Raw genomic sequence first — 132078 nt, forward strand, 5'->3', positions numbered from 1 at the left:
TGGACTTGAGAGCTCTATTCAGTAGCTCCTGGGGGAGAGACCTAACAATACAAGTGTGAGGTGGCCTTCAGCTGGTGTGTCTTCTGGCTGAGATGTTAGGACATCAGAATGGCATCTTGTAGTCCCTGATGTTCTCACTTTTTAAAAATACTGGTGATGAATGGAGGTTTCTTGTGATTATGATCATTTCAGCAGGGTCTTCATTCCTTTTATGGGAATAAGCAATAAAGCCTGAGGGAGTGTGCACTATTAAAAAACAATAGGGGCAAGCTAAAACGTTAAGGTATTTTACATAACTCTGATATTTCAGATAACTCAGATTGAGGGAACAGGACAGTGCAGACACACACTGAATAAAATTTTGAGTTGGCCCAGTTGTGACTCTTTTAGCTTCCACTATAACATCAGTACCCTGAGGCAAAAGATAAGAGAGAGAAAAAGGTTGCAAAAGACTCTTTTTCAGTGACTGGATATAATTTAAATTTCACTTGATTATATTAATTCATTCATTATTTGTAAATGCTTTTCCAGTTCAGGGTCGCGGTGGGTCCAGAACCTACCTGGAATCATTGGGCGCAAGGTGGGAGTACAGCCTGGAAGGGGTGCCAGTCCTTCGACAGGGCAACACACACACACACACTTTTGAGTCATCAATCCACCTACCAGCATTGTGTTTTTGGACCGTGGGAGGAAACCGGAGCACCCGGAAGAAACCCACGTGGACAAGGGAAGAACACACCAAACTCCTCACAGACAGTCACCTGTATCGTGACTGTATGTGCCGCCATGTATTTGTCCTAATAAAGGCCCAGTCCATGCGCCATTTTAAGAATCTTTATCTTTAATCTTTATCTTGCATAAAACCCTTACACAATACGGAGGTATTTTGAACTTCAAAAAGCAAAGGTTCTTAAAGAAGAGAGAACCATTCACTGGTAAGAATCAACTGTTTTTTATTTGGATCCATAGAACTGTAGGCACCTCAGTTTTTTTTAGTTTTTTTTTAGAATGCTTCTAATGAAGTCTTAGGATTAGAAACTCAATGATAAGTGCAAGGGTTAAACTGATGATGATGATGATGGGAGGAGGAGGTTTGACCAGATGAATTGTATTAGAAGGAGGAAGGGAAGCTAATGGCCATAGAATGGAAGCAATGTTAAAAAAGAGAAGGGGGGGAGGGTTTTGGCGGGTGGGGGGGGGTAGAAATGGGTGTGGGAGGAGTTTGGGGTGGGTTTAATCTTTATGCCTCCAGGGAGGGGATGGGATAAAGGGCCGTTTGGCTGCTACAAATAGCCTGAGCTGAGCTTGTCCTGCCCTCACTCCTGTCTCTCTCCTCTGGGGAGCTTGTCCGTGTCCAAAATGAGTCGCTCCTCTTACGCCTCCGCTCAGTCCTCCTCATACCGCCGCACCTTTGGTGGTCCCGGCTTTGTCACCCCACCCATGTCCCGGGCCATGTTCAGCCGTTCTTCACTGGGGGGCTCAGGGGGATCCCATGTGAGTTCCCGAGTTTATGAGGTCACCAAGTCGGCTACCAGTTCCCCGGGCTACACCAGCTACCGTGCCTCCTCCTTTGGCCTCCCGAGTGTTACCCGCTCCTATGCAGCCGGCCTGGGGGAGACTCTGGACTTCAGCCTGGCTGACGCCCTCAACCAGGAGTTCCTGCAGACTCGCACCAACGAGAAGGCTGAGCTGCAGCACCTGAATGACCGCTTCGCCAGCTACATCGAGAAGGTGCGCTTCCTGGAGCAGCAGAACCAGGCCCTTGTGGTGGAGGTGGAGCGCCTGAGGGGCCGTGAGCCCACACGCATCTCCGACCTCTACGAGGAGGAGATGAGGGAGCTGAGGCGGCAGGTGGAGATCATCACCAACCAGAGGTCCAGAGTGGAGGTGGAGCGCGACAACCTCGCAGATGACCTGCAGAAGCTCAAGCTGAGGTGAGAGGGATGTTAGAGGTCAAGGGTGGGTTTAGGGAATGAGATTGGAGAAGTGAAAGAAAATTACACTGGTTTTTAATGGTCAGGACCACCGCAGAGCAAGTATAATGTGGTAGATTATTCTCAGAGCTGCAGTGACATTGTCATGGATCAGACAGGAGTTTGTAAAGCCCTCAGTGTCACTCCTGGACTGAGAATAGTCCACCAACCAACAACATCCAGCCAACAGTGTAGGTGTGTCTGACACAGTGGACAGTGAGTGGACACAGGGTTTAAAAACTCCAGCAGCACTGCTGTGTCTGATCTACTCATACCAGCATAAAACACACCACCACGTCAGTGTCACTGCAGAACTAAGAATGATCCACCATCCAAATAATACCTGTTCTGTGGTGGTCTGTGGGGGTCCTGACCATTGAAGAGCAGGGTGAAATGGGGATAAGAAGTATACAGAGAAACAGATGGATTACAGTCTGTAATTGTAGAACTACAACAAGTGGAGCTCATAAAATGAACAAAGAGTGTAGAATCCATTGATCGTTCAGTGTATGTCTAGATTTCCCTGGTGAGGATGGGCCTCTCTCTTTTTTAGCACAAGAATCACTGATCCATTACTTTTAGTTTAGCAAGATTTCGCTTTGACAAATAAGCACATCCCAGTGATCAGGGTTAGGTCACATTCATCATCAGAGGTGCCCAAAGCAACAACTAAGCATTTAAATTTCCCTCTGGTATCATTTGTTTTATACTTTACTGTGCCGTGTCATAGTTGGAAAATACATTACATAACAGTCTTTATCAACTGACATTGAGGTCCATTGAGGTCAGACACCTACTATTGCCCCTAGTGACATAAACACAAACATGTGTACAATCCCTGCTCCCCAGCACTGAGATTACAGCAACACACTCTAGAACCACCCAACTGTTGTTAGAACTAAATCAACACCCAGAACTGCAGGGAGACTGCATATTGTTATTTGTCACTGAAGAACAAAGCACTCTAGCATTTATTCTAGAAGAGCATATATATTTATCACTGGTCACAAGGATATTAGAACACAAAGTTATTTTTGGGCATTCATCTGTAACACAGTGCAACACCCTCAGGTTTTGTGTGTGTGCCTGATACGTGTCATCATGTGTTTATATTCACAGACTGTTTCATCGCCAGTGGATAAAAGCCTATGCTATATTTAGGCCTGACCCTAAGCTCACGTTGCCATTGGGCTGGGCAGATGTTGTAAATGTTTAGCACCAGAACATGGCCTGCATTTGGGGTTTAGAAAGAGATGGAGGAGTGGTGAACATCTGAGAGAGATCAGCTTTCATTGCTGGGGTTAGACGATGCAATGAAGGACTGCTAGGCACAGGTGGATAGTATTTGTCAGAGAAGTTTCATTGGCGAGAGCTAATAATGTGGACGCTTAGGGCACTTCCAGGGGCTTTGAGAATAGAGCTGGTCACTGATATGTAAAGTATATAAAAATAAAATGAATTCTAATTGAGTATTTCAATGAAAAGTTTGTACTTTGTCTACATTAAAATATGTATTAGGGCTGTTGATCGATTAAAATAAATTAACTAAATAACCTCACAGTTTGCTGTGATTAATCATGATTAATCGCATTGTCCCGTTTTAAGACTGAAGTGTTTTATAATGTATATATAAATGTAAAATAAAATAAAATAAATTGATGTAAGATTAAAAAATAAAAAAAGAGTTAAGAATTAAATAAAAAAAGTTAAAATGCTAGTACTTGCTTGTATTTTTGGTAAATGTGTAGTGGCATATGCATGGCCAACTAGCAAGAGGGAGCTATTGTTTTTTACTCTTATTATTATTCCTCACTGTAGTTTTGATGATTTTTAACATAACGTGGTTCAAACATCAAACACTTCTATGCTCCAGTTTCAACAAGTTTTAAGAGATAAACGGAGGGATAAACTGAGGTAGATGACAAAACAGGAGCTTTTTCTGTGTGTGTGCATGAGAGAGAGAGAGAGAGAGAGAGAGAGAGAGAGAGAGAGAGAGAGAGAGAGAGAGAGAGAGAGAGAGACTGCCTCTATAAAAGGAGAGGAAAGAAGCTGTCTTCATAAATCTATGCTTCATATCTGGGCTTTGTCTCTCACAGGCTCCAAGAGGAGATTGCACAGAGAGAGGAGGCTGAGAACAACCTGGCAGCTTTCAGAGCTGTATGTAATGCCTTCATTTACTTATAGTGGAACCGTATCTTGTTCTCTCTATGTGTTTATTGGATTTCATGGGCGTGTAGCTCTATATACCTTATATTTTTCATTATAGATTTAATTATCTTTGTGTTCCATCTAAACCCTCACTCTCTCCCCATCATTCAGTCCAATATGAGCACAGGGTGATAGTTAGTTAACATAAGAGGACTGGGCAGTTGTTCTCCAAAAGTGCCAAGCTCTCCACGGACACTGTGGTAGCAGCCGTTAAAAAAAGTTCGCTGTGTCTGAAACGGTGCCCTATTTACTATATAGTGTACTCTTTAGGGGTTCTGCCATTTTATAGTAGTGTCCAATTTTCAGTGAACTCAAACAATCCCACGATGCACTGCAAAAAGTAGTGTGCAACCCATGTACACTAGCAGATATCAGATTACCCACAATCCACTGCGGTGTTTGGTGAAAACTTGTATGAGGTAGTGTTCAAAATCATGAATTCAGTTCCCTATAATAGTGCACTATATAGTGAATAATATAGGGAATAGTAAATAGTGAGCCATTTCAGACGCAGGGGCTCTCATGTCATTTCATTTATGATAAAAAAAAATCATAATTAATAATAATAATTTAAAAATACTTTATCCTGGTTTTTTTCTCAGCATGATGTTTATTATCATGAACCTAACACTGAACTCACTGAAACAGGACGTGGACGCAGCCACACTGGCCCGCCTGGACCTGGAGAGACGCATAGAAACTCTGCAAGAGGAAATTGCCTTCCTCAAGAAGATCCATGAGGAGGTCAGAGCGACCGACACATACAAAAATATAAGAAAAAACACTCTCACACATTTCTTTTCACATTTGGGTGCTTCTATTAAAAGAATGGTTTAGTGAAAATGTACACAATCAGTTTGAAGTTTGATCATTAGTTCATCCATTTTGTGCTGGGGCTAAAAGGCTAATGTTACTAAGAATTAATGGCACCCTGGAGATAAATGACCCCAAAATATCAAAATGCTCATGTTTCCCATATTGTGGGGGAGCACTTGGTTCTCACAAAGAGCTAAATATATAGCAACCTACTCACACAGTGATCATTTGCACTAAGAATCATGTGTTACTGAAGATTACACTGCTCTCAAATACACTGTGACCATTTGTGGTTAATGGGCCGAACGCATGGCTGTGTGCTTTATATAAAATCTATTATGAGTTCTTATGATAACAGTCATGTTTCTAGCTTTTATTTGAACACCATAAGATATAAATATCCCTCTTTCTATCTACTTTTCCCTACATTTGGCAAAATTTTACTTACTTTTTCTTCTTTCCTGTCCTTTGTATCCATGTCCCTCTCCCACTGTCTTTTAAATATTACCTAGTTCTTTCTTTTTCTCTAGCTTGCCAATCTCAGTTCTGTTTCTATCTCTACCTGTTCCTTCAGCTCTCTTTATGTCTCTCTCTGCATCTTGGTTTCACACACTTTCACCTGATTTTCTCCTGTTTCTCACTTGAAATCTATCCTCCCTCTTCTATTTGCTGCAACCTTAAAGTAACCTTAAAGTCCAGTGGAGAGGTTGTCTCCTGTGAAAATCTGTTTCTCTCTGTGTGTTTTTTTCAGGAGATCCGTGAGCTCCAGGCTCAGATGCAGGAGACCCAGGTGCAGATTCAGATGGACATGTCCAAGCCAGATCTGACCGGAGCTCTGAGAGACATTCGTGCTCAGTATGAAACCATCGCCGCCAAAAACATTGCAGAGGCTGAGGACTGGTACAAGTCCAAGGTAACAGTGACAATCAACATTGCATAATATGAGAAACATCATATAATGGAATAAATAAATTAGAAAAAGGTTACTTTTTGGACTTTGACCCCAGGTGTCAGACCTGAACCAAGCAGTGACCAAGAACAACGAAGCTCTGAAGCAGGCCAAGCTGGAGACCATGGAGTTCAGACACCAGATTCAGTCCTACACCTGTGAGATCGACTCTCTCAAGGGCACAGTGAGTTTCACACACACTCCATCAACATGCAGTATTCCCGTCCATACACACACTTTCCTGTCTCGTTAATATTTGTATTATGCAATGATAAGTTATACAATGTAGAAATTATTAGTACATTAAAATGTTATATTCAGTGATTCAGAGTTGGGAATAATATACTGTATATATTTATTTATTGTTAATTCGTCTCATTTGGTAGCTACGTATTTAGTGTGATATTAATTTCAAACAATCTTACAATCATCAAAAGCACTGTCCATCATTCTGGACAAATATTTCATTATATGCTTTTAAAAGAGTCCTTCATATAATCTGAAATGTATTAATAGATTATACAATAATCACTTTCAAATTAGTATATGACTGATACCTGGAATTATATTTAAAATGTTTAAAATACCTCAACATTTTAGTAATTTAAAAAAAAGAAATTTTATGGCACAATTTATATTTGAAAACTGAAATATGTAATTTATTTCTGAGGTTTTCTGAGGCAGTTGCAGGACTGTTAAGAAAAGGACTGAATTGACTGGATGGCCTTCCATCCAACTGAATATGTTCAAACCCAGCTTTCTGCTTTCTAAAAAGTTACATCCCTATAGCTTTAAAGGAATAATGTGTTTTTCAACTTGATCACTATAAGGTCTATATCTAACATTCATTGATTCATAGTCAGTAAGCGTTTATTCACAGTCACAGTGGGTCCGGAGCCTACCTGGAATCTCTGGGCACAAGGCGGGATCACACCCAGGAGGGGGCGCCAGTCCTTTACAGGGTGCCACACACTCACACATTCCATCACACCTATGGACAGTTTTGAGTCGCCAGTCTACCTACCAACATGTGTTTTTGGACCGTGAAAGGAAACAGAAGCACATGGAGGAAACCCACACAAATTCACCAAACTCCTCACAGACAGTCACTGCATTTAGTACATGGCATTTTTTTTTTCTTTTCACTTTCTCTAGAATGAGTCTTTGATGAGGCAAATGAGGGATATGGAGGACCGTCATGGGCGAGAGGCGTCTGGTTTCCAGGACACAATCGCCAGGCTGGAAGGCGAGATCGCCAATATGAAGGACGAGATGGCTCGCCACCTGCGCGAGTACCAGGACCTGCTCAATGTCAAGATGGCACTGGACGTGGAGATCGCCACCTACAGGAAACTGCTGGAGGGAGAGGAGAGCAGGTAGAGCAGAGAGCTTGAGCAGCATTAGTGTACATTTTAAACCTACCACCATTACAGGTTCTTATAAATTGCTGAATACACTCGTGTGTAAATACTCTCCATAAAATTACGCCACATTGTTTGTCTAAGATAAAATATCCAGCTTGCTAACCTCACTTGATCAGAAGTAGAAAAAGGCTAATACATGTATTTGCATGCTAACACAACACTGCAGCATTTTGAGCCTAAATAAGTGCAGGCAAATTAGGCTATTTTTTGGCTAGTGAAAATAAACCTTTACACTATCTAATATATTTGAAATCATTCATCACAGTGATATAAGCAGCTTAGCCGATAAAGATCTTCTGTGTGTTCTGTGTGAGAATTAAATAAGCAAAAGATTTATATCACACCACTGAATGATGTGCTAAAGCTGCAGAGGCAGAATTTTTAACCTCAAAAATCATTAATCTATAATGAAGAATTACAAACACATTAGCAAATGAGCTGCACTCAATAGACTCCAAGCACTGCTGTTGTGGCAAACAAGCTCATCACTTCCAAATCTACAAAGTGCTAGAAATGCAAAGTAATCAAACAGTAGTTGATTGTAATAGCACATAAAGCACAAGGCAATAGTATGGACACGCGCAAGAGCTTGAAATGGGTTTCTTAGACAAATCTGTAAAGTGAAGAACTTATATGTAAACTATATTTTGCATTGCTCACCTTTCAGCCACGTCTTACAATATGTGGAAATGCTTTTTGGTCAATAAGATAACATTTATTTTTTTCATGAATATATGTCTAATATGGGGCGGCACGGTGGCGCAGCAGGTAGTTGTCGCAGTCACACAGCTCCAGGGGCCTGGAGGTTGTGGGTTCGATTCCAGCTCCGGGTGGCTGTCTGTGAGGAGTTGGTGTGTTCTCCCCGTGGGTTTCCTCCGGGTGCTCCGGTTTCCTCCCACAGTCCAAAAACACACGTTGCAGGTGGATTGGCGACTCGAAAGTGTCCGTAGGTGTGAGTGTGTGAGTGAATGTGTGTGTGTCTGTGTTGCCCTGTGAAGGACTGGCGTCCCCTCCAGGGTGTATTCCCGCCTTGCGCCCGATGATTCCAGGTAGGCTCTGGACCCCCCGCGACCCTAAATTGGATAAGCGGTTACAGATAATGGATGGATGGATGGATATGTCTAATATGATCCCTGCACAGTGTATATTGTGTGTATATACAGTGTATATAAGTGCTCAGAATTCAAGGGCCTCACTCGCTTGAGACATATTGCTTTTGGAAAGTATGTTTTTGAACATTTCCTAAGTGTCACTCTGTCTCTTCTCCTTCTTCTTCATCATCATCAAACAGGATCACTCTTCCCATGCAGACCTACTCCACCATAAGTTTTAGAGGTAAGGGCAAAATATACAGGGTAGAATATTTGTTTTTCCACAGGACGGTAAAGTGCTACAAATCATCTCACCACACGAGGGCACTCCGGCCATTCAAACATAGAAAGAAAACAAAATGGCCTTGTTGTTGAAATGAGTGTTAACACGATGGATTTTACAGGGATTACAAATTATACACTGAAGCGGGAGATTATAAGACCCTGAAAAGGCGGTTTATACTTGCAAATATTTATCAACAGAATTCTGAAACCAATAAGCAGTCATTTTAAGGACCATATATCCTTGAACTAGGGTGACCAGACGTCCTCTTTTACCCGGACATGTCCTCTTTTTTAGACTTAAAAAAATGTCTGGGCGGTATTTCACAAACGTCCGGCATTTTGTTTTTCTAGAGTTTACATAGAACTTCGAGAAGTTTCGTTCACAAACTAGTCCCGCCCTCCCCTACTCCGATTGGTTCGCTTGAGTGAGAAGGGGGCGTGGTGAAGTAGCCTAAAATATTTGGATTGGACGGTCTGACTGTAGAGCTACCGTTATGGGTCGATAACCTTCTCTGTAAACATTTAAGACAATAAACATTACTATCAGTTACAGTTTTGGCTAATTAAGTTGGATAAAGGTAGACATGAACCAATGGGGATTTTTACAGTAGGGCTGCACTGCTAAGTCAACAGAATTATTGGTCAATTAATTTATGAATTAATTAAAATCAGTAAAAATTGTGCAGAATATAACAATTCTAACAAAATATTTTTTCCTCCTCATAATGTGAAATGGAGACTTCATAGAGAAACTTGCGGTGGTCTTTACAGTGGTGGTGATTTACATTTATATTTGTGGCATTTGCTCTTACCCAAAGTAATAATCATGTTACAGTGGTTGGCTAACGTTTTGTAATATGCATAACTCGAGCACTCTTATTTGCTTGCTAAATACTTTGGGTGTTATGTTCTTCTCAACATCAATTGTTGGAATCCTAAAAAATTGGTGGCATTCCACTTTAACCCCATATCTGACTCTTACACAGAGACCAGCCCAGAGCAACAACAAAGAGCCTCTGAAATGCACTCAAAGAAAACAGTGCTCATCAAGACCATCGAGACCCGTGATGGAGAGGTAAGACATGCACGTACGCACAAATACAACAATCCGAACCTTATAGATACATGTACACTCCAACTTGTGTGGATTTGTCACAAAATCTGGGTTCCTTCAATCCACACGTAAACACACACCTCTGAATGTGGTAACTGGCCTAGTGTAGCAAGCATGACACTCATACAGTGAATAAGGGAAGGTTAATATTAACTTCATGAAAAATACTTTTAATCCCTGAATGGCTCCCTGCCTGAGACAATAACTAATTTTCTCTTCTCTTTTAATAATGCATCTTATCTTTGGTAACTCTTTTAAACCTGATTCTTCACAATCATAAGATTTAAAATCTGAGATAGGGAGCTCAGTACACATGTTACTTTTTTAAAATTTAACATAATTAATGTTCCTATGGGTTCATTTTTGATGCTGGTGTTCATAAGATCCCTTTAATGTTGCTGTTCCCTGAGAGAGGGGGATAAGTAAAATGGTGGGGGGTGTGGGAGTAATTCAATCAACTTAAAATGAGCTTGTTCTTTGTCATATTAAACACACATCATCATATTTTACCACTGAAAGACAAAAGACTCTTGGCTCTGAGCCAAGTTCAAAGACTGTTGTCTAAGTGTTTGAGTCCAGGGTCGATCGTATCAGTGTACACCCAAAGTGAATGAGAACTGAAAAGTGGTGACTTTAATCTGTGCTGTGCTCTCCCCACTACAGGTTGTGAGTGAATCCACACAGCACCAGCAAGACATCATGTAAACCTCCAGCCAAGGAGTTAAACCACAGCAACAAAGCAAAAGAAGATTCAATAAAACTATTAGGTCTTCACATCCTGTGCTTTTTTCCCCCCATTATTCCAGACACCGCTTATCAGTGATGTGAGCACACTGCTTCCAAGTGAGGAAAAGGAAGAATGAGTTTATGCTTTTTTTTAATGAAACAATTGAACATATGAAACCCATTTGAGATCCCTCTGCAGTCACTCTCTAGTCAGAGTTAAAGGGAGGGATCAGGGAAAAGGAATGGACGCAGATCAAAAGACAGGGTGGGGGCAGAAACGTAGGTAAAAGGAGGGGAAAAGGAAGAAAGTAAAGGAGGAGGGAGGAGGGAAAATTAGAGTGAAGGAACTCAGACATGATGTGTGTGAAGAGGACACTGCCATGAGGAAAATCAGAATAAACTAGACGTATCAACCACTTCAAGCTAATGGTCCACCTCTTCTCTTTGTGTGTTTTCTGCAAATATTCTAAAAAAAAAAAGCGATTAAACACCACTTGCCTTTTAAAATGATTTCAAATAGAAGGTTCAGGTTTCATTTTTAAAAAAGTCTTGTTGGATACTGGGGTTAAAGCTGCGTACATAAGATACACAGCAGGTGACCGATCACATCCCTGAATAAACAGAGAAACTATGTGCCAATGCTTATAGAAAGATGTCCAGCATGATACTAATGAACAATTAACAATCCCCCATGTTCTTTGGTGTGTGCACAAAATGGCAAGAGAAAGAGCCTGAAATGACTTTAAAAGTGTTATTTATAAAATTATTATCATGGAGTGGATGGCAGTAGCTTAAGTCACAAAATTGCTTTGTTGAATAGTGATTTAAAAACTGACTACAGTGAAATCTGTGTTTAAATCTATGGGAAATTATCAGCAAATAAGACTGGATAACTAAGGCTTGCCATCATGGATGTACTTTAATGTCTCCATGCTTGATGGCAAGCCTTAGTTATCCAGCCTTATTTACTGATATATATATAGGGCTATTCACTGTATAGAACTGTGTACAATGCCCACTTCTGCACAACCCAAGTTATGGTCTCAAACACATTAAGAAGGTGAGAGTTTCTACAAATGAACTCCTGACAAGGCCACAGCTGTTCACTGAAAACCGTTCCAGGTGACGACCTCATGAAGCTGACTGAGAGAACGCTGAGTGTGCGCAAAGCTGTCATCAAAGCAAAAGGTGGCTACTTTGAAGAATCTAAAGTATAAAAAATATTCTGGTTTGTTTAACACTTTTTTGTTTACTACATAATCCCATGTGTTCCTCCGTAGTTTTAATGTCTTCCATATTCATTTACAATGTAGAAAAAAAAAGAAAAAATACATTGAATGAGAAGATACTAGTGCCACACATTCACAATATGTGGAAAATTGCCCCAAAAATAAATAAATACATATATATATATATATATATATATATCAATCACATAATTTATGAAGACCTTCCAAAAACAAGAGTATGTATTTTGGGCTTTCCTGTTTTTGAAATACCAGAATCACCTGTGACAATGGCTATACGGCTAATGGCGGTGTGGGAAAACTAGGCAACTATGCTTGCCTAGTTTCTCTTGGCTCTGATTTTTTCTTTTTAAAATTATTATTGACAGGAATATAGACATAGTACACATTTATCAGAAGCATATAGGAAAATATACAAATAATAGTATGCTGCTCTCCCTTTATTTTTTTTTATTCTTCAAGTCTTTTTTTAAACAACTTTTAATAACTTTAAGATCAATGTAACAATAACAATAATATATACAAAACATATGTCCAATATTAAAATATAAATAAGGCTTATGTATAAAAAAACAATAAAAATAATCATAATAACTAAAACATAATGAAACCAAAAATAAACCAAGGATAGTATCACTCAAAATTAAGAGCAGGTAAACATTCTTTTCTATATTTTATAAATTCAAAATATATTTCATTTAGATTAAAAATAATTTAAATAGTGGTGTAACATTTTAGTTTTATGGATGTGAAACTTACCCAATAATAAAAATAAAGTAATAATATTATATCCTTTAGGGGTGAAACCTAAGATTGTGTTTTCTTTCCCAAAATAAAAATAACATCAGTTTGGTTAAATAAAAATGTTTCCAATTCATTCCAAAAACAAGATTCATAAAACAAATGTATAAACAACAGACACAGAAGGGCTACAGCTCTAAAGGGAACCAGTATTAAAGACCATAGTATCACCCCACAGGCGTAAATTTGGATGAATCAATAATTAATAACTTTATGTTATATACAATACTGTGCAAAAGTCAGAGACAATCATTTAACATATGTACATTTTTTATTTTGAACTCAATATAACCTCAAATTGTCAGGGATCACGGGGCGGACTGACGGAGGCAGACGCACTCGCTAAAACACAACAAATTTTAATTAAACAAAACAGAACCATACAAAACAGACTACAAAACGAAACAACGACAAAGGAAATGAAACGACAGCATGAATCGACGACATGAAAAACAATGACGGGGAAACTACAGAGATAGACAGACTTGATAACATGACAGACTTGAAACAGTACAAAGGAGAAATGTCCGACAGGAGGAAGTGATACAAGAGGACTTAAATACTTGACACAAACAAGACACACCTGAGACAGATAACGAGGACAGCGGACAAATGAAACACAGACGAGGAGGCGGAACAAAGGCGGGACTAGGCTAACAACAAACTGAGAGAGCACATGACCGGAAAAACAGACATGACAAGACGAGGGCGTGACACAAATATATCAGTATTTAGTGTGTAGCCACATAACACATTTGTATTTGAATTATGTCACTCAGTTCATAATGCTGAGATAAATGGCTTTAAGATTAATTGAGATTGTTGAGCATTAAATTGTCACTGAATGTGGACTCTGTTACTCCCTCTGTATTGTGTACAGCTGACAATTGACAGAAAATATTCTTTCAGTAATATCATTACTAATAATTAAAAAAACATTTTCACAGGTACCAGGTTACTTTGATTACTTTCGTCCTGCATGCCAACAGTTATCTGCTGACATTTTACTGTAAACAGTTGTGCCAAAGTGTAGAAACATCACAATATGGAACATTTTCAAGAGATACATTACTGTATTCATTTTACTGTAAGCCCTGACACATCAGTGTGGGTGTTGGAGCACAGCAAATTTTCCAAATGAATAACAATAAAAGGGTGGTCTCTGATTTTGCCCAGTATAGGAGATAAAACATTTTAAGAAGGTTTGCCTTTCCTGACAGGAATAAAATAATTATTGAAGTGATGGAGTATGATCTTGCTCAGGCAACACCAAAGACACTTGTGAACATGGCCATGTTCTTCTTCATCACTGAAGAAGCAGTGGTGGAAGTTTTTTCATCTCATCACATTCTTCATTGTGCTTTTTGGACTGTTGTATGAACTGAATGTGGATTATCCAGTGCGACTAAAATAAACATTCTTGGCGAAACATTTTTGTTGGACTATGAGATGCACGAACAGAATTCAGTCCCTATAGAGCAAACTCTTCAAGCCCTAGAGGGTATGTCAACCAGTTTGAAAGTGTTCCTGAGTGTTCCTCCCTCTTCAGGAATTCACTCTCTATTTTAGAGAACTGGCATGTTGCTGGGTTGGTAGCTTCACCACTTTGGAAACTGACTTCAGCACTTTTAAAAACAATTCAGGTAGATTGTCTGGTTTTGTTGCTTGCACCACTCTAAAGCCTTGTATTAGTGGTAAGTTCAGCAATAGCTAGGCATCTCATCTTAATTTTTTAATTCATTTGTTGGAAATCAGTGTTAATTTTAAAGATTTTTTTTTAACTGATTGAAATATGTTGTGAACTAAAGTCCGCAAAATTAACCAGTTTGGAATCAGAACATTAAGTAACTTCAAGTGTAAGTAGATGTGTAAGACTAGTTTGGTTTACAGTGGCGCAACCAAAAAAATCTGAAATAACTAATTATTGTTCATTTTCTTTCCAAGCTGCTGGATATCGGTGCTAACGTTTTTTAAGCTGTTTGAAATGTGTTCAGATGTAGACTAAACTTACAGTACTTATATATAATAGCTTGTATTCATGTTTTACTAGTCTAAACTAAACACACTGTGTGTGTACTATAGGATATAGACATAACATACATACAGGTGCATCTCAAGAAATAAGAATATCATCAAAAATTTCATTTATGTCAGTAATTCAATTAAAAAGTTAAACTCATTATATAGATTCATTACAGAGTGATCCATTTCAAGGATTTATTTCTTTTAATGTTGTTGATTATGGATTACAGCCAATGAAAACCCAAAGTTATCTCAGAAAATTACAATATAAGACCAATAATTAAAAAAATTAATAATACTGAAATATTGGCCAGTATAAAAGTATGTACAGTATATGCACTAAATACATGGTCTGGGATCCTTTTGCATGAATTACTGCATCAATGTGGCGTGGCATATAGGCGATCAGCCTGTGGCACTGCTGAGGTGTTATGGAAGCACAGGTTGCTTTGATAGCGGCCTTCATCTCATCTGCATTATTGGGTCTTGACAATACTCTATAGGGTTCAGGTGAGTTTGCTGGCCACTCAAGCACAGTGGTACTGTGTTTATTAAACCAGGTATTGGTACTCTTCGCTGTGTGGACAGGTGCCAAGTCCTGCTGGAAAATGAAATCTGCATCGCCATAAAGCTTGTCAGCAGAGGGAAGTACAAAGCTCTCTAAAATTACCTGGTAGACGGCTGCGATGACTTTGGGCTTGACATAACACAGTGAACCAACACCAGCAGATGACATGGCTCCCCAAACCATCACTGATTGTGGAAACTTCACACTAGACTCAAGCAGCTTGGATTGTGTGCCTCTCCGCTCTTCCTCCAGACTCTGGGACCTTGATTTGCAAGTGAAAGGCAAAATTTACTTTAATCTGAAAACAAGACTTTGGACACTGAGCAACAGTACAGTGCTTTTTCTTTATGGCCGAGGTAAGACGCTTCTGGTGTAGTCTCTGGATCATGAGTGGCTTCACACAAGGAATGCGACAGTTGTAGCCCATGTCCTGGATACATCTGTTTGTGGCGGCTCTTGAAGCACTGACTCCAGCTGTAGTCCACTCCTTTTGAATCTCCCCCAAATGTTTTTGAACGGCCTTATCTTTATACTTCCTTTCAAGACTTGTGCACCTTTTTCTACCACACATTTTCCTTCCACTCAACTTTCCATTAATATGCTTGGATACAGAAGAAGGGTGTCAATGGCTGCCTTCTGGACCTCTGTCAAGTCAGCAGTCTTCCCCATGATTGTGTGGCCTACTGACCATTTTAAAGGCTAAGGAACCTTTGCAGGTGTTTTGTGTGGATTTTTCTAGTTCTCGGAGGTAACTTCTGGGTTTTCATTAGCTGTAAGCCGTAATCATAAACATTAAATGAAACAAATGCTTGAAATAGATCACTCCTTTGTAATGAATTTATGTACCCATTTGTAATGAATCTATATAATGAATTTCGCTTTTTGAACTGAATTACTGAAATAAATGAACTTATTGATGATATTCTTTTTTGAGACGCACCTGTAAGTATTGGTTTTACTTCCTAATACTTTAGAAACTCTGGTATGTTTTGCCACCTGCGTAACATATTTTTTCATTCACCTTAAACATTATTCAGATGTGTACAACAGGTTTCAGGGGCAAGACAATTAGCTGAAGGGTATCTTCTTCCTCAGACACAGTATCTTCTTCCTCATACACATTTAGGTGCTTTCCACATGTGTCAAATCTCATGTGTATGTGTCAGGAACGAGGGGCGGATTGAGGGAGGCGGACGCATTCGCTAAAACATGGGATAATTTAATATAAACAAAACAACGATACTTAAACAGGACACAAACAAACAAGGATCCAAACAAGCTAAATAAAACAAAGGAAACTGGACAGGGAGAACAGGACAGACGGACGAAAAGCGACACGACGAAAAAGGAGAAGAAACGGGGAAACTCTAGAGACAGACGGACAGACTAAATAACATGACCAACTAAACACAGGATAAAGGGGAAATGTACGACCAACGGATGAGAGACAAGAGGGCTTAAATACTCACACAAACGAGACACACCTGGACAGATAACGAGGACGGGTAACACATGACACGGACGAGGAGGCGGAACAAAGGCGGAGACTCAAACATAAACAAAACAGAGCCATGTGCAAATAAAGCACATGGCGGGGACAACAGACTGACAGGACGAAGGCGTGACAGATGCCCCCCCCAAGAACGCGCAACTCCCGGGCGCGTACTCCTAAACCCCCCAGGAGCTGGCACAGGAGAGGGCACGGAAAACAAGACAGGACAACAAACAAACGGGTGACAGGACTCAGGACAATACGGGAACAGACACTGGAGCTGGGGACACAACAGGACCGAATATACGAGACGGGACTTGGGACATGACAGGAGACTGACAAAGGGGGGCAACAAGAGACGAGAACGGACTGGACAGGACAGGAGTGGACACATGGGGATTGACGGGAGACTGGACTGGAGACAAGACAGGGGACTGAACGTGGGACGGATACAGAGACTGGACACGTTTGGGGACAGAAGACTGGACATGGACAGGTGACAGAACAGGGGACTGGAATGGAGACGGGACTGATGACAGGACTGAGTGCTGGGACTGAACGGGAGCAGAGACTGGTGACAAGACACTGGACAGGATAGGAACATTAGACTGGACAGGGGTATGTGACTGGACAGAAGACATGACACTAGACGGATATGGAGACTGGACTGGAGACTGGACAGGGGATTGAAAGGGAAACTGGACCGGAGACAAGACAGGTGACTGGACATTGGACGGATACGGGAACTGGACGTGAGACAAGACAGAGGGTTGAAACAGGGACTGGACAGGACTGACAGGGGACTGGACAGGAGACGGGACTTGAGACAGGACCGAGGGTTGGAACGGGGACTGGACAGGACTGACAGGGGACTGGACATGAGGCAGGACAGAGGGTTGAAACATAGACTGGACAGGGCTGACAGGGGACTGGACTGGACTTGGCAGGGGAACAGGTACAAGAACATTTACGGGGACTGACACAAACACAGTGACCGGGACTGGGACAGAGACAAAAGCTGACACGGGTACTGGGACAAGGACAGAGACAGGAACCAGGACAGGGACAGACAGGGGAATCAAAACAACAGGTGGGTGCCCAGGGCTGGCAAATGTCTGTGGGGCAGTCCGAGGAACCAGCCTGGGCACAGTTCTGGGGATCGGCCTCGAAGTCTTTCGGGCCGACCTACGGACATGGACAGGAGCGGCCGTAGCCACAGTCACGGGGACAGGAGCGGCCGTAGCCACAGACACGGGGACAGGAGAGGCCGTAGCCACAGACACGGGGACAGGAGAGGCCGTAGCCACAGTCACGGGGACAGGAGAGGCCGGTGCCGCCATAGTCACGGGGACAGAAGCGGCCGTAGCCACAGTCACGGGGACAGGAGAGGCCGTAGCCACAGTCACGGGGACAGGAGAGGCCGTAGCCACAGTCACGGGGACAGGAGAGGCCGTAGCCACAGTCACGGGGACAGGAGAGGCCGTAGCCACAGTCACGGGGACAGGAGCGGCCGGTGCCGCCAACACCGAGACAGGAGCGGCGGGTGCCGCCATCACCGAGACAGGAGCGGCGGGTGCCGCCATCACCGAGACAGGAGCGGCGGGTGCCGCCATCACCGAGACAGGAGCGGCGGGTGCCGCCATCACCGAGACAGGAGCGGCGGGTGCCGCCATCACCGAGACAGGAGCGGCGGGTGCCGCCATCACCGAGACAGGAGCGGCGGGTGCCGCCATCACCGAGACAGGAAGCCCTGCGACGTCGTCCACGGAGGCAGGGGAACCTGCGACGTCGTCCACGGAGGCAGGGGGGCCTGCGACGACGTCCACGGAGGCAGAGGAATCTGCGTCGTCGTCCACGAAGACTGGGGAACGTGCGACGACGTCCACGGAGGCAGAGGAGTCTGCGACGTCGTCCACGAAGACTGGGGAACGTGCGACGACGTCCACGGAGGCAGAGGAGTCTGCGACGTCGTCCACGAAGACTGGGGAACGTGCGACGACGTCCACGGAGGCAGAGGAATCTGCGCCGTCGTCCACGAAGACTGGGGAACGTGTGACGACGTCCACGGAGGCAGAGGAGTCTGCGCCGTCGTCCACGAAGACTGGGGAACGTGCGACGACGTCCACAGAGGCAGAGGAGTCTGCGACGTCGTCCACGAAGACTGGGGAACGTGCGACGACGTCCACGGAGGCAGAGGAATCTGCGTCGTCGTCCACGAAGACTGGAGAGGCGCGCGTCGCGCTCACGAAGACAGGAGAGGCGCGCGTCGCGCTCACGAAGACAGGAGAGGCGCGCGCCGCGCTCTCGAGGACAGGCGCGGCTGGAGACGCCGCGTTAACGAAGACAGGGGCTTGTGCTGCTCGCCGGGCTCGCGCTGGAGCTGTAAAGGGTTTAGGGGGTTTCACAGGCGCACCCATTAGATCACCTCGAGGTGCGCCCCTGTTAGCCTCAGACCTCACAGCTCTGGAGGTGAGGCTAACAGCCCCTACCCTTAACGCCCCCCCAAAAATTTCCCCGGACCTGAGGGGGTAATCCTCCAGTGAGGGGGGAACTCCAGCACGCTTCTTCCGCCGGCTCTTTCGACTCCCGCTGGCGCAACTACTCGATTCCCGAGTCGACTCTTCCGCTATAGGATCCGGAACAGCGCCAGGCAGGAGCCGGAGCCGGCGACTCCATTCCGAGGCCGCTTTCAAAGCCTCCTCCACAGGATCTTTGGGGCCTGTGCGGAATGGAGTCCGGCGAACGGCACACCCCTTAAGGTAATAGTCCGTGCTAGCTGCGTCCTGTGGGTTGTACATTCTGTCAGGAACGAGGGGCGGATTGAGGGAGGCGGACGCATTCGCTAAAACACGGGATAATTTAATATAAACAAAACAACGATACTTAAACAGGACACAAACAAACAAGGATCCAAACAAGCTAAATAAAACAAAGGAAACTGGACAGGGAGAACAGGACAGACGGACGAAAAGCGACACGACGAAAAAGGAGAAGAAACGGGGAAACTCTAGAGACAGACGGACAGACTAAATAACATGACCAACTAAACACAGGATAAAGGGGAAATGTACGACCAACGGATGAGAGACAAGAGGGCTTAAATACTCACACAAACGAGACACACCTGGACAGATAACGAGGACGGGTAACACATGACACGGACGAGGAGGCGGAACAAAGGCGGAGACTCAAACATAAACAAAACAGAGCCATGTGCAAATAAAGCACATGGCGGGGACAACAGACTGACAGGACGAAGGCGTGACAGTATGGGACTCTTTCACAAACAATATGTGCATCACTCTTCGTATGGAAGCATATCAATATTAAAATGCAAATTTAATATGCAATTTAAAATATAGTCCTTAGTTTTAATTTCAAATTGTTATTTGTTTCTTGTTTTATTTAACTTTCTTGGCCTTGGTGTTTGTGGATTTTCATTGTTCTCTGTTTGCAGCCCTCACTTTGTTCCCTTGTTTCCTGATTTCTTTGCATCTTTGTGTTCCTCAGTTATAATCACTCTTCATTTATGTTCTACATCTGATATTACTTGTCTCCTCTGTATCAGCAGCTGCTTGTTTTAGTCTAGGCTTCAGATTTAGTGTTTTGTTCCTAGTGCTTCTATGTTTCTGACCTTCTCCATCTTGATATGCGTCGAGATTGTAGTTTCTAGGTTTAGGTCCTGTCTTGGTTGTCACTGTTAATCTTATATTTCTAGTCTCTTGTTTCTAGCTTTCACCTTCATTGTGTCTCCTTATTAGCCTCTGGTTTTCTAGTCTCTGTTCTATATTTCTCTGGTCCTGTGTCCTTCCTCATGTCCATAGGCAGTTTACTGATTTTTCAGCTCCCTAGTTTATTGTTAATCCTTATTCCCTCTGTCTTTTGTTTGTCCATCTAGTTTAACTTTTCAACCATGTAAGGCATTTTCCCAGTGTCTGATTATTTCTAGTTTGGGTTACTAACTTTTACTACTGTTCACTTAATACTTTTGTTAAGAAATAGCAAAAACCTTGTTTTTTGTTATTTTTGCTAAATTACCTACCAATAAGTGGATTTTTTTAAGCAAGTGGTAATATTATTTATTTTATACCCACATTTTAACACATTTTGAATAAAAAACAGGGTTGGGTTTACCAAAAGCAGCTGGCCTCACTGCTAACCAGCATTTAATGTTATAACCAAAAATATGTTTAAAAATATATTCATTCAAATATAATTTTTTTTTCCATCCAACTATTATCTGTAACCACTTATCCAATTCAGGGTCACAGTGGGTCCAGAGCCTACCTGGAATCATTGGGTGCAAGGCAGGAATACACCCTGGAGGGGGCGCCAGTCCTTCACAGGGCAACACACACACACTCACACATAGACTCACACCTATGGACACATTTGAGTCGCCAATCTACCTACCAACGTATGTTTTGGACTGTGGGAGGAAACCGGAGCACCCAGAGGAAACCCACGCAGACACAGGGAGAACACACCAACTCCTCACAGTCACCCGGAGGAAACCCACGCAGACACAGGGAGAACACACCACACTCCTCACAGACAGTCACCTGGAGGAAACCCATGCAGACACAGGGAGAACACACCACACTCGTCACAGACAGTCACCCGGAGGAAACCCACACGAACACAGGGAGAACACACCACACTCCTCACAGACAGTCACCCAGAGCGGGACTTGAACCCACAACCTCAGGTCCCTGGAGCTGTGTGACTGCGACACTACCTGCTGCACCACCATGTCGCCCAAAATTTTTAAAATATGTTTAGGAAGAATTATTTAGATCATTTTTAGATAATTGCCAAATTAACAACCACAATTTGTCTTACACAGTATTGGAAAATTCTATAAATATTATTTGATTTTCAAATGCAATGTAAATGTATAATCATACACAGAAATATATAGAATGTAACATATTTATTGTCCACAATTTGGAAATTCATCTTTGACCCTGCAAAACACACACACAGACACACAGAGAATTCATAATTTCCACTTCATTTGGTAAAAACTTACCTCCTCTATGTATTCCTGGTAGCTCTTGGAATCCAATAACTCCTGCCTAATAAAAGCTAGATATTAGAACATAGTTATAAAAATGAAATCCATGTTTTGCAATGAATACATAACAGATTAATATACATAATCCTTAAATTGTGCTTTGTGGGACAACTGAAGAATTTTTTGCCATAAAAAAAATAATGGTTTGCCATTGTTTGAAGAGGATGTATCCTTTACTTTTATGGAGTTTTTTCACATTATTTATTTTTGCTACTACAGAAAAAAAGTGCATGAAGTATTAGGTAATGCCCCTTTACTGTCTGCTTTAAGATTCTTAAGATGTGTACTATAGGTCATAGCAATAACATACATAAATTACTGGTTTCCTTCCTCATACTTTAGAAAGTATACTATTAGAAAGTTTTGCCAGCTGCGTAACTTTTACTTTCTGCTTTAACATTCCTCAGATGTGTACAACAGGTTTCAGGGGCATGACAATTAGCTGATGGATTCTCAGAATCTTCTTCCTCATACACATTTAGGTGCTTTCCCCTGTGTCCCTTTTCCTTGTCAAATCTCAGGTTTATTGGAATCTTTCACTAACAATATGTGCATCACTTTCCTTGTCAATAAAAACACTTATTACATGACAATTAGGATTACATTGCCATTTTTCACTTTAATTTTGATACTGGTATACTTCCATAATGTTGGACCATACTTATTATTAAAAAAAAATATTTGTTAAAGCTTCTTAAGTGGTTTTATTGCGGCACGGTGGCGCAGCAGGTAGTGTCGCAGTCACACAGCTCCAGGAACCTGGAGGTTGTGGGTTCGATTCCCGCTCCAGGTGACTGTCTGTGAGGAGTTGGTGTGTTCTCCCCGTGTCCGCGTGGGTTTCCTCCGGGTACTCCGGTTTCCTCCCACAGTCCAAAAAAACACACGTTGCAGGTGGATTGGTGACTCGAAAGTGGCCGTAGGTGTGAGTGTGTGAGTGAATGTGTGTGTGTCTGTGTTGCCCTGTGAAGGACTGGCGCCCCCTCCAGGGTGTATTCCCGCCTTGCGCCCGATGATTCCAGGTAGGCTCTGGACCCCCCGCGACCCTAAAATTGGATAAGCGGTTACAGATAATGGATGGATGGAAGTGGTTTTATTGATTTTAGAAGAATGTTTGACTGGCCTTTAGATGAGCTGCTGCCTTTACAAAAAATTATTTTGAACATCCATCTACAGGTAAAAAGACAAAACTGAGCTGTGAACAAATATTAACTCACTATATAGAGGTATCTGTATCTTGTAGTCCCTGATATTCTTACTTTTTAAAAATACTGGTGATGAGTGGAGGCTTCTTGTGATTTCTTGTCATTTCAGCAGGGTGTTCATTCCTTTTATGGGAATAAGCAATAAAGCCAGAGGGAGCGTGCACTATTCAAAAACAATAAGGGCAAGTTATAACGTTAAGATATTTTACATAACTCAAATATTTCAGATAACTCAGATTGAGGCAATAGGACACACACTGCATAACATTTTTGAGTTGACACAATTGTAATTGCTTCACAATAACATCAGTAACCGGAAAAAGGTGAGAGAGAAAAGGTGCTGCATTGCAATAAGACATTCAGTGACTGGATATAATTTAAATTCCACTTGATTATATAAAAATCCAAATCCCCCTGGATGCATGGAGTTAATATACTTTCATATCATGTATTTGTCCTAATAAAGGCCCAGTCCAAGCGTCATTTTAAGAATCTTTATTTTGAGGAGTACATAGAACCCTTACACAATATGGAGGTATTTTAAACTTTAAAAAGGAAAGGTTCTTAAGGAAGAGAGAACCATCCACTGAAAAGAACTTTAAGGGACCAAATGTTTTTGTTTACTGAATTAAAGGACTGTAGGTATACCTCTGTTTTTTCTAATGAAGTCTTACGAATAGAAACTCAGTAAGTGCAAGGGGTTAAACTGATGATGATGATGAAGATGGTGGAAGGAGAATGGACCAGATGAATGGTATGGAAGTAGGAAAAGAGGCTAATTGCCATAAAATGGAAGCAGTGCTAAAAAAAAATAAAAATAAAAAAAGAGGGGGATAGAAATGGGTGTGGGAGGAGTTTGGGGTAGGGTTAAGTCTTTATGCCTACAGGGAGGGGATTAGATACGGGGCATTTGGCTGCTACAAATAGCCTGAGCTGAGCTTGTCCTGCTCTTACTCCTGTCTCTTTCTTTGGGGGAATCCGTGTATCCTTTGCCTGTCCGTGTCCAATATGAGTCGCAACATGTCCTCATACCGCCGCACCTTTAGTGGTCTGGACTCTGCAAATCTATCCAAGACCCGGGCCACGAGCAATCGCTATATCTACCAATCCTATTCAAAGGATACTCTGAACTTCAGCCTGGCTGACACCCTCAACCAGGAGTTCCTGCAGACCCGCACCAACGAGAAGGTTCAGCTTGCGCAACTGAACGATCGCTTCGCCAACTTCATCGAGAAAGTGCGCTTCCTGGAGCAGGAGAACCAGGCCCTTGTGGTGGAGGTGGAGCGCCTGAGGGGCAGCGAGCCCACACGCATCTCCGAACTCTACGAAGAGGAGATGAGGGAGCTGAGGCAGCAGGTGGAGTCCATCACCCACCAGAGGTCCCGTGTGGAGTTAGAGCGCGACAACCTTGCAGATGACCTGCAGAAGCTCCAGCAAAAGTGAGAGGGATGTTAAGGGTGGGTTTGAGGAATGAGGCTAGAGAAATGAAAGAAAATTACACTGAATAATCACTGGACTAGGAACACCTACCTTGTATCTACACTCACAGTCTCCACTGATAATACAGGAGCACTGTGTAGTACAATTACAGACTGTAGTCCACCTGTTTTTCTGTATAGTTTACACCCATTGCACGCTGTTCTTCAATGGTCAGGACCACCACAGAGCAGGTATGATTTGGCAGGTGGATCATTCTCAGCGCTACATTAACACTGTCGTGGTAGTGGTGGTGTGTTAAGTCTGGGTTGTGCTTGTACGAGTAGATCAGACACAGCAGTGCTGCTGAAGTTTTGAAAAACCTCCTGGACTGAGAACAGTCCACCAACCAGCCAACAGTGTAGGTGTCTGAAACACAGTGGACAAACTCCAGCAGCACTGCTGTGTCTGATCCACTTACACCAGCACACCACACAATAACACACCAACACCACGACATGATCCACCATACAAATCATGATCTGAAGTGGTCCTGTGGGGGTCCTGGCCATCTAGTGGTCACAATTATAATCCCACCCTCTAAAGCATCACTGCATACCATAAAATGAACACACAGCAAGGGCAAATCATTTTTACACTCCCACATTACTTAACTTCCCAGTCCGAGCAGCTCTACAGATTTAAGACAAGATATTACTAAAATATGTATAAATAAAAATATAGAAAGAGAAAAACCAATCCAGGACATTTAAGAATATATATATATATATATATATATATATATATATATATATATATATAATATATAGTGTTTACAGGGTACGTAAGGAGTTTTTAATCCTGAGAAGTTTTAACAGTTTACTTCCCTAAAATATACCATAAACGTGGCAGCACACAAATTTCATCATCAGAGTGAAACTCGATAAAATAGTCTAACCAGGAATGGCCTGACCCAGCTCAATTTTGAGGTCCTCATGCTGCATGGTCCGCCGGCTACCAGACAACTCGGACACGTTTCTCCATCAGACGAAGGCAGACGAAGGCCCGTACGCCCGACTCACACTTGGTCCCCCACCAGTCAGACTCCTCCAAACAAATCTCAGTCCAGAGCCGTCCACCAGCCTCGCACTTTCTCTACCGCTCCCCACGGCAAACAGTGGCCAATAGTGATAGCAAAATGAGGCTTCATGAACCGACTGCCCAAAGGTTTGCCAAAAGATTCATTACTCAATGCCTCATAGAATCGTTCTCACTAGTGACACCTGCTGTGCAAAGTGATATATGACAGTAAATTAATCATCAGTCAGAGTTTCCTGGATTGTCAGTAGTGAACATTTAATTTCTGATATCTCAATTTTCACTAGTACAAATTAAATATCTAATATCAAACATTGAATAGTTACTAGTGAACACTTAATTTCTGATATCAGGATTTAAATTTTTACTAGTGCAATGTGAGTTGGTGTGTTCTCCCTGTGTCTGCGTGGGTTTCCTCCGGGTGCTCCGGTTTCCTCCCATCCAAAAACACACGTTGGTAGGTGGATTGGTGACTCAAAAGTGTCCGTAGGTGTGAGTGTGTGTGTGTGTTTGTGTTGCCCTGTGGAGGACTAGCGCCCCCTCCGGGGTGCGCCCAATGATTCCAGGTAGGCTCTGGACCCACCGCGACCCTGAACTGGATAAGCGCTTACAGATAATGAATGAATTAATTATATTTTAGGCAGCACAGTGGGGCAGCAGGTAGGTGTCGCAGTCACACAGCTCCAGGGACCTGGAGGTTGTGGGTTCGATTCCCGCTCCGGGTGACTGTCTGTGAGGAGTTGGTGTGTTCTCCCTGTGTCCGCTTGGGTTTCCTCTGGGTGCTCCGGTTTCCTCCCACAGTCCAAAAACACACGTTGGTAGGTAGATTGGCGACTTAAAAGTGTCCGTCTGTGTGAGTGAGTGTGTTGCCCTGTGAAGGACTGGCGCCCCCTCCAGGATGTATTCCTGCCTTGCGCCCAATGATTCCAGGTAGGCTCTGGACCCACCGCAACCCTGAACTGGATAAGGGTTACAGATAATGAATGAATTATATTTTTACTAGTAAAGAAAACTAGTGATAATTCAAAAGTTTCCCCATTCATTTTAATGGGGGAAAATATTTACTAGTAAAAATTTAATTCTTGATATAATAAAATTTAAATCTTCATATCAAAACATCATTTTTTACATGTAATAATTAAATTAGAAATTATACATTTCACATGCAATAATATGGCAAGTGGTTTTAGCTTTTAATCATTTTTTTCTTGATGTCAAGAATTTAATTTATACGAGAAAATTTATTTGTTACTTAACATAACACAAAAAGTAAGGACATTTGTGTTTGTAGATTATTTCTTTGTTGTAACAATGTTTCTTGGCAATAAATCTTATACCGTTGGAAGCCTGTTAATTTCCCTTTTAAATGGTGCCACATTTGTAAGGAACATGCATTTGTGGGATGAGCAGTAGAGCTGAGTATGTGGGTTGGGCCCATGAAAAATTTGCCAAATCCTCTCTGCTAATGCCAAACAGCTTATTCTGCCATTGACTCATTTGGTGTGTGGTGGACTGGATGATTGAAGTTTGAAGACATATTGGCGATTTATTAATTTATTCATTTAACAAACAGGAGCCTCAGGAGCATGTGGAAGAACCCTACACAGCCACAACAGCCTGGCACCTCCTCCACATGCTTTTCACACACTGCTGTGGGATGGCATCCCATTCTTCAACCAGCATTTATCGCAAGTCAAACGTGGTCGTGTTGGTAACTCTGACATGAACAGAGCACCCAAACAGACCCCACAAGTGTTCAGTGGGGTTGAGGTCAGGAGCTGGCAGGCCATTCCATCCTCTTCACTCCCAAATTCTGGAGGTAGTCTCTGATAACCCCTGCTCTGTGGGGGCGAGTGCTGTCAGCTAGAGGATAGAGTTAGAAGCCACATTGAGGCCACCCTCTCGTTTACCAGGACAAACTCCAACTGTACAGCTGCCAGTTGGGGACTTGTGAGTATCCTCACACCAGTCTGGCGCTTCTCACCCCGTACGAGTATAAGAAAGAGAGAGAGAGAGAGAGAGAGAGAGAGAGAGAGAGAGAGAGAGAGAGAGACTGCCTCTATAAAAGGAGAGGAAAGAAGCTGTCTTCATAGATCTATGCTTCATATCTGGGTTTTGTCTCTCAACAGGCTCCAGGAGGAGGTTGCACAGAGAGAGGAGGCTGAGAACAACCTGGCAGATTTCAGAGCTGTATGTATTGTCTTCATTTACTGACACTGCATTCACACTACTAGGCGACAAAGCGTCAAGCGTCCAGTCATTTCCTATGGAAGAATACGATTTGTCGCTGTGAGCAACAGAGCGACAAATCAAGTTGAGATTTTCATAACTTGATGTAAATGAGTTATGACGTGGTGGAGTCACATTCTAAACAATTGGCTGCGAGAAAAGCTGTTTTAACATTAAATCGTGTGACTGGATTCACATTACAGATATCTGCAGTTCATTTATGACTAGACACATATCTTGCCTTTTGTTCTGACTAGATATAATTCCAAATCTGAAACTGAATTGTAGATATATGAAATTAAATGAAAACTGAATGAAAGTAATGACTTAGAGATCCAAATTTTCATTTTTGACTAATCAGAATTCCTTTTAAGAAATCTTCAAATAACACAAATATCTTGAACGTATTTGCCTTTTGAATTCCGTATCTTAAATGATAATTCTGACTAGTCAGAATGTGAGTGTAGAACTCTTAAATTATTATTATGAAGTCAAAACGTCAAAAATGTCCTTACTTTTGTGCTAAGTTTATTTTTTGCTCTGGTTTCCTTACCTTTGTGTTCCATCTGAGGCCCTGTATCTAAGCCCTCACTCTCTCTACCCACTCCCCATAACTTTGTCCAATATGAACACTGAGTGATGGTTAGTTCTTCAAAAGTGTTGCGCTCTCCACTGACACTGGTAGCAGCAGTTAAAAAAAGTCTCAAGTCAAACTTCCTCCTCCATTTTGTAGAATGGTGTGATTGGGGAACTGGAAATAACTAAAATGGGAAACAAAACTGTTATTTAAAAAAAAATAAAAATAAAAGAATATTAATAAAAAAGACTTTATCCTGGTAATTTTCTCAGCATGATGTTTATTATCATGAACCTAACACTTAACTCTCTTGATGAAAACAGGACGTGGACGCAGCCACACTGAACTGTCTGGACCTGGAGACACACATAAAAACTCTGCAAGATGAAATGACCTTCCTCAAGAACACCCACGAGGAGGTCAGAGCAACTGACACATACAAAAATATAAGAAAAAAACACTCACACACGTTTGTTTTCACATTTGGGTTCTTCTATTAAAAGAATGGTATGGAAGCAAATCTGTCTCATCAGACTTTGAAATATTACTTTGAATTTGTAGCACTGATTTGTTTTTGCACTGAAATTATGAATCTGAATATAACTGCTCTTGAATTGAACTCGTGAATTTCGTTTATTAAAGGTTAATAAATTCAGATAAAAAAAATTCAGCTCAGAATAATTCAAACAATATATTTCGAAGTTGCTCAAATTCGGTAGACGAAATTCAGACACCAAAATACGAGTTACTAAATATTCAGATACACATCCGGGTCACCAAGGATGAGCAATCGATTCATTTGGATTTTCTCTTTCACCTTAAATTGTGCAGTAGTTGCAATTTGTCGCCGCTAGATGACGAAACACGAACGCAACCTCCATATCGTGGAAAAACTACACGTTTAGCTTCCTTCCGCGGATATTATCTCTTTATTTTCAAAGTGTCTCAAAAATCTGAAAGGCTCATTAAAGACACAATATAACAGACTATTGACATCCTGAAGATGAAGAAATTTTACTGTGGAGATGTTTTGTAATATGACAGACTCTGGAGACAGATAAGCTTCCATAGAATGGTTTAGTGAGAATGTACACAAATCAGTTTGAAGTTTGATCATTAGTTTTGTGCTGGAGCTAAAAGGTTAATGTTACTAAGAATTAATGGCACCCAAAATATCAAAATGCTCATGTTTCCCATCATGCTAGGAGCACTTGGTTCTCACAAAGAGCTAAATATATAGCAACCTACTCACACTGATCATTTGCATCAAAAAACATGTGAGTGTTTTATTCTGTGTGCCTAATTATAGAGCTGCATGTGTTACTGAAGATTACACTGCTCTCAAATACAATGTTAAACTTTGCGGTTAATGGGCATGTTTCAAGCTTTTATTTGAACACCATAAGACATAAATATCCCTCTTTCTATCTACTTTCCCTAAATTTGGCTAAATGTCACTTTCTCTCTAACCTTTTCTTATCCTTTGTGTCCATCTCCCTCTTTCTCTAGCTTACCGAGCCCTAATTAATTTGTCTCTCCCTCTTCCTTCAGCTCTCTTTATGTCTCTCTCTGCATCTTGCTTTCACACTCTTTCACCTGATTTTCACCTGTTTCTCACTTGAACTCTGCCATCTCTCTTCTATTTGCTGTAACCTTAAAGTGGTCCAGTGGAGAGGTTGTCTCCTGTGAAAATCTATTTCGGTGTGTGGGTGTGTTTTCAGGAGATCCGTCAGCTCCAGGCTCAGATGCAGGAGACCCAGGTGAAGGTTCAGATGGACATGTCCAAGCCAGATCTGACTGGAGCACTGAGAGACATTCGCACTCAGTATGAAGCCATCGCCGCCAAAAACGTTGCAGAGGCTGAGGACTGGTACAAGTCCAAGGTAACAGTGACACACACAGTGAGAGGAAAAAGGAAAGGGGAAGTAAAACTTACATTTTGAATGCCATATTTGTTCATTTTAATATTTTGTAAGTAAGAGAACATCCTGTTAAGGGAACAAACACAATTTATTTTATTGCTGAGGTCTAATATTTTTAGGACCTTGACCATTCTTTTATGCTTGTGCATAAAAGGATCTAGTAAATTTATAACGAATAAATACATTAGAAAAAAAGTTACTTTTTGGACTTTGACCCCAGGTGTCAGATCTGAACAAAGCAGTGACCAAGAACAACGAAGCCCTGAAGCAGGCCAAGCTGGAGACCATGGAGTTCAAACACAAGTTTCAGTCCTGCACCCGTGAGATCGACACTCTCAAGGGCACAGTGAGTTTCACACACACTCCATCAACATGCAGTATTCCCCGTCCATACACACTTTCCTGTCTCGTTAATATTTGTATTATGACATGATAATTTATACAATCTAGAAATTATTAGTACATTAAAATGTTATATTCAGTGTTTTAGAGTTAGGAACCCTATAATATACTGTATATATTTATTTATTGTTAAGTCGTCTCATTTGGTAGCTAGTTATTTAATGTGATATTAATTTCAAAAATTTTACAATCATCAAAAACACTGTCCGTCATTCTGGACAAATATTTTATTATATGCTTTTAAAAGAGTCCTTCATATAATCTGAAATGTATTAATAGATTATACAATAATCACTTTCAAATTAGTATATGACTGAAAACAGGAATTATGTTTAAAATACAACATACCACTCCACATTTTAATAATAATTTAAAAAATGATATGGCGCATTTTATACTTGAAAGCTGAAATATTTTATTTATGTTTGTTATATTCTTTGCTGCTGGTATGTTGAGTATTTCAATCAACAAATGAAGAGCACTAAGAATAATAATAATAAAAAAAAATTTAGGCAGTTGCAGGACTGTTAAAAAAGTTAATTGAACTGACTTGATGGCCTTCCATTCAACTGAATATTTTCAAATCCAGTTCTCTGCTCTCTAAAAAGTTACATCTCTATAGCTTTTAAAGGAATAGTCTGTTTTTCAATTTGACCACTATCTGATCTTTACCTAATATTCATTCATTGTCTGTAACCACTCATGGTGGGCACAAGTCAGGAACACACCCGCAGGGCGACACACACTCACACTAATTGACACTTTTGATTCGCCAGTCTACCTACCAATATGTGCTTTTGGACCGTGGGAGGAAACCCACGCAGACATTGGGAGAACACACCAAACTCCTCGCAATCATTCACCCAGAGCGAGGCTTGAACCCACAATCCCAGGATCCTGGAGTTGTGTAACAGCGACACTACCTGTTGCACCACTGTGCCGCCACATTTAGTACATGGCATTTTGTTTTCTTTTTACTTTCTCCAGAATAAGTCTCTGATGAAGCAGATGGAGGATATGGAGGCCCATCATGAGCGAGAGGCGTCTGGTCTCCAGGAAACAGTCACCAAGCTGCAAGGCGAGATCGGCAACATGAAGGAAGAGATGGCCCGGCACCTGCGCCAGTACCAGGAGCTGCTCAATGTCAAGATGGCACTGGACGTGGAGATCGCCACCTACAGGAAACTGCTGGATGGAGAGGAGAAGAGGTAGAGCAGAGAGCTTGAGCAGCATTAGTGTACACTTTAAACCTACCACCATTACAGGTTCTTATAATAACAGAATTATGCCACATTGTTTGTCTGAGATAAACTATCCAGCTTTCTTACCTCACCTCTGAGGCAGAAAAGGGCTAATTCATGTATTTCCATGTTAACACAACACTGCACAACATTTTGAGCCTAAATAAGTGCATTTTTTTGGCTAGTGAATATAAACCTTTTTTATTTTCTAATATATTTGAAATTGTTCACCACAGTGATATGATTAGCTTAGATGATAATGATCAACAGTTGGTTCTGTGTGAGAATAAAATGTAATTAAACATATAAGCAAAAGATTTATATAAGATCACTTTATGATGTGCTAAAGATGCAGAGGCAGGGTTTGTCACCTCAAATATCTACCCTTCCATCCGTTGCCCACCGCTTATCCGGTTCTAGGTCGCAGGGGAAGCAGTCAGAGTAAAGAAACCCAGACCTCCCTCTCCCTAGGCACTTCTTCCAGCTTTTCCGAGGTGATACTGAGGCGTTCCCAGGCCAGTCGAGACATATAATCTCTCCAGCGTGTTCTGGGTCTTCCACATTGTGTAATGTTTCTGGCCCAGAAACATTACACAAATCTGAACAGTGGGGCAGCCATGGCCTGGTGGATAGGAAACTGACTGAAGTGCCCTTGAGCAAGGCACCTAACTGCTTCTCAGGCACCGTGGCTAGGGCTGCCCACCGCTCCGGGCATGTGTTCACTGCCCCCTAGTGTTCACTAGTGTGTGTGTAAATGTGTATTTCACTGCACGGATTGGGTTAAATGCAATGAACAAATTGTGTGCAAGTACAGTGGCCAATAAAGTGATTCTAATTCTAATTCAAAAATGTATTTATAAATAATATATTTTTAAATATTCACCATTCAGCTTCAAGCTTTTGGGCAATATAAGATATGATTTGTTTACCTTTTTTCATGATTATTTGCCAAATTCACAGACATGTCTAATATGATCACTATACAGTGTATTTATATCTCAAGTGCTCAGAAATCAAGGGCCGCTTGACTCATATTGCTTTTGGTAAGTTTGTTTTAGAACATTTCCTATGTGTCATTTTTTTTCTCTTCTTCTTCATCCAACAGGATCACTCTGCCCATGAACTCCACCAAAAGTTTTAAAGGTAAGGGCAAAATATACAGGGTAGAATTTGTTTTTCCACAGCACGTTCTCAATCATCTCACCACAAGAGGGCACTGCGGCCATCCAAACAGAGCAAGAAAACAAAATGGCCTTGTTGTTGAAATGAGTGTTAACACTTTGGTTTTACAGGATTACAAATTAGCACCTGGAGCGGGAGGTTATAAAACACTGAACATATGCTTACTGAGGTGGTCTTTACTGTGGTGGTGAATTACGTTTATATTTGTGGCATTTGGCAATTGCTCTTAAACAAAGTAATAAATGATGTTACAGTGGTGTAATGTAGTGTAATGAGCCTAACTCGAGCACTCTTATTTGCTTGCTAAATACTTTGGTTGTTTGGTTCTTCTCAACACCGCTGTGCACAATTGTTGGAATCCTGAAAATTTGGTGGCAGTTAACTTTAACCCCCTATGTGACTCTTACACAGGGAAACAACATGTCTCTGAAAGCTTCTCAATGGAAAGTCTTGTCACTGAGACCATTAGAACATCAAATGAGGTAAGACATGCACTTATGCACACACACGACAATCTGAACATTATACGCTACGTGTGGAATTGTCACAAAATCTGGGTTCCTTCAATCCAGTGTAGCAAGCATTGCACTCATACAGCAAATAAGTGAATAAGGGAAGATCATACATCATAATCCCTGAATGGCTCCCTGCCTGAGACAGTTACTAATTCTCTCTCACCTTTTAATAATGCATCCTATCGTTGGTAACTCTTTTAAACCTGATTCTTCACAAACTGAAATTGGTAGCTCAGTAGAAATGTTAAATTCAACATAATTAATTTTCCTATGGTGTATTTTTGACGCTGATGTCCATAAGATCCTATTAATGTCACTGTAATATTTTACCATTGAAAGACAAAAACCACAGAGACCCAGCAACAGACAAGCGGAAAGAATGATGGTGATGATTATTTTGATGAGGATTTTGAGCTTCACAATCCGCCTGGTTTCTAGGTAGGTTGGTTTTTACTTAGCCCTTGTGTGATGATTCACATAGGTGAGGGTAATAATTTTAATGCAGAACAGAGAGTTGAGAGGGTGCAGAGGGTGTGAGTGCCAGTCCCATGTCAATAAATCAGCTGTGACTTTTTATCCAAAGACTATTGTTTAAGTGTTTGAGTTCAGGGTCGATCATATCAGTGTGCACCCAAAGTGAACGAGAATTGAAGAGTGTTGACACTAACGTGTGCTGTGCTCTCCCCCCTACAGGACAACAGTGAGTTCACACTGGACCAGCAAGACGACATGTAAACCTCCAGCCAAGGAGTTAAACCACAGCAACAAAGCAAAAGATTAAATAAAACTATTAGGTCTTCACATGTTCCTTTTGGGGAAAAGGAAGATTGAGTTTATGCTTTTTTTTATTTAATGAAACAATTGAACATATGAAACCCATGTGAGATCCCTCTCTAGTCACTCTCTAGTCAGAGTTAAAGGGAGGGATCAGGGAAAAGGAATGGACACAGATCAAAAGACGGTGGGGGCAGAAATGTAGGTAAAAGAATGGGAAAAGGAAAGGAGGAGGGAAAATTAGAGTGAAGGAACTCAGACATGATGTGTGTGAAGAGGACATAAGTCAGAATAAAATAAAGATGTATCAACCACTTAAAGCTACTGGTCCAGCTGTTCTCTTTGTGTTTTTTCTGCAAGTATTCCCAGAAAATAAGTGATTAAACACCACTTGCCTTTTAAAATGATTTCAAATAGAGGGTTCAGGTTTCATTTTTAAAAAAGTCTTGTTGAATACTGGGGTTAAAGCTGTGTACATATGATAGACAGCAGGTGACAGATCACATCCCTGAATAAACAGAGAAACTATGTGCCAATGTTTATAGAAAGATGTCCAGCATGATGCTAATGAACAATTAACAATCCCCCATTTTCTTTGGTGAGTACACAAAATGGCAAGAGAAAGAGTCTGAAATGACTTTAAAAGTGATTATTATCAGGGAGTGGATGGCAGTAGCTTAAGTCGCAAAAATTGCTTTGTTGAATAGTGATTTAAAAACTGACTACAGTGAAATCTGTGTTTAAATCTATGGTTAAATAATCACCAAATAAGATAACTAAGGCTTCCCATCAAGCATGGAGACATTGCAGTCCATCCAGTGAACATATTCCGGACATGTTAATATGAGTACATTACCAGTCAAATGTTTGGACACACACTCAGGGAGGTTTTGGGCCATTTTCCACATATTGTGAATGTTCAGTATCAGTGTAAACCTCTTGTTACAAAGACAAATGCACATTTAGGAGGTCAGTGGTGTTAAAACCTCAGGCACTGATCTACAGAGATGTGGAAACAATGATATATTCAGACGTGAGTGAGTCTGTGTGTGGCATGCACCAAGTAAACAAAACAGACCCAAATTTTCAACTAAAACCTCCTACAATGATGAGTAACATGAGCCTGTGGTGTTTTTCCAAATGCGAGAGGATGTGACAATTTAAATAAGCAGTCAGCAAATTCATAATTTTAAATTGTAGGCAAGCAGTGGAGACCAATTAGGGCCATATTCATAGATCTGCAAATAATGGATAAAAGCAAATGTTTTTAAAGCATTAGGGGGTTTAAATGGGTAATTCAAAAGCAATTTTTACGTTGTTCTGATAGTTAACGCCAACTGAAACCTCTCTGTACATGACGCCATGTCCTGAAATACTTTTAAACATATGTATTTTAAAACAGATTTAGCATTTTAGTGTCAGTGTAAGCCAAACAAAAGCTCAAAAACCACATGTTGGAATCACAGAGTTTATCATAATATCCAGGCCCATACAAACACATGCTTTAGAAGAAGTATATTAATGGTAGATTGTCATAAGTTTTATGGCCTAATGAGAACTGTTCGTTCAGCTCTTGTAACCCAACTCCGCCCTCAGACAGGACATGGTAAATGAAGCATTTCTCAGCAAATAAATAAACAAGCAAACAAATAAATAAAGGTCCATCCACACGCCCAGCGAGGCTCAGGCTCCTATTAATTCAAATAAAATCATACAAAAAAGTATTAGTCCACAATAAAATGAACCAAAGTCAAATAAATAGGAAAGGCAATGTGAAGATGGCTGCATTAAATGTGCATATGCTATGTACAAACAGAACGGCTTGGCCGAGACGTACAGCAGGAATACTTCAGTGATTTACAGCCTAATCTGTATTGGTTGCATATGGACAATTACCATGAAAAAACAGCTTTGGCACATATGAAAAATAATATATGGAAAAACATACCAGAAACTTTTAAGGACCTGCTTCAATCACGGCTTTCCTTTCATCCTTTAAACACACCAAAGTATTTGCTCATGGTAAACAACTCTAAGCTACAGATCCATCAGATATTTACTGGCGAGGAAATCACTGGAATATTCCTTAAAAAATAAAGATATACTGATGCCTTGGCACAGGCATGAACGGCTCTTTTCACCTGTTTTTATCAAAAGATGGACAAGAATGTGAAATGTGCAAAGGGCAGTGCTGCGTCAGTCAATTTTTGGCCCGTTCAATCACATCCTTTTGAAGACTCTGAGCCTGAAGCCTATTTTCCCAGCCTGCTCTTAAAGACACCGTAGATGTTAGCATAATTATCACAGACGATAGATGGCACTGCAAAAACGATTTCAAGAAACACAGAAATGAGTGAACTACCATGGAGAATTTGTTTACAACTGTAGGGGAAAAAATCCTGCATTTGAAGAAAGGTCCAAAACTTGAGTCTTCACAAAAAAAACCCTTTCAAATCCTCCAGCTGGTCCTAGGATCCTATTTGTATTGTTAGGTCCATGTGTTTGACAGTTCCCTCTGTTCCGGCTGTCCCTGAGTAGCTCTTCTTTTTTTTGTTTTTTTTATTCTTTTGCCTCTAATCTTGTTGTTCTTGTCGCCACCAGTCATTGCAAGTCCCAGAGAGGACCAGTTGGTCTGCAGTAATATGGCTCTTTCCCCTGCAGCCTCTTTGAAACAAGGCCAAGGAGCAAATTTCTCCTGAGACAAGCTCCTGCTGGAGTCTTCCCCCCAAGGCAAATCCCACTCCCCTACCATACACAGCTATTTGGTACAGTCCAGGACAAGAATGTGGGATAAATTTCACAGTACACACACTGACTGGTAGGATCCACACGTTTACAATGAGAAGTGGGAGGGCATTAGGGTCAGTTCAGAGTTGTTACAAATGTTACAAAGACAAAACGTTTCAGCACCAAGTGGTAAATTCCTCACGAGAAAAAAGAAAAGACATGATAATGCAGGACGGACATAGACCATTTATGGAGGCTCATCACACTTCTTTACTTTGACGATATGTATAAAACAATGTGATGTAACCGGGCCCAGATTTATTTCTTTATTCCTTTTATTATTTCTTATCGTCACTCACTTCATTGCACTAAGAATATTTTGGGGGAACAAGGTGCCACAGCTCAGGCACATGTTTAGCATTAGTTTGTGTGTGTGTTTGTGTGTGTGTGTGTGTGCATACAAGTCTTGAATACACCCACTGTTCTTAAGAAACATGCTCAGACCTGTAAGTCAGCGCTCATTCTCTTATCAGTTCCCCATACAGCACATTGACTGGCAAGAAAAAGAGGCAGTAGGTGTAAAGTTGTGTAGAATCTGAAGTCAGGAACAGCACCACGACAGAGAGATGAGTGTGTGATAAGGTGTGAGAGTGTGTTCTCGTTTGTCCATGTGTGTGCGTGTGTGTTGGTCACACCCGGAGGTTGGGTCCTGCCCCAGCTGTGAGGGGTACAGTAGAGCCGCAATCATAGTCTATGTCCACTGCTGTGTGTGTTCCGGAAAGTCTGGCCCCAGGGAACCTGCCGTCCACCTGCCTGTCACGGAAACTCTGAATGTAGCTCTGCAACGGAGAGAAAGAGAGCAGAGTGGAAAAATCCAGGATGACATAAATCGGAAATAACAAGGAAATGAGAGTTGTTAATTAGGTATGAGAAAGTAGTGTGAGAGAGGGAAAGAGAGATGGAAATAGTTAAACGTGACAACTTCTCTCACCGGAGTGTATAAAGCTAACTGCAGAAAAGTGGGACAAAGTGTGAGAGAGAATGTATGCAGTAGAGCTATAGAGAGAAAGAGAGAACTAAGGTAAGCTAGAGAGTGTTTAAGGCAGAAAGCAAGAGAAGAAAAGAGAGACTAGAGCTAGAAAGTAAAAGCTAGAGAGAGCAATACAGAGACAGTAAGACCCAGTTTACAACAGGCAATAGTATCCAAAAGCGGCCAGCACAAAGTCGTGGACGCATGGTGATCCGATCACTCAAACCACATTCGGAGGTGGTCAGAGATGCATAAGGCCACATTGTAAATGCCTCAGCCAGGGTTTTTGAAAATAAGTTTCAAGCTATTCGTAGTGTGTGTGCACACGTGAATGATAGGAGAGAGAGAGAGAGAGAGAGAGAGAGAGAGAGAGAGAGAGAGAGAGAGAGAGAGAGAGATACATGCCTCTTGTTTTCATGTTTTCCTAACAGTGATCTACAAATATACTTAATTTCAACCGGTGTACATTTGAAAGGTAGTTCTGAGTGTGCATTTATTGAGTTTCTAGGACAAAAACTCAATGAATGTTTATAATGTAGGGGAGTGAAATTTCTGTATAAACCCGCAACTACAAAGAGGAAGAGAGAATGAAAAATACAGCTACAGCACCAGTGAAAGGGAGTGAGTCCGTGAATGAGGGGGAAAAAGAAAGAGAACTAAAGAAAGCACCATGGGATTTTTCTACTGAACCATTTAGACTCATTTTAAATCGTGTGTTTATGCATGTCCCTCACTGGAGAGAGGACGTCTCCATCGTATCGGCGAACCGGGTTGGGTTTTCTGCGGTAGGGTGGCTCCGGGTGCATGGCTTTGGCTGCGTGTGTGTGGTGCGAGTGCTGAGACTGCTGCTTCCTTCTTTTCTTCCTGCTGCTCTCTCGCCTCTCCTCCTTCTGCCGGATCCGCATCAGCTGAACTCTCCGCTGCTGCCGGCTTATCATCACTGAGAGTGAGAGGGAGAGAGTGGAGAAGTGAGAGATTTATTTATACAGCACCTCTGTACAACCGACATTGCACTTTAGTGCATTGATCTGAAGATGGTTGTTGGCTATTTTCAAACAGAAAGGAATGTCTTGGTCTCTTGCCACTGTAATTAATGTCTATTCCACCACAATATACAGTTCTGTTCAATAGTCAAAGACCAGCCATCCTTTAATTAATCTAAACAATGCAGTGCATGCTCTTCTTTTATCAGCAGGAAAAAAATATATACTGAGCAAAAATTACAAAGAAACTTTAGTGTTTTCACAGTAAGTGTCACTGACAGCTCCACACTCTTTTCACACTCAGCGGTGAGTTTCCTTTTGACGGTTTAAATATAGACAGAAAAACCTGGGGATTTTTCCAGATCTTAAGCAAGAGTCGAAACTCTCTTTTTCTTTGAGCTTCCTCTTCGTTATGCAGGTGGATTCTAATCATTTCAGGAGCATCTCCTGATTAATATCAAAGTCATACTTAACATCCACCTCAAGAGAGTGTTGTCTTATGATCCTGTAAATCATTTCTCCAATCATAAGCAACACTGTACTGCATGTTGTGAATAGAAGTAAATCACATTCACACAGAGCACGAGTGCCTTAACAACCACAGAGTCAGAGTGAGTCTCATGTTCTCAGTGACCTGCTGCATCTCTCTATGACTGTCCCTGCATCCACTCCTTACAGCACACCGACAGACAAAGCCATCTGCCATGCTCCACACACACACACACACACACACACACACACATACACATACACAAGCACCTGGACAACCTGTCTCCTATTGAGACATGTATAATTATATATTTATTCTGAACAGTTATGGTGTATATAATATGAGGAAAATAGCTCATATATATATGAAGACACTTCTAACAGACCAGTTCTCAGTTCTGTCCATGTGACTCAGAAAACACCAATGATTGGCTAGGATTGTTTCAGGGCTCTATTCAGTTGCTTTCACATTTTTATAGTCCAAAAGCCCGAGAGGTTTAGAAAGTGTTATAGGACTTCACAGATGAGGCAGACTTAAAGGTGACATATTACACACTTCTCCACAATAAATGTTGTTGACATGCTTTGTTCAAATTACCACAAGGATCAGGCACCACATCATTCTCAACCTGCCTAAACAATCTTGTTCAGAATGGCCATTTTGAGCACCTTTTACCCCGTACTCAGGCATACAGCATTGAGAAGTGTGACGCACCAGCTGTCATTGTTTGCTCTTACATAAACATGGGTCCAGCGCTGTGATTGAAGATGCTCAGACAAGGGGAAAAAGTACAACGCCAGAGTTTCCCCACTAGGTATCAGAAGGGGAGCAAAATCAAAATGGCTGCTTGAATGCATTCTTTCTGCCCACAAAAAGCAGACTGTTCCATCTTGTTTGACAGTTTGTAGGTGATAGGCTCAAGATCCCCACATTAATGAATTTAATCAAATAAAGTGATTTTTTAAATCACATGTGCCTCATTTAAATGAGAAGGAGGAATGGAGAAGGAATTCGGAAAATATTTACAGGAGGTCCTCGGGTTACGTCAGTCCCAAGTTACGATGTTTCGTGGTTACCACACATCTCCCATTTACTGTATAAAGCCTTGTTTCGACTTAAGTGGTTTTGCGTCGTAAACGTCGTAACGTGAACTCCGTGTTTGGTGTGCGCGGCGGACCGAGGAGGATAGATGTTAGGATAGGATAAGTGCTTACAGTATGTTATTTACGTACAGTATGTACGTATGTTCCGACACAGAAAATCGGTTTACGACGCGACGTAGGAACAAATCAACGTCGTAAGTCAAGGACCCCCTGTAGTTCTGTAAATGGTGTATGAGGTCCAAACCACTTTAAAAATGAGAAATGTAAAAATAACTAAGGACTTTTCAAGCTTCTTTATACCCACTCACTTTTAACACAATGCTCCACATGGAGTGCTTCCCATCAATGATACCATGTGTCGTGGTCAATGTCATAAGTGTCAGATAAAAAAAACATTCAATTTAGGGCTGGGCAATTAATTGAACATTAATCTAAATCAACATTCAGAACTTCTAATCGACATAATCGTGTCTATATCGATTATACATTTTTTTCTGTTATGTCCCTACTGTGTACTGTCCCTTTCAAACTACACTACCACACTGTAGTCATGTGATTCTGTTCCTATCTGCCACAAGGAAGCGGCATGGAGGAGAACCTAAATGCTGAGGCATCTGGTACCAAAGAAAATTACAGCCTCTGTTGTTTGGACATGATGTGCTTTGACTAATTAAGATGACACTGAATAAAAAGAAGTCAAAGGTAAACACTGACAAAAAAAAAAAAACAGTCAACGACCAAGGCACAATCACACACCAAATATGAGCAGTGCTCAATAAACAAGAGAGGAACAAGCTCCCAGCTACATTCGAAAAAAAAATTATACTGGAGCTTTCTGGAGTCACTGAACTATGAAGGTAAAAAATACAAAAACAAAATGATCGTTCGTTATTCGTAATCATGGTAAAATGAAAAATTAATCATGATATTGATTTGCACTCATATCACCCATCGCATTAATAATTCAATTATAATGATATTGCCCAATCCTACCAAACTCTCCCCCTCCTCACCTTTAGTGTGGGAGTAGCCCTCAGCGGTCACCCTCCACTGCATCAGTACACCCAGCAGGGAAAGAGCTGGCCAGGCCCCCAGCATGGCCCAGGTAATCCAGCACTGTGGCTGTGCTGGGGCGGCCTTCACCCGCTCGTAAACGTATCGCACCAGAGCGAAGTGCTCTATGAAGTTGTCTGCGGCCACTACGATGACAGCCGCCCCGAAGACAGCAGTGGACAGTGTGGTGAAGCAGCGCTGCCACTGCAGTGTGAGCACAGCAAAGAGCATGCCCAGCCCCAGCAGCACACCCAGCGGTACCCACACGGAGCGAGGCGGCTGCGACGACAGCTCCTCCATGCCCACCAATGTGCCCACGCCCACAAGCAGGCCCAGCAGCAGGCCAACCATGAACAGCCCCACGCTGCGCACCAGCATTGTCACCAGCCCGCACAGTGTCCCGATGCCCAGCCCAATGCCCACGCTGGCCTCCACGCTCAGCTGCGTGTCCAGCACTCGCTCCTTGTAGCACAGCAAGAAGATGATGATGGAGCCGAACATCAGGCCGGTCAAGAAGAGCACGGCCTTGAAGCAGCGGTAACCTGGGCGTAGGCAGACAGAGAGAGAGAGAGAGATAGAGAGAAAGAGATTGAGTAAATGCAAATTCGGTTCGTATAAAAAGCAGAACCATTCATCCTTAATATATAATACATTCTTGGAAGTCACCAGGTCTTTAAACATTTTCAGGGAGAAACAAACAAGCTTTACTTGAAAGTGTACAGAGATCAAAAGCCTAAGTATGGGTTAGTGTGATAAAGATAGAAAAGAAAGAAAGAAAATGTTTGATGCAGAAAATAGGATAAATGTGTGAGGAGGAAAAAAACAAACAAACAAAAAAAAAGTCTCACAAACTGGGAAATCTCACAAGAGAGAGAGCAGGGAGCTGGTGGTAACGCTAGCATATCTGCCAGCAGCGTCGATTTCACAGCTCTAAAATGGCTCACTAGAGTGATGCTGAGATTCTTCCGATCTCATTAGCATGTTTACACTTTCATCAGCGACTAATTTACAGGCTCAAAACATTTCATAGAGACAGGTCCCACCACTAAGCCTCTGTCTACAGGAATGAAATCATCCTATTAAGGCTGACATTTTACAGGCTTCGAATAAACTGCTTTTCCAAATAAGCATATGGATTTATTCTCTATACCACCCTTAAAAACAGCCATATTTATATCTTAAAATAAACTTTATGTATGATCATTTCTTTTTAATCAAATTATTCCAGTATTCGCCTAGAAGGAGATCGTTTCTAGTCAATTACACACCTAAAATGGCCGTATCAAAGACAAAGAGACAGGTAGTGCTGTGACCATCACAGCTCTACTTGAGATCTTCACAGATTTGGCATCTGTAGTGGTGCAGTGTCAGTAAACTGTCAAACCACAGTTATAACTTGCTTTTTCACTGTGGTAAGAAAAAATCCATACCTTCACAACCCTAGAGAGAGATGCACTTTTACTTTGTGTCAGATAAGGAGTCTGGCTGAATTTCTGCCTATCCAGACAGCACTGATGCTACAGACATAAGTTTGTAATGGACATCATTTACCAGATCATTTATAATTTACAATGTTGTCGTTTATAATTTCATTGTACTTTCTTTCATAGTTTAAACGGTTTATGGAACAGAGCCAAGGTCATATTCTAGGACTAAGATGGTGCTCCAATTTTAAATTTCACCATGAGTGAATCAGCTTTAGCTTTAGCTTTTCATCACTGTCTCAGGCTCTGAAATGGCTTATTACTTCATATGAATTGTACTGCGTGGTATATTTCTCTAAGTTCAAAATGTGGTTTTCAACTCTAACTTATCTTCCTTTGAAAAATGACATTGCAAGATCACAGCATGGAGATTGGCTAAATGCACTAATTAATTACTAAATCACCAATTACCTAAATGCATTAACTCCTTTGTTATGTATTCAAATTAGAGATGCATGAACACAGATATTGCTATCAGGTAATTGCCCGACACTGTGTTCATGTACTTGTACTCGTAATCGTGAACGAAGCTCCAATAACAACATCCGATACCTTGTGCTTAGTGCGCGTTACCGCAAAATGTGGGCGATCTGGAATTATTTCACAATCAGTGATGACAACCCAAGCAAAGCTGACTGCAGGGAAAACCCAGGACCAGCGAGTATGCAGCACTGCCATTTTGACTGTCCTCGAACAAGGTGGATCAAAGTGTATTTTCTTCCCGGGAAATGTTTTCTCATTTGCGAGAGCACTGTTCGGTGCTTGACATGGTTTTTCCTCAAACGAAATTATTTTCTCCACTCGCAAATTTTGAATTGGATCCAACACAATATCAAGCTGCTGCTCTTAAATAAACACCGCCAATAAATAAACCCTCCCAAGTGCAGAACTTCCCAGAAATTATAGTATAACGGAGACTGTCTTAGCAAAGATGTAGAACACTGTGCAAATGCATATCCATATCTAGAACTTGTTGAAGCTCATATAAAATACATATATTTGTACTCGTACTCGGTTGGCATGCCTAATTCAAATGGTAGCGTTATCTGAGATTACGAATCAAGTGTTTGAAGCCCAAAACTCTGAAAATGGTGAGGTATTAATAATAGTGCTGTACAGTTCAGTTGGGGACTGAAGGATATATATAAAATAAGTGTTTCTGAATACTAAATAAGGAAAAAACACCCACATAAAAAATGAATATTCAAATGCTCAAATTACTGAAGCAAGGTAAACATGCTCTATGTAACATCCTGTTATACGCATGCAGACTGATAATGAAAAGGTCTGTCCTAGAGTCTCCTGAAAGGCACGTTAGTTTATCAGAAACAGGTGATGACTGATTGGGCATCTGAGAGGGCATTTGCCCTCTGTTGGATGATTAAAACTGGATAGCTGAGTCTGCACTGAGCCTTCTGTACAGTGTGGGTCATGAAGGACAGTTATACAATTGCCGACCTGGTTTGAAGCCTCATCAATATTGAAAAGAGTGAGGCCACATTCTGGCTGGAGAGAGCAGACTGTACAAAAATTTCTAAAAAACTACATCAGCAACTACACAGAGGACAAAAGTGATGGTATGGTACGCAAAGTTTCCTAAGGACTAGAGTTATATGCTTACACTTCAAATATCCACACAAAATGTAACCCTAGATATGCAATCATACAATATGCAATATCCAGATATATCTCAAACCAATCGCAGCTTTGATTTTCAACACCAATCACAATTCATTTACATTTGCAACATTTGGTAGAGGATCTTATTCAGACTGACATGTATTCTAGGTTTCTTATTGGTATAGACTAGTGTGGTTGCCTGGGCTGGGACTCAGTGGTGAAGAACAGTGGTGTTATTCAGTATCTACTGGTATGTACTTCAATTTTCATGGATTAATTAGTGTTCGTGTGGGTTTTTTTCCACTTATAAAAGAAAAAAACATTCTGCAGACACAAACTGGTGTCTGAACACCTCTAATTAACAAAATACAGTATTGTTATATTTCACAGTAATGCATATTTTTAAAATATACTTCCCCACTTACCGAAGAAGCAGTAGATGATGCCAAACAAACAGCACATGGAGCAGACAACTGAGGGCACCACCTCATAGCGATGCCCTGGCTCATTAGCACAAGGATCCAATGGCTCTGACCCAACATATCTCGTAGGAGGAGCCAGCTTAAAGGCAAGTGTCTGCAGTGTGGACGTCATGGTGACAGCAGTATGATGGATAGAGAGATGCACAAAAGGGAGGAGGTAGGAAGGGGTCTGGGTGGAGTTAGGGGAGGGGCTGGAAAATTAGGGCACGCCTCCTGTCCACATGGATCTACCTAAAAAAAGGCAAGAGCAGAAAAAACGTGTTAGCAGGAATGTATAAATGTACATTTACAGCAGCAAGAAACACAACGGAGTTAAAGGATATTAAACTAAACTACCGCAAATACAGCTTTCGTGACATGTAACATTGCTAGGGTTACATGACACCAAAACCCACACCTCTCTATGAGAAACAAGTGCAATATCGCTCCTCTTCCACCATCCCTCTCCTTGCAAGTCTCTCTGCTTGTTCAGACAGGATGTAATCTCTGAGCACGCCCTGATGCAGTCGTGAGAGTCAAAGTTTATTCCAGGCTTCCATTCCTATGTCTTGTTAATACAGACTCAAACCTGTGGCTAATCTGAGCTTGAGGTGAGTCAGCCCAGAAGTATGTTCTGTCACTGTTTACCACTAAATCTAAAACATGACTGAGGCTGGGATTTGTGGAAAAATAGGCTTCAATGAGCTCTTCAAATGAGCCAAGGTCTATTACAGCGTGCAAAGAAAGTAATGATAGCACATTTACTATGTTTACAAATTCAATATGAACCTGACATGAAACACGTTTCAATCCAGCTTCTAAAATTAAGGTGAATAACTGAAATGCTGCACAATAATTAAGTGAGTAAGGTTGCGTTTCCATCAGCTCTGTATAAGACATTAAAAGTGCATCCATCCATTCATCAATTCTCAAAAACACCTCTGAGAAATATGAATCAAAGGTGAAGATATTTCTCCTTCTACATTATAATAAATGGCTCATTTGATGTTTCCAAGCAACTGCTGCATAAAAAACACTTTATTAACATCTACAATATTTAATTGAAGTGCCATAAAAAAACTGTTTTCCCACCAAAAATATATCCACCTCAGTTGAGTGTACAATGCCACAAAAGGTGTCCCAAAATATGCATAAACACTTAGTCTAACCTAGTGAATATAATGTTCCCTGTCATCCCAAGTATTAAAGGAATAATGTAATAACTACTGTATTATTCATATTTGATTTTTTTTTATATGGCAACAAACATAATTAAGAAGGAACTAGGGATTTCTGGATCCTTCATATGTCCATGTGATCATCATACTTGTGTTTAAAGTCAGAAGGTATTGTAGTAAAAGTGTTTTTATTTTTTATTTGTGTCTGGTGAACCAAGATCAACAGAATGATCCACACGTCTATGATTTAGAAGAGTCATAAATTCAGCATGAAGACATTTTAAGTCACAACCTATGTGTCTATGTAACAACACATCATGTATGTACGGGTATCAACTAATTCCTTTGCACTGTGATAAGTTAGTGAGTTTGAGTCCTCAGCTCTCATTCTTGTGTAGCTGTGTCTGATATTGTTAGCATGTCCTGCGATGCCCCTGTGAAAAGGCCTGTAATGGATTAGAAGACTGCCTGAGCCCTACATAGAAATTCCCTCATCAGCTCCCTCCTCCCTCTGTCTCCTCTCTCTCTCTCACTCTCAGTCTTAAATCAGTGTCATTATACCTTCCTCTCTCAAACCATGTCTGGTCACAATAATCTTTCCCTTGGGGATTATCAAATCCCTAGCTGGCCAAAGCAGAGGGCCGGTGTCTGAGCAGCACCACTGGCCTCATAGCACATTCTGCACAATAAGCTGTCCCTCTACAATAATAACCTCCTACTTCCTGTTTGTCTCCATAGCGACCATGCAATGCTACCCTCTGCTGCTATGGTCCAAGTCCAGCTACAGACCAATAGAAAGGCAGTCTAGCCCGCCATAGCAACAGCCCAGTGGCCAATCAGGAGCCCTGCCCGCTCCCAGTGGTTTGTGTGTCTCATTCAGAGATGCGCAGTGGCGGAAACAACAAACTTGCTGGCTGTAACATAAAGCATAAAGCGTGATTCATCCACATGCATTACTCCTACACAAACACCCAGTCACATTCATATATCCCTGCCCAGAGAACAGAGTGTTCATTCTAGCCAGGCATCTGGTGATCATTCCACATGCCATTGTGAGAGTATTGGCTTGAGTACGAGAGTAAGTGTACGTTTCTCTGTAGTCAGAATGCCACTTGAATAAATTGGAATAGGCTTGTTTACCTTTTAGAAAGCAGACAGGCCCAGACAGACATTGAAAGAAAGGGAGGGTGGAGCTGAATGGGATCTAAGAATAACAACTCGGCAAAGCAGTGTGACATATGTATTTGCTCAAGCAAAATACAGAGGGGTTTGTAAGCTACAGTCCCTGCCCCAGCTCCCAGCTGTGTTAATCTCCTAACCTGAGTGGGTGTCATGGCCAGCAGGGCAGAGAGCCAGAAGTAACCATGGCAACCAAATGTATCATAGCACTCAGGCTGTTTGGCCGAGATGCAGCACACATTGTCTCATCTTCTCTTTTACTTTTTTTTTTTTTTTTTTTTTTTTTTTTTTAGTTCTTTTGCTCTTTTTTCCTCTTCCTGCACTCCTACAGGCTTTTCTTGATTTCTGTCTCTTTTCTGCATTTCAACGTTCTCTTGATCCTCTTGATTTATCCACAGAGATTTTAGCGAGTTAGTGTGTTTTAATAATCTGTTTCCACTCTCTTAAGATTTTTGTCCTTTCACTTTCGCTCATATCCTGGTTCAGATGAACACATTATGTAAACACACTTGTGTTTAGCTGTTCTCCCAGGTAACACTATAATAACATCACAGCCAAACATTTCAGAAAGTATGCTCAGCGAGTAATTTTGGAGCTATTGCTCAAAGCAAGTAACTATGATATAACCAGACACATGCACACACACATACCATTTTCAGATATAAAAGAACTTTGTAAGAAATGGAATTCCAGAATTTTTTCTTAAATACAAAAATCTACGATTCTGTCGAATGTACAAACATGATTTTCAATGTTTTTCCTGACCAAACCGATTTTGTAATATTGTATTTTTTGAAGCCAAAACACTGTTTACCACAGTGTTACACCCCCTTTCTTTTTAACTACACTTGTTAATAGTTTGGGAAATGAGGATACTATTGCTGCAGCTTTAAAGGTTTTGCCTGATAAAGATTTTAGCTGCTTAAAAGTTCTGTCTTTAAAGCTACGCTGTTACAGTATGTGCAAGAAGAGGCTTGGCATGGTCCTACTGAAATAACCGACTTCCTGGGAAAAGATGTCACGTTGATTGCAGCATATATCTCTCTAAAAATAATCCATTATTCACCTCCACATCATTAGTACCTTCACAGTAACATAAGAGTTTCTCATACCAAGTGCTAGAAGATCACACACATTTAACACTGATTTCTGGATATTCCCTACAGGCTTAGATTTCTGTGCATTCCCTGAAACTTTCAAAATATTATGGTGAAAGACCTTTGCAAACCTGCTGTAAGATATGTGCTTTTTGAACTGGCAGACTGAGAATACTCTCACAAATTCTGACACAAACTGATGAGACACAATGTCTGAACTTATAATGGATACTCTTTTTAAGACTTTTACATTCGCCTGCTTTTTAAGGACTGTTTCAAAGAATATTCTATAAACATTATACCCCAGTAATCACGTGCTTTCCCTTGTGTATGTATGAATGCATATGAACATAAGCATAGGACCACACATGATCAAACACACATAAACGGTTCTGAAAGCTGAAGTGCTCTACAGATTAAATGGGTTTAGCTCTGCTACTGCTATGTTTACACACTCCCCCAAAATCAATCAGCTAGTCTACCACTACCATGCTTACTGACACCTCTCTCTGCCTCGCTTTTCCCTCATACAAACACAATCCTGTCCTCCATCATGTTCCTCTAGTCTCCACTACCCATTCCAATCTGTCTCTCTCCATTTTGACCTTGCCTCAGTGCCATCGTCTTTCTATTCTTTGGTTGTGACCGTGCTTAATGGCTGTAAACATAGTCACAATTTCTCTGCAACTGTAAGCTTAACAAATGTTCAATTCATGTGGCTGCTGCATTGGTCCACATTCTTTATACAGACTTTATTGTCATACAAATTAAACCTGTTCTTAATTATAGTTAATGTACTGGAGCAGATCAAATGTAATAAATGAGGCAGGAGTGCAAGGGTACTGGGTTGGGAAGCTGGGAACAGTTAATGGTGGTAAACCCATTCACTATAAGCAGAACAGAACTGTTCACAAGAAAGTGTATTAGAAGTGGCCAAGATAAAAGTTTTTGCTTAAAAAAACCCCCCAAAAAACCTAAGAGGAATGCAGTCACACAGCTCCAGGGACCTAGAGGTTGTGGGTTCGATTCTCACTCCGGGTGACTGTCTGTGAGGAGTGCGGCGTGTTCTCTCTGTGTCCGCGTGGGTTTCCTCCGGGTGCTCCGGTTTCCTCCCACAGTCCAAAAACACGCGTTGGTAGCTGGAGTGGTGACTCAAAAAGTGTCCATAGGTGTGAGTGTGTGTGTTGCCCTGTGAAGGACTGGTGCCTCCTCCAGGGTGTACTCCCGCCTTGCTCCCAATGATTCCCAGTAGGTTCTGGACCCACCGTAACCCCGAACTGGAGAAGCGGTTAAAGATAATGAATGAATGAATGTACACGAACATTATAATGTAAATAAGATGAGTCAGCATGTGCAGTAACACTACCTGCATGTAAATGTTCAACAATTATCGTCTGCTAACAGGTCGACATTAGTTAAAGGATAAACCAAAAAAAAACACATTATGACAAGAAAAAAAACTGGGGAAAATGGTGAAATTTGTCACTTTGGATGATTAAACCTGTCAGTGCTGAGGCTTATACACACGCTATAACACAATGACTTTTATTGATAACAAAAGATAACAAAACAGAGAGAATTGTATAACTAGACAGGATACTTAGACAAAGAAAGACCTAGACAGGGAGACTTGGACATGTACAGAGGGAACTGGACAGAGAAACCTAGACAGAAAGAGCTAAACAGAGAGAGAGAGCTAAAGAGACTAACCTGGACAAAGAGAGTTAAACAGAGACTTAGACAGGGAGAGCTATACAGAGACCTAAACAGAGAGAGCTTAAACAGAGACCTAGACATGGAGAGACAGATATAGAGAAACCTAAACTGAGTAAAGACACAGACTTAAGACAAGAGAGATACAAAGACTGACTTGAAGGGACTTAGGAACAGATGAGACAAACAGACCAGAGACAGACGAGCAAATGAGGAATGTCCAACAAAAAGGCACTAAGAAAAGGGAACTTAAATACACAACACAGACAAGGAACACCAGGAGCAGATAACGAGGAGGCAGGATCACAAAGGAGACACTGACGAGGAGGCGGAACTAAGGCGGGACTAGAACGGAGACAACAACAACAAACATGAGCACATGGTGGGAAAAGACACAGGCCAAGGCGTGACAAAACATTATCAATAGTTTATCATATGGGTCCTCGACAACTATTTTTGGTACTTCTGGAACATTTGGACTTTAGGAATATGTTTCAGGTACCTGACTGACATAGCTATGATGCTGCTCAAGTGAGTCTATGAATGTGTAAAGTAGTGCTATATAGATGTCCTCATGGCTAGCTTCAACACAGACATTGGAATTCAGATGTCTGCCTGATGACACTCTTAAGTTTGACTGATTATTGAGTGGACTTCAAGACTGCAAGATAAACCATTCAGTGGATCACATACTGCTGAGATTATCATGGCTGTTTTCAAATATATGGTTAAGTTAATGGGATATCCCAAATTCAAATTCAAGGAAACACAAAGAACACGGTAAAGAATATGAAGAAATTGGGCCTCACTTGTTTAGGCTGTTATCCACTCACTAAACCCCACTGTGTATAAATGCTATATGTAACAACACACTGTTAATGATGCAGTATCTTGAGGAGCCATTTTCTGCACTCTGCTAGCATATTCAGACTGACCTAAGTATGTATATATATTAACAACAACAGGATCTACAAAACAGGTGGAACAGTATATTCAATATGGTTGAAAGTTTACTGGAACAAAAACGGTAACTTTATGCTTATGCAACTGACCATGATCTTCCAGCCACCTTTTGCAACTGCAGATCAGTTGGGTTTATCTGAAGAAAAAAACACTCACTGTTCTAGCACCATTTAAAGAGTTAAACTGCAAGACTAGCTCTTTGTTTGCCTCAGCTGGTACCTTAATCCCCGCTGTCACAGTCCTCAGATGACTTCCCTGAAAGAAGGAAGCCAATCTAGAAATAAAAAAGGTTATCAAGGCTACCAAGCTTATCCTGACCCAAATGGTTGAGAAGACAGGGAAACATCCTGCTACATTCTTATCGGAGAAGCTGAAAAGCATCTATGTGTAAATGTAGGAAGTATGGACAAAAGCTATTTATATCAGACTATTTCACAAAACCCTAGAGGATTATGAATCAGAATCCATTAAAATATAAATAAATAAATAAATAAAGAGCACGGGATCTTCAGTTCAGTTCCAAACATATATTTCTGCTCCAACAGTGCACTGGTCAAGCATTCCTTTGAAGCCATAGCTGATTTCTTTCACAGGCTACTCTAGCAACCAGATTCCTCTGTGCTCCATGTAGACGTACTGGGAATGAAAGATATAGCCATGTAAATTATTGTAGAGATAATATTTGTGAAAACATTCAACGTGAAACCATTTAACAAAAAAAATTTAACGCGAAACCATTCACTGTAAGTCTGTCTACCAGTAAGTGTCATTACCAACATCAAATTCACATTTAGTCCGTTTCAAGGTTACAGTGGCAAAAGGGCAAGCAAAGAAGCCCAGATCACTCTGTCCCCTGAATATTCCTCTAGCTCTTCCTGGGGATCCCCAGGCATTTTTAGGCCAGTAGGATATTTGTCATATATAGTCCATCCAGCAAGTCCTGGCTTTACCCTGGGACCTTCTCCCAGTTGGCCATGCCTAGTATACCTCAGGCAGGAGGAGCATGGCAGGCATGCCAATAGATGCTCCTCTCAATTGGGACCTAATCTCAAATGTTCGATCTCACTACCCCCCTTCCCATCACTCATGCATAAAACAAGATACTTCAATGCCTCCATTGGGTGTAGGTCCTCATCCCAAACAGAGATTTTCTCCAGGAGATAACCATAGCTTGGAGGTGCTGATATAGCGACTGCTTTACAATCTACTTCAGTGCTCTACTTCTGACATCTATGTACATTGAAGCCAGAAGAACATTATCAACAAATTGCCACATCTTGAACCCCTAACAACAACTCTCTTGTGCCTGGTAATGCCTTTTCACCCTGTCCACATATATCACAAACAGGAGTGGAGACAAGGCACAAACTAGGTGGAGTCCAACCACCACTAAATAATGAATAAAACATTTAATGTGTATTAGTATAAATATTAGGAAATACAGACATACACTATTTTGCCAAAAGTATTCGATCGTCTGCCTTCATACACACATGAACTTGAGTAGCATCCCAATTTTAATCCATAGGGTGTAATATATCATCGGCCCACCCTTTGCAGCTTTAACAGCTTCTGGGAAGGCTTTCCACAAGGTTTAGGAGTGTGTTTATGGGAGTTTTTGACCATTCTTCCAGAAGCGTATTTGTGAATCAAACACTGATGCCCAGCTCACACTCTCCGCTCTAATTCTGTTGAGGTCAGGTCTCTGTGCAGGCCAGTCAAATTCTTCTACACCAAACTCACTCATCCATGTCTTTATGGACCTTGCTTTGTGCACTGGTGTGCAGTACATGTTTAGTGCATCACATCTTTTCTGTACAGTAAATGTAAATGGTAACACACTAAAGAATGTGTGTGTCTCTCGCCTCATCAGCCATGTATATTGTAACGAAGCAAACTTAGCAAATTTTTCCACTTACATTTCATCCTCAATTACTCTAAATGACATATGTAAAGGGACACATTACTCTGTCATGGCAAATCTGATAAAGAATTCTAAAGTTAATTATATTTAAAATATCATCTCAATTTTTGAATTATATAAAATATGTATATATCACTGTTAAATATATTGTTAAAATATCCCTGAAAATCAGTGTATCAAATATTAAACAAAAACTAACTGTAAAATGTTTAGTTCAATCTATAAGTTTCATGAATGGTTGTAAACAAGACATTCAACAGGAGGAGAAAGGTCACTGGTTGAAAAATGAATGGGAAATCTCTTTTTGCACACAGATACATATATGCACAGTAACCAGAAGAAGCTGGGAAAAAAACACAATTTGCCAAACATAACATGATCTATTACTGTCATTTTTATAAGATCTTTTCCAAAGATTTAATTTGTTTTTGAAACCTAACTGTGGCTTTTAAAAGAAGCCTAGTCTTGTATCAGTGTGGATAACTGCCTGGCAGAGTTAACAAAATGGCTGCAAAGTGGCCGGTGTTCCCTATAAGGACTTTGGTACAACCCACTTCATAGAACTACTAAGTGGCCAGTCATCTGTCTGCATGACCTGTACAACACTTGTACCGGGTGTGATGGTGTATTGTGATATTAATGTGAACGATGAATGACTAGTGCCAGACAGACATGGAGATTCACAGAGATCTAGAGCCACCTGCCCCACCCCCAACAATCTGTCCCCCTCCTACCCAGGAGTGGGCCTATGTCTGTGGGCTCCTCACACTCACGATCCATTACTCATTCAGACCCAACACGAACAAACTATGAGCTCAACCACCTACAGTACAGACCACGCGTGTGTGTGTGTTTCTGTGTTATGTCCTGAACTGACACTGATGATGTGCATGTGTGTATGTGACACGATGCGTCGTGTCTGGATGGCCGTCAGCTTCTGACTAATTTGGCCAATGGTGTGTATGTGGAGAGTGGACAGTATATGAGTGTACATTTTCACAGCACATAGGTTTCAGTCTAATGTGTCACCAGAGTACACAGATCACAGTGTCCTACTGTTCAGATCCTCTTTCTTTTTATCTCTTTATCCATCCAGGCACCTCATTTCATTTAAACAAGGCACTGTATACCAAAAATTTAGAAAATCCACTGTTAATTTTTAATGCCAATGCAACAAAACATGATACAATTTAGGACTATTTGTACTGCTCAGTTTTTCATGAATATTTGACCCAATGAAAAACAAACATAAAAAGTTTTTTTCCAAAAGCAGTGATATGAAGGAAATCAAGCTGAATCAAAGGTGCAAGTTTGGCAGGAGCTATTAAGATGAATTGAAGGCCATGACTGGGTACTGCTAAAAAGTTTGTAATCACTAACAGTAACGATACAGGGCTTCAATATTTGATCATGAACATTTTGTTTCAATAACGTTTTACAAGTTACAAACTGGAAGTAGGTATTTCTTAGTGGACCACACACACACACAAATATTTGCCACCAGAACTGTCCAAATAAAGTACAATTATTTCAGTAGGATTTGCTGTGATTCGCCCTTAGAAGTCATGTTCATGATTATCACAGAGATCATTTGCTTCCTTCCACACTCTCTATCTCGTTTCATCTCCTGTTCCATAGTCAGATATGATTTAAGATACTGATTGCTAGTTAGAGTGATAGAATTGAGACACTAGTAGACATGTGCCACAAGCCACAACAATAGCATAGTACTAACATTTTATTAAATGCAATGAACAATATTGAAATTTAGTCATAGATATGAAGATAAAACCTGTAATAATCATACATACTGTTCAGTATTCACATGCAAGTCTTTGCAAACATTCCCCCCAAAAATAAGAGAATTCAGCATACTTTAAAGTGTACCAGTTGTGCACACCCAGCCTGCATGATCTTTACAGAAAAGCATGTCATATAATAGAATGCCCTAAAGCAGATGCTGAATACCAAGCATTAGCTAGAGGTGTATTCCACCACATGGGTCCGGCTCTACACGACTCAGCTCGCTTAAACTTGTCACTTTTCCACTGGCAGGGCTCCCCCCGCGAAATGGAGCCGGTGACGTCGCAAAATCCTGTCTCTAACAGTTTGAAAACCACAACAACAACAGCGGTAAAGTTAGGCACTGTTTACTCATTGTGTATTCATGTGTTGTTGTTATTCTTTGGACTGAACACAGCTCTGCGCCCCAGTTCTCACAGATCATTCTTACATCATGCATGTTCTGCTTTCACTGGAATTTTTCGTTGGACATCACACAAACTGAGCATATAAACCTCTTCAAAACACATCGAGGTAAAGTTATGAGCTGCCATTGTGAATCCAATAAAAATAAATGTGAAAGCTGCTGTAACAAGCGGCGGTTTGTGCTGGATTCGAATGAGCTCTGCATTTCCTGGTGATTGACATGGCTCTGGCCAATCAGCGCTCTGCAGGGTTTACACGTCACCATCTGGTACCTACTCAGCACGGTTGGAACCCGGAGAAAACTGGGACTGAAAACTTACCCAGTTCCGGGGATCAAGTACCAGATTTGGCCAGTGGAAAAGCAAAAGAGCCGTGCCAAGTCGAGTCGTGTAGGTTCCATGCAGTCGAAAAGTGCCATAATATCCCTGGACTAATCATTCAATATCAGGCTCTGACCTAGGTCTAGTCAAAATCCAGTTGCAGAAGCTATTCTACAGAAAAGGGGAAACAAACTCCCTGTTATTATCCTCAGTTTGAGCAGGTGTTCACAATCCTTTGGCCACACAGATGCCAATAAATTGGTGAAGCCTAAACAGCAACCGATTTTGACAGATATATCAGCTTGACCTTACAAGCAGATTTCTAGCAGATTTCGAACAATAAATAACAGAGACAGATTTCCCTTTTCATTTTAAAGATCAGAATGTTCTTTCCTGCTCAAATATCACACTAGACCCAAAATAGCACAGCATGCTGTGATGAAGCTAGTCTCTTCCTCTCTCCAACTGTGACTGGGATAGTACTCTATGCACAGTCGGGAAGCACAAAATTCCAGCCCAGAAAATGTAGTCATGGGCATTAGTAGGTGTGTGTGGGCAAATGTGAAATACAGTCAAGTAGAAGAACCCTGGGTGGTAAAGAGGTGGGAGGAACAAGTGACTGGAACACTTGTGGAAGAGGATAAAAATGGAAAAGGGGCTGAGAAAAAGAATGAATGAATGAATGAAAGGGGAGAAAACAAGCACAAGAGCTTCAGTGCAGCACTACAAGGAGAGCATGTGCATGAGCGAGAGAATGAGAGGAGACTTTTAACATGATAAAGAACTGAATGGAGTGGAGAAAGCCAGAGGGAGAGGAACAGAGAGCAAGAAGAGAGAGGGAGAAGGGAGAGGGGCGTCAGCTTATATAACTGCTTTAGAATGTTTCATCACTCTCAGTCTTCCCATGCTGTTTCAAATGCCCCCTGCTCCATCTGCCAACACAGGGGCAACTGTATCCTACAGGCATGTGAAGAGACGTCCAGCCATTTCAGACACGAACATCCACATCTTTGGGAGCTCACTGAATCATTAGTAACAGCTCAAAGTTGTGTGGATATCACTGTATACAGGTACAGTTAAGCTGCTCTATAATTCCCACCCTCTCTGTGGTTGACAGCTGTAAGCTGATATGCCCGTCAAAGCAGATACAAATCATCCAAGACGACTCTCTAGGGGGTCGCTGATACTGTCAGCGCCACTGAACTGTAACACCCGTGTCCACTCACATTTCTGTAAAAACTGACAAAGAAACAGTTTGTGTGAAGCAATCAAAGACATTGAGTGAGCGTAGTAATTTGATAAAACACAATTGGATGTTACACAGCCAATGGTCAACCTTGGTTCCAACAGTATCATCAGCAACTGGACAGTAATCAACTGTTTCAGTCAGGAAAACTATAAGATAACAATGTGTCTGTTTGACATTACACTTACTAAATAAAATAGTTACTATCGAAACTGTGTTTGATGGTAGAAGCTTTAAAGAGTACGTACACCCAAAATAATATAATAAGCACATTCAGACTCAGGCTCAGTGGTGTATTCTATTGGTGCTAGTGTATTTTTCCAATAAAAAATGTAAAATGTATATAAACTGATTGTTATTGCTCAAAGTCTTTGGCCTCCTCCCCCTAGCATGTACTTTTTAAACACTTCAGACAGGGTTGGTTTCCACTCAATTCAGGGGTTTACATACACTTTAAAGTGACAAAAGTAACACTGGAACTAAAGCTGGTGGATGTGAGGTTATTGATATACTGGGTGGGAATTCCTCCTGATGCAACTTAATCCACAAAGAGGCTTTACTAAGATTACTACCGATTTCACAGAGGCTTGGCTCATGCCAGGAGTTGAACAGCAGCACTGACAGCCTCAGTCACACCAAAAACAAATGCACCCAAACCAATAATATCAGCAGATCCTGTTTTTCCACAGACCATCTGCAGCCTTTAACTGCAGAATAAAATAGTCGAGAAAAAAAAAAAAAAAAAGAGTATTCGTGTTTATACTGAGTCAGTGTTTATATTGATATTATGTCCGGAATATTGATGCGCAAAATCTGAAATCCTTGACCAAAACAGAAACTTTCAAAACATAGAACAGCACTGAACTGTGACTACCACTGGAATACAGTTTAAAAAATAACTAATGTTTTCAAATGTTTAAAGCATTTTAGCCCTGCTGCCTCAGCAGTGGTGCAACATTATGCCAGTTTGTATGTGTGTGTGTGTTTCTCAGATAATTAGATTCTGCAGTATCTGTGGCTTGTGTTGAGGGTAGCAGAAGAGTGGATTAATGGCATTATCATTGAACTCAGTCTCTTTCCATCTTACACACGCTAAAAAATAAACCACAACTCAATTATAGTATCTTTAGAGGTTATTCACTGGACTGTATCTGCAGATAATAAAATACAGCTTCAATAATATTGAGAAACATGCACCATGTTTAAATCTTTACTGGGAATGTCAAAACTGAAATTGTAACACGCAAAGTAAAGATATATACTTGTATATCTCATACATGCTTCAAGTGGCTGTGTTTGCAGATATGAACAGAAAATTTGAACACCAATTAATTTGAAATAGTAATTGAGTGGTTATGTTTATCATGATGACACACTTGAATCTAGTAATAATAATAATTTATAACTGTATTGGGGCGTGGCACAGTGGTGCAGCAGGTAGTGTCGCAGTCACACAGCTCCAGGGACCTGGAGGATGTGCGTTCGTTTCCTCCAGGTGACTGCCTGTGAGGAGTGTGGTGTGTTCTCTCTGTGTCTGCGTGGGGTTCCTCCAGGTGACTGTCTGTGAGGAGTGTGGTGTGTTCTCTCTGTGTCTGCGTGGGGTTCCTCCAGGTGACTGTCTGTGAGGAGTGTGGTGTGTTCTCTCTGTGTCTGCGTGGGGTTCCTCCAGATGACTGTCTGTGAGGAGTGTGGTGTGTTCTCTCTGTGTCTGCGTGGGGTTCCTCCAGGTGACTGTCTGTGAGGAGTGTGGTGTGTTCTCTCTGTGTCTGCGTGGGTTTCCTCTGGGTGACTGTCTGTGAGGAGTGTGGTGTATTCTCCCTGTGTCTGCGTGGGTTTCCTCTGGGTGACCGTCTGTGAGGAGTGTGGTGTGTTCTCCCTGTGTCTGCGTGGGTTTCCTCCAGGTGACTGTCTGTGAGGAGTGTGGTGTGTTCTCCCTGTGTCTGCGTGGGTTTCCTCTGGGTGACTGTCTGTGAGGAGTGTGGTGTGTTCTCCCTGTGTCTGCGTGGGTTTCCTCTGGGTGACTGTCTGTGAGGAGTGTGGTGTGTTATCACTGTGTCTGCGTGGGTTTCCTCCGGGTGACTGTCTGTGAGGAGTGTGGTGTGTTCTCCCTGTGTCTGTGTGGGTTTCCTCCAGGTGACTGTCTGTGAGGAGTGTGGTGTGTTCTCACTGTGTCTGTGTGGGTTTCCTCCGGGTGACTGTCTGTGAGGAGTGTGGTGTGTTCTCACTGTGTCTGCGTCGGTTTCCTCCGGGTGACTGTCTGTGAGGAGTGTGGTGTGTTCTCACTGTGTCTGCGTGGGTTTCCTCCAGGTGACTGTCTGTGAGGAGTGTGGTGTGTTCTCCCTGTGTCTGCGTGGGTTTCCTCTGGGTGACTGTCTGTGAGGAGTGTGGTGTGTTCTCCCTGTGTCTGCGTGGGTTTCCTCTGGGTGAATGTCTGTGAGGAGTGTGGTGTGTTATCACTGTGTCTGCGTGGGTTTCCTCCGGGTGACTGTCTGTGAGGAGTGTGGTGTGTTCTCCCTGTGTCTGTGTGGGTTTCCTCCAGGTGACTGTCTGTGAGGAGTGTGGTGTGTTCTCACTGTGTCTGTGTGGGTTTCCTCCGGGTGACTGTCTGTGAGGAGTGTGGTGTGTTCTCACTGTGTCTGCGTGGGTTTCCTCCGGGTGACTGTCTGTGAGGAGTGTGGTGTGTTCTCACTGTGTCTGCGTGGGTTTCCTCCGGGTGACTGTCTGTGAGGAGTGTGGTGTGTTCTCACTGTGTCTGCGTGGGTTTCCTCCGGGTGACTGTCTGTAAACACGTATAACGTATTTTGGGAAAATGTCTCAATAATCATCAGAATTCTTAAGTACCATCATAAGGACATTTGATCTCCAGAGAGAAAATAATCAGAGAAAATACACATGATGTTTTTTGCAATCACAGAAACACAAACACTCTTTTTCTTTTCCTCAGGCTACATTACTCTTTCTTTTTGTCCGCACCTTTTATTTCTCTTATTCCCAAGCTCATTTTCTAAATTCCTGGCTTAACTGCTGTTGCTCATGGGCTGCTTTTACATAACAGTGGGCCTTTTTCATGGCAAAAGCTTCTAGTGTTGTGCTCAGTGCACCATGCTAACACCTCCATACCTCCACACACACGACCACATGCACCCACACATATCCCAAACAATCTAGACCATCTTTCTTGCGGCAAGACAGCTGAATCACCGAGCAGAGGAGGAGGGAGATGAAGATTAGATGTTCTTTTACACAGTGTGGTCGTGACCTCATAAATGCGCAAGTCAAATTTTCGGAGCACAGTGTGAGGACCTGTGGGATTAAAGAGATCATCAAATTTATTTCTGTAATTACCCCAGTGATTATGATGGCGGCCAGATAAAAGGGCTTTTATAATGATTGTCAGGAGGACACATGAGTATCATCTACCAGGGTGTAAGCCGGTCATCAGCCAAAAGACCTTACCAGCAGAACGAGCCTCCACTCTGCTGGATTCAAGATAATACATGACATGATATTGTAGGATGGCAAAGTTGTTAACTGTGAATGCTGCAAAATGTTCCACATTTATTAGCAGGGCATTGTGACCTAGGACTAGCTTGATCTGTTATATTGTATTCTACAACTTCAACCCTCAACCTTGTCAGTTCAGCTTAGATAGAACATTCTACAACAGTAGAAGGAATTAGTAATAATTACTAATCTTTTGCATGTTTTCGTCAAACCCTTTTCCTATCGTTACAGTAGACAACAAACTATTACATAAATAAACTGTGTTTTTCCTCTTTTGCAGTACTAACAGCTCCAATACTACATACTGAAACACTGAATGTTTGATTGCATTCAGCCAAATACACACATAACTGTTGTCAGGTAACCATAATTAAGTAATAATACACTAGAGGGCCTACGTCACACAGTTTCTGTCTGTTATAACCAGGACAGTCCCATAGACAAACGGATAGAGTCAGGAAAATGTCACGGTTTATCCACTGTTTACATCAGTTCAGATGATGGTGAACGCTCCTCAAGTTGCACTCATTACAGCCTTGTAATTTCCTGTTTTAATTCCATATCTTTTTTCAGATGTGCAGTAACACTCTAGTCCACATGGAGCTTTATCTTGACACGTCCATGGACGTCATCACGTTTTATGCTCTGCTCAAACCTGTGTGGTAACGTGTGTATGTGGCAGAGTAATCCTTAAAGAATCAGAGTGCCATTATTGTAAACTCCTTAATTGTCTCTCAGCCAATCACACTGCAGGGTCGAACTAACTGTGGTACAATGGATGATATGTTTTGCTTCACAATAGACACTGCACCTAGTCCCAGACGTACAGTGAGGTGTACCATCACTCCACAGCTCTATATTCCGTTTTTTTTTAGATTCCATATGAGTACATATATATCAGCTGACCACTAATTAATCAGGCCCTATTGCAGACATCAATTTTAAAATCCCTTCTGTTAGAACTAAGTCGCTATAGTGATATTTTCTGTAATTTCTATAACATTAAACACACACACACACACACTCACACACCAAACTAATCACCAAAAGAAAACTTCTGGTGCACTGCCTGCAATTACATTAAAAGCACTCCACAAACAAACTTTATCCATCAAAGTTTCCAAGTCGAACCATTTTTGTTCAGTTTGTTCTACAGTGAATGCTGTAAATTACATTCAAGCAGAATGAGGTATAAATCATACTGCCATGTGAATGGAAGTAAATGAGGGATGCTTACCCCATTCTGTTAAAAAAGCAGAACATATTCAATTCTGCTTCAGAGTCAATAAGCCAGCAGGACCCTGCCTGAGAGCGAATCTTCTAAAGGCAAACAAAGCCTGCCAAAAAAAGCATGACTAAATGAGAACGAGAACTTGAGCCAACGGAAAGAATACCTCTTTTTGCAATCTTGTATCCATCTGTGCCATTTTGGCCCATGTTCTAAGAGAGCATCAGTATATGCAATACAAAAAGCTTGCAGGAACGGTATATCCCAGACAGAGTTAACAAAACAAAGCTCCTGTATATTACCTAGGAAATGAATAACAACATATTTTATTAATCAATTTAGTCAGGAGAGTCCTGGTAAATAATGACTTCTAGCTTATGCTATATGCACATTTCAAAAACCCTGTGGCCTTTGAATGGAATCAGCCTCAAAGCTGAGTGCTTTGATAAGTGGATGTTTTGTTGGCCCCACCTCACTCTGATATAACCCCTTCATTCAGGGTCCTTTTTGGCCACATGCTTCATTGGAGATTAATCACTTATTCATACAAATGATGACACCTGACAGCTGTCCAGAGCTCAATTAATATTTATCAAGGGTCATGTCGACCCTACTACAGACATGGCTTCCAGACCAAAAGCTCTGACCATGAGCTCTGATTGGGCAGTTTGAATCAGATGGAAGCTGGGCTAACTGTCATGATGTGTGAATCCCCAGTCATGGTTAATCAACTCAGATTGTACATGTGAGCCAGCATGCTGCGGGATCTCTGGGTTCTGCCTGGGGACAAGATCAGCGCTGTGTCCTGGCTGCTCCGTTGCTGCCGTGGCGGTCGATGGGCGGCATGTGCTAGTAGCAAATGTCCGTCAAGAGCACAGAGACTGGCCAGAGACCAAACACCAATGCCGCATGAGCAAACACAGCCCTGCATGTGTGTGTATGATATAACAGCCCTTTGTCTCACTGACAAATAAGAAAAACAACGGATTCCCATGCTGTCATGCTGCTGCACTTGCCAACTGTGAGATATCACCTCAAATCAAATGTCTTAAATACGAAGAGAGGAAAATAGTGAAACAGACAATGAAAACAAGACAGAGCGAGAAAGAAAGAGACCAAAGGCACCAACCTGCTCTGTCAATAGGGAGATGACTTCTTGCCGTTTGTTTTCGTAGCTTTATCTGCCTGCATGCTTCAACCTGCTTCAGGAACTGTCTTTTGGAATCAGATGAAATCATGGGAGGAAGGTAGTAGGCTGCTGATAAGTGTGTGTAAGGCGGTGGCAAACGTGACCATTACAGCTTGGTCTTAAGTTTGGGACAAAAATCCCAAAACTCAAATGAAAAATATTGCCTCTACCACAATTTTTAAAAAGCGCTTTGAGCCCAAAAGTCTGAATACATTTTGGCTGTTCTACATTAAAATGGATATTTAATGCCTGTAATAGTCACTCCAGGTTTCATTTGAAGCATATATCAAAAATAATAAAATATATTGGGGCTGTTCAATGAAAACCATGTATCTCTCAAACAATTTAGGCGCATTTCTATTGGTCCATTCATCATGAAATGTTCACACAGCTGCTGTGTTCAAATGATATAGTAAATTAAAACTCCACAAAAATGGAGATACTTGTTTTTAACTGGACAGCAACCATAGTACTGGTATGTACTGAACTAAACCTTTGTATTCTCTGCTTTATGTATGGTGATATTAGATACATTTTCAATGGACACTTTCAAAACTCTGTGTATAGTTACATTTCAGTAAGGGACGCACATTAATGAAGCCTGAAGCCACTCAATAGAGGAGGGTTCCACAAACATTTATATTAGATACCTGAATATACACACCTATATTAGATACCTGAATATCAAGATTCCCTTCATCATCCCATGTTTTGTGGAAAACTATCATTAAATAGCACAATGCAATAAAAGATGGGCTTTGAGACATCTAAAGTTAATGGAAGACCTCCATGTGTTCAGCCAAAGCCTGAGGCCACTCGCAGTACCATGTCCCACAGTTTCATGAAATATAGAGCATGTTGGGAGTGTGGGGGGTGCAAACAAAATGGATGACAAATCTGTCACATCCATGAACCGAAGGGGACATTTTGAATCTTAAAACTAACAGAACAATGTCATTAATCACATCTTAAATCCGGAATGGCCATCTACACCTGGAAGATGCCAGCAAGGTAAAGGCTGTGTGGTCTGTCCAGTAATAAATGTGTTGGAATGATTCACTCATTAGGGCAGATATTTTAATGAAGTATACTGGATTTATTCAGCATGGTTAAAACCATTTATATTGAAGTATGGCAATAAGTTTTGAAGATAGTAAAAGTAGAATGAGCTAAGTAGGCTGTGACAAATTTATGGCTTTTGATATATCTAAGACATGTAGCAATTCACAAGGCTTGCCAAGTTTCTGCTTTGGGACATTATATTTTATGCTTTATCAATTTAGAATCTTACAAATGGATCGAAATGAGCTCATGAAGTCATATATCACCTTATAAATAAGTGATGAGTTGATATGACACAGACATAAACAGACAACACTGATCTGTTATATCTGGTTCTGGCAGAAATAATCCTAACTGCTGGACAAGACGGATTTATAATTTAGGGCATATGATTTAAGCATTTTAACGCACATCAGAAACACAAGCGACAACACAGAAAAGAAGACATCTTTCTCACTGACCACAATTTTGGGGAGAACTACTAGTTTTGTTCTTATTTTTACTTAGAATAAGTAATAAGCGTACGACAATATTCACATACAAATCTTACAACACAGACAGCATGTCAAATAAGTTAAAAAAAACAACAAAATGAACCAAAGGCAACTAAAGAATATGAGAAAATGCTGCAGTGCAGCGTTGTAATTCAATTCAATTCATGACATTTGTTTCTAAATCTAATAAACTCACAATTGAAAGATTAGTCATTTTTATACCAAAATTGCTATTTGAAAGAGTGCAATTTTCAAATCTCAAGAAATGATCATTCAAGTAAAGCACATAATATCAAAAGCAAGTTTCAGTTAGGGACATATAGCTTATGTAAAAGCCTCAGTCCAGTCAGAGGTCACCAAACACTGTGCACTGTGTACAACTACAACTGACTGAATGTCTGTCACTCTACATTCAGCGTTCAGCATTAAAGCCAGATATTTTTGTTATATTCAGTTATAGAAAATATTTGCAGCTTTAATCACAGTCACTATATTAGTCAGAACATTTTCAATTAGATATTTACCCCAAATTGTTCAGCCCTACCTACAATTATTCGTTCATTCATTCATTCATTATCTGTAAGCGCTTATCCAGTTCAGGGTCGCGGTGGGTCCAGAGCCTACCTGGAATCATTGGGCGCAAGGCGGGAATACACCCTGGAGGGGGTGCCAATCCTTCACAGGGCAACACAGACACACACACACATTCACTCACACACTCGCACCTACGGATACTTTTGAGTCGCCAATCCACCCACCAACGTGTGTTTTTGGACAGTGGGAGGAAACTGGAGCACCTGGAGGAAACCCACGCGGACACAGGGAGAACACACCAACTCTTCACAGACAGTCACCTGCAGGACTTCATCCCACAACCTCCAGGCCCCTGGAGCTTTGTGACTGTGACACTACCTGCTGCACCACCGTGCCACCCTACTCACAATTAAAGAAATTTTTTTTTAAATGAAATTAAAAACCACAATTAGCCATTCCGTTAAAACATTAAAGATGGGTGGTGTCAAGACTGCTGGAGCGAGTTGTTGATAGGTGCTCAACAATTGTAAACTTAGTTGTATAAATAATGTAATTGCATTAGAAGGCACCCTTAAAAAATATTCTTTCTCAAGGTACACTGGCACATCAAAATGACACAATGCACTGTTATAACTTCAGCAGAGTTATTCTCACCTTTGGCAATCACACTTTTCACACTAGGCCATAAATATACAATTATTTCCCATTAAATAGGGACTAAGTCCTGATATAATAAAAAATAAGTCTCACTATAAGTTATACATTTCATTCAATAACTAATTAATGAGTTTTATTTGAGACATATTTCAGTTTTGTTCAAACCTGTTCAAAATGGGTTTTTAAAAACTGTGCCCAATCATTGACCAGCCACTGTTTTAGCCACTACCCAATTCACCACCTGGTAGAGGCAAAGTTAGAGACAGTAGCTCGTCTGTTGATGCAGTTTGTTTTAGTCACTTCTAGTCCTCCATCAGCAGTCACATGCTGTGTTCAGCTATGACACTGAAGTGTTGAGAAACTCCAGTGTCTTTGATGTGTCTCATCCACCTCTACAAGAATGTACACAAACACCCCGTGCTAACACACAATACATGTCACTGCAGTGCTGAGAATGATCCGTCACCAAAATAAATCAGTACAGATTTATTTATTTATACATCTACTTAGGGGTCCTGATTACTGAAAAACTGGGGAACATTAAAATGCAGAATAAACAAATGGATTGTAGCCTGTAATTGTAGAACTACAAAATGCACCTGTATGGTAAGAAGAGCTGAAAAAACGAGTATAGAAACAAAGATGTAATTTAATTTTGTGGCTGTTTGCTGTATAACAGATTTCAACTTTGTTGTAGGTTATGTTTTAGCTGTAATATAAGTACATGTTACATACAAATGACAAATTTGTATGCCCCTTCACCAGTCAGTCTGCTGAAATCTGGCAACCTTGTATTTTCTCTGTATTTGGTCAGTGTTTTGACAGTTGTAGCTGCTGCCCGCAGGATGGTTGCCATCTCCCTTCCCATGAACAAAGAAAGGAGACGTATTTCTACGTGTATGTGTGTAAATATGGATGTACAGTATATATATGTGTGTAAATGCACTCACTCTGGTGGTGGAAGCAGAGCATCCTGCTCTTGTCAGCGTTCAGAATGTGTCCTTCATTCCCGTTATGGTCAACCCACAACCGCATCTCTGTCCAACTCCCTCTCGGTTCCGCCAAGGAGCTCGGAGAATTTCGCCGCAGCTACGACGGAAAACGACGAAAAATAACCTCAGCAGTGTTTCCGAGGCAGCCGCTTTCTCACTGGGTTATCGTTAGCTCAGTGCCGGCTCCAGCCTCTCTGCGGCGCCTGAAAACCCCGACCGCTGGACACTCTCCAACGGCAGTCTTCCCGCTTTCAGTGCCTTTACAAACGTCTCCAGTCACTACATGGTTGGTTTATGTTGGAAAAGCCGCTAAATGACCAAAGCAGGCAGCTAATATTGAGCGCTGAGCAGTCTTCTCCACTCATTTCTACAGCCATGACCTCACTAGATATGGGGCGTACCATTCCTCGTGAGCAGGGTGGGAAAAAGATGTAGGGCACTCGATGGTGTGTTTGAGAGTGATGGGGAGAGTCATTTTGCCAAACTGACTCTTTTGTACCAAATTTCACGAACCGACTCTTTCGAACATATTTATAGGTGTTTCAAATTATTAAACGAACTGAATCTTCAGAACTGAACTATGGACTTTGAAAGCTCATTTAATTTTACCGAATTGACAATTCAGAAATTAAATACCCCCTCAAGTTGTGATGTTTTTATATATACTAGAAGACATATTATGAGTGAAATAATCAGTCAACACCACAGGTACAACATTCCAAAGGGCAAGTTCAGACAGCCAGGGCTTCCTATGTCATACACCTAAGAAACCAATCCAATCGATTTGTGGAGAGGGTATTTCTAGTTACAGGAATTGCAGATAGTTGAGGACTAACTGCAAATTCATATAAATAAATAATAATGTGTAAAGTTACATATAGGCTCCTTTATATGCAACAAGATTTTTTTCCTAACTTAGTTTTAATATAATATTAATATAATATTAAATTTGATTAATAGAGTTTATAAACATTTGGGTTTTGGATTTTAATCAATGACCAGAAGGGTATGTACCTGTTAAGTAAGCCTTAAGATAAAATAAGTACTAAGTAAAGGGCATGATACTAGAAATATGTGGTTATTACTGGGTATCTTACAATTCATTTCCTCATTTCCTCATTACTCAGCTATGTACATATAATGCCTCAAAACACAGTGTAAAATATCTCCTATGCATATGATAAGTACAAAACACCATGAAACTCTGCTAGTGCCTGTAATGAAAGTAGCTGACCATGTCCTTCTCTGTATGTGCACTGTAGAGAATTTTAAAGGATCTATAATTACATTCAGAACTACAGTCAATTCAAAATAGTAGCTGCATTCCTATTTCCTTAATTCAATTTTGTAATCTATAATTATGCTTAGAAGTACAATGGATTCGGAACATAGTTACCCAGTAATAACCACATATTTCTACTATCATACCCTTTACTTTCTCAGTAGTTATTTTATCTTACGGCTTACTTAACAGGTACTTACTCTGTACTTACCCAGTAATTAGGAAGGCTGTAATTTATAGTGTTACCAATTGTGGTGTGACAGGAAGTTTGATTTAGATTTGCAAACCAACTCTTCTGAACTAAACTGGGAAAATTTAGAGTACACAAGTGACTCTTTCAAACCCATGTCTGGTGATTGGAAATTCAATTCAGAATATTGATCTCACCCTTTCAAATCAAACTGTGGTTTGTTCAGACAAGTGAGTTGACTCATTTGATTTGAGCTGTAGCAATGGGTGGGTCTATACTGAGAAGTGTATTAAACCTTTGGTTCTATTGTATTATCTATTTCAATACAACATATCCACTTTAAAAGAAATTAAGTCTTGTTTAATATAATTAACTCCACATTGTTTCTGTTTTTGACAAATCACCATATCTCTAAAATGGTAGGTTTTCAGGATAAAGTAAATACACTATTCTGTTAAAACAAATTCTGTTAAATAAATAAATAAAAAGGAAATTCCAACAGCACCAACATGTAATAAGATTCAGTTCATCAACAGAATCAAGTGCACCGCTTTTACCCAGTCATTGGCTGGAGTGGAGACCACATAGAAAACATATGAAACTATTTTTTGACAAAAATAAATGTAAGCACTGTAGAACAATATTTGGTTTGATAATTTTAAGATGTTAAGGTTTAAATATTTCAAAAACCTTCACCCTATTGCATGACGTTGCCTGTCTTGGGTGAAACGTTGAGCTCTGTGGAGATCTTCCTTATATAGTACAGGGAATTTTGATTCTATAACATGTTTCATATTTTATAACAAACAATTATATAAAATATAAAACAAGACCATGTTTGTTTTTTTCTTTACATTTCTCTTAACCAAACACTTGTATGTTAAAGACTTTTGGACAATTTGATTTGGATCCCATATGCCAGTCCCTATTTTCCCAAACTGTAAAATGCTCTCCCATTTGGCATCAACCATAATGATCTTCAGCTCATGTTGTGCTGCTTTGGAGCATCCATTTCCATTATTAGATGTTCTATGTAAATTATACAAACCCTACACTCTACTCTACTGTAGAGGTACATTATTGGTCACTAAAGGTACAGTGTAAATATACCTTTAAATGTACAGCAGTGTTTAAAAGACCAGCTGTGTTCCCTAAAGGTACATTACATTCTCTTCTCCAGAAGGAGAGGTGAATATCTGTAATCTGTCTTTATAGATTTGGGTAAAATAAACAGAATAAAAGTCCTGGAGATAAAACAGGGTGAATGAAATCGACACAATATTAAAATCTACAATTGTATTAGAATAAGGTACAGTTATGTTCCCTAATTAAAGGTATGAATATATACCCTTGAGTGTACCACCACAGAGACAGCAAAAGGTACCAACCACAGTGACAAATTTTCTGACAGTGTATGTGCACATTTGAACGCCTGTGTCCGGGAATGGGTGTACTTTAAAATATATCAATGCACTATTTATAAGGGATATCTTGGACAAACAGTAATATAAAATATTATACATTTTCACTCTCTGCAAAGCAGACAAAATACTAACAATTAGTATGTTCTGTTGTGACAGGCCCATGTTTGTTAAATCAGAGAGCATGACTCAGTACAGTTACAACTACACTACTGCCCCACAGTGGCTGGAAAATATAGAACACTAGATTCACTAAATGAATAATAATAAGTTCAATTTATATAACGACTTTCACTATGAAAACATGAATGCATATTTAACAAATGAATATTTAGTCTAGTAGTTAAAGATACAATAAATATAATACATTTAAATCCTGCAGGAGTTTAACACTTCTGAGAGTAATGATGAGAAAATTTGATTCTATTTCAACTTATCAATTCACAATTGTTCACAGCGGTGGTGATAAGAGCCAGATATTCTAAGATCTCAAAGAAACTAACAAAGTCATTTGATCAAAATATTCTAAATTTGTCGTCTGAGGCCTGATGAATTTTGGCTGTGATTATTTTACCTATGGATTCTTCTAAACAATTCTCACAGAGAAATTAATTAATTCATTCATTCATTATCTGTAACCACTTATCCAGTTCAGGGTCACAGTGGGTCCGGAGCCTACCCGGAATCACTGGGCGCAAGGCAGGAACACTTCCTGGAGGAGGCACCACAGGGCTACACGCACACACACACACCTACGTACACCTTTAAGTCACCAATCGACCTACCAATGTGTTTTTGGACCGTGGGAGGAAACTGGAGCACCCGGAGGTATGATTTGAGAATTTATGGAAATGTATTAGAATTAATAGGAAATATTGGATAATTTAAAGGAACTATATCATACACTGTCATCAATGTACCATTTTTATTTTTGTCAACAGCAGACCTTAAGGCATAACAATACAAATAATAACTATGACACCTGTGATGTCATAGTTCATGCACATGGCATTCTTTCTATTAAATAAAACGACAAAGTATAAAATCACTAAACTAATGGTCTTCAAAATGTTAAATAAATAATAAGTATTAATTCTTGGTTACAGACACCAGTTGAGGCAGAAAATATAGGTAGCTAGCCTGGGTAAGCTAACCTCTTGCTAGCCTGCTAGCCTTGGTAAACTAGTCTCTTAAAAGAAATTGCTCATTGAGCTTTTCTGATTTACCAGATTGCAAGCAACTGTAAGATTACACCTTGATTTAATACTTGCTAAAATGTTTGAGTGGTATTACTGTCAATAAAAATATGAACCTCATCAAACGTACCTGACTTTAGGTAGTGCTCTGGTCCAAATGTGTGCTTTCAGTTGGTGAGTGTCGGGTTTCTACAAATCATCTGGACATATGCTTTACATGTGATGGAAAAATGAACAGTGCAGGGGTTGTGGTTTCATTAGCCCTTCAGTGTGTAATGTGCCACATGCCTGGGATTGAGGATCCGCTTTGCTATTCAACTGTTTTGGAATCATATCTAAATATTTTAGCCAAGATATTGCTTCAGTACATTTTTTACCAACAATATGTAAGTTTCTCACATTTAGCTTTAAATATTCCCATTTTATTCCATTAATTCCCACAGTAAATTTCCCAACTTTGAAATTTCCTGGAATTTTGCAACCCTACTTTGAGATAACCCACGCGGACACAGGGAGAACACACCAAGCTCCTCACACACAGTCACCTGGAGCAGGACATGAACCCACAACCTCCAGGTTCCTGGAGCCGTGTGAACGTGACACTACTTGCTGTGCCATCGTGCCACCAAAGTGGACGTTTGTACATCTAATATTTTTTCTAAAATGAAGGGTATTTATAGGGTGTCCTCCTTTGCTGCTATAAAAGTGTCTACTCTTCTGGGAAGCCTTTTGAGTAGATTGTGGGGCATTACTGTCCCTCTATCTTACTCTCAGATTTGAGCATGTCTGTGGCTCTCCACGGTGTCCAATTTTATTTCCTGCTTTTCTATGGTGATAATAACCAACTAAACATCTGCATACAGAATTGCTCAGCTTTTGCTTTGCTATTTGCTATTATACCTATAGCAACAATGACATATGTAAGGTAAAAAAAAAGGACACTGGAAAGAAACTGACAATATTGTGGCTATATTGCCAAAAAATGTTGGTATATCATTCTGTGAATAAGAAAAACTAAGAAAACCTGGCAGAAAAACTAAGAAAACCTGCAAGGCCATACAAGCCATCTCAGAATCTGCAGAAGAGAAACAGGTTTTGAAAAACTGGTAGACTGCCCCTTTAATTTATGGACTCTCTCTCTCTACCATGCACCTGGTGATCACAAGGTGGTGCTTTTGTCAAACATATTTGTGTAATGTCTGAATCAGGAAAGGGAGACATTTGCAAGCTTCATGTAAATAGTGTGTAAATGAGGTATATATGAACCAATTCCCTTCCCCCTTCTGAAGAGAACTATCACTTATCCTCACTGTAGATGGTATTAGATTGGTCACTGGGAGTGTCATAACACTGATAAGCGTTGGGGAAGCTTTTGCATCGAACAATCAGCCATGGAAGTCTCATCAGTCGTTTGTTTTTCCACAGCCTGCCTGTATTTGGGGAAAACCCAGCTCCTGACCTGAGAGTATGTACTAATAAACTTGTATTGGCAGCTAAAAGATGTGTTTAAAGCAAGAACATTGATTGGATCTAGATCCAAAGGCTTTACCTAAAACACATACACATATATAATTACATATACATCACTGACCTGGTAGCCATGAGGAAACACTTGCTAGTCATCTCTGCCAAGGTTGTGCACTATAAATGAGACAAATACATAGAAATCAAAAAACATAGCAGGTGGAAGAATCTCAAACCTCTCTGTATGCCTTACTGCAATCAAATACAGCATCTCTCTCCTGTCATCAGTTATACTCATAAAAAACTCAACCTTGTTCATCAGAATTAAATATTTAGTTGTTTCCGAGAAAATAAAATCCCCTAATAGCTTAAACGCAGCTTTGATGTAACTACAGATTTCCTTCATTCACTACCTGCAGATCTAGCAATGTGGAATTTGTCCAAGATTTTATCCTTACTTATTCCCCTGCTGTTCACCTCCAGTGAAATAAAAAGAACTGCCCTGCAAGCTGAAGGACTGGTTACTTATGTATATGATGTAAGAAATTCTGGCTGTCTAAATTGAAGAATTGATTCTGGCTCCAAAATATCTATATAATTCACACACACACACACACATTTATGCTGAAAAAGTAGCAGCCAGCCACTTTGAATATTTTGGCAGGTAGCTAGTGTATAACTGATAAGACAATGTTTATAACTGACTGTGGGGGAGTGATTTACATCTTTTCAGGCAGTTTTTGTGTGAATTTCCTGTAATCCTTTGAACAACAGAATGCCATATCAATTCAAATAGTTATAAATAAATGTTATTGTTAAATAAATATAATTATTATTAAGTAAATAAATACAATAATTATAAAAAAAATCTTTTATCCATTTATTTGCTCTTTTTGAACCGATTTTAAAATTATCCAAAATACGGGTATCAGCAAAACCTGCCTGGGTTTTACTTGTTATCGGACCGGAAGGGAAATGTGAGTTATCGCACATCAATAATGCTTAGTCGTGCTTATTTTGCATGATAAACGCAACAGCAACATGTTATCAAGGTTAGTTTCACCAGAGGGGGTCTTCATAATAATAGTACCTGCACTAATCAATATCAAAATTATCATTTGGAATTCCGTCACTAGTCGTTTCAGTAGCTAACCTACTATAAAGCTATAAAGTGAGTATGAATTTCAGCCTTTGATAAAGTTAAATAAGCTGCTTTGTATTCGATATCTTAATGCAACACAAGAGGGCAGATCTTTTTTATTTTATGACCTAGAGTTTGCTAGCAATAGGGAGTACGCAGCAATTTGGGACGAAGCCCTCGTTAGCATAACGGCTGATTAGGCTTTCATTCTGACCTGAAGCTACATTCGCTAGCTTTATGGCTTGTTTGCCTCTCATGAACCACTTGCTTTAATGCTCTCAACAAAATGTGTCCATTATCTTTCGTGTATCCTATCCCCGGAGACGGTTTTTTATTCACACAAGGGATTCAGTTTAAGGTATAAATTGCTCACTTGTCTTGTCGGTACCAATTTTGGTTTAAAAACAACCAACCAATGATGTGGCGTTATTTGCATTACAGGTAGCCGGAGTTGAACCCAAATAGAATCAATTACATGTTGAATTTGAGAGTCGGCTCACAAGCTTTAGATTCGATTCCACATATTTCCATATTTTTAATCCAGATTTATGATTATCCAAAATTGATTGGATTTTACTTTAAATCAAGTGGAAAATAAAGTAAAATGAGAAAAAAAGAGACAATGAAAAAACATCCAGTGTTGTAACATCAACAAATTATTTTGTCCCTGAAGAAGAGAAATTAAGTTATAAACTATTATCACAAATGTTACTGCCACCCCTTGTAATGAGTGAATTGTAGCTGAAGTGTATGGTGTGTGGAGTGATGGAGACAATTTGGCCTAAAACACTCATAAGGATGAGTAATTTTGTAAAACCTGAACTAATCATCCAAAAGCATTACCAACATAATAATGTTCTCATGACTGTGTGTCAAATCCTCACATTAGTTGTTATCTACTGGAAAAAAGGAATGATAGTCAAGTGTACACAATCTTTTGACCATATAGGCCAAAATGTTTCAAGATTACCAGTCAAATAATAGCTTTGAACTTTATTATTTATCCGTGGAATTGATTCTAAGAATTGAATCCCAATAGTTGGAATCAGAATTGGAGTCGACTCCAACCGCTTTACGAGTACAAAATCAAATGGTCTCCACCCTTTTTGAACCATAAGGCTCCGCCCATTCAACCTGAACAACGACCTTTAGAGAGGGATTCTCGCCAGCTAATGGAAAGTTAAAGGGGTGGTGAGTGTTTGTCGACTATAAAAACCCAGAGTTTGCTGAGCTGGCTCACTTTCTTTACCTGGTCGGATGGAGGACAGCCATCAGTCACTCAGGAACTACAAGATAGTTGCCTACAGCTGGAAGGATAGGTAAATGTTTCCTAATTATTTAAAAAATGAAAGGAAGGCTTTTTAATACACCTGTTACTATACAGGTTATTAGAGCTTTTTATGTCTTTCACACAGTGCTCAGTTTGAATTGTAAAGTCACCTTTATTTCTTTTTACAGGACTTTGAATGGAAAATGGTGCCTACACTGGAGCAAAGGAACAGGTGTTTTTGCATTTGGTGTTCATCACCTGTACTTGCTTGACGTTGAGCCACGCGCACAATACATGAGGATTCAGTTTTGTTCGTTCGGCTCGCGTTACGCAAGTGCAGACTTTCATCAGTCTCAGGACCCCCCAGGGACCCCATCTGGAAGACTTTAGTTAAATTGGAGCTAGTGCCACAGAAGGATATTCTTCACCATTTGAGGCAATGCATTGGATCTTTTATGGTAGATCTGGAAAGTTTCACCAGAGAAAGCCCAGCAGTATTAGGAGCCAGGCCAGTATGTGGCTTACGTAGCTTGATGTGTTTTATCATCAGTAGACTTAAAATTTGGCTTCCTATGTTATCAGACTTATGCTTGAGTTTGAGTGTCCCAAGAAATTCTAAAACAAAAAGACATAGTGTTTTCACTTTTCTGACTTCATCTCACAAGTTTGATTAGTAGCAGATGAGGATATTAAACACTAAACCGTGCAGTAGGCACTGCTTAATCTGTAGATCCTACTATACTCCTGAGAAAGATATCATGGCTGTTGTGTCTTTTATAGTACTTTATGTAAGTTACAGTAATACCATATTTTTTTTTTGTTGATCGTTGTGTCCAAAATGTAAAAGTCAGTGTTTTGGTATAGTGTCTATCAACAGAACTAATAAAATAAAATAATAAAATATAAAAATGTCTTCCATGTCCTTCTCACCATTCTGCTTTACCTGATGCAAATTGTTTTCCCAAAAAAATCTGCTACTAAGCCCAATCTAAAGGAGAATTCCACCCATCTTTCAAAATAAAAAAAAATAGTCTGATGTGAAATACTTGGTTGTAGGGATATTTTTTTACCGAATTGTCAGTAGGAACTGATTTAAAATGTGTAGAGTATCCCATAGTCATTTTGTTTTTTGTTCAGAATCATCAGTGAACCTTCACATTTTCTTAGTTTCTACTGATAATATGGATAATTATATAATACCTTTTGCTCTCCTGCATGTTTTATCTCTTGCTGAATTAAAAAAAAACATTTAAGTAATTTTAAAATCTGAAACATCATAAAATGATGAAAATAATCTTTTAAATTCGATGCCTGGTTCAACAATGACCTATAATAACACGGCCTTTTTAACTTTAGGAAAGTGTTAAATATTCGAATGCAAATGCATCATAGATGTTCATCTGCAGGTGTTGTGTGTGCCAGCTCCGCAAGTCAAGATCAGTGAGTGCACAGGCCTAGCGCTGCCATAGCAACGCTAAAATCAGAGTCAGGTTGGTGGGCTCATGGAGACTAATGTGTAAACGGCACTAATAGGCTGAAGGGTAAACTATTAACTACTGAAGTCCAGCCTAAGGAACTTTTTTCCCATCAGCAGGACCATCTGCCCTTAGCATTTAGAGCAGGACTCCTGAGTGCTCCGTAACCATGGAGCCCATATCTCTGAAGTCAAATGGATTCAAATAAATCACCATTCAGTGCACAATGCACACACAAACACACCTGTTCACTTTCTCAATCCACCTTTATGGCCTATTATTAGGTTCCATGTCATCCTCCACATATTTACCCATTTCCCCAATCCTGACTGATCATATCATGCCATGAGCATTTATATATATATATATATATATATATATATATATATTTCAAGCCCCTGACCCCAAGAACCTAGAGATGTGTGACAACAACACTTCCTGTAGCTATACTGAGCTGCCAACTATTGCCATAAAACATTCAAATATTCACCCATGTATCACACATTATGTGCTATAACAGATATTCCTTTACAGGTTATATATACCTAATGCTCAGAATATATGTATTACCCGCCTATAATGTCTATGTATAAAGTCAACCTTAATGAGTCTTACCCAAGGACACATTGGTATAACAACAACATAAACCATAATTTCTTTGTATTGTGTTGTGATTCTATGCAAATGTCCACTTAAAGCAGCCTTCATTTTCATGACATCATAATTTTACTGGGTTTCCAAACACAAAACACTCAAAATACACAGAAGCCACAGGCCCAGCATCATAAATAATCCACAATCCACTTTGCCAGAAAGCAGAAATGTCATTGTTTGGAGCAGATGTTTAATTTCCATGCCTTTTATTAGATCAGAAGTTTGCTCAATGATGCCTCTTCAGCCCAAGGCCATCGATTGTAACTAAAGTGGCTCTGGGGGCCATGTGTTTTGCTAAAAGACCTCAACTAATGACATATGTACACCGTGTTCGTCCACATCACTCTCGTGCACAAGGGCTAGTGAAATATACGGCCCCGGTGACCGGGCTCTGGGTGAACCTGAGGTCAGTTCAGTATATGAACGGGTCAATTTAAAGAGACATTCAGATTTAGATGTACATTAACAGCTGCCGAGGTCTGAGGCTGGTCTCTCTCTCTCTCTCTCTCTCTCTCTTTCTCACTTTCTCTCTTTTCTTTTTTTTCACACATGCTCAGTCCTGGATTAGTTGCCATGGAAATGGTGCAGGTAATTTCCCGCTCCACTCACTATTCAAACGGCCGGCGATTTACAGGTGGATGAGGGACATTAATGGAACATATGGTGATGGTTTGTTTTTTAATGTTTGTCATTATAAACAAGTGTTGAACAAGAGACCTGCTGAATCGCTGATTTATTTATTTATTTTACAATTTCATTGTAATTTTCAAGAGACATCATTTTTTACCAGCTTAAGACTGCATGGTATAAATATAGGGATAGTAAAGGATGCTTGAGAAAGGTCTGAAGGCTTATGTGCACTGGCTCTAAACATAAGGAGATATATTAAAACATATGAAAAAAGGTAATGTTGATGAATGTAAAATAAATAAATAAACAAAACTTAAGCCTTAAATTGTTATAGAAATATAGTCATATAATTTTTTTGTACGTAGTTGTAATATTGTGTGCACTACACTGAAGCTCTTGTGCCTGTGTAGTTTGCATGTCAGATGGAATCTCCCTATGGCATGCAAATAAGAATATTTGGCAGTGAAATGGGTGTAACTGTTGTGTGTGTGTGTGTGTGTGTTAAATTACTCTAAGCCCACAGCTGTGGGGAATCGTGTACAGAGCGAAGGACGGCTAAGTTGTGGTCAGCACTGAAGATGTGCGTCATACAGACCACATCAACTTCTCCATGTTTCTGACAACACAAGGATGTAAATGTGGGGTTTGTGTTTTCTGTGTGTGTGTGTGTGTGTGTGTGTGTGTGTGTGTGTGTGTGTGTGTGTGTGTGTGTCTGTGTGTGTCTAAAACAGAATTTATTTGGCTTCATTAAGCTACACTAGGTTCCTCGTTGTGGCAGACCACATTATTTTTGAAATGAGCCTACTGCCTATTATAAAAACACATAACACATATATAATTATTATATATTCACAGTTGTGTATATCCACAAGTGTATTTATTTCTAGTTGCACAATATATGTTTGTGTTCTTTGCATCTTACTAAACACTTAAAGTGCATCCACTCTGAACCCATTGTTCGCTGGTATCATCATCACAAAGGAAGAGAATGATATGAAAAGAGGTGCTCTGTAGCAGCTGGCTACCACGCTCAATGCCAGGAGTCAGCCAGAGGGGTATAAACCCCAGAGGGTATAAATACACAGTGGAGCTCATTAACTGTGTTCTCTGGAGTGACTGAACATGATCAAATAACTTTGGAATGAATTGGAGTGGCATTTTCTTATTCAGAAATTATCATCCAATATTAGGTCCTGACCTCACTGGGGTTTTTGTGAATTAATGCTATCAAAATCCTCAGAGATTTGGTGTAAGGCCTTGATGGAAGAGTACAGACTGCTGCTGGTGAATCACTGGGGGTGGGGGGTCCATATTAGTATTTAGTTTTTATTAAAATGCTGCATGAGCCTGTTTCTACAAACATATGGCCATATTGTGCAGCAAGAGTGCTGTATTAATAAAGTAGTCAAGGCCTTTGTGCAGCTGTTATGAGGCTGGTTATCAGAGTGAGAGAGAGAGAGAGAGAGAGAGAGAGAGAGGGACTGGACAGAGAAAACCAAATGACATCTATCACCATGGTAAAAATGGAGTTTCTAAACACCGCCCCAACACGCCCACGTGCACTCAAGCACACACACACCGCCACACACACACACACAGCAGCAGCAGCAGCAGCATGGTGTCCAGAAGACAAGAGGCGAGGGGGCAGATGTGTAAACATTAGCTGTTTGCTCTGTGTATGCTTTAAACACCAAGGCAGGTGATGATTTAGCCTCTGTCCAAGCAGCTGTTGCTGCAAGACCAAAACTGACTGAGTGTGTGTAATGATGCTGACTTCCTGTGGTAGGTATATTTTCTTAATGAGTGATGTGAATGAATGGTGGATAAAAAATATATAAAAAATTAAATATTAAAAAAACCCCAGAGGGTAAGGTTTTATGAATCATAATCAGCAGGTTACTAGTCCTGTCCTCCCCAACTACAGACCTACTTTGGATGGTTATCTGGTCCCTGTGTGTGTGTGTGTGTGTGTGTGTGTGTGTGTGTGTGTGTTTGTGCGCGCTTGATTTAAATGAACTCATTTCCCTATGAAATGAAAGCTAAAGTGAGTTGCTGATGTGATCTGACTTCCTCACAAACACTAGCAAAAAAAAATGATTAAATGATCAATGGATACTAATGAAATAAGGTTTGATGCAGTAAGCAAGAAGGGGACTCAAAACATGATACAGACCACATATGGAAATCAAGACACAAAAAAAAGCCATCATTTTTAGTCACAATGCCTGTTCAGGTGACAGGTGTCAGCAGTTTAAGCCCCACCTGTTCCTGCTAATGTTATACAGAGTATTTCAGTCTGGATTTCTTTTTTGAATGACATTCAGAGCGCAAGTCATTTTCATAGAGTCGCTGTCAAAAAAACAAAACAAAACGTTACAGGAGATGATAATAAGAGAAGAAAAAACAGCTCAAATTCTAAGAGACCTTTATGCAAAAAAATTTGTTAATTATTTGGATTATTTATTTATTTATTTTTTTGTCTACACTTCATGAATGTTCGCAGGATGTGTAAATGCCACTGGTGTTTTCAGATTCTGTCAAAAAATGAAAAGCACATTAATTAATTTACCCATGTTCTGTAATTAATGAATCCTAATCAGGGCTGTGGTGGGTCCAAACCAAACAAGAACACTGGATCGAACCAGGGCCCTGGAGCTGTGTGACAGCAACCTAACTACCTCACTTTTTTCAGTCTTAACATCAGAGACACAAAAACTAAATTTTTAAGCCTTGTGAATAAAGAGAAGGCTGGTAAATGGGCCTGTACAAATGGATTGATTCGTACTGTTTTGCAAGTAAAACCAGTAAACGAACAAGGGAAAAATATATAGGAAATAGTTAATGTGCCCTTTAAAAGCTAATTTAACGTTTTTCACTTTATATTGTCCTTGCCTTGTTTGCCTAAGGTTAACATCGTCTGTATGTCATCTAAACTGGTTGTAGTCATGTTCCTTCCCAGTCCCATTAAAAGAAACATAGTTTAGACTGAGGAATAAAATACTAACGCTCAATAAAGCGCTTTCTTTATAGACAATTTCATCAGTTGCAATTCTTACCGCTGCCTCTAGGTGTCAGCAGAGGACAAAAAAGTAATTCAAGCTGCGAGAAAAATGCTGTCGAAGCACCGTTTCAGATTTTTTAAGGGCCCATATAATGAAAAACATGTTTTCTCTCGCATGTTTTGAAATTAAAGACTTCATTTAGTATGTAAACAGTGCATGTTTCCATTCCATAAAATCACACTTAAGTATTTTAACGGCAATTGTACGTTAAAACCCAGGAGCTATTTGACAGCAACACTACCTGTTGTGCTTCTATTCCCCCAGTGCCTGCTCCAGAGCATCTCATTTGGAATAATGCCTTTCAGTAGTGCGATAGCCTTAAAGATATGTGCACCACTGAGGAACTGTTTCCACAATGGGTGCACCATGCATTTCTGAAATTACTTATTCAATTGTTTACAGTTTTCTGGAAATACAGTGCATGTCAATAATACCTGCTCTTTATATAATAAATAAAGTGTTTTAAAAATGGATCACGTGACCATCAGTGGCAATCAGGTCACCGTAACACAAAAGATAAAGGCCACAGTAGCCGACCTTTTGTTCAGGTCAATAACAATGACGCTACACTTTCCTGAAGTTCGGAGAGCATGCAGTTTTTGGAAACATTTGACCAGAGCATATGCTCCCACAGGAGATGCCATGATAAACTGCATATCTAACTGTGGACTAACGCTACATTTATATGCATGCTGCAAAGAACTAAAGGTGACTTACACATATTCTATATGTAAAAGAAGGAAAGACAGACACGTGAAGGATATTTTATGGGGAAAGAACTGAAGCTAACAGGTGTCATCCCAAGTATAAAAATCACTGTTTTACTTTTTTTCGGTTTTATTCTGTTGCTTTGCTTGAGATCCATCCATTCAAGGGAATCTAGGGAATCAGAATTGGAAGCTTTTATATTATGGGCGTACTTATCATTGCTTTACCACTCACCAACACTGAAAATCAATAGCAAAATACAGCGCTATTTGCTGTTCTATCATAGTTGACGTTTTTGTCAGAACTGTGTTTCTGGACCAAGTGGGAAATTGAGAGAGGAATGTGTTTGGGGGTGGGATTAGATGGAATGGGATAGGTGTGTGTGTGTGTGTGAGTGAGTATCTATATTGGGGTTGAGGGTGTTTTTCGATGAGTCAGAGCAATGAAGGCTGTGATGAACAATAACAGGACTTATGTTCTCTTTTGAACCGTGCTGCTGAGCAGGCAATCCTGCTGCACATTCTGCAGTAACCACTGTGACCATGGCTATATAAACCCCTTTTTTACTCAACGACCCTCGACATAGATCACATCACTCCCACTTCGGCACGTAAGTATGGAGCTCCTTCCACACGGCCCCAAAAAACTAAAGCATTCTCTTCAGGTGCCTGCATTCGGAGAGATGACCTTTAGGGAAAAGTCTATAATATTCTGCAATGACACAGTAATATGGAGTTCCTATGGGACAGAACAAATGGCCTGGATGGTTAACAATGCTAGGACATGGAGATCTTGCCTACCCTTGGATTTCTGAAAAAAGCATTTATAAAGTGTTTTTCTTTTTTTTTTGCCTAATGCCATTGTCAGTTCATCCATCTTAGGATTCAAGAACCCTCAATCAAGCCAAACCACCACTCAACAATCTAAAACACCCTTGGGTCTCTTTGACCTTTGTGGAGCAGTGTACACACTGTCAGCATGAGTTTTTCCAGTGGCTGTTGCTTAGGCTTAAGAGGCTTGACTGCAGTCAATTTTTTTTTTGAACCAGTATTGGAATACTCCTGTAATGTTCAACCTGCCATACTTGGTGCATATGGCTGATTACAACAGATTACCATCTGCAAAACTAATATAGCATTTACAATAGCTTCCAATCCCCCTCCTGAAGTACTTCCCTGCATATGGTGGTCTTCCCACCTCCAAAATACCCCATTAACCAATTAACAAGCCTTTAATTTAACAGTACCCTCCAGTGTTAAAATCAAGTCCAAGAGCTCTTCATTTCATGTATTTAAAATATAACAATATATAGAAGGTTTACAAACTTTCATATGCCAATTATTTAGTGGTAACATTACTGGGAGAATGCAGGTGGTCTTATATCTTCCCCCTCTTCTCTCCAGCTGGACAGAGCAGACAGGTGGCCATGATGAACCAGCAAGAGCAGATGGAGCAGCGGGGCCAGTTCAGGATCACCGTGTGGGAGGAGGAGAACTTCCAAGGCAAACGCTGTGAGTTCTTGCTGGAGTGTCCCAACATCCTGGATAGAGGCTTCCAGAAGATCCGCTCTATCAAAGTCGAGAACGGCCCGTGAGTGATTATGTTATGTGTGTTTACTGTTGCCTCTCTATGGAAAACTGGGTTAAATGGCGACTGTGCAAATACCAGCATAATTTAATTGTGTAAACCTGAACACGTGTAAATGTGATATATATATATATATATATATATATATATATATATATATATATATATATATATATATATATAAACGTGATATATATGTAACCGCTCATTCAGTTCAGGGTCGCGGTGGGCCCGGAGAACATCCAGAACCACTGGGCGTAAGGCAGGAATACATGGGCAGGAATAATGGGGCGCCAGTCCTTCACAGGGCTAATTAAATTATATTTTTTAAAACATTGTTTTGCATATAGGAACTTTTTGTTCCTATTGTTTTGCATATATATACACTTTCCTTGTGTGTGTTAGGTCAAAGGTACATGTGAAAACTAATACATGGGTACATGGGAAATCCCATGCTTCAAAGTGTAATAAAGGGTTAATCACATTAAAAATGGTGAATTCCTCTTGATTCAAGTACCGAAGTTTGTGAAACACTGACTAATTAGACATATACTCTCTCTCTCTCTCTCTCTCTCTCTCTCTCTCTCTCTCTCTCTCTCTCTCTGTCTCTCTGTCTCTAGCTGGGTGGGTTATGAGTATCCTGAGTTCCAGGGCCAGCAGTTTATCTTAGAGAAGGGAGATTATCCCCGTTATCAAGCTTGGAGTGGGAACAGCAGCTATCGCACTGAGCACCTGCTCTCCTTCAGACCAATCAAGTGTGCTGTAAGACCTACACTCCCTGTATATTCTCAATATGTTATTGTCTCGCTGTGTTGTTATTAAGGCAAAGTTAAAACATGAACATGTATAAACCCTACAGGTTACCACTAAATCAACAGGATGGCGAGTGCACTTATGTATAGTTGTATAAATATATTTGAAACCTCCTCCTTGCACTTCATTTGCTAACTTGTTGGAGCAAGGAATATAATTAACACAGGGCATTAACAAAATGTAGTTTGACCGGTGTTGCTGGCGTACATAATATGCAAAGGGGTCTATTTTTGTGAGAGAAATGTATTTGCTATTTCAATGACTGGCGGCAGAGGCCCTAATGGCAGCAGAGGCCCTAAATACCCCAGCACAGGCCCAAATTTAAACATAGTATACTTATGAGATTTGTAATCAGGGTCCACTAGTCAGACAATTAAATGGTTTCTGCTATTAGTTTTAATATGAATGCACTGCATAATGATAAACCTTTACAAGTAAAGCTTCTTATAGAATAAACTTCTGGTCTGTTGACCTTCCTACAGAACCACAGCGACAGTAAGGTGACCCTGTTTGAGTGTGAGGAGCTGCAGGGACGGAAGTTTGAGATATGTGATGACTACCCATCCCTTCAGGCCATGGGCTGGTGCAGTAAGGAGGTGCCCTCCCTGAAAGTGAACTCCGGAGCGTACGTAATAATGAAAAATAATGTTTAAAACACACACACACACTTACACACACACACACACACACACACACATACACACTTACACACACACACACACACACACTTACACACACACACATATATATATATATATATATATATATATATATATATATATATATATATATATATATATATATATATATATATATATATATATATGTTATTATTATTATTTTTAAGTAGGGTTAGAGTTAGTGTGAAGGGGTTGACAATCACTGCTATCATCTAGATGTCTGTGTAGTGTGTAGGGCACACAGAAGCTCATCTCCTATTGCAACCATTATGGAATATGCCTTTTTTCATTAAGGGAAAATCTGCTTAGACCCAGGACTCCTAATATGGGCATGACTACAGAATCATGACACCAATCCAGTGGGCTATAGAGGGCCTGTGTAAGCACTATTAAGACCACCCATGAATGACCCCACTGTTTTCCTTTTTTCTCCAGGTGGGTGGGCTACCAGTTCCCTGGCTACCGCGGGTACCAGTACATCTTCGAGAGGGACAGACGTCAGGGCGAGTTCAAAACCTATAACGAGTTCGGCACTCAAGCGCACACCAATCAGATCCAGTCTATCCGCCGCGTGCAGCACTAAGCTCGTTCCTCATTGGCTGTCCCGAACCCTTCTAACGTATTTGGACATCGTTGCAACAACAGTAAATAAGATATTAAACACCGAAGCCTGTGCTTGTCGCCGTTCCTTTGCTCAATAAAAACCTGCGTCAGGAAAAAAATAACGTTTTAACGCAGTCTCGAGCGCTTTTATTCTTTATTTTATTCTTTGAATTCCTTCTTATTTGTCCGAAAATATTAACTGAACACGATGAAAACAAACTGCAGAGTAGTGAAGTCGGTTATAACTTTCTGAGCCTTTGTATAAAAAAGAAGGCACGTTGTGAACAGTTTATGGAATGACCTTTTTTAAATTCGATCAAATATTTTATTTTCTTATGGTTAGAATCGGTGGAATTTTGTTCTAGTCTGATTTGTGTTTTATTTTCAATAAACAAGAGCATGAGACACTGCTGGTGGTGTGTTGTTGTGTAAGCATTTTCTGACATCTTCACACGGTCAGAGCCACATAGTCATGACGCTGAGGGGTGAAATTATTGTTGTGGTTATTTTAGCCATAATTTACTTCAGTTTGGAAAAGACTTAGTGAAGCCAGAGCCTAGTAAGGCATGGGAACAAGATAGCTAGCATTAGTTGTAGCCCTGTGAAGGACTGGCGCCCCCTCCAGGGTGTATTCCCGCCTTGCGCCCAATGATTCCAGGTAGACTCTGGCCCCACCGTGACCCTGAACTGCATAAGCGCTTACAGATAATGGATGGATGGATGAAAAATTTAATGGACACTTGGACAATAATGTTAGCAATGGCATTAGCAACAGTATATTCATTGCCTTAAAAAAAGTCTGTTTGAAAAACTGCACTGTTGTGTTGAGCTGCTTAACTACTGGATGTAATCTTGAATAATGTTTTGGTTGGAAGTTCTGGATGTGCAACCTCTGTCGGCTTGGTAAGGGGAAAATAACACAGTCATGCATTCCGGCACTCACTGAAACTATCTTCTGCACTTTTATTTTGAAATTATCTGGGGGTGAACTACATTTGCAGAGTTTATTGTTTACACAGTGTAGATTAAAATTCGTTTCATATTTATTAGCATAATTTGCTTTATTTTCCCATGGTAGCGAGTTCAATAACTATTTTGTAATCTTTTTTACAAGTATCAAAATGTAAATGAAAATGTGTCTGAATGCAGTCAAATCCTCACAGACATGTTCAAATATCGAGCATAAAGCCTTTCCAGAAGAGTAAAAGCTGTTACTGTAGCAATGTATGAGTCTCTAACCAGCTGTCCAAACACATTTGGTCCGTGTACAGTGTATTTACCGTGTGTGAGCCTCAGAAATAACTCTGGCGCGCCTTCTGCTGGCCGAAACGTGTAAAACATGGTCAGTTATACAGGTTTGTGTTCATAAAACTACAGCCTTCGGCTGTTCTCACGAACTGAAGTCTCACATTTCACAATACAGTGTTCATTACTGTGTTAAGAATGTGATGCTTCATATGAAACAGATTCATACAGATTCAACAAATGCGAAATCATTCCTCCACAAGGTGTCGCCAAATATCAATACGACTTCATTACAAATTACAAACGAGAACACCTTCGCACACAGAGGTCACACTGGGAACCTCGTTTTGTTCTGAAGTGTATAGAGTACTGTTTACAAAAGTACAAGCCCAAAGGTCAGAGACCACGCTTAAATACAATTTGTTCATTTTCCAAGAGACATTTTGAGAATATTAGAACAGGATCCAAGGTCCACCGACAAAAAATAAAATAAAAAAATCCACAGGTTTTTCTGTGCACTGTGAGTAAATAGTTTAAAGCTATGATCTGAAAAGATGTGTAGGAGCAAAAAAAATAGAATGGCAAAGAAGACACTGCTGATGTTCTCAGAACAATGGATTGGCACCAGAGCCTAGACCTAACCCAGAGACATTAAATACACAAAACACTCATTAATTCATTCATTCAACCATCCATCCATCCTTTAACTCATTCCATTCATCAGTTCATCTTAAAAGTGTCATGAGCCTGAGGAAACCCACACAGACACATTCATTCATTATCTGTAAGCGCTTATCCAGTTCAGGGTCACGGTGGGTCCAGAGCCTACCTGGAATCATTGGGCACAAGGCAGGAATACACCCTTGAGGGGGCGCCAGTCCTTCACAGGGCAACACACATTCACTCACACAATTTTGAGTCGCCAATCCACCTACCAAAGTATGTTTTTGGACTGTGGGAGGAAACCGGAGCACCCGGAGGAAACCCACGTAGACACAGGGAGAACACACCAACTCCTCACAGACAGTCACCCGGAGCGGGAATCGAACCCACAACCTCCAGGTCCCTGGAGCTGTGTGACTGCGACACTACCTGCTGCACCACCATTGAGATAATTTTGAAAAATGCTTAAGCTTTTCTCGTCTCAACGTCTAGTGTAAAGCCTTCTCAGAAAATGCTGGATGAGAAGGTGTCAGAGTACTTTTGAACTGGTTGTGTGTTTGTGTTTGTGTGTGTGTGTCAGTGAGTGTGTGTGTCCCCATGAGCTGTTCTGTGAATGAACAAGAGGTTCAACACCACCGACCATTAATACATCTGCTCTCCCAGCTGTAGAGATAAAGCTAATTATACCAGTTATTACACAATCCCATTCAACAGGAGCAGTTTAATCAAGCATATATAAACAAACACATGGACTGTTCCCTTTATGACAGGATATTTCTTTTGTGGTTGTTCCTTTTTCGTTGTTCCTGTACTTTCCTTCTGAGGCTCAGAGTCTCTACATGTTCTGTTCTGTACCTTTTTTTGTCTCTATGTTCTGAGCCAGACGTCTCCCCTCAGCTTCCCCCTATTTTGCTTGTCCTCCTCCTCCCTTTCTCCCTCCCTGCTGCCAGCATTTCTCTCTCCCTCTATCTCTCTCTAGTGCCACCACTTGCTGCCATGGCAACACACTGCCAACAGTTCTCAACAGAAGGCTGAGGCAGAGATGGCGTGATACTAATCCTTCGCCCCTGCCGTAACTCCATCTTCCTGTCACTCTGTCATACCTGCCAAAGCTACGGACCACTGTTGCATTTCCCCTGTGAATAAATAAATATACTGTGTATACTGTATATCCGAACATTTTTGTAGGCACCACTTATAGTAAACGAATTGAACTACTTCAAAGGAACACTAAATAAGATTCTGTATTTTTTGCCCCTGGGCGCCCCCTACAGTTGCTGAGTGTAATTCACTTTTTCAACACTGTCCTGAAATCAAAGTGGGGTTCCTACCCTCCTCCAGTTGTTACGTAATGCAGTTTCCGCAGTGCTGCACCCGGAGCAAACCCATGCAGACACAGGGAGAATACATCAAACTGCAGCTGTATGACAGCGATGCTATCTGTGGAAAAAAAAAAGTAAAATCGTGTCAATTTTGCACCAAAACCTCGTCCACATTCCTCTGACATACACATGGGGTTCCCTGAAAATGTTCGTGAATTTTGTAGATCATTTCTGCTACTAGTTTAATACGACAATGTCTAACTTTAAAACGAGCATTTTCATGACATGACATTTTACTGTTTACAGTTCTGCTGGGTAGTGTTTTATGGTCTTACATTTATTTTTGGAGAGCAGGAAACGTCTGAATTTTGATTTAATGGTGTAATATGTATTTTTGTTTTTTTTATATTGTTTTAAGTAGCTATAACCTAAATATTTTTCTAAACGTTAATTATCTCGTCTGTTGTGCGGCTAACTTACTTTTAAATAGGTACGAAGGTCAGTTACCGTATTGAACTGGTTCTGTTAGGTTCTCAAGCTTTTAGAAAAACGCGGATCATTATGGGAAATGTAGTTCCCGTTGTGAATTTGCGCGGCGTTTCCGGTAGTTCTGCAAACCGGGATAATATTGTTTAATTTTTTTTTTTTTTTTTTTTTTTTTACCGTGAATTTAGTGTGGCACAGCAACATTTTATGACAACCGTGCCTCAGTGAGCAGATGTTTGTATTTAGTAGTTTACATAGATTCATCTGTAGAGAAAATGTGGATTTTGTAGCTGCTGTTTCAGGGGTTGTTTATGACTGATATGTAGAGTCTTACCCTGTTGGTACGTTGAGGCCCAGTTCTTGTGATTGATGTTCTGTTTACATGAATGAATGCCTGAAAATGCTGAGGAGGATCTCAACCACCTCAGGTGGAGATTATATGATAATATCTCCCAGCACCAAGGCTTTATTCATGATTGGAAGAAAACACATGAATATTCATGAGCGTCAGGATAGTGATGGGATGGTGTTAGAGGTTCCTGATAAACAGGAGAGAAGCAAGGTACCAGATGTAAGAGGCAAGGCTTTCCTGAACAAGGTATAAGAGCTTATACGTCCAAAAGGCAATGAGACACCACTGTCCATTGTGTTCAACATACATTATATGTGGAGCTATGTAGACACCCCTTATAATTTGTGAATTCCGCTACTTTAATGAACAATATGAGGCTCATCTCAGCATCTTTTCCACTTTGTCCATTGTCGGATCACAGTGACAAAAGGGCAAGCAAAAACATCCAGGCTTCCCTGTCCCTCACAACATCCTCCAGCTGTTTCTGTGGGATTCCCAGGTGTTCTTATGCCAGAGTGGGGGATAGAACCCCTTCAGTAAGTATTGGGTCTACCCCAGGCCTCCTCCCAGTTGGCTGTGCCTGGTATATTTCCAGTGGGAAGTGTCATTATCAGATGTGACACACTAGAGCAGCTGTAAATGAGTGATGAGTCTAAACTCACCATGTTCAGTGCTCATCATCTGTGGAGCTGTGGAACTGTGTTCTCTGGCCTTTGACTAGATGTTGGATGATTAGATCAGGGTCACAAATGGCACTTCAGATCATCCCAGAAGTACTAAACCGTGCACTGTTCACTCCAGAGAATCCCATTCTACAGCACCATATACGAATGCCAGGGATGAATGTGATAAGGGCGGTTATACACATATAGTGACCTTAGTCTCATGCTCCAATGGGTCCCATATCAAAGAGCCCATAGATCTTTTCTATAAGTACTATACCATGAGTAAATACAGTTTTATTCTGTGTGCATTGATAACATATCAGTGCAAGTTAATTGAAAATTGTTATCTTGACAGACATAGATAAAAACCCAAGCCACTATGCACAAAACCAGCGTTATGATGAGTCATTCTCACAGACAACAGATCTCCTGAGACATTGTCTTAATCATCTCAAGTGTTCTGTCTCATTATGGTCCTGTGTGGCTCATGGCTGTAAGAGAACCATCAAACGATGAGTGGATGACTCCCCCCTCTCCTACATTACTAAACCACTGTGGGAGGATTGTTTTTGCTGGGAGATTTTGAACCTAGGCTCAGGGTTATGAATGTAATAAGTCATATATTCATCCCACAAGTCAGAGTCAGAAAGAAACAGGGCAAACGGTATAAATGGTTATATTCCGTTATTTAATGTAAACATGACGCACAAAAACGGTCCCAAAATAATGCTACAATGTTATATTGAATATGTTCCAAGAGTACTGCAGCAAAGGCAGGGTTTTTACAAAATAAATAAATAAATTCATTCATTCATTCATTGTCTGTAAGCGCTTATCCAATTCAGGGTCACGGTGGGTCCAGAGCCTACCTGGAATCATTGGGCGCAAGGCGGGAATACACCCTGGAGGGGGCGCCAGTCCTTCACAGGGCAACACAGACACACACACACATTCACTCACACACTCACACCTACGGACACTTTGAGTCGCCAATCCACCTACCAACGTGTGTTTTTGGACTGTGGGAGGAAACCGGAGCACCCGGAGGAAACCCACGCAGACACGGGGAGAACACACCAACTCCTCAAACACATCTTTTAGTGTCTAAATATGGGACAATTTCGTATTTTACGGTTGAGACAGCACTACGTGTGCGTATTCTGTCTAGTGGGGGACTAGTGTCTGTGTGTATTGTGCTGGTACAAGTGGATCAGAAACAGCAGTGTGACTGGAGTTTTTAAACACAGTGCATACTCACTCTATACTCTGTTAAGCCCATTTTATTTGTCCATAATATAAATTCAGGAGACGGCTAACTGCATTACAGAAGTATTGCAAAATTAAACAACTCAAGTTACAAATAGGTTTTTTTGGTAGTTCAAACATGGAATAAAATCTTACAGAAAAGTTCACCATCAGACACATTCAAACAACCATGCTTTTTCTTCTCAAATATACCCTTACACCGGAGCTTCACGAAGAAAACAAACATTCCTCCACAATTGTATATGTCCCCTATAATGGTTCTTGGCTTAAAAGAATAGCTCTACAAATGGATTTGGACTGGAATTGAACATTTACATCATGAGGAGGTGCTATAAACTTTACAAAGTTTCCATATTCCCATGTCTTTTACAAGGAAGGTTAGGAAATTCATTCATTAATTCATTCATTATCTGTAACCGCTTATCCAGTTCAAGGTCGCGGTGGGTCCGGAGCCTACCCGGAATCACTGGGCGCAAGGCAGGAATACACCCTGGAGGGGGCGCCAGTCGTTCACAGGGCAACACACACTCACGTATTCACACCTATGGACACTTCTGAGTCACCAATCCACCTACCAACATGTTTTTTTTTTTGACCGTGGGAGAAAACTGGAGCACCCAGAGGAAACCCATGCAGACACAGGGAGAACACACCAAACTCCTCACAGACAGTCACCCGGAACAGGATTTGAACGCACAACCTCCTACCGCCTGCACCACCGTGCTGCCCCAGCTTAGGAAATCCTAGGGAAATGTCTATAGCAGCCTATAGAAATCCTGTATTATACCACATTAACCTCCTTATGACTCTGTGATGGTATGCTGCTGGTGGATGATGAGCATGTCCTGTACTGCTGAGGTAGTGTTCTTCAAACTCGAAGCTAACATAGTGCTAATAAGGCTTTGGATTATTGAACAGAGCACTGGTTATTATGGAGCAGATGCAGCTGTCTGTTGGAGCTTATAGCTGCTGAGGCGCAGGCATATGGAAGAGATCAATTTCATGTGAGCTCAGTCCAATTCATGGGAGATGACCTGGCTTCAGGTCAGACCTGTGGAGCAGGATCCAATGCGTTCTCATGTTTGTGTTCACTGTACAGTACTTTTACACATGGTGAATTAAGTTAGCAGCGTGAATTAACTCAGCGCAGTCTCCTTACAGCTCATTTGAACATGGTGTTGTTAAAACATGACCCTGGGCTAACGACTGAAATATTAGTTTCTTCTATGTGTGTTTAAAAGGGAATTGCAGTTTGCATAATTTGATTAGAGATATGCATATCTATTAATCAGTTTATTGAGAACGATTGGAAAATTGCTTAGTAAATAAGGGCAATATGTAATAAGCTAATAAGCTTTTCTACTGTTAATAATTCTCATAACTTCCCATAACAACAGAAGACATGTCTGAATTCTGTGCTCCACCAGAGGGCACTGTAAAGCCTTGATAGAGACTCTAATCTGTTAAACAAAGAAGAACAGACTCCAGTTAGCCAATTAGCATCTTCAAGCTTCCATCTTGTCCTGAAGCACTCAGAGATTTTTTTTTTTTTGTGACAGGGATTTTTCTCAGCTGGCTTTGTTCTCGCCTCGACCCAGAGCATGTCAACAATTACTTAAAGTGGTAGATTGGTAGAGGTCATTTGCTCAAACCAGAAGGCTATGCGTCACACTAACGCGAAAAATCTTGTTTAATACAGTTAGCAAAATTGTAAACAATACAATTTATCTATGTTTGTCATATTTGTATTATTTACAGCTAATAAACCGCACCATATCAAATGCTACATATATATTTAATAATGCTGTCAATATTCATTCAGCCATTATCTGTAACCGCTTATCCAGTTCAGGGTCGCGGTGGGTCCAGAGCCTACCTGGAATCATTGGAAACATACCTGGAAACATACACCCTGGAGGGGGCGCCAGTCCTTCACAGGGAACACACACACTCACACATTCACTTACACACTCACGTCATTCATTATTAATCTACCTATTTATATGTTGACCAGTAATTCAAAATGGTTTGGTGTCAAATGGTGAACCCTAGAGGAAACATTTCAGATTTCATGGTGATGATAGGAACCAGAAATCACAACGTCTACAAAACAATGAAGCGAACCTTTACATATGCTAATTATGTAATGTTAATTATGGTAAAACAGTGGACAAACCAAAATTAAATTTATATTCTTTTGGGAACCTTTTGGCTTTTCAGGTACCTCCACTCCATAAATAGATTATAAAATTATGTTTTAGGCCAAGATGATTCTAAGTTCGCCATACTCAATGCCAAGCATCAGCTAGAGAAGTATAAACCTCCTGTGCACTACAGTGTGGCAGTGTTACTCTGGTTTCTAAAAAACATGCACATTTGTGATTCAGAACCAATCATTAACACATGTACCTGACCTCAGTGATGTTCTTGTTCCAGCATCTAGTCTAAAGCCTTAACAGAAGAGTAGTAATATCGTTTTTTTTTTTAGAGGAAATGTTGGATGAGCCATGTATTTATCCCAAGTCTCTATCCCAAAGTTCACCCTGGAGGGGGCGCCAGTCCTTCACAGGGCAACACAGACACACACACACACACCTACGGACACTTTTGAGTTGCCAATCCACCTACCAACGTGTGCTTTTGGACTGTGGGAGGAAACCGGAGCACCTGGAGGAAACCCACGCAGACACGGGGAGAACACACCAACTCCTCAAACACATCTTTTAGTGTCTAAATATGGCACAATTCCGTATTTTACGGTTGAGACAGCACTACGTGTGTGTATTCTGTCTAGTGGGGGACTACTGTCTGTGTGTTAGTGTGTATTGTGCTGGTACAAGTGGATCAGAAACAGCAGTGTGACTGGAGTTTTTAAACACAGTGCATACTCACTCTATACTCTGTTAAGACCATTTTATTTGTCCATATTCTAGTCTGTCACAAGTGGCCACAGGATGCTGTTGATATTTTTGGTTGATGGGCTATTCTCACTCCAGCAGCACTTACATGACTGATCCACTTATACTAGCGCAACCTCAGAATAACACACCACACCTGGACAATGGATGTGAGTTTAGTATTATGGCTGATTGCTGATTAGGCAAATTATTTAAAGATATATGTAAACAAAAATAAAATGAAAATAAAACTCACAGTTAAAAAAACGAGAAACATTTGTAAATTGTGGGAAGAGCTCATGTATTTGTGACCCAAAGTTGAGAAAAGGTGTTCACTCAAAATAGTGGGAATACTGGGAATCTGCAGTATTCCAAGCCTATAGACTACCATTCAGAAGTTTAGGAATCAATGTTTTTCCAAAAATACAAAACCAGATTTGTTGGAGACACGTGTAAAGGCGTTGCTTTGTTCGTAGAATATAAAAGCATGTATTATGAAAGAGGTTTGTTTCTGAATATCATGAATGCAAGGTTACAGTACAATCCTGTAAAGCCTGTTGCCATGGTGACAGTTACTGAAAACCCTTGTTCGTGTGCCCATCGCAGAAATAGCATATTCACTGACTGTAATTCAATGGAGGTGACTTTGACGTCAAGGACGTGACCTCAGAGGGTTCAGAGATGTTTTCACAAGGAGAAATACCTGAATAACAGCACGTTCTGTATCTGTGCTGGAGCTAAAGGAGTGAATTCTACCTGTAAGGGTGGGCTGCCAATGTCGCCCACATTGCGTTTTTAGTAAATTATTGATGTTCCAGCCTTTTTTGCCGTCGTGTCTGAGACCCTCTCTCGGCTGGCGTCTCCAAGGCAACAGCATTCCTCCCGTATCTGGCTGCCATCAGTCCTGCTGACTCCAGAATAAACTTATATAACAGACATGCTCAAAAGGAGAAGCCAGAAAAAGAAATCCATTCAAGGACATGTTTTTTTTTTTTTTTTTTTTTTTGAGGCGCATGTTTTGTTTTGTTTTTTTTTTGGGGCCAAATTGGACCCTGAATAAGCGTTCACGAAACGTTGATCCAGGGTGCATCTTAGAATGGACACTGCTCAGAAGGGGGAAACAGACATGCTCAAGGATGTGCTCAAATTAAAACAAGATTCTGGTGCCGTTTGTCATTGAAGGTTTTTAAGAATGGTGAAAAACAGAATGTCTAAACAATTTCTGAGACCAAAACTTTTTGTAGGTGCGGAAAAACACCCCACAGCCAAGACCTCAATGTGAGAAACCGAAAAAAAACGTAGCGGGGTTGGGGGGTTTGGGCTTGAATTGAATTTTTCTACTTGGTTGACTCTCATACTTACTCATAATTTGCCCCCTACAATGGGAATCACCAAGGTCTAAGGTGGACCAGGTCTAAGTGATAGTTTTATTTGGACACAGTGACTGTTCTATTAGTTAGTTAGTTATAGCAATAGATGCCATGCACAGTTAATATGGCAATAGCTTCCTTCAATGGAGCCAGTCCAAATTGTTTACCCTGCCATGGTCAGTTCACTAGAGAGAGCAAGAGGGACATGAGAGTGAGGACAGAGTGGATTGCTCCATAAGGAAAGCTCATAGAAAACATGGCATTAATCAAAAGCACTGCTGTGAAGCACCACATGAGACAAAGCACAAAGCTAAAGAACTTTGTTGGGAAAGAAGTTAAGCAACTGAATTTTATTGAACACCCCTGTCCTGAAATATAAGTAGTGGGAAGCAGAATGTCTGTACACCTGTGGTTCCCAATCCTGGTGCTGCTGGGCCTCTGCTCTGTTATAGATTTCTCCTCCCTTACGCCACCCTCAGCTTTGGAATGAGTTGTTAATTAGCTCATTTGTTGTATCAGGTGCTGGGAGCAGAGGGATCTTTAAAATGTGAAGGGCAGGGGTCCACCAGGACCAGGATTGATAAGCACTGCCCTTTAATTGGGTTTTTTAAATGTTCTTATAATAACCATGTAGTTTACTCCACTTCTTGTGCTTGTGTCCTTGTTCTTTTTCTTGTAATGTGTTTTGTGTTATAGGTCCCTCTCGTTTTTGTTTGTTTGTTTGTTTGTTTTTGGTTGTCTGATGTTTGTGTCCCTAACATGTTCATTCCTATTGTAATCAGTGTCTTTGGGTTATTGAATAGTGCTTTATAAATACCATTTATTAATATTATTATAGGGTGGCACAGTGGCTCAGTAACACAGCTCCAGGGACCTGGAGGTTGTGGGTTCGAGTCCCGTGACTGTCTGTGAGGAGTTTGGTGTGTTCTCCCCGTGTCCGCGTGGGTTTCCTCCGGGTGCTCCAGTCCAAAAAAAAAACACACCTTGGTAGGTGGATCATCGACTCAAAAGCGGTGGGTAAACGGATACAGACAATGAATTATTATTATTATTATTATTATTATTATTATCATCATCATCATCATCATCAGTACATCAATGGTTCTTTGCGGGGTTAAATGCTAATATATGACCCTGTGTAGTGCCAAACATGCTTCCACTATTGTTAATAGTCTAACTTTTCAGGAGTGCTGAAAAGTGAGATGTTGTGGATGTTAAATAAAAATAAATAAATGAAAAAATAAATGGATGTCATTGTTTATTCAACATGCACAGTTAATACTGGCTACAATATGCGCATTTGTAATGCAAAACGAGTACAGTAAACACTGAAAGGCTTGAAATCAGGATGCTTTTGGAGACGCAATGTTGCACTAATTATTTTGTGTGTGTGTGTGTGTGTGTGTGTGTGTGTGTGTTTCCTGCTGCAAAGGGTCGTCGTCCAGTTCACTCAGCGCAAACAGTGAGAGAGCTGAGACTGGTCCCGCAGCGCTCCTCGCGGCCCACGCGCTGGCAGACCCGCTCGTCTGGCCGTTGCCATGGTGACGGAGCGGGCCTCGGCGCGCGCATGGATTCCAGTGTGCGAGGCGCACGCATATGCAGGCACGCGGCCCGGTTCCGCAGCGCTCCGTCACAACGAGTCCTCCATCAGACTGCACCAAATCCCAGCCAATCAGCGCGCGAGCCCGCGACCCCCGCGCTTTATTCACAAATTCTCTCTCTCTCTCTCTCTCTCTCTCTCTCTCTCTCTCTCTCTCTCTCTCTCTCTCAAAGCAAGCTGCTCAGTGCCCGCGCTCATCCAGTGACTCATCCAGCCCCCCTCCCCCACCCCCACCTCACAGCCTAGATACATCTTCCTCTCAGACTCACCTGCAATTCACGAGGCTATAGAACATAGCTTTAAAGCTATTTTAAGCACATGGTTCTACTGATGGACCTATGGGATACCTATGGGATATCTAGAACGTGCCACTGGACACGTTACTTCAAAATTATAATACAGTGTGACTACATTTCTTGTATTAACATCAAAGAATCACCCCTAAATTATGTTTCCTTTAATTGACTGCTTTTAAGGGTTCTTAAACAAACACAACTGGAGCCCTGAGAACCAAGGCAGAAATATATGAAAGGTTCTGCTCTAGGATGCAGACCCTCTTGTGTTTCTATATATAGCACCAGAAAGGATCATGGTGGTTCCCATTTTGATCAAGGCAGAAACACACACCAGTGAATAATTTCACACAGCCGATCCTCCTACCAACATATGCGGGTACTTTGGACAGCGGGAGAAACCAGAGCACCCAGGGGACACCCAATCAGACACAGAGAGAACACAGCAGACTTCTCAAAGGCAGTGACCCAAGGTGGGAATCAAACCCAGGACCCTGCTGCCCAAATTGTTCAGTTAATATAGCAGTAATACATCGAATATTGGTGTGATTTAGCCCTGTGAATGAAGATGACCTGGAGTAAAGTGCATTGACCATGTACCAAAATGTACTGGAATGCCATGATGTTAAATAAGAAGAAGACCATTCATTTTTAATGAGTGCTGTTACGACACATCTAGGAGAGGTCACTCCTCAAGAGCAAAACACTGTCCCTTACGTCCTCAATCAAATGGACCCCAAGGTGGACGCAGTGTAGATTAACTTCAAGAGTTCATTGCTGTCCAGTTCAGTGGATTCTCTAATAGAGACTAGGTTTCAGCACCAGGGACAGCGGCCCATTCAAACGCTTTCAAAACTCAGGGGCGGACTGGTGTGTTCGTGACACTGTAAATAATTAGGTAAATAATACTTTTATTATTTCTCATTTTTGTGTTCTGTAAATATTTTATTGTAAAACACCAATACTTTTCAGATCAATGTGAGTTGCTATATTTATATATATGCTTAAGGTGGACATAGACCATTTTTTTTCTTTCCAACCAGCTTTTAATTTCAAAACCATGGCTTTTTCCTCAAGTAGCAAAACCCAGTTGGACGTGCGTTTCATGGAAGAAGGCTCCTGAGACTTCACCAGGCCTGAAGGAGCTGATGCTGCAGTGAATGACAGGACACAAACCACTGCATCCTTATCATTCGGGGCAGATCAAGAACAGCATCAAAGTGCTTTAGCTGTTCTCAGTGTTTGTATTCTTGATACTGGAATAGAACCTATTCAAGATTCAAATCTTTAATGAATAGAAACACAGAGACTATGCTGTTCTATCATAGGGCACAAGTCAGCTTTATTTTACTCACACTGGCATGGAATAGCTGTAAATCAAACTTAACAAAGCTAACGCTACTTTCTGATCAGTCAGTTCACCGGCTAAACCCACCTTAAACCCCAGTGTTCCATCCTCCGCCGTATAGAGCTGTTTGAGTATCAAAAGCTGAGGATTGGTGAAGACTACTGATCACAATCCAAGCCCCGCCCCCAGACATTGATTGACACAAAGCCTCCTGATGCGGGAGAATGGGTCTTGGAAATAAAAAAGCTGGTTCTGTTAAGTGTCATTAGGAAATAGACTAAGTCCACCTTAAACGTATATGGAACACAGAAACAAACAAACATGGAAAACAGAATTATACTGATATAAAATATCATATTACAATACAGCCACATTAATGTGAAATTCCCTGCTGTTTTACAATAAAATTTGTTTTCTGTCTTTCAAAATAAAAGTATGAGGAGATTTCATTAATTCCCAATTAATGTATTAATATAAATATATCTATCAATAACATCACAAACACCCTATCATTTCATACACGGCCATCACACATCCTGCATTTCTTCTGAAATCAAGGTTATGGAGTTGTTAGTCCACACCGTGCTTTACCCTAGGTGCTGGAACATTGCTGTGAGGATTTGACGGCACTCAGCCACCAGAACATTAACGTCAAAGGTCACTAAACGCCACAATGGTGCTCCTTCATTCCAGAGAATGCAGGATGACGGCTTCCCGGCCCAGGGCCTTGGGCTTCGTAGTCCTATAGTCAAACGCTTCACACTGAGCATGATGACTTGTTCCAGAGGGTCCTATCTGGAGTCTGACTTTTCTAAGGAGATGATAAATGCAGTGTGTATAACTGAACACTATGTGCACGGCCTATGCATTTCCACATATTCTCCTCGTGTTTACACACAGGCTAATGCTGTAATAGCAGGTAAACATCTAGATACCACTAGAGGAGTGTAGGGTGAGCATCTGAATCACGGTACTGTAACTGTTTTTAGTCTTTAGCCTTTATCCGCATAATGGTCTCCAACACTAGAACGTGCTGCTTCAGCTGCCAAGGAATGACGTAAAGATCGAGCAGAACACCCCTGCGTTTGTGTCAATAACCTGAGCCTTAGTGCAGCACAAAAAAAGGGGGAAATCAGGGGAGATCAAAGCTTGGAGCTGTCCACCGCGTCAGTCTGGATTAACTCCATCATTTACCCTTTACATTCCAAGGCTAACATGTATACACCACTCAGCCATAACACTGAACTCACCTCCATTTTGCCATGCTGTCAATGTTACCCCCTTTTTTTTTACAATATAGGTGCACTTTGTAGATTAAAGTCTGTAGCCCGTCTGTTGCTCTTCGTACTACTTAGCCCACTTTCACAGTTTTCAGTGCCTACATGACCAGTGCCCACAGGATCAGTCTCATCGCCGCAGTGACACTGATGTGGTGGATCAGAAGCAGCTGTGCTTCAGGAATTCAGGAGGTTTTAACACCTCACTGTCACTGCTGGACTGAGATAAGTCCACCATCCAAAAATATCCAACCTACGGTTACAACATCCTGTGACCACTGATGAAGGGCTAAAGGATGACCAACACAAACTGTGCAAAAACTGACAAGCTACTGTCTCTGACTTTACATCCACAAGGTGGACCAATGAGGTAGTCAAGGTGTGTTTAACAGTGAGTGAATGCAGTGGTTAAAAACTCCAGCAGCACTGCTGTGTCTGATCCACTCATACCAGTCTCACACACTGACATTCCAAAACCGTGTCAGTGTCAACGTAGCGCTGAGAATAGGAAATACCTGCCTTTAGTGGTTCTTAGCACTGAAGTATAGAGTGAAATGTGGCTAGACAATGTATGCAGAGCAACAGATGGACAACAGTAATTGTAGAACTATAAAGTGCAACCCTGTGGTCAGTGGAGTGGATGTATACCACCATCAATGCATTCCCACGTTCAAGCCAATGAGAGTAATAGAAAAGAGCCCGGGTGTATTAATATTCATATATATATATATTATTTTTCTTCAAATATACAATATAAAACATTACGTTTTATACTATAACAATTGGCACATGTTTTTGATTCGTTGGTTTAGAGAACGGTTTCGTTGCAAAATTGTACATTCACTGTTCAGATCTAGAGCATCATCAGGAGACGTAGGAGCAGGGTGTTGTTGTAGGCCAGCACCTTGGACAGCTCAGCGTCGGTGACAACATCTGCGTTCTACAGTCTCTGAACGCCAGACAAAAAAAACAAACAAACAAATAAACAAACAAACAATCCAAATGATCTAAAAAAACTGAGAGAAACTGGAACACTGACGCACTAGAACATTTTAAACACCTCTCACGGCGGCCCTGCCCCAGGTAGCGCTGTTTAATCTTGTTGATTTTTTTTTTTCGTATTGTTGTTGTTGTTTTTGTTGTTGTTGTTTGTTTTTTGTTTAAAAGCCACAATGAAGATACAATGAGAATACCTTAAAGCATGCATTAAGTAAACTATGAATTAGGACTTCCCCCTCCCTTTCCTCAGTCTCACTGTCTCTTTCTCGTGACATTCACGAGGAAGGTGGGAGTCAGGGGGTGGTCGCCGTATACACATCTAGGATGAGATGAAACCTAGGGTCAACGTCAACGTCATCGTCCTCCGTCCGGGCTCCATGTACATTCAACCCGCCGCTTTGGTGGACGAGTGTTTAAAGGCGGGAGGGGGGATGTGATAGTGAGACCTTAAACCTCTCTCTCGCGCACGCGCTCTCTCTCTCTTTCTCTCTTCTAGAACCCCCCCTCCCCTCCCTCCAAAAATATCCGAAGGCCAAACGCGGCCAAGGCGGAGGGCCTAGCGGTCCAGGCTGGTGGTCCATTTCCCGTCAGCGTCCTTGGAGCCGCCCTCGTTCTTGAGGTCCTGGAAGACCTCGGTGAAGAAGTGCGGGTCGGCGTTGATGCGCAGCATCTTGGCGCTCATGCGGTCGATGATGCGCAGTGCGCGTTCCCAGAACGCCTCCTTGTTGGCCTCGGCCAGGAACGGCTTGAGCGGGTACGAGATCTCGTTGCCCATGTAGGAGTAGGCCAAGTACAGACAGGTCAGGAAAGTGGCCTGCAGCTCGTACTCGCTGGACACGTCCTCGGTCACGGCCTCGCGGCACAGCAGGTACACGAAGACCAGGTTGGCCGGGGTGATGAAGCCTTGGTCCTGCCAGCCCTGGATCAGCAGGGAGCGGTCCACGTTGCGGAACCACAGGATGATCTCGTTGGGGCTCAGCTCCTTGAGCTTGTAGCAGCGCCGGCACACGAACTCGCTGAGGCAGCGCAGCAGCTCGCCGGTGGAAGCCTGGACGATCACCCGCCGCGGGGAGACCACGGAGCGGCCGCTGGGCTGCCGCTGGACCGAGAGGAGCTGCTTGCCGCCCTGGGTGGCGCTGAGCGAGGCGCGGAGGTTCTTATCTGGGACGGTGGGGACCGGCACGGCCAAAGGCCCCGGCTTCTTGCGCTCGGAGCCGGACTGAGACTTCTTGAGGTTCTCGGTGTTAAGCTGGTCCACGGGGTTCACCGTCGGAGCCGCCGGGGGGTTGGGGTTCACCTTTTTAGCGCTCTTCTTCTTGGCTGACGCCGCTACCAGCCGCTTCCATGTCAGCGCGGAGATGAGCACCGAGTGGCGCTTCAGGCTCTTCTCCGGTTTACCGTTGGCGCTGCGGCCGGCCTCCGCCGCTTTCTCGTCCGCGGCGACCCCCGCTTTTCGGGAGGTTGGCGAGATGGAGAGCACCGTACCCATGGTTTCCGCAGCTGGCGACCAACACCCACCGGTGCCCCCTCTCTTGTCCTGTCGCCCGACGCTACGTCTCTCCTCCGAGGGTGCGGTGAGGAGGTTTGGGGGGGCCCGGAGAGGGGAGGGGGCACAAATTCACAGCCGGAGGGTAGCGTCCGTTGACGCTTCACTGGACCATCGCACGGACCTGCGAGCTTTCAGACAGAAGAATAAGAACGATAGAAATCCAGATGTTGAAGCGCTCAAGCACCGAGTGCAACGTTATCGCTCTCTCTCTCTCTCTCTCTCTCTCTCTCTCTCCCCCTTCTATCGCTCTGGCGCGCGCGCGCTCCGCCACTCCTTCTGCGTGCCCGCGGTGCGCGCAGCCCCCGCCACAGCGCGAGGAAAGGGGGCAGGACCCGGGATTTGTAGCCGGGCAAAAAACACACGCAGTACAGCTCCGTGCACAAGGCAGAGCCTTTAGGAGTCAGCCAATAAAAGAGCGCCTCAAGATGACGGACAAACTGAAGAGCCAATCAGAATAAACGTCTGTCTGGTTCGTGTTTATAGGTTACACCGTCTGCGTCTGGTTTTGGGTCTTTTCTGCCTCTGTTTTTTTTTTTGGCTGCGCTTCTGGGGATTAACCCAGAGTCAGGACATTAAACAGAATCATATCTTATTTACAATCGATATATGATCAATTATACACTGATAACACATTCAGAAAGAGAGAGAGAGAGAGAGAGGGGGAGAGAGAGAGAGAGAGAGAGAGAGAGAGAGGGGGGGGGGAGAGGGAGAGAGAGAGAGAGACAGAGAGAGAGAGAGAGAGAGAGAGAGAGAGAGAGAGAGAGAAATAGAGAGAGAGAGAGAGAGAGAGGAAGAGAGAGAGAGAGGGAGAGAGAGACTGTGGTGTACCTTAAACGCTTAAGAAAGGTCTAGTTCCAATCATCACCGCTATCTCAAACCATTTAGAGTGGCCCATAGATAATATGCGTATAAACAGTACAGATTAAAATGTAATAAACTATATGTTCTTAATTTTTTAATTGAATTATGCTGAATTTTGAAAAACAGGTGGAGGTCCCCTTTAATATGATTATTAATCCGTTCACTTGCTGACTGTCCAAACCAGGTGTGAAGCAATTTTCTTGTTCACAGAAGCCACAGCAGTGACTTACAAAGCCATGAAATGACTCCATCTAGTGGTCAGATTGTGCCAGGAGACTTGTAGGGCACAGTCAGTGCAGCTCTAACTGTCCTAACTCTCAGTGCAGCAATCAGTCATTTCCTACTGACACCAGACAGAGGTTCTGTACTAAAGCTGTTTAAAACATGGCTGCCACACTGAACCATAAATACTCCATCTATTCAAGGGTACATTGCTCCTTTAATGAAGGAGCTCCACAGGCCTCAGATAAAGCTCTGTCACTGTTTAATGAGTTGAGATGTTAGATGTCCTAGAATAGAGCAAATGGAGCAAGCACAGTCAAAGGTTCAGAACCACAGACTGTGCCTCACTGAGTGACAGCTGTCCATTTGGGCTCCAGCGCCATAGTCAGCAACTTGGGCCCTGCTACTGTGAGATGTTTCTAGAGCAAATTGCTAGAACTTGGCCACAGTCCACAGTTATCAAGGCTTTAGTTCTTCTCTTTTTAGCTGCTTGCCTCAGTCAAATACATACAATGTATACATCCCTACAATCCCAATGCATGAAATGCCAGGACCTTTGGCACCAGAAACACATGGGTGAAAGATGAGACTAAAAATTGAATATTTAAGTTATAAAACACTATGGGTTAAGCTTAGTTCTGGTCTATCCTCCTTTCACTCCAGAACTAGGCTTAATCCCTATCTGAGAAACCACACCTTTATTATATTCATACTCTGATATTCTTATTGTCCAGTGTTTTTAAATTAAATTAAATTAAATTTGATTTAATATCTGTAAGCGGTTATCCAGTTCAGGGTCATGGTGGGTCCAGAGCCTACTTGGAATCATTGAGTGCAAGGCAGGAATACACCCTGGAGGGGGCGCCAGTCTTTCACAGGGCAACACACACATTCACTCACACCTACAAACACTTTTGAGTCACCAATCCACCTACCAACGTGTGTTTTTGGACCATGGGAGGAAACAAGAGCACCTGGAGGAAACCCACACAGACACAGTGAGAACACACCAACTCCTCACAGACAGTCACCCGGAGCGGGAATCGAACCCACAACCTCCAGGCCCCTGGAGCTGTGTGACTGCGACACTACCTGCTGTGCCACCGTGCCCCCCCAAATTTGATTTAATTTAATTTTACTAGTCCGTTAATAATGCACATTAAAAGTCCTATCAAATTGGGTAGTTAGCATGTTTTTTCTAGGTAGGTAGAACAAAATTGATATTTAATGCAATGCAGAAACACACACTGGACAGGGTTCTGGCCCATCACATGGCATCACACACTCACCCAGTGAATGGAAGCCAAAGCACCTGGAGGAAACCTGCGCAGACACAGGAAGAACACAACAAACCCCTCACAGACAGTGACCGAGGCAAGACCCAGGAGCTGTGTGATAGCGACATGACCCGTAGTCATGGTCCACCGGGGTCCTAAAGAGCAGGATGATAGTGTGAGGTTTGTGAGAAATGACAATGTGGACCCAAACGTGACTTGCTGCACTCACCTCCATTATTATCACCATAAAAGGTTCAAACCATGGGGTCTCTCCTGAAACAGGAAGACAATCTGGTTTATTAACATGTGACCAAGCAAAGCAGGAAGGGCCTAAACAGCTCTCGTTGCAGAAGATTTAATCAACTGGAAGGGATTTTGATAGCGAGAGACCCAACACCGTCACAGACAAAGAGAACTAGTCTAGACACGAAGCTGAGAGAAGTTTCCAAGAATCAGGGTGGTATTCTGATATGGACTGTAATCAGACACCGTTGAAATCCCATCCTTCACAGAAGGAGCTTAGAAGGAAGGTGGTAATTTCAGTGTAGAAATTATGTCCTCCATCACTCTGACAGAAGAATCGGTGTTTCTCCGTGTATGTAAAATCACGCTTAGGGAGATCACTCATAAAGCGCTAACAATGTCTGTATTATTTTATGTAAATTAATATAAATTATTTTTAATATTATTGTACGGACAATGAATTTAGAAACGAGGAGGTGGTTTTAATGTTATGGCTTATTGGTTTATTAGACATGCCACAGTGGCACAAAATGAACAAAACACAATTCAGGACTTGATTAAGGATTTCATTATACATCTGTCTCTCTCCTGAGTCAGCTCTTTTTGATCTAGTTGCTGTGGATCCACACCCTTAAGACACACAATAATTCCATACGCAGAAATTTGTCATTAGCATTGTCTAACAAAACAGTCTTAGGATCATAGTCTTATTTCCAAGTATGTTCTAGATTTCTGTAACTGAAACATCTTATTGGCATGTAAGAAAAGTAAAGTGCCAGCAGGGGGCAGCGTTGCGTACTCAATACTTGTACAGGGTGGGCCATTTATATGGATACACCTTAATAAAATGGGAATGGTTGGTGATATTAACTTCCTGTTTGTGGCACATTAGTATATGGGAGGGGGGAAACTTTTCAAGATGGGTGGTGACCATGGTGGCCATTTTGAAGTCGGCCATTTTGGATCCAACTTTTGTTTTTTTCAACGGGAAGAGGGTCATGTGACACATCAAACTTATTTGGAATTTCACAAGAAAAACAATGGTGTGCTTGGTTTTAACGTAACTTTATTCTTTCATGAGTTATTTACAAGTTTCTGACCACTTTTAAAACGTGTTCAAAGTGCTGCCCATTGTGCTGGATTGTCAATGCAACCCTCTTCTCCCACTCTTCACACACTGATAGCAACACCACAGGAGAAATGCTAGCATGTGGGCCATTCAACTGGCTCACGTTGACCAATCCACTTTCCAGGAAACTGTTCATCTAGGAATGCTCGTACCTGACACCCATAATGTAGTGGTGCACCATTTTTTTGCTGGAAAAACTCTGGGAATGTGCAGGCTTCAGTGCATAAAGAGGGAAACACATCATTATGTAGCAATTCCGCATATCCAGTGGCCTTGAGGTTTCCATTGATGAAGAATGGCCCCACTATCTGTGTACCCCATATACCACACCATACCATCAAGATGTATATGTATATTCACAAGAACATGAGCCACAAACTGCACAGACAATAACATTATGACCACTTTGTTTGTACAAACCCTGTCCATTCTCTCAGCTCCACAGACCATGCAGGAGCACGTTATATTTCTACAATTAGTTTGTAGTTCAGCTATTGCTCTGCATACTTTGTTAGCCCCCATTCACCCTGTTCTTCATTGGTCCCCAGAGGACCACTACTGAGCATGTACTATTTGGCTGGTGGTTGTGTAAGCATGCGTCATGCTGGATCAGACACGGCAGTGCTTCTGGTGATTCTAAGCACTGTGTCCGCTCTAGACACACCTACCGTGTTGGTCCACTTTGTAACTCATCTGTTGCTGCGCAGTTTGTGTTGGTCGTCCTCTAGAACTTCACCAGTGGTCACCTGACAGTTTTGGCTGTATATTTTTGGTTTGGCTACTCTCAGTTCAGCAGAGTCGCCGGGGTGTTTAATACTTCCAGCAGCACTGCTGTGTCTGATCCACTTAGTTTCAGGTTTTTATTACTTTTTAAGGACACGTTTAAAAAAAATAAATAGAGACATTTTTTTCTCAAGACAAAAATAATATATTGATTTATTATTAACATGACATGGCTTCAGTAGCATATTCAGTGTGTACTTGTTATGATATCTTGCACCCACTGACATTATTTCTTTATTTACAGCTAAACTTATACAATTAAATTCATGTCTAGTGTATGGAAGTCTATCAGATTACAAGACTGTCTTTGTGGTGGAAACAAACAAAGGGGTGGGTGGGTTGGATTTGATCCTCAGTCATCACTTCAGTGAATTGCCTCATTGACATGGTATGTCTTTCTTCCTACTATATTTACAGCAAATCTTTTACATTCATCCATTCATTCATTAATCTCCTGTAACTGTGGGTCCGGAGCCCACCTGGGCACAAAGCAGGAACTCACCATTTCACAGGCTGCCAATCCATCACAGGGCATCATGTGAAATATCAGATTAGAGTAACATAAGCTTGTTTTAAGGCAAGTGGAAAGATACAGCAGGGCTATTTTTTTTAACACCAGCTGCCTGTGAGTAGAAAGTCAGGGGTGATTTTAAGAAGCAACGGGCAAAAATAGTCCAGTTGACCTTGAAAAACATTGTTATATTAATGATGTTTTATTATTATTATTATTGGTTTATTTTTATTTATCTGAAACCAGACCTCTTCGTATCGGGTCCATGTTTTGTTTACAACATATGGACCACTGGCTTCACTTCAGTCCTGGCCTGAGGTCCATCAGAGGGTACTTTGCAGCCCCTCTGTGGTTGAAAAACCCTGTTAAAACAAAAATGACAACACTGAAGGTGAAGGATACCTATGGACTTTATACCACAGGAAATGAGCTGTTCATAAATATATCTATTGCATTTTTAAAATACATTATTCTGTGGTTATGCATGTGTTATACAGTCTCTACATAGACCACCTACATAGTGTTACTAAAAATAATTAAAAAAACAGTGTACAAAACAGCACAAAGTTGGCAGTGTTGACGGTCAATCAGGGGAAGTAACATAACCCTGATAGTTGCGGCCAACGAGTTAATATCAGCAGATCTGTGTTTCTCCGAGAGCGAAGCTGAGGCTAGATTGGTATGCTGTCAAAATAAGTCCAAAGTCCTAAGCAGAATCCCTGACATAGAAATGAGAGGCACTTGTACTAAGAGTTTCCTATCCTCCTCCAAAGTTACATAGTGCAGTTTCTGCAGTGCTGAGTGTGGAGTTGCAACAGCAGAGGTTCTATTCGGTCTATTTCAGGTCAATGAAGCATCACAATGAGTTTGAAGCTGTAATTTTGAGGTAAATATACTACCTAGTGTTCCTTTAACATTTTATTTGGGGGAGACTAATACAATAGAATACAAAATGAAAGCTATTTTAAATTCTCAAATAGGGTTCCCATTTAACTGGCTTCTGAACAACATTTTGGCGAGATCAGAATAACAGATCCAAGTCTAAAGGCAGATGCTAACCTCCCTCCTCACTATACATGTCTCACACTGGACCACGCAGCACCACTGGAACTGGCACTGACAGTTCTCCTCATACTCCAGTGTGACCTGAGTGTGTCCTTTACTGCAGCAGAGCCACTGGCAAGCTCCTGGGTCCGTCCCTGCCTCTGCCATTGTCTCTGTCTCCATCCCTGTGCTGTTACACTCTCTGCCCCTCGTCCCCTCCGAGCCTGTCCTGCGACTGGGCCAGCAGAAGTCTGGTGACATGTCTGAATAGACGAGGCTCTGGGCGTCCGGTGGCGCCATGTGCGGCTCCAGGGGGATGAGGGATTTGCCGTCGTTGCCGCCCATCACTCGGACGGCTGTCTGGAACCTGGACATGAGGTGGTTGCCCACCTGCCGGAACAGAGGCAGCTTCCCCCAGCAGCTGCGCAGCGTACAGGAACCGGACAAACCGTGACACTTACATTCAGTCCTCATATGGTTCTTCACAGCCTGAGAGAGAGAGAGGGAGAGAGAGAGAGAGAGAGAGAGAGAGAGAGAGAGAGAGAGAGAGAGAATTACCTTAAAATTACAGCTTCAAAATCATTTTGAAAATTCACTGACATGTAATAGGAAGAACAGAGCCTCTATCTTTGCTACTCTGGGACCAGCACTGCAGAAACTGCTCTATGTAACTTTTGGAGGAGGGTAGGAATAGTTCTCGGTCCCAAATGCTACTGAAGCTCATGCCATAGTTACTGATCAGAGCTCTACCCCTCCAGAGATCCCTGTCACATTGCTTCACAGCCCAATTCTGGAAGGCTTTAATACCCCACTACCTAAAGTGGCACTGAGGGTGGTATGGTGGTGCAGCAGGTAGTGTCGCAGTCACACAGCGGAGTTTGGTGTGTTCTCCCTGTATCCATGTGGGTTTCCTCCCAAAAAAACACACGTTGGTAGGTGGATTGGCGACTCAAAAGTGTCTGTGTTGCCCTGTGAAGGAGTAGCGCCCCCTCCAGGGTGTATTCCTGCCTTGCACCCAATAATTGCTTGTAGGCTCTGGATCCACTGTGAACCTGAACTGGATAAGCGTTACAGATAATGAATAATGTGGCACTGCGCATGGTGATCTCAAGTGTAGCTACATTTATTTGATACTTATTTTGTGGAGATTAAAAATGGTACACAATTGTAAAGGATAAAAAAAAAGCTTGTACAAAAAACCATGTATGCTTTGGACAAGAAATGAGGAGAAAAAAGCAGGGTACAGGCCCTTTAACGTATTGTTTCTGAGAGTTTCAGAAAAACACATCTAGCTGTTTTATTGCCCAAATATAGTTTGGAGCACATCTGGCAGCTTTAAATACTTGTCCAGACACTGACTTTAGTAGCTCAGTAATTAATGTGTGATTCACAGAGTGATTTACTACCTGTCTGTTTTATATTCTGTGTTTTATCATCTGTCACAGGAGCGAGAGAGTGAAACGTGTTCTTTAACATATTTATTACCTATAGATATACTGTATCAAGCAACAAAAACGCTCAGAACCATCTCAATATTTCACCACTAACTCCATCCAGATAAACACGCTTGAACACACTCATCCTGGAAGCACCGCAAATCTCTCAGAGAAGCACTACTCCCTTCTCCCTTCTGGACACCTGCATTAACACAGCCTTAAATGGAGGTGAACTCATCGGGGGTCATCCACAGCTTGTGTGTGTGTGTGTGTGTCTGTGTGTGTCTGTCTGTCTGTCTGCATTTCTGTGAGGCATTTGATTCACTGTATCAGAATACTTATGATTGAAATACAGTTCTGGCACACAAGAGGGCGCTGTTTCTTTCTGGTGAGACCAAGGTGTATATCTGTAGATATGTTAGTATGACAGAGTTGTGGATAACCTGTCTGCATCACCTACAAAGCAGCACAGACACTGTCTCACACTAAACCACTATAACAGTGACTATGGAATATTTCCATTTCCTATTAAACAAAGGCTCTATTATCAATAAAAGCTTAAAAACAGAAAAAAAAACAACTTTAAAAAACTACCTCTAAATATCAATGGACTAAATGCAGATTCCTTTACTCAATTATGCATTTGAATAGAAGCCAAATGTTTTATCATTTAAAATTACTCAAAAATGTAGAAATGAATCTGCATTTTATTACGTCGATATATTTCATTAAATATAACTAGATATTACACACTCCTTACACATAATAAATCACAAATATATAAGTGTAAAAAACTACTATTTAATTAAAAAATTATATATCTGTGTTTCATTCATCACCGCAACCCTGAAATGGAGAAGCGGAGAAGAAAATGATGATGATGATGATGATGTTTCATTCATTCATTCATTCTTTCGTTCATTATCTGTAAATAATTTCACACACTCACACCTGTGTTTTAGACTGCAAGAGGAAACCAGAGCACCTGTAGGAAATCCACGCAGACACAGAGAGAACACAACAAACTCCTCATAGACAATGACCTGATTTAACACCAGGACCCTGGAGCTGTGCGGCTGTAACAATACCTTTCACACTACCTTTCTGCCCTAGTGTTATAACTTTCACTCCAAATATAAATACAGATAAACTACGGATACTGGAAGCCTGTGCTAGCATTTCTCCTGCAGTGTTGCTATAAGTATGTGAAGAGTGGGAGAAGAAGGTTGCACTGACAATCCAACACAATGGGCAGCACTTTGAACACATTTTATAAGTGGTCAGAAACTTGGAAATAACTCATGAAAGAATAAAGCACACCATTGTTTTTCTTGTGAAATTCCCAATAAGTTTGATGTGTCACATGACCCTCTTCCCATTGAAAAAACAAAAGTTGGATCCAAAATGGCCGACTTCAAAATGGCCACCGTGGTCACCACCCATCTTGAAAAGTTTCCCCGCCCCCATATACTAATGTGCCACAAACAGGAAGTTAATATCACCAACCATTCCCATTTTATTAAGGTGTATCCATATAAATGGCCCACCCTGTACATTTATTTGTGTAAATGTAACTAGATATTACAGCTTCCTGCCACATAATAAACATGAATGTATAATGATTATATAACTTCCATACTGATTTATAAAATTATATATATTTGTGTACATCCACATGTGCCAGGAGAGGCTGATCTATCAGAATGACACTAATACAACCAGGTTCTGAATGGGACCATGAAATAAATAATTGAATCAAATAAACAAATAATAATAATAATAACCCAGAGGAACGCATGTTGGAGGATGTTGATGGAGAAACAGTGGAAACTTTGAAGCTTTGTAGTTCCTGCAGAGGGCTGAAGAGCTCTGAGAATTTTCACTGACTCAAAACACAGGCGTTATCCTGAAAACACTGCCGTTGTTTTGTTTGTTGAACAAGTAAACAACCCCATGAGGTTCCATCACATGACAATCAGAAGTGTCCACAATGTTATATACTCTTACTGGCCACTTACACTACAGCTCAACCTTGCTGGTGTCCAATTAGAAACTGTGCCATGTTACATTTACTCACGCACCTTTACTTCAATATTGATTAAATTGCGCCTTGTGTTATCAGTCCATGATACTGTGGGGTCTACCAAAGAGTATAAAACATTTGTAGGTCCCCTATTAAGGAACTGAAATGGGATGCTCTGGAGCAGCTGCCCTCAACCTTAAAGTCACTATGCCTGATACCAAAGCTGGCCAGAGGGGTTTAAAGCTTTCAAACACTGGGCTGTAGAGCAGTGGGGCTGCATTCTCTGAGTCATTAAGCACCATACAATACTATTTGGACGATCTGGAGTGTGCAGGAAATCAAATCTTGGCAGCAGTGGTCCAACATTCCTTATAGTGCAAATTAGTGAGAAGACATTAGCCTATATACTATATATAGTCAGTCAATGGTGTGTGTGTGTGTGTGTGTGTTTGTGCATTCCATACCAGTCTTCCAGCCTCATTATTGTGGAGGTCGATCAAGGTCCTGATGTCACTCTTGCCCTTTCTCTTCAGAGTATCAATGAATTGACGAGAAGTCTCATAGCCAAAGTCCACATCATCCCCACAGCCGCCCCACTCCCAGCGCTGGTCCTGACCTGAGATTTGCCTTACAACTCGCTCCGGGGGGCCCCCAGGAGAGCCCCTGAGAGTCACACAGCCACACTCCAGCAGCACCCCCTGGCTGCAGGCTTGGGTCACTGCGTATAAAACTCCTGCAGCCGTGACTCCATTCAAAAATGCCGTCTCTCGAATGTCTGAGAAGAAATCAAAGAATTGAAGAATCAAACAGTTACACTTACATAGTGTGTTTCTCGCATAATATTAAACAAAATCTGTGACAATAGGACAATTGTTTGATAAAATCCAGGACTGGCATCACATTACAAATCACTTGTCCAGTCCTCTCAAAGTCTAGCCTAAGCAAGTTAGCTTTTAAAAACAGCTTTCAGATTTAAAATCTATGAAGGGATGGCTTAGATATGGTGCAGTATGTCCTGGAAAGGGTTAAGGGGTCATATGGGTCCCTGACTGCCTCTGAAGGTCATTAGAGTGACTGGATTACAAAGAATTTCTGAGACACATTAGACCCCACTAACCCCTGTACTTAGCACTCTCCACTTCAGATCAGATCTCTAAAGATGTAGGCTACATGGACAGAAGTTTGTGGACATCTGCTTATCCTTTATCAACAGGGCACATGTCTGGGAAGTCTTGGCATCCAATGTTTAATGGAGGATTAGTTCTAGATATACACCACTCCAGAAAACACAGTTCCACGGCCTGGTGTGAGTGATTTATGCCCCTCCCGCTCATGCTTGGAACTGAGTTTTGTGAATGTAGCTCGTGTGCAGCTACTCCATAGTACTCCATTTCAATTGATACTTCTTTACTGAGATTATACAAGCATAGGGTGCACTTTATAGGAGGTGAACTTACCCAATACCAGATGTGTCTACAAACATTTTTACTAGGCCGTATGTTAATGCCAAGTGTGAATTGTTCATATTTGAAACTGATATCTCAATGTTAACAATGAGCACTAATCACTGACATGACTTACAGTTATATTTGATGCTATGTGACACATTAATGAGCATCTGACATGAAAACAGCTCCAAAATATCTGGAGCCATACAAGCACCAACAAATGATTACGACCTCCTTCCTTGAATTCCCAGCACTAGTTTGAGCATGAAATGCCACTTATTACAAAGCACACATATTTATATTTCATCACTGTGACATGTCCTAAATATCTGAGGCATTACATTATTATCCATAAATCTATGAAGGACACATTCCTTGCCCATCTCTCAAGTCTAGATCTGTCTAGACAGGTTCAAGGGGTTTGCTCTTCTATGTGACTCAAGGTTTCTCCGAGAAGCTCTCATTCTAGGTGTCGAATTCTCACAAAACTAATTTCCAGCTGACAGAATTCCTACTTCAATGTCATGTTCCTGACAGCTCCACTCATATAGGATTATAATGATGACAGATCAGCCTTTATCAGTAATCTTAGCTCCAGTTACCAAAAAAGACACCACTGGCTTCTAACTCTAACTGAAGAACCGGAGAAAACAAAAGGCGATAAATACACTTTCAAAGAGATTAGCCTACCCAATGGACAGCTCTAAATCTGTGATCCGATTGGCTGAGCCATATTCAAAGCTGTTGTGATATATTCAAAGTACACATGGACAGGCTGACATAAAATGTACAATTGTATAAAAACATAGTGTCCCTTATTCATTGAAATTGCCTAAAAGTTGGTGCAGATTTGACCATGCTGAATAATGTGTGAACTGTTCATTGCTTAATTCGTGAAAGCATGACATGGAAACAGGCAGAGCTTTGAGCGCAGTTGATAAATCAGATCAAGTGGCAGATCAAGTGGCAGATCAAGTGGATAAATCAGATCGGGCGGCACGGTGGCTTGGTGGTTAGCACGTTCGCCTCCCAGCGCTGGGATCTTTGGTTCAAGTCCCATCTGGGTGGAGTTTCCATGTTCTCCCCGTGTCTGCGTGGGTTTCCTCCGGGGGCTCCGGTTTCCTCCCACAGTCCAAAAACATGGAGGGTAGGTGAATTGGCTTCTCTAATAACTGTCCTGGTGTGTGAATGAATGTCTGTATGTGTGAGCCCAGATATGGATTGGCGCTCTGTCCTGGGTTAAACCCTAGTGCCCGATGCAGTCCTCCAGGTGGACGGTCGTTTCTGGTTGAGAGTACGCTGTGCGCGTTTGGCTGCCGCTTCTCGCCAATGTGTGTGTGAATTGAGCATTCTGAGCAGTGTAGATTGTAAAGCGTCCTTGGGTGTCTAGAAAGGCGCTATATAAGTGTAACAATAATAATAATAATAATAAAAAGTGCTTGAAATCAAGTGCCAGCATACTTAGCCTAATTTACATATCTATTACATGAAACAAACCTACTTCTTGCAGATGTTAACCTAGTGAGCCAATGTACAGATGGATTTTTGAGGGTCATGAGGCTATAGCTTCATCATTAGAGTCCGAGGTTGATAACTGCACTCTAGTACTAGACCTGAGTTTGTTACTGACAAGTATCAAAATGAACAGTGACAGCTGCATGTGTACATTTTGCCATCAGATTTCACCATACCTAGCACTAATGAATGAGAACCACTGAGTCAGAATGGTCCACAATGGAGCCAGGCACCCAAATCAAAGCTACCTCAAAGAAAGCTGCCATTTTGTTATGAATACGATGTTGGCGATTTTGTCAGAGATGTTGTTTAAAAATAGTTCTGTAATAAGGTATTGGCCTGTAAATTTTTATATCTAACTGCTCTGACCAGGTCCGGTTTTAGCTTTAGCATTAGCATTAGCATTTCTAATTTCCTATTTGTTCCCCTTGACGTATCACCCCTAGGTTATTCAGTGGTTAAAATAAGAGTAATGCGACTACATACACGCAAAGCAAGCCAATGCCTTTTTTACTTGACGCATTGCGAATGTTGCAAGTGTTGTGCAGCTAAAATTGCATCACGTCCAGACAGTGTGCTGTTGTAGTTAAACTTTATTAAAAAACAACACCAACTCATTCATTCCTTCATTCATTATCTGTAACCCTTATCCAATTCAGGGTCACGGTGGGTCCAGAGCCTACCTGGAATCATTGGGCGCAAGGCAGGAATACACCCTGGAGGGGGCGCCAGTCCTTCACAGGGCAACACAGACACACACACACACACACATTCACTCACACACACGGACACTTTTGAGTTGCCAATCCACCTACCAACGTGTGTTTTTGGACTGTGGGAGGAAACCGGAGCACAACACCAACTTCTCTTCATAAATGTTGCTAGTTTGTATCGGGTATTTTAGCAAATATATCAGTTTTTGATGCTAATTCAGTTAACAGTATTGTTAGTTTGCATAGCAGGTGTATATTTTAAAGAATTAAATCTTCTCCTATTCAAAGGGTCAGGTGAAATTCTCAGGAAACATTTGCACATCTCCAACCCATTTAATCAACAAAGAGACAATAGCAGTAACACTTTATTTTTCCAACAGGGAAATCAGCTTTGACTTGGAATTCTTTATATGGGCATAACACTGACTAGAATGTACTGCTTCGGGAAGGTAACAAAGAGACGCAGCTACAGCTACAGCTTAAACTCATTGCCTTCTGAGCCGTAGTAGCAGTAAAACAATACTCGTGCCCTCTCATGGCTGGAAGAGGAACTACACTTAAACACTTGCTCCAGACTTTCTAGAAAGCTGTTAGAGTACTTCCTGTCACACTCTCATTCTGAGAACACTTGGAGGGACTGAATAAGCTGTGAGTAAGCGTTGACTCAGCAGAGAGCTGACCCTCCATGGCCAAGCAACGGTCAACATGTCAGTAAGTGCCTGGGAAAGCGCTCCAGCTCAACTCTCTTTCTGGGAATTAAAGTAGATCATATCACCAGGAGAATTCAGTCTGTCAGCTGTGGACAGCTCCATCTTTTGACCCTCTTCTTGTTTTCAGAGCATCAGATGTTTTTAGATGAACTCGAGAGCAGTGCCAAATAATTATTATAGAATGGAATATTTTATCGTATTTATTAAAGTGACATGAAGTGATTCCTCTGAGAGAGCAAAAAGACAAAACACTCCAATAAATTCCTCTAGGATATAAAAACTGAATCCAAAGAAATTACAAGCCCCCATAGGCATAATTTCCAGGGGGAACTGGGAGGTTATAATTTATCTAAATAGTTAGAACACAGCCATATTAACCCTCCAAATAATAATAATAATAATAATAATAAATGAAGGCAGGTACAACAGGAAGTGCCGCTGTCATACAGCTCCAGGTCCTTCCTCCAGGTGCTCCGGTTAAGTCCCACAGTCCAAAAACACGTTCGTAGGTGAAGTGGCTACTCGCAAGTGTCCGTAGGTGTGAATGTGTGAGTGTGTGTCACCCTGCAATGGACTGGCACCACTTCCAGGTTGTGTTCACACCTGTCAAGAACTTCACAAAGCCAGCCGACCTACTGTAGTTTGTTTTTGGATCATAGGAGGACACTTGAGTACCCGGAGGAAACCCAAGCAGACACAGTGAGGACACACCACACTCCTTAAAGACAGTGACCTAAGGTGAGGATTAAACCCAGGAGATCCTGGAGCTATGTGGCAGTGGCTCTACCTGCAGCCCACTGTGCTGCCCCATAAATGATGTTGAAAAATGAAATTTGACCAACCATTAAAATGGCTGCATTATTTGAAATAGGTTTTGCCATGATTCCTGTGTCTGCATGATGCCCAGACCCCAACTGAAGCTTCTGATCAACCCCACCAAAGTTTAGCTCAAAGTACGACCCACACGTGTCTTACCAGTGGAGTACGTAATAGCTGTGTTTTGGAAATACATGCTTTCCTGAAAGTCTTGTTTTTGTGTTGTCACACTGAGCTGTTTTCCTTTATTTTTTGCCATGGCTCAGTGGGTATGACCTCCTCCCCTCAATGTCTAAGAGGTTGGTTACAGTAGGGGTTAACAGAGTTGCCCCCAGCACAACAGATTAGAGTTTGACTGCCAAGTTCACGCAGGAGCACCCTGCCACATCAGTCAAAGGCACAACACTTGTCTCTGAATAAGTCTATGGCTGTGACTTCATTCACAATACGTGATTCGCTCTGTGTAATGCTATGAATCAGAGTTGTAAGCAAAGTAAAGTGAGCCTTACCCTGCTGTAGTATCTTTCCCAGGCTCTTGCTGTGACTACTGCAGTTCCAGCGGTGTTGGCGGAACTGGTGCTGGCATTCGCGCATACCCAGCCGTGCTCCTTTTGCCACTTCTTGGATGAGCTCAGGCTTCGTTTGGCACAGCTCAGAGTGAGCACCACCTGGAGGCTTGCTTCTCCTGCAGATGCTGTTGGGATCCATCATGAGGGGGCTGCCCTTCACAGTGCAGCTAGGGGAGGGGGCAGTATTATTGTAGATGTTACAGATCAGAGAAGCAAGGTTAGAAATGTTCCCATTTTCTTGATTGAAGTCATGTATTTAGACAATGTCTAAGGTTAGTGTAGTGGGAAAAACCAATGTACACCATGCGGTAGGGTTCAGAAACACCACTCTTACTGATAGATATCTAACCCTGCGTAGTCCATTATGCTAAACATGATTCAAATGGTCACTCTGGATAACATTCTGTAAACTTCATTCATTCATTCATTGTCTCATTGAATCATTAAGCACAAGGCAGGAATACACCCTGGAGGGGGCGCCAGTCCCTCACAGGGCGACACACACGCACTCACACTAATGGACACATTTGAGTCGCCAATCCACCTACCAACGTGTGTTTTTAGACCGTGGGAGGAAACTGGAGCACCCGGAGGAAACCCACACGGACACAGGGAGAACACACCAAACTCCTCACAGACAGTCACCCGGAGGAAACCCACACGGACACAGGGAGAACACACCACACTCCTCACAGACAGTCACCCGGAGGAAACCCACACGGACACAGGGAGAACACACCACACTCCTCACAGTCACCCGGAGGAAACCCACACGGACACAGGGAGAACACACCAAACTCCTCACAGACAGTCACCCGGAGGAAACCCACACGGACACAGGGAGAACACACCACACTCCTCACAGTCACCCGGAGGAAACCCACACGGACACAGGGAGAACACACCAAACTCCTCACAGACAGTCACCCGGAGGAAACCCACACGGACACAGGGAGAACACACCAAACTCCTCACAGTCACCCGGAGGAAACCCACACGGACACAGGGAGAACACACCAAACTCCTCACAGACAGTCCCCCAGAGCGGGACTCGAACCCACAACCTCCAAGTCCACTACCTGCTGCTTTATTTTTAAAACATTTCTATCGCTAGTATTGTGGTCTTTGGTGTATAGTTACCTCTAAAAATCTTGAATTGTTTTAAGCCCCCCTCAATGAAAAGTTTTCAATCGGGTTATTATCTCGGTGTGGTGTTATTTGTTAAGCGCCAGGACTGAGCTTTTTCTTTTTAAACTGTGGTCAAATTGGTGGATATGTTTAGCCAGGGTTTCTTACATCATAAACCTCAGGAACCAATTCCTTCCATTCATGGAGGGGGGCTTTGGAACTGCAGGTGATAGCGGGTAAGTGGAGATAGTGGTGGGTTCTAATTTCATATTCAGATCTGTAAGTACTGAATGCAGGAAAAGGTGTAGAGTTCCAACTAAACCTCTTTAAAGGCATTAAGGGGTTACATTTCTTGGAAATAATTTCTAAATATGACATTTTGATAAACAGAGTTTTTAAGTTAATTCAATGATCAGAGGGGGACATTAACTTGTCAAAGAACTTGCATTTGTATGTGGGTTTATTCATCTATTTACATTTGAACAATGTCTCTAAGTAACAGTGACATGATTTGACATTTGTGAGCAGAACCATGCTGTCTCTCGCTTCCTCTCTAACACTGTCATTCTCTCTAACTCCCTCTCTCTCAGTCATTCTCTCTCTGTCTCTTTCATTCTCTCTCATTCTCTGTATTGCTCTCTCTCTCTCTCATTCTCTCTCTCCTCAGTGATTTCTGTGAGACTCTCTTAGTCATTCTCTCTTACTCCCTCTCTCTTAGTCATTCTCTCTCTCTCTCTTTCATTCTCATTCTCTGTATTGCTCTCTCTCTCTCTCTCTCTCTCTCTCATTCTCTCTCTCCTCTGTGATTTTTATGTGAGACTGCTTTACGCCTCTAACCCATTACTATTGCCTTATAGGCTATAAATTCCTCAGCGGAACCTGTTCCCTGTTTCTGGATTTCCAGAAGAACCAGAAGGTAAAGGTAATAAATGCCTTCGGATGATTCTGCTGCAGTTTGCGAGCGTGTTTGTTTATCTCAGAGATATGTCTGATGCTGTAAACACAAGCAGACAGATAAAGTTTCTGGACACCTGTTCATCCAGCACTTCTCCATTATTCATAGAGAGTTAGGTCCTTGTTTAACACAGTAACAGCTCCTTCTGCTTTGGCTTTACACTATGTATAAGAACACTGCTGAGGACTGGACTGCAGTGAAGCATGAGAGCAGTAGTGAGGTCAGGTGCTAGTGTGCAATGATAAGTTCTGATTCACAAACGCATTTTTTAGATAGATAGATAGATAGATAGATAGATAGATAGTAACTCACCTGTGCAGATGAAGCACGCTGAGTGGAGCTGTGAGGATGAGGAGCAGAAGGAAGCGCGCGCGCGTGGAGAGGTTCATCATCCCGCAGAACTTCAGCGGCGCGCGGCTGCAGGAGAAGCGCGCGCCTGCAGCGCACCTGCGGCCAGCTCGCGGGTCATCGCGTCCTGTCACACCTGACACACACCGGCGCGCGAGACCAGTCGCTCAACACATGGCCCACCAGCGCGTGAGACCAATCCGTCAACGTACGCACATGTCCCACTCACAGCTCGAGACTCCGCACGAACGGGTCCACAAACTGCAGCGCGCGCGCTGTGTCGGAGCTGTTGAGGCACGTGCGCGCACTCCACCCTCACTGACGTCTTTCCGCTGTGTTTACGAGCGCAACGGTCAGTGCACAGCTGGACGAGTCTGTACAGAGCGCGCGCTCCGCAGACTAAATGAGAACCGGACTCGAGGCAGAATCGTTCATTTGAATCGGTTCTTTCAAAAAAAAAAAGTCGAATCGATTCACTGAATCATATTTTTTTTTGGACGTGGGCTTGTAAATAAATTCTAATAACGACTTTTTAAATTAAACTTCGACACAAATACATTTGGGTTCTTTCTGTAGGCTGTAGTTGACCTTGTGTTTGATTTGAACATTGACTCGAATTTCAGTAAATATGAAGGAATAGATATTAGCCTTTTGCTGATTTGACTTGAATGAATGATTCATTAATTCATTCATCTACTGTAAACCTTTTATCCTGTTTAGGGTCGCGGCGAGTCCGGAGCCTACACGGAATCATTGGATGCAAGGAAAGAACACAACCTGGACCTTAACAGACCATAACAGGCCCAAATACGTCTAATAGTCGTCTTTTCAATGTCTGTGTTTGGACGTCTTTTCAACTTTCATTTTCAACCTTAAGAGAACGTTGATTAGACGGCAGTCATTACGTTATTTCAACGTTGAATCAACGGCTAATTGTTTACTGGGTAATTACTTTGCAGGTTTTACTTTAATGTTAAATTCTTTTTAACACACAGTGCTTGAAACATTGTATGTAAATATGTTTTGTCCCGTGCACATTCTTCCTAGATGCCATTGGATCCTCTGAACTATAAGATTGTACATTATTTTGGCTACCATTTCCAGGATTTGTACAATGTGTACTAAATAGAGTTCACTTTTCATGGACGTACACATGAATTTCTGATGGCTTCTTACACAAATGCTAACACTAACCTTAAGCTTAATCCTAAAGTCTGGAATGTTACAAGTGGCAGGATTATCTTTTGCCGTCCTCCTGTGTACAGTTTTCACGCCGGAGTTTACACCACACTTTCTGTTGATTTTCTTGAAAGCTTGCATGGCTTTAGGGAAAATTATATAAAGAATCATAAAGAAAGATAATATTGAAAAATTATGAATATCTGGGCTCCTCCTTGTCATTGTAAATCAGCAGGTAATTGCTTGAAAGGGGTGTTTCCTATTGGACCGATGAACCCTGTATTAAAGTATGTATATAAGGCCTTAGCCTGCAATTTTATAAATAGAATTTATCTTATAGTTATGATTTCTAGGATAATTTCCACCAATGTTCTCCACGATGGACAAAAGTTAAAACTCCTCTCACCAGCTTCAACAGACAACCCAGGCATGACCTAACAGTACCCTCAGATATCTGACCACTAAGGCAGATAAGACCAATTATATCTCATAGGATGTGGGGTCCCGTTCCTTTGCGCCTTCTAGTTTCAGAAGGGCTTGAGGAACTAGGCACTGGGATCTAACATGCACTGAACTGGGTTTGTACAGGTTCCTGCAGATTAACTCCGCTTGATAACAACAAGAGAAGGATGTAGCTGGAGGGCCTGAGGGACTTGCCAAGGTCAACACGAGGCAGAGCACATTTTATGAAAAACATACCAGAAGTGATGGAGGAATGTCATAACACAAAACCCCAAACATAAGACCTCATGAAGTCTAGGAAATAAAAAGAAAACACAGGCAAAGCTGTTTTTCTCAGTTTGAGAGACAGCGCTCATTTCTAAAGCAAAAATCTGCTGCAGAGTAATTGAACATAGAGTTAACTCATACTTAAAAAAAAATTGTTCCAAACACAAAATGGCTCATAATACACACGTTTCCCCTGAATATCACAATCTCTGTTCATGGCAAACTTAGCTGTGCTCCAGAGGCACATCATAATACCGGCAATGTCATATCTTCATAACGTCATATTGTGCGTAGCTAGTTTTTCATACTAGGATGTCGAAGCTTAAAAGGCGACTAACTCTGATGCTAGTTCAGTGCACAGGAGTGTTAGCTTTCTTGTAACAAGATGTTCACGAAAAACTACATATACAACTAAAAGGAGCAGGTCTGATATTTTTAACGATTTCTAAGCAAGCTCCCTTCCACTGGTGGCGCTGTTTTATTAAATTCACTCGAAGTCTGGTCTCTACCCAAAGAACTGTTACAGAAAGAGTGACATCAGAAAGTGACATTCAATCCATTAAGCCATGAGAGTTTAGTTAGGATTAGAATTAGGTTTAAGGTTATGGTTATGGTCAGGGTTAGATTTCATTTTTCATGCTGAGTAAGCATCAGAAATTCACCTGTAAATCTGCAATGGTAATCACAGCTTTGTGCTGAGGGATGTGTAGAGGGATAAGGAGAACCATCCTAACCACACACAAATAGAAAGGCCAATCAGTAGGTGGTTCTTGGTCATGCAAAACAACATTCCCCAAATTTTATAGCACCAGGAGGCCTTGCTAGCCTGCTTTCTGAGACTAGGCTAGTTTAAACTTCCTGAATTTGATCACATAACAAAAATGGAATTAATTCATATACATTACACCTTTAATATTTGGATTAGTACAGATTTAAATTCAGCTATACATACCCCCTATGAAAAAGAACACCACTCGGTTAGTGTGTGTGCACATTCGTTTATTTATCTGCTGCCTACCAACACACAAGCTGTGACATTAGCCTGCAGAGTCAGTTTGATGTATGCTACCTAAGTCGGAAAACATGGGATTCAATGAGCAATTCGGAATATTCTCACTGCTTCTGATGTCGGATTGAGAGCCTTTAGAATTAGCAGGGAAACTATCTGATTAGCAGGGACTCAGGATGAAACAAATTCCTGGTCTAGGCATGTACAAATGCTACATCCCAGAAAGTTAAGGATGTATACTCTCAGTATTTCGAAAGACACTAAAAACAAGTCTTTCTTTGGGTATCAGTGAGTCTAATAAACATTATTAGATTATATCTGCAAACATTATAAAAAAAGATAATGTGCTTCGTGTATCTTCGTCTAAACAGACTCCATGTGGCCAAACACAGATGGAGGCCCAAGTGAAAATCAGACCTAATTGAATCAGTATTAAATAACTTAATTTCACTGAGGGAATTTCAGGTCTGAGGTCAGTCGAGTAAGACGGCCAATTTGACCACACAGTTTTATTTGGAGTGTGTGTGTGTGTGTGTGTGTGTGTGCGTTAGTGTTTATGTGTGTAGTATATATGTGTGTAGCAGTCTTATAACTGTCCAAATAAATAAATAAATAAATAATTGAATTTTAAAAAATCAGGTATCCCTTTTTGCACTTTATTTCAACATCCTTTGAACATAGAAGGTGTCATTTGTGTTGTGTAAAATTTTAATGAAGAATGGACCAATAGAAATGCTCCAAAATGACATGGAAATATTAAGATATTAAAAACAAAGGAGGTGTTTTTGCCCTTTGTTCTGCATTTTTGGACAACAGCAATAATATACAAAATATACGAACATTTTAAACTTGAATTTGTTGCAAAATGATGTGGAATAAAATAATTTCTTTAGGATAAGTTCAGGTATTTTATTCTATTTATTATATTCTCCGCTTCTGTGTGTAGGTTTGAATAGAATTGAGCCGATACACTCCCATAATGAAGACTAAACATATATCTCATGACATGCAGCTGGGAAGGAGGGTGTTTTTTTGCACCCCTTAATCAAATCCTATATTTTTTTTAAAGCAGGGGCCTGTGGAGAGGCTGACCCTGTCCTCCCTGGCCGAGCCTCAGTGTGGAATCCCATAATAAAAGCCTCTATGTAGCTCAGGGCTTTCAGATTCCTGCCAGTAACAGTATAACAGTGAGGCCCTTGAGGAAGAAGAAGCTGCTGTGGGTCATGTGATCCCAGGCCACTGAGGGGAGGTGGCAGCATAGTGACATTATTTGGTAAACTGTGGTGTACATTCCATGCATTTATTCCAGAGACAGTAAACAACCCCCATATTCAGATAAAAACTCTTAGCCATGAATGGACAATGCCTGGGCCCAGGCCCACTACTCTCTGGGATGGCTTTCTGTCTGAATGCTGAGTGCTTCTGGCCTGGACAATCACCTCTGTCCAGTCCCTGCTAGGTCCCTTTCTTGTTCCTCTGACCCTATTGTTTCCACTCTGTGGGATGGTTTCTGAACTGTGATCTGGAATGATGACTTACCTGTTCAGGATACATGGGTTCTTTAGAGGAGTCCCATAGAAGAACCCATTTTAGTTTGGTAACCTTTCAATGGCTATTCCAGAAAAAGCGGTAGATTGTGTGTGTGCTTGTGAATTTATGACGCTGCTAAAAATCTGTGCCTCTGTGGCCTGGAAAATATGATGTCTTTCCATGAATAATTGAAAAATCTGAAAGACACTTGTCAGTAAAGTTGTTCTTAATCAGTGTTGTGATATTCAAGTGTTCTCTTGTCCCAATCCAACCACCAAATATTATTTTTTAGTTCTATAAAATTTCTATTAAAAAAGTATAAAGAATATTGAAAGGTATAATCCAGAGATGGGGACTTGACCTAAATATAGAGAGACTTGTGGAGACACAAAAACACTGATCGAACACATACTGATCAAACTGGTTCAGTTCAGATCTTAATCTTAATGCTTTCATTCATTTACTGAATCCCATTCATCCTGATCAGGGGTTTAGTGGATCTTTGGCCGCAAGGCAGGGACACACCTTGGACAGGGTGCCAGTCCATCACAGGGCATCACACACACAGGCACAGGTCCAATTGCTCAATCCGCTGGCAATATTAAATAGCCAAATGACTTAACAACGTGTTTTTGAACTGTGGGAGGAAATAGGAGCTCCTGGAGGACACCCATGCAGACACAGGGAGAATACACGTCATTGAAAGTGTATATGTCATATTGCATTTTAGCCCACATTCCTATCCAGTGTGACCATCAAATTTCATCATGATACGGTGACCTAATTCTGTGTTAGGAACCATGCTCATACGCTCCTACTGCCTTGGTGTTCCTGCCCACATTAAGAACTGACCCCTGGTCAGCTGTGTACAAGTATACACTATATACACTATACCAACAAAAAGTAAATATTCCAGCCAGTGCATGAAAACTGAGCTTTTGGATGCATGTGTTTTTCAGATTTTCCAAAACTGCTTTTACAGCTAATACATTCTAACTTGTGTACAATAGATTTCCAACATACTCCAAGGTGATGTCATGTTTGCACCCAACACGTTTCTTCATGTTTCCAGAGCAGCCATTGGATAAAGCTGGATTTTGAGAAGATGCTGCCATCTAGTGCCATAACACCACTTCAGCATTCTTTATTTAACTATTAAAAACATATAACAGTGTCTTTTAATGGTAAAATCCCGAGCCTGCTGTTTTTGGCAGCATGCTGGCGTTTGGCCTACAGCCGCAGATTAATGTCAGGCCTCAGAATGGGGTCATCTTAAAGTGGGTCAGAGCGGATTATCCTTACAGAGCCATCCAACTACTGAAGGAAAGCTCTCAAAGAGATCTGCCAGAACACGAGTAAAGCTTCTGTTTCAATGAGTATGTATTTCTTACATATACAGCAAGTGTACAGTATTCCCTACTGGTATGTTGAATCATTAACTTTTATGTTTTTCTATTACATCTTGTGTGGCATTAATAATACCGTAATAAAACACAGTAGAAGGAAGGTGAAACTGCCTTGGTGTATAATAACACACTGTTCTGAAGTCAGAGTTGGACACAAATACATCAGAAAGTATCTTGTTACAAATCACAAACATGTGATTTACTCACAATCCCTCACATTTATAATTGAAAGTAAATTTGTATTTATTTATATATTTAAAAAAAAATAAAACTCATTTGGAATGTGAAGTGACTGGCGCCCCCTCCAGGGTGTGTTCCTGCCTTCCACCCAGTGATTCCAGGTAGGCTCCGGACCCACCACAACCCTGAACTGGATAAGCGGTTACAGACAACATATGAATGAATGAATGAATGAATGAATGAATGAATGAATAAAACCCATTTGTAATTGGAATATACATCTTTCTTACACAATTCTCATATCAGTATTCTGTAATTAATAAAATTAATGGAAAAAAACAATATTGAAACTGGTATGAGAAAATTTATATATTTATTTATAATAAACATAAATTCATTCATTCATTATCTATACCCGCTTGTCAATTTCAGGGTCGCGGTGGATCCGGAGTCTACCCGGAATCACTGGGCGCAAGGCAGGAATAAACATAAATAATAATTGAATAATCCAAAAATACATTGTATACTATTTCATATTACAGCATATAGGCATTTAGTAGACCTTTATTTTATCTAAACATTAAATAGTATCTGACAATCAGCACAATGAGAAATATACAGATTTTCCCCAGGCAGATCCATATGATTAGCCTGTGATACAGTTTTATATTTTCCCCCATGAATTTCAACACATGGATTATAATTCTGGCTTTTTTTTACTCTTATCTGAGAATAAAATAACATGTTAAATAATACATTGCCAGGGCTCAGTGGCACTGAAGTTAGAAAATTAATGAATATATGAATAATGTAAAGCGGTTACAGATAATGAATGAATGAATGAATAATGTACTACAAACCACATATAATTTTATGTGTAGCAAAATACAAACTACAGAATAAACAAAAGAAATTCAAAACATGTTTTAAATATATTTAATTAAAATACAGCCCACATCTACTGAATGTGAAAACTCAATAGCATTTTTTTTAGATTACAGCTGCAAACTGCATCCCTTACTTTTTGAAAATTCATGAACACAAAATGAATTGTGGTTATTTGTTTCAAATTGTGGTAGAGTTGAATTTATGTAAGGATATTTCCTACCCACTTCCAAAGTCTCTCCCATGAAACACAGTACTAACAAGCTCAGGGAGTGAAGGCAGGATTTCACCAAGAAATGTGAATTTACTCATCATGCTTGGAGGAGAACACTAACAGCTAACTGACGCCCATATGGCCTGCGTCTTGTTGCGTGATGTGGAAGAGGTAGGAACATCCTACTAACCCAGACACGGCAAACTTAGTATGCTCCCTTGGACTCCTAGGCTCAGATGGCTTTGGCATCGCCAAACTCTCAAAATAGGCCTCATTCTGAATTTCTGATTTCTTAAAAGGGTGCAGTCATTATGTGTCTGCAGTTGCCTCTAGATTTAGTAAAATTCTGCTATAAAAAATTGTGTGGTTGGCCGTGCAAACCAGATGTGAAGGAAGGAGTAAACCAGGCCTCATCATGATGTTAGTAATTATTTGGTTAGTTAAAGGAAAATGTGTACCTCCCATTTCACTTCTCCAAATCTCACTGCAGCATCCATGTGAACACTTTGGAACAATGGCATAAAATAACCATCTCTGAAAGTGAGAGTGTTAAAATATTAAAGAACTTGGTTTGATACAAATTAAAAATAGCAATTACATTCAAGACATTTCGGAAGCATTATTTTTAAGGGTCACAGCTGCCACTCCAGTTAATCCATGTGCACTCAGCTCCACATCTTATACCCCATACCCCTGTAGCTGACACAAAACTGATCATGGTGACCTTAGGTTCATGTGCAACTGCTTCAGCACATCCTGTTTCACTTAATGCATTTCTATTGAAATTATACAAACTGGGCATGTGCAATTTAATGTTGTTATCCACAATTTGACATAAAATGTACCTTTGTTTCAGACACCTTTGCCTTGACCCATTTTTAATTAAAAACATTAGTGTGTGAAAGGTTGTAAATGCTCCCCCTTTGTGAATATACTCTAACTTTAAGTTGATTAACTCTTTAAGCATTGACCCTACCATCAGAAGTAAAACAACTAGCTTTTAATTCAAAATATGGTGATAAAATAAACACAGAAAATTGGGCCCCACTGCACAGAAAGTAGTGAAAGACTTGCCTCTGGCTTTAAAACCCTCACAATTATCACGTCACCAAGAGCCTTCCAAAACTCATCAAAAAGCAGCCACTGGCAGAGAGAGAAAAGAGGCACCAGATGTGAGGGAAGAAAACCAAGAGAAAGAAGGATAAGGAAAGAAAATGTACATATGGAATTGTACTTCAGAGCTTCAGTGTGTTCATTTGGGAGCTGGAAGTTTTCATTTTCATGTGTTTTTTTCAGGATACAAAGAAAAGCTAATAAAACTAGAAATAGGCCTTAAAATGTGGTTTAGGCAGGCGCACACACACACACACACAGTATTTGGACAAATGTTTGGTAACCACTTCATCCTGTTGAGGGTTGTGGTGGGTCCAGACCTGACCCAGAATCATAAAGACTGGAACTCACCCTGGACAGGGCACCAGTGCAACACCAGGGTATCACACACTCACACAGTCTCTCATACACCCACCATGTGTGTGGTCTACACGAGGAGGAAACCCACACAGACACTGGGAAACCCATCACTCCTAGAAGAAGCACATGCAGACATGCGGAGAACACACCAAGCTTATGAGTGACCCAAGACAGTGACACTACCTGTTGTGCCACCGCACCACCCTATAATGTCACCAACACCTACAATGTGTGTGTGTGTAGGTAGGTGTATAAGAAGGCTGTTTCACAGGGGAAACTGCTCATTGGACCAGCAGATGATTGGTAGCTCCACTCCTCTCCTTGTTTCTGACATTTAAAACAGGATAATAAGAAGCAGACCCTCTTTGTGGGGTTGAATGTTGAATGTGTGTATGTGTAATAAAGGAGAAGAGAGAGCACATGTATAAAACACAGTTAAGAATAAGTTAGTGGTGCTGTAGTGTTTTCTATCCACCATTAAGAGTCCTTGGTCAAGACTCCTAACTCTGCATTCACCATCTGTATACCATATATATACACACATATACACCAGGGGCATCGCTGGTGATTGAACTTGGGAACTCTCTGACAGAGCCACACTTGGAGGTTTCTCTATGTTGAACAGTTAAAAGTTTGTACAGTTTATAGTTTAAAGTGGAACCCAATATATAACTTTTCCTCTGCCATATTATTAACGACACTAGAGCCCAGTGCATCATCATTAATGTTAACTTCTCAGCATGATGTTCAGTGCTCTCTCTCTCTGGAGCTTTTTTAAATGCTTTGCTCACTTCAGGCTACATTCCTTTAAACCAGACAGGGACAGATTCACTTCCCATCACGACAGATGGCCCCATGTTGCCTCGAGGCTAACCATAAGCTTTCCAGCTGCTTTCCTGGATATTTCCTCAGGCATAGGACCATACTTGCTTTCTCTAAATGGTAAATTACAGCGTTAAACACAGCACAGAACTCAGCCCACTTATTGCTCTGCAAATGGCAGCAATTCATCCAAAATAGCAATCTTCTACATTCACATTATAAAGCTGGAGTGGAGAGGACTTCTTGCCAAATAGTGGCACAGATCAGACTTCTTCAGAGCTATACGACACTGAATCTTTTCAATTAGTTATTGAAGGTGAGGGAACAAAATGTGACAATGCAACATTAACATAACAAAAGTTAATAATACATTAAAAGTTACTGTGTATTTAAAAATATTCATAGTATTTAAAATGAATCTGGAATCCATGCAACAGGCAGTTTAAATATGCAATATGTGAACACTGTAAAAACTCAATCCATTAATTCCACTGATATTGTTTTTGAGAAGGTCACACACCTCAGTGACACTGGGTTTGAAAGTGTGCATTTGGAAAAAACCTGGGAATGATATTTGGATTAGCCAAAATTGCACAATGTACCAATTATTCATAAGTAATACAACTAATATAATTATTATTCAAGTGAGGGAAAAGTACTTTGGAACACTGTTGCTTTGTAGAAATAATAACTCTAATAAATGATCTATTGAAATAGCTACTCAAATCATGGCTACTTTATAGAATCTAATTTTATAAACAATGCTGCCTAATCACACAATACATAAACACAACATAGAATAAAAATGCCTCTTCACAACATCAAAACAGAACAGAGAACCGTAATAGTGGAGCCTATCCAGAATCACTACGCACAAGGTGGGAACACACCCTGGAGGGGGCACCAACACACACTGCCGGACTACAGCTAGAGGAGTCTTTGAGAAAAAATATCAGAGAGAGAAGTACACTGTGTCGTTTTTTTTACACAATGTGTATTTCTGTCTATCTTTTATCCTTTGTTCTGCAGTGTGAGATGTTTTAAACATTGGTGTAACTTGCTCTGCCATTCTTGTGCAGATAGGTTGCTAACTTCCAGCAGTGTGTGAAGAGCTGTGTGAAGGACTCTGTACATGTGTAAATGAGCATGGGCAGGTTGTGAAGTAGGCAGCCATATGCTCATTTAATTTGAGCTGGGGATTTCACATTTGAGGATTTCTTTAGAAATGCAAAAATTCTCACCTTCAATGATTTGCTTCATATGCAAATGTTCCATTTCACTGTAATTGTTGGACTGGAAAATGTTTTCAAAATGTTAAACTACAGCTAATTGTGATAATTTAAAATGAAATCAACAGGACTTTCCCACCTTTGGGAGAAAAAGCTGAAGAAGCTCATTTTCGAACTCAGCGTAAAAGTGATTACATTTTATGCTCCATGAATGAACTCAAATAAGAGTACTGTTCATTCATTCATTCATTCATTCATTTATTCATTCATTATCTGTAACCCTTATCCAGTTCAGGGTCGCGGTGTGTCCAGAGCCTACCTGGAATCATTGGGCGCAAGGCGGGAACACACCCTGGAGGGGGCTAAGAGTAATGTGCCATCTTTTATTATGACTCTTAAGTATATGCCATGCACATTACTAGTTAGCCATCACAACAACAGAATCACAGTGTAATGGTAAGATTATGTTGGTTTCATATTGCCATATTGTATTATTTTTAGCAGTAAATACAACCTCTGAACCTGTAGCTTCCAAGGACATTTTGCTGCCATAACATTTGTATTTTTATTTATATGCTCCCAACTCAGAAAATCTGGGCTCATTTAAATTTCTCAGTAGTAAATACGATATTGTAGTGGGGTTCTTGTATGCTCAATTTGTATTTACAGTATTTCTAACAGGATGTGAAGGCTGTATTAGACCTAGATTTGGAAGAAATGATGGTCAGAGTGGGTTATCGTAAATGTTTTGTAATCACTTTTGCCCTTGGAATCTGTTAAAGCAGAAATAAGTGATTAGGTAGAAACCAGTTTTAAAAAATTCCCAGGGAAAAAAGTCCCATCCCTTATTTTCAGCCCTCCCTCCTCTCCCCTAAGACACAGAAACACCACTGCTAGCACCTACCTCATGTCTCATTCATATGTAGGAAAAAACACCCATCATCTATACTGGTGTTCAGTCTGGTTTGTCCCTGGCTTCATCCAGTATATTTTTTATTGGAGGACTTCCCTACCTCCGCCATTCTTTTCTTTGTTTAGCAGTACTGCAAACATTTCTGCCTCCAGGCTTCAGCAATGTGAGTGCTCGGGGGCTGGGTGATATATTAAACAGGCAGGTAAGCTGTTCAGTTAATTTGTTTGGTCAGACTGAAGTTATTTTTGCCTTTAGTTTTTCCACTTCCACTGGAAGCCATGGGGGCATTGTAGCCAATAGGTAAAGTGAAACGTTGACAAAATAAATTAAAATAATTCTCCATCCACATGTTGCAATAATTTGCTCTTGCAAGGTGACGTCTAAACAACATTTTTCTGAAGAACACAAGTCCATTCGTGTTCTTGGTATTGAGAAACAGCATTATCACACCTCCACTCCACCTACACAGCTGCTATTGTT

The 132078-nt window shown here is 41.1% G+C and overlaps 6 protein-coding genes across 14 annotated transcripts; 3 read left to right on the forward strand and 3 right to left on the reverse strand.

Moving 5' to 3' along the window:
- Positions 1-1306: 1306 nt before the first annotated feature.
- On the forward strand, positions 1307-10947 carry desmb (desmin b). Its single transcript, XM_066665263.1, has 9 exons — positions 1307-1934; positions 4070-4130; positions 4830-4925; positions 5749-5910; positions 6005-6130; positions 7102-7322; positions 8662-8705; positions 9733-9821; positions 10524-10947. The coding sequence occupies exons 1-9, from the start codon at positions 1360-1362 to the stop codon at positions 10563-10565; spliced, it is 1416 nt and encodes a 471-aa protein (XP_066521360.1). The 5' UTR covers positions 1307-1359; the 3' UTR covers positions 10566-10947.
- A 13068-nt stretch (positions 10948-24015) lies between these two features.
- Positions 24016-35621, forward strand: LOC136691503 (desmin-like). Its single transcript, XM_066664063.1, has 10 exons — positions 24016-24434; positions 27639-27699; positions 28639-28734; positions 30037-30198; positions 30458-30583; positions 31627-31847; positions 32986-33023; positions 33474-33544; positions 33917-34015; positions 34271-35621. Exons 1-9 carry the CDS (start codon positions 24016-24018, stop codon positions 34013-34015), a joined length of 1293 nt encoding a protein of 430 aa, XP_066520160.1. The 3' UTR covers positions 34271-35621.
- A 159-nt stretch (positions 35622-35780) lies between these two features.
- Positions 35781-88746, reverse strand: tmem198ab (transmembrane protein 198ab). Of its 6 annotated transcripts, XM_066663175.1 has the most exons (7): positions 88677-88746; positions 88206-88314; positions 72471-72520; positions 45267-45554; positions 41698-42279; positions 38843-39048; positions 35781-37917 (listed from the first exon to the last, which is right to left on the reverse strand). In XM_066663175.1, exons 4-7 carry the CDS (start codon positions 45433-45435, stop codon positions 37768-37770), a joined length of 1107 nt encoding a protein of 368 aa, XP_066519272.1. In that variant the 5' UTR covers positions 45436-45554; positions 72471-72520; positions 88206-88314; positions 88677-88746; the 3' UTR covers positions 35781-37767. The 6 variants fall into 6 exon arrangements, with proteins under 6 accessions (XP_066519272.1, XP_066519271.1, XP_066519275.1 ...); XM_066663174.1 differs by lacking the exons at positions 88206-88314; positions 88677-88746 and adding an exon at positions 73858-73935; XM_066663178.1 differs by lacking the exons at positions 72471-72520; positions 88206-88314; positions 88677-88746 and adding an exon at positions 71010-71063.
- Positions 70408-85360, forward strand: cryba2a (crystallin, beta A2a). 4 transcript variants are annotated; one of them, XM_066663181.1, is made up of 5 exons: positions 70408-70511; positions 82687-82873; positions 83491-83632; positions 84166-84308; positions 84799-85360. In XM_066663181.1, exons 2-5 carry the CDS (start codon positions 82710-82712, stop codon positions 84944-84946), a joined length of 597 nt encoding a protein of 198 aa, XP_066519278.1. In that variant the 5' UTR covers positions 70408-70511; positions 82687-82709; the 3' UTR covers positions 84947-85360. The 4 variants fall into 4 exon arrangements, with proteins under 4 accessions (XP_066519278.1, XP_066519279.1, XP_066519277.1 ...); XM_066663182.1 differs by lacking the exon at positions 70408-70511 and adding an exon at positions 73280-73320; XM_066663180.1 differs by lacking the exon at positions 70408-70511 and adding an exon at positions 73297-73395.
- Positions 88747-98051: 9305 nt separating the features above from the next.
- Positions 98052-102556, reverse strand: cdk5r2a (cyclin dependent kinase 5, regulatory subunit 2a (p39)). Its single transcript, XM_066665216.1, has one exon. It carries the CDS (start codon positions 102236-102238, stop codon positions 101306-101308), a length of 933 nt encoding a protein of 310 aa, XP_066521313.1. The 5' UTR covers positions 102239-102556; the 3' UTR covers positions 98052-101305.
- A 4434-nt stretch (positions 102557-106990) lies between these two features.
- Positions 106991-120273, reverse strand: wnt6a (wingless-type MMTV integration site family, member 6a). Its single transcript, XM_066665614.1, has 4 exons — positions 119994-120273; positions 117539-117765; positions 112292-112602; positions 106991-108857 (listed from the first exon to the last, which is right to left on the reverse strand). The coding sequence occupies exons 1-4, from the start codon at positions 120071-120073 to the stop codon at positions 108366-108368; spliced, it is 1110 nt and encodes a 369-aa protein (XP_066521711.1). The 5' UTR covers positions 120074-120273; the 3' UTR covers positions 106991-108365.
- Positions 120274-132078: the final 11805 nt, after the last annotated feature.

The sequence above is a fragment of the Hoplias malabaricus genome, chromosome 3 (assembly GCF_029633855.1).
Source record: "Hoplias malabaricus isolate fHopMal1 chromosome 3, fHopMal1.hap1, whole genome shotgun sequence".
Lineage (NCBI taxonomy): Eukaryota > Metazoa > Chordata > Actinopteri > Characiformes > Erythrinidae > Hoplias > Hoplias malabaricus.

Excerpts from the sequence above, each read along its gene's own strand:
- desmb (XM_066665263.1), top strand. The coding sequence starts at position 1,360 with ATGAGTCGCTCCTCTTACGCCTCCGCTCAGTCCTCCTCATACCGCCGC. Across the intron at positions 4,926-5,748 it reads TCAAGAAGATCCATGAGGAG|GAGATCCGTGAGCTCCAGGC; the intron begins GTCAGAGCGACC and ends TGTTTTTTTCAG. Across the intron at positions 5,911-6,004 it reads AGGACTGGTACAAGTCCAAG|GTGTCAGACCTGAACCAAGC; the intron begins GTAACAGTGACA and ends CTTTGACCCCAG.
- LOC136691503 (XM_066664063.1), top strand. The coding sequence starts at position 24,016 with ATGTCCTCATACCGCCGCACCTTTAGTGGTCTGGACTCTGCAAATCTA. Across the intron at positions 28,735-30,036 it reads TCAAGAACACCCACGAGGAG|GAGATCCGTCAGCTCCAGGC; the intron begins GTCAGAGCAACT and ends GTGTGTTTTCAG. Across the intron at positions 31,848-32,985 it reads CTGGATGGAGAGGAGAAGAG|GATCACTCTGCCCATGAACT; the intron begins GTAGAGCAGAGA and ends TTCATCCAACAG.
- tmem198ab (XM_066663175.1), bottom strand. The coding sequence starts at position 45,435 with ATGACGTCCACACTGCAGACACTTGCCTTTAAGCTGGCTCCTCCTACG. Across the intron at positions 39,049-41,697 it reads GGGCTACTCCCACACTAAAG|TGATGATAAGCCGGCAGCAG; the intron begins GTGAGGAGGGGG and ends TCTCACTCTCAG. Across the intron at positions 37,918-38,842 it reads ATGGAGACGTCCTCTCTCCA|AGCTACATTCAGAGTTTCCG; the intron begins GTGAGGGACATG and ends TCTCCGTTGCAG.
- cryba2a (XM_066663180.1), top strand. The coding sequence starts at position 73,365 with ATGATAAACGCAACAGCAACATGTTATCAAG. Across the intron at positions 73,396-82,686 it reads AACAGCAACATGTTATCAAG|CTGGACAGAGCAGACAGGTG; the intron begins GTTAGTTTCACC and ends TCTTCTCTCCAG. Across the intron at positions 84,309-84,798 it reads CTGAAAGTGAACTCCGGAGC|GTGGGTGGGCTACCAGTTCC; the intron begins GTACGTAATAAT and ends TTTTTTCTCCAG.
- cdk5r2a (XM_066665216.1), bottom strand. The coding sequence starts at position 102,238 with ATGGGTACGGTGCTCTCCATCTCGCCAACCTCCCGAAAAGCGGGGGTC.
- wnt6a (XM_066665614.1), bottom strand. The coding sequence starts at position 120,073 with ATGATGAACCTCTCCACGCGCGCGCGCTTCCTTCTGCTCCTCATCCTC. Across the intron at positions 117,766-119,993 it reads AGCGTGCTTCATCTGCACAG|CTGCACTGTGAAGGGCAGCC; the intron begins GTGAGTTACTAT and ends CCCCTCCCCTAG. Across the intron at positions 112,603-117,538 it reads GGGAAAGATACTACAGCAGG|ACATTCGAGAGACGGCATTT; the intron begins GTAAGGCTCACT and ends ATTTCTTCTCAG.